The sequence below is a fragment of the Phasianus colchicus genome, chromosome 1 (assembly GCF_987193195.1).
Source record: "Phasianus colchicus chromosome 1, bPhaCol1.hap1.1, whole genome shotgun sequence".
NCBI lineage: Eukaryota > Metazoa > Chordata > Aves > Galliformes > Phasianidae > Phasianus > Phasianus colchicus.
In genome coordinates this window covers 27,309,839-27,454,017 of record NC_143436.1, presented here as the reverse complement: position 1 = coordinate 27,454,017, position 144,179 = coordinate 27,309,839, and the positions used below count along the sequence as shown (strand labels likewise).

At 39.8% G+C, this 144,179-nt stretch overlaps 2 protein-coding genes and 2 long non-coding RNA genes across 10 annotated transcripts; 2 read left to right on the top strand and 2 right to left on the bottom strand.

The window, feature by feature from the left end:
* Positions 1-54,279: 54,279 nt before the first annotated feature.
* GPR85 (G protein-coupled receptor 85) lies at positions 54,280-60,537 on the bottom strand. 2 transcript variants are annotated; one of them, XM_031615591.2, is made up of 2 exons: positions 59,793-60,537; positions 54,280-58,283 (listed from the first exon to the last, which is right to left on the bottom strand). In XM_031615591.2, exon 2 carries the CDS (start codon positions 58,106-58,108, stop codon positions 56,996-56,998), a length of 1,113 nt encoding a protein of 370 aa, XP_031471451.1. In that variant the 5' UTR covers positions 58,109-58,283; positions 59,793-60,537; the 3' UTR covers positions 54,280-56,995. The 2 variants fall into 2 exon arrangements, with proteins under 2 accessions (XP_031471451.1, XP_089993661.1); XM_090137535.1 differs by lacking the exon at positions 59,793-60,537 and adding an exon at positions 59,394-59,602.
* On the top strand, positions 60,469-75,771 carry LOC116244059 (uncharacterized). Of its 3 annotated transcripts, none has more exons than XR_016465158.1 (4): positions 60,469-62,768; positions 64,479-68,953; positions 69,508-69,680; positions 73,739-75,771. It is a non-coding gene; the product is annotated as an uncharacterized LOC116244059 (long non-coding RNA). The 3 variants fall into 3 exon arrangements; XR_004170101.2 differs by lacking the exon at positions 73,739-75,771 and having other exon boundaries at positions 64,479-64,540; positions 68,878-68,953; positions 69,508-71,021; XR_016465157.1 differs by lacking the exon at positions 73,739-75,771 and having other exon boundaries at positions 61,320-62,768; positions 69,508-71,020.
* A 1,762-nt stretch (positions 75,772-77,533) lies between these two features.
* Positions 77,534-81,187, bottom strand: SMIM30 (small integral membrane protein 30). Of its 3 annotated transcripts, none has more exons than XM_031615570.2 (2): positions 80,998-81,187; positions 77,534-80,220 (listed from the first exon to the last, which is right to left on the bottom strand). In XM_031615570.2, exon 2 carries the CDS (start codon positions 80,155-80,157, stop codon positions 79,972-79,974), a length of 186 nt encoding a protein of 61 aa, XP_031471430.2. In that variant the 5' UTR covers positions 80,158-80,220; positions 80,998-81,187; the 3' UTR covers positions 77,534-79,971. The 3 variants fall into 3 exon arrangements, with proteins under 3 accessions (XP_031471430.2, XP_031471421.2, XP_031471437.2); XM_031615561.2 differs by having other exon boundaries at positions 80,989-81,186; XM_031615577.2 differs by lacking the exon at positions 80,998-81,187 and adding an exon at positions 80,730-80,892.
* LOC116244345 (uncharacterized) lies at positions 80,393-121,042 on the top strand. 2 transcript variants are annotated; one of them, XR_016465154.1, is made up of 7 exons: positions 80,393-80,683; positions 100,050-100,238; positions 100,786-101,171; positions 103,802-103,883; positions 109,308-109,476; positions 110,006-110,266; positions 117,297-121,042. It is a non-coding gene; the product is annotated as an uncharacterized LOC116244345 (long non-coding RNA). The 2 variants fall into 2 exon arrangements; XR_004170169.2 differs by lacking the exons at positions 100,050-100,238; positions 100,786-101,171; positions 103,802-103,883.
* Positions 121,043-144,179: the final 23,137 nt, after the last annotated feature.

Here is a 144,179-nt window from a genome sequence, read left to right as displayed (position 1 = left end):
CTTCCAGATTTTTACAGTAAATCAGACATCTGCTAGAGACTGTCCCAGACTGAATAATATTATCTCTGTCCTAAAACAGCAACTCTGTTTAATATGCTAAGTATTTACTGCTCCAACAGATTAGAGAGGGCTAACCTTTGTTAAGTAACACCCAATCTGATACAATTCACCACAAACTCTCCAGGGCAAACCTGGACACATGGTCCTGACCAATTTCAGGTGGGGATTGGGACTGTCCAAATTATTCGTGCTTGATATCACAGATGTCACAAGGAGTAAATGTTTTTATCATGAAAAGGGACCAAGAAGTGAATGGAAGAGGAGGCAGAGGTGATGTAGTTATTCAGGTGATGTGAAACAGCCAGCTGATTTTGCAGTGATTCAGCTCTATTTATAATGAACTTCTCTTTACCATATGTAATTTGAAGCTCTGTTTCTTTATACTTATCCGCATTTCATATGATGTTTTTGGCCGATCTTGGCTTCCCTTCACCATCTTTTGATCCAATGGGTCAGAATTATCTACACCTGTAAACCTGACAGATTTTCAGGATTTTAATTCCTACAAAGGGCAGCACACATCACATTTTTCTTGCAAAGCCTTCCCATCCCTAAGCTGAGCAGTGGAGGGCAGTTTTCCTTGAGTCATGTGGAAACACAGGGACAGAAGGTCTTTGGTGTGCTGATATCCGTAAAGCACCCTGCACTTATTGAAGTGCTGCAAAGAGAGAGGTATAAGAAGGAACAGAAAGAAGTTGAGGCTAAGGCAATTCAGTTATAAGAAAAAATAATCAAAGGCATTCATTCTGCTGCTCATAAATGGTTTCTTTTCATTTTCCCTTATAAAAAATATCTCACTTCATTTTTTATTGTCTTCCTCAGCTCCTTGTGAAATCCACAGACACAATAATCACTCCTCATTTCCTCCTGTAAAACAGAAGGTGACATACGGAACAATTAAGGATTTTTGTTCATAATAAGCAGCAATGTTTAAAGCAAGAGAAAAAAGACTCCATTTTAAAGTAGTTTGGAGAATGGGAGGACAGACTGCTGTCTCAAAGAAGCCAGGTCTTAATTTGTAGAGAAGTAGAAGCTTTTTCTTCTTTATGACTGTGAAATAAATTATACCACTCATGGATTTTGATTTTCAGTATTAACACTTGCTCTGGGATCTAATCTACTTTCTATTGTCTCAACCCAAGCTGATTAGTGATATATCATTAGCTAAGACATTTTTTTGCTATTAGAGAAGCTGTCCTCAACGAATACAACCCTTTCTCGATGAACTCACTCTCAATAGCACCCTGGCTCAGGCTGCCTGTGCCTTCTGATACTCCAAAACCAATTACAGAGCTGTCAGCGACAGACAGACTGTGAAACAAATCTGCACGTGTACTGGTAATTTCCTGCACCTTGATACATCCTACAGGGTTGGCTGCTTCAAAAACCCCCATGTCTGACCTGAAAGGCCAATTTTACTTATTTTTCACTTAACATCAAGTCTTAAACAGCTCAACACTTTAGTAGCAGCTTAAACGAAACTATAATGTACTATATGTAGAAAATAATATTCCAACTGATAGATCAGTCCAAAATATGTTTTTCAACTCAGTTATGAACATTTTGAGACATGTTTTCCTCTCAGTTTGAGCACAAAAAGGGGAAAAATCACTAAACTTGAAGTAACCTTGTGTGAATGGCAGATGAGATGCAAGTTAAACATGTTGCAATAAATAAATACACACTTTGGGTTCTATAATTTTCCATTGCATTAATTTGTCTGAATATATTTAGATCAGTAATTTAGACTGGAAATTAAGGCTGTTTATGGCAACTGCTGTATGGTGGTGGAAATATCGTTTGATGTGCTGTATTTTATAACCATGTCATTGACTTTTGAAAACTGCTTCAAAGTTAAATGCACAAAATTACTTTGGCAAAATATTTTACCATACAATTAAAACATAAAAGATGAAAGGTTAAAGAAGTTAAAGGTCTTGCATATTTTATGCATAAGATTTAATTTTTCTAAGAGCAATTTAACTGACCTGGAATTACTTCTATAGAAAGACACTGTCTGATGTAGTCAGACTATCTTACAGAAATCTTGCTTTCTCTCTTTAGTTTTAATTCTTCATTTATTAATATATTCACTAGCTTAATGTTTGGCATCTTAATTTTTCAGAGCCTAATTTAACCATCCTATGGCTAGAGAATAAAAGCAGAAATAGCAGGATTCCTTTCCTAGGAAAACATGCTGAAATTACAGGTTTTGCTTCATGGCATCCATAGGCCACATATGAATGACATCTCTCTTTGCCTCTGTGCCTACAGTTGGGCTACCTGTGTTCTTCTGATTAGCTGCCCACTTTTTGGTCAGCAACAGCAAAACTTGCACAAAATCTCTGCTTTCTGAAGGGGCCAGTGTTAGCGCCAGCAATAGCATCAAGGATATGTAGCTTTTAAGTAAATCAAGTGTCCAGAACAGCCAAAGAAACAAGCGAGAACTTTCTACTAGGATATCCTACCTCAAGAACAACCTTCACAAGAAGAAAGACATGTTTTTCATGCTCCTAGAGATGAGTACTAGTGGAAAGGGGGTACGGAGGGAGATAGCAGGGATGGAAACCAGCAGGCTCCCAACATTGCACACAGTGGCAAAGGGATGATTCTGGCAGGGGTGGGGATTGTTTTTGATGGAAGAGCAAGTGGATGGGATATGAGGACAAGGAAGTGATCATAGCACAGATATTGGAGTAAGAAGGTAATAAGCATAATATAACACTCAAGGTGAAACTTTAATAGCTGTAAAATTGAATGCAGTTTTTAAAGTAACAAGTAAAGCTTTGATGCATAAAAATTCCATTTCACCTAGAAAGAAAAGAAGAATGAAGAAAGTAAACTTCTATTAAATACAGAGAGAGCTCTCATCCTCTAATTTTTATCATTGTCTCTGAAGGGCTGTTTGGATGAAAATGAAACCAACTGACTGTGAATGCTTACTGAATCCACATCTCCTCTTCCTAATTGAAAACAATGCATGGCAAAGCCCCTGACTGAAAGTCAACACTGATTCTAAGTGTCCCTGCTCTTGATTGCCTTTTTACGTTTTACACTGTTCAAGAACAAAAAGTAAATAAACAGACACCACTGGTAACTTGTCTGTAGATCCAAGAGCTGCAATTATGTGGCTGTTATACCATTTGTAGAGTGTCTTTCAATATTTCCATAAAATCTAAGTTTAATGGACGCATTTCTCATCCTACACATTTACTCAATTTTTTGCCAGTCCGAAGTCACCTCTGTTTTTTGTTGTTTTTTTTTTCTTCACACTTAACAGCACTTAAAAATGAATATGGAGATCCTACATCAGTATTTCAAAAATACATAGAAGTGAAACATAGCCTTCTAACAGATTAAATGGTCAGATTTAAAGCACATGCATTATATAATTGCTTCCACAAACTGCATTTTAGAAGGTTAACTAACCCTTTTAGGGCTCCATTTAGCCGTGTTGTTCCAGTGGAAATGCTGTTCCAGAACTGCAGCTTTGCTTAGCTCTTCCATTTAGTCCTTAGATATGTATTTACACATTCCTTCTAATCTCTAGGTTGAGAGCAAGTCATACTCACTTGTTTTTGTGTCGCTTTGTTTTGTGACTTGGTAGTTCTTTTCTCTTCCTGTTGTTTATCCATGAATCATATCCTCTGATCTAATTACCAAACCAGTTGTTTCTGATATGATAAAATGGGCTTCTCTCATCATTCAAGCACTCTCCTCTGTATCCATCTGCTGATGCTGAGGACCAAGTGTCCAAACATTTGGGAGGTTTTCATTTGGACTTCATTAATCAATTTCTATGAACCGAATGCCCACGAGCAGTCAGTGCACTTAAAATTTGTCTCTGAGATTTATCTTCCAGTTTAGTTTTTTCTGAAGTGAACCTGGCACGTATGCTCTATGACCACTCTGTGGTGTAAATCAAAGTGCCATGAGCAGTGATTCACTTACAAAGCACCCTCCTCATCTGGACTAAAATGCTGCTGTAAACACTCCCTGAGAAATTCATGACACTTCCTTGAGGAACTGGGATTTTTCCAATGCATTTTTTCCCCAAAAAACTCTTTCTTTTCATTCACTACACAGCGAGGGTGATGCAGGACAATTGGTTGTTGTCCTCCATTTCTGTCTGTTAAAATAAGCACAACATATTTTTAACAAAGAGGAACACAGACATCACCATAGGCAATTAACAAATATGCCGCTTCTTTCTACTCCAAACGTTTTGTATGATTTTTTGTCTTGTAGAATAAGCTAATTAAAAGAAAAGACATTTTTATTATGAAATAGTTTTAAAATGCAGACACTAAAAAGAGTGATCATTTATACATATACACTTCAAATAAATGTGCTTCTGAGTTTTTGTTCTAACAGCTTCTTTGTATTTTTTTTTGGCTATTCCAAAATGGCATGATTTTACTAGGTTCTAAATGTGTTGAAAGGCACATTAACCAAGACAGGGGAAAAAAAAGAGCTATATATAGTTTTACTGTCCCTTTAGGGAACCATTGCTTGAGCTTCATTAATATGCATTTTAGCACAATCTAATTTACTCATATGGCTGGCCCCAGGTGTTTGGAAAGGCAACCAGAGGAAAATCAGATCATACTAAAATTAGAGACAAGAAATATTGAATGCCTTCCCTTTTAGGTCCTTGAAAGGCACATATTAATTATAACTGGATGAATTTATGAAAACTAATACTATGAACAGCTCCAATAGTAATTATTTTTGAAAACCGATACTTACCAACATGTATATTCTGATCAAAGTGCACAAAAAATCATCTGTTAAAGAAAATATGTATATACTACCCCCTCAAAACATTAAATATTTAGTACAGTGCCCCCGTGTCATTCCTTTGATGTATATTTATCCACTGAAAACGGCAATACAAAGCCTTGTTTTTTGCCTGCTGCTTCTTGAACAGCTTCTGATGGGCAGAGAATTAGATCTTGATGGTTGCCCAATCCTTCCAAGGGGGGAGAGCGCATCTCTGCTTACAGAGAACCAAGGGCAGTGGCACTGGTGTCACAAAAAGTGGCAAGGTGTGGGGAGAAAAGGTTAAAAGCGACTCTCTCCGCATTGTTCAAGGAAGTGCTCTGTGCTTTCACTGTGTCAATGGGAAGGTTTGGCAAGCAAGCCTTCACAGCTGGTCTCTGAACTGCTAACAGGATGTAGTGGTGCGATAAAGGGGCTTTATATATTAATTTCCTAAGTGTCCTCTTGATTTGCAGCAGGAAGCATAGGCAAAACAATGTCAAACAAATTAGCCCTGAAGGTGCCTTTGGAGCTGTGCTCAGTGGTCTGCCCTTGCCCGGGCGCTCTGAACTCTTCAACTGGGGAAGTGCTTGCCTGAGGAAGAGACTATTTCAGAATATATCTGTAGGGCTGAAACAGCCTGAATTACAGCTGGAGCAGGCTACTGAGGACTGCATATGTTATGGAAACACTTAGTCATCTCCAGCGAGATTCTAATTTGAAATATCTGACCTTCCTATGATTCAGAAATGGTGAGACTCCAGCACAGAGGTTGGCAACAATGCGAGCAGTAACACAGAGATTTGGATCGCCTGTGTGTGGGGAAGTGCTGCATCTCTCCAGGCTTTGTGAAGTCTGTAAAGGAATGAGGAGAGTATCTCCTCTAAGGTGCTCAAAATAATTTTAGTCCTCTTATCAGAAATTTAGTCAGAGATTTTGCTATTTCAGCTTGGAGACAACTTTACTTCTTAAAGAAACCACATTAATTCTGCTTCAGATAGAGTCTGATTTTAGGAGGAACAGCATGGAAGCACATTCACGTGCAAATCATCTGATGTTTGTCAGATATCCTCTCCATCATATCTCAGTAAAGTACCACAGACAAACATTACTTTGATGTGATAAGCAGGGTGATACTAAAGGTGAATACTAGAGTGTGCTATTAAGATGGAGCTTAAAATGTACTTACTGAAAGGAATAAAGTCTCCACAGAGGGTGCCATTTAAGAATAGTCCATCTAAAGAGCATTCTCCTAAAGCAAACATCAAAGAGAGGATAGAAAATATGTTTAAGGCCAGGATTCTTGAAAGAAATCAAAGACATATGAATTTCATTAAATTGCCAAGGAGCTTAAGGAGAAGTAGATTCAAAATGTACATGAAAAAGATTGCAGAAAGTGAAGAGGGAAAATAAAATATCCTGTGACCTGAGGGAAAAAAAAAAAAAAAAAAACAGAGAAAAAAAAGATGAAAAAGGATAATTCAGAAATACCTTGAAGAAAAAAGTTACACTGCTAGGTGGAATGACATACGGGAAGGAGATTTTGCTCCTATTTGGCCACAAAAACAAGGAAAAGTCAGTATCAGAACCGACTTGTTACACAAATATGATCTTTCAATCTTGACAAACTACAAAGGGAAAAAAAATGATTGAAGCCTTCTTCTCTCTGTACTTGTTGTTTCTTCTAGACTGAGAAAACAAGCAAGTTCACAGGAATGAAAATACTGCCTTTAATCATTTAACTACCTGTTAGCAAAAGTAAATGTTTTTGCAATATGGCAGTAAGTCATCCTCCTCTGAGTGTGTCAATACCATTGCTACACAAGTAGGAATGACCATGGACCATAATGAGAAGATGTTTTGTTCTGCCCTGGCATTCCAGGAGCCACCCACATGCAAGACTGTGACCATGCGTGCAGGACTAGCTGAGTCTCATGGCATTAAAAATCAGCAGCAAAAAGGGGAAAGCCAGCTTCAAAGGGAAGCCAGCACCCTGCAAATGTTCAGCTTCTGTGCTTCCAGCAAGCAGTAACTGGGGCAGCTGCAGTATAGCATGTTCTCCACTCTGACTCCTGTCCAGTTCATCCTCCTCTTGTTTAAATTACTTCTTTTAAACCAATGGTTTGAACACTGATTTGTCCTTTCTTTGAGTCAGCACTTTGTTTCATGGTGGGTGAAGGTGGGGAGTGTGCTGCTACGTGGCCAGGCTGCTCAGGCTCCTTTAGTGCCTTTTTATTAAATGCAGCCAGATAAGGTGCTATGAATGCTATAAGAAAATACGTGAGCAATGTTAATTATATCTATTCCACATGACATTTTGGTGAATAAAATCACAGAAAAGCAAGGGTATCATCCAAATTATATTCTATGTGTCATCATTACAGTTAGTTACATAGTGCCGCTGATAAATGTGTTTCTGTACATAAAATTAGATCCACTAGTAAGTACTTTCACCAAAAAATGTGTCAACAGCCAATGGGGTCAGGGAGCTGTGCACATTAAATCCCAGATGAGTTGGACTGCGGGTCTATGCCTACACTGTCCCTTGGTGGCCAGTTAAGTATATGTAATCCTGATACTGTAGTTTGGCTAAGGATGGGCCATGAAAGTACACTTAAAAATAGTTTATGTGCTTAAAAACAGGGATATTTAAGGAAGTCGTGATACAGGCACTAAAGAGGTTTGGTTTCCATTCATTCAGACATCTGAATTCAAGGAGAACTTAAGAGAGGAGCTGCCTCTGAAACAGGGTAGAGAAACAGATCAGAAAGAAACTGTTAGGATTTGGGTATTTGTATTACTCAAACATGGACAGAAAAAATGAGACTGAATTCTACCATATTCAAACCTGAGTTGTTCAGGTTTAGCTCCTGTAAGAAGTTATCTATTAGCTGTGCAACTTGGCATAAACAACAGCACAATTCTGCTGCAGATCTGGGAAAACAAAATTTGTTGGGTTCTTGATCTCACTGATCCTGAGGAACCTATGCAAATTTATACCTATAAATAAACTATGCAACTGTTATTATTAGCTAGTCATGCTTCATTGAAGTCTAAAATTCCCTGCTTGTCACATGCCAATGTGCTGTGAATCAATATTACTGTGCTCAGCTGTAAACTTTGTGTCCCACACATCTTTGAAGAGAACATCTCTGCCCTTGCCTGATTGTGAAGATACTTCCAAGGTCAGTCTGAAAGTTCCTTGGGCATGTAAATACAAGCAATCACTTTATTCAGATACGTACAGAACCTATTTCCTGATAACAGCTATTGCAATCAAGAGTTTGAATGCTTTTCCACCTCAAAAGTTCATCCCATATCTGTGCTCTCAGAACCCTAACACCTGAAAAGCAGTGCTAAAAGTGAGATCTGGAGATCATCTAACCCTCTGATGGTCCCATACTGGATAAGTTTGTGTTTGCATCCCATCTGTTGCTTGAGACTTTTGGCAGTGGGGATTCTACCATTTCCTCAAGGTGGCTGTTTCAGTGCAAGAAAATGCACCTTAATATTCAGCTTAGATATCTTTTCTTTAATTAAAGGCTACCATGGCTACCTGTCTCATCACCACAGACATGAGGAACAGATCCTTCTCTCTTAGCAGCAGGTAACCAAGTTTCTGATCATGCCCCACACCAACAACCTGAACTCTTCCATGACCTTCCTTGTAACATACGACATGTGGACATTGCATTCCATTTTTCTTCCTGTGTTTTCTGTTTGGGTCTCCTATCATCCATATAGAATTGTGTCAGCAACTTGACACTGCGCGGAGCAGCTTAGCCTTCCGTGGTGTTGAATACTTGAGACAAAACCCAGAGGGCTTGCAAACAATGTTGCTGTTTAATTCATGAACTGACATGGTCATACACCAGACATTTGGGAGCACTTACCTAGGAGCAGGACGCTCTGATGTCTGGCCTCTCCTGAGCCTCTGAGCATTTGGATTCACACTGCCCCTGACCAGGAGAATGCCCTTGTCTCTGGCTGCCCCGAGGAGCTCTTTCTTCAGCTGCACTTGATTTGCTTTGCAGCCAGGCAAAGATTTTCTTGTGCAGAGAAAAAAAACTCAGGAGAAACGCAACAAATGGTTATGGCATTGGGATGGGAATGGCCTCTGGTGTTAATTAATTTTTATGCTTTACAGTCCTCACTCTCGTGTAATTTCATTGCCAGTCTGTTCTATAATATAAGAATAATATAGGGCAAACCAAAACAGAAACAACACCAAAAACATTCTAAGGGTTTACTTTTGTTTGTCAGACAGACAAGACTGATGTGCAGCATTATTCTTATTTTATTCTTATTCCACATCACTGAGACAAGCATGCCTCCATTTCCTAGAACCTGCTGTATGTATGGTTCATGTATACAAGAAAATTCAAACATAAAAAGCCCATGTATATGTACTTGCAGGATAAAGACCAGAGCCTTGGCCATAACGAATTCCCTAGGAGTTCTCTTTCCACAGGAGAACATATTTGGAATAAGAAATAGCCAGATAAAAATCTTCCATTCAAGGCAATGGAAAATTACATCACACACACTGTGTATATATATATAGTCTGGAAGGTGTGTGTTTCCAATAAAGATACCTGAGTTCTAACCTGAATTAAGGTGCTAAAAATAGTAGGATCCTGTTTAGCAGAGGTGACATAGGAGACCTCCTTAGTCTCCTGGTCTCCCAGCAGTGCACATTATTCTTTAAAGTAAGACTACTCTATTTTGATCACCAGTGCATCATCATACATTACAGTGCTTCATATCTGGATCTCCATTTATTCCTCAGACATTCCACTGTATCATTTTGCATTCTGGGCCAGTCATGCTGCTTTTGCACATCATTGTTATGCACTCAGCAAAGATGATTTATTCACACAGAGAGAAGGAATTGCATGTTCAGGGTAGGCATGGAGTGTGACACACCAACAGGGTGCCCTTGTGAAACTCGATGTTACTCAGCTGTGTAATGTAACACCTAAATCACAGTTGATCTGATAGCAGGACAAAGAAATGTTCATCTTCCTTTTACCCTGTAGGTGTGGCAATTAGTAGTTTTTCCTTTAAAATCTGTAATTCCCCTTGCTTGATATTTTAGCTAGGATAGCATCGTGTGATGAAAGTCAGGTCAGATGCACACAAGAAAGGACAAGCCATAACTGATAAAAGTTGTACTGCAGTGTCTGTGACAAGTTTAACCATCAACTCCTCAGTTCAGTAAGATAGATAATTTTGGTGCCAGTCATTTTGCATAGAGTTGGGTGACTGGACCAGGACACTGCGGGGACCTTTCATCATCCAATCCCTTCTCCATCTTCTGTGGAGATATTCAAGACTCATCTGGATGCCCACCTCTACAACCTAGTGTAGGGATCCTGCTTTAGCAGGGGGGTTGGACTCAATGATCTCGTGAGGTCCCTTCCAATCTCTGCAATTCTGTGATTTGTGCCAGGATGCTGAGAGAACTGACTGTCCGACACCACTGCCGTGTGTCTGGGAAGTGTGTAGGGACAGACAGCCTGGTGAAGTGGCTAGCAGAGCAGCGGGACAAGAAAGCTCTTAAAAGGAACAGGGAAGTCCATAGGCTTAAAAGCCCTTTTGTAGGATCAAGTGGTGTAAATTGCCCCAGCTCAAAAGAAAATCTTTAATTTTAGCAACACGCCATCTACTTGGCAGGGAAAGCTGGCAAAATCTCTTGCCTCCTTTGGGCCGTGGCTGCCTTCTGCCAGACCTGTGATGTCACCCACTCCCTCAGCAGCCTCCATTTGTGATGTGTTTATATAATGGCATACCACCTAAAAAGGACATATGAAAATAGGAAATGTTTCTTCTTTTTCAAAATATGCATTTAAATTAAGCTGTTTCAGTGGTCTTTTCAATATTATGCAGAATTAACATGAGTGTTTAATCAGTTGAATTGGTAGACATATCATTAAAAATAAGTAAAAGAGATCTGGTTGCTCAAAGGAAAACTATAAGAGCATATTCACTGTCCAGATGAGTTGAGAATCCATCCGCATACCCATAACCCGCAAGTAATGTCGAAAAAAAAAAAAAGGCAAAACAAAGAACAAAGCAAGATGCTCAACAAAGCAAGCTGCCTCATGTGGAAAGGAGATGTCAGCCACCAGAGGGAGTCGTGTGAATGCAGCACAAGTTGCACAGGACTGGCCATTGGGCATTCCAGAGGTAAGGCTCAATGACCAAACTCTTCGGCCACAGCTATTTCTACAACCAATACGTGCTGAAAATCAGCCCAGAAGTTTGGCTTTTGGCTAGCTGTGCCTGGGTAAAAAAGTTACTCAGCAGAAATGCTGACAGTGCTTCGTACTTAACCTTCCTCATTTGTGCAAATAAGTGTTTGCTCAATAAAAGTACGGAGTAAGCTATCCAAATTTTACGCTTGAAAATACAACTCTGGGATGGAAGATCAGGATATGCTTTAAATACCATGGACACTTACACTGAATTCAGATAAAAATCTCAGTAATCTGAAATTCTCTTGGCAACAGCTTTGCTGGTGATAAAGCAGGTTACCTCTGATTGCTGTAACAGCTCTGTGCTGCTGACAGCAGAATGAGCTGGAGAGCGTCATGCGATGATGGTTGGCTCTGGAGATGAGTAGAGGATGTAAGAAATACGGAGTTGCTTTTACAGAGTTATTATTCTCATCACATGCAACATTTTAAGAAGTATGGGATCTACTCTAAATAATACTGAAGACTTTTATCTTTTCAATATGGTATAAAAGTGCCTTACAATAACTTAAGTTGGTATGAGCTGATATTTCAGCAAGAAAAAGAAACGCCTTGGAGAAATCAGTGCCTTGTTTGGTCCTACTTGCTGCACTTTAACTCACATTATGTCTGACAACTACTTTAATATGGAAATGTATGCATGCCCCTCCCTGAAGCAGAAGTCCTAGTATAGCTTTAGGATGCCACTCATCACTTACTGAAAAGCAGGCTGTTGTTAAATGGGGTTAGCACTGTGTGTCAGAAAAAGGAAGAAACGGGAGAATGAGAAAGCACTGAAATAGATGAGGCACAGCAGTTCCAGGCCCTGGGGAAATCACAAGAACCCACACATTGTTATGTGGGAGCTAAAGGGTGGTATCAGGGTATATATGTTGTATTATACAATACTTACACTATACTATACTGTACCATGCTTACTATATTATACTGTACTATGCTGTACTATACTTATTATATTGTAAACTTATTATATCCTTATCTATATTTTTGTTTGCTTTTCTCTGCCTGTTGCCTATTCCCCTTCCCATAGCCCACTCACTGCTATGCCTCTGTAGCACCCACACAGTTTTTCTGCAGGTCTCTGTCCAAAACTAAGGCTAGAACATGTCACAGAAGAGCTGCTGCTGAGTCTTTAAATATTATTCTTCTGCCATGTGGGCAAATTCATTGTGAACTTACAGATCTTTTGGAACTGTGGCATTTTTCATTCTACAGACCCAACATCCTCATAACCTTTGCAATTTCCACAGTTCCATTTTAGTACAATAAATGTGGCATAGGTATATCTGCAAAAGCCAAATCCAGACCATGAGTATCTTTCTTTCTAGGTTTCTTTTCATGAATTGCAGGAAAAAAAATGAATGCCACAGAATGGAGCTGCTCTGGAAGTAGAGTAGTAATTTTTTACTTTAAATTATTGCATATACAGAACACCACCTGTTCAGAAGCACAAATTTACTAATGGGGTAAAATATTTGGAACGTTTATTTTTTATTCTTCGTACTTGCAAGTAATTTTTAAAATGCAGTTTGAAAAAATCATTAATTTAGACAAATTAAAATGGAATATGCAGTTTGGTTCAATAGGTCTTAGCCCACATTTCAGACTATTGACACTACCCTATTTATTTTTCTGGAGATCAAATACGGATCTTCTTAAAAGGATCTGTGGAAGGAATTTCATCACAGTTAGCAGGCATAGCCATGAATGTACTTTGCTGCTGTTACTATACTATAGCTAAGTAAGGCTTTACAGTGCTTGCTAGCACTCCAGATTGGAAAATGGCAGAATCTGGATCCTGCTTTACATCCACTACTACTTTACTTCCTGTGTTTCACCAAAGAAACACAAAAAGAAACACAAAGAAAGGTTGTGTTTCAACCTGTCATGAAATTTTTCTATTTATCACAACTCCTGTGCTTAGTGTTTGTGAGTACTTTTACATGACACGTAATGGAGGTGCAGTGTTATCTCTTTTGGGCCCTGGGAGGCATATATACTCATGGAGGGAGGGAAAATATATCCACTTTTTCATTCAAGTCAGTTGAAATTAGTTCAACATACTCAGCAATGTTTAATGACTTCACAAAACAATTGTAAATACAGTTAGTACACTTGCTTGTCCCCTTAGAAGATATGAAGTATAGTGGCTCCATTTTAAATTGTCTACATAGAAAACTGTGGCCTATTTCAATTCATGAGGGGGTGGTTGAGTCACCATTCCTGGATGTGTTTAAAAACTGTTTGGATGTGGTGCTCAGGGACATGATTTAGCAGAGGGCTGTTAGAGTTAGGGTAGTATGGTAAGGTTGTGGTTGGACTCGATGATCTTTAATCTTTTTGATCTCTGGACTCAATGATCTTTAATCTTTTTGATCAGGTCTTTTCCAACCTGAGTGATTCAATGATTCTATGAGTTTAAAATAAATGCTGAAGTTTCTGGCAGAACAGATATTTCAATGTCTATTTTACTTTAAAATTGGTCAGAAAGGTTTTTGACTAAACTTCTGACTACAGCTTTATTCATTTTTAAGTGTTGGTAAAATACGTTTTAACAGAGAATTTATTTAAATTACTGACATGTAATTAAGTGCAAGTGGAAGAAAAATGTCATATTTTTTGAGATAAAATTCTTAGTTCAACTATCATTTTGATTCACTCTAGACTTCAGTGCTGGAGTATCAGTATGAATGAGGTAGAGTTTTGTTTCATATATAATTCTTTATAACATCTTTATATAAAATATTAAGTGTTCCAATATTAAAAATCATTTTACTTTTGCATAAACACGATCCCAAATTCACTTTTTTTTATCCCACTTTGGAGTGAAGCACTTTGAAAGATTAGATCTTCCACAGAAATGAACATCCTGTTTTCTTACATATTGCATTTTACTTGCTTGGAAACACCACTACAAACATTTTAACATGAAAACTGATGCATGTGACAAACAAGAAGTTCATAATAATGTGCTTGCTGCTACGTTAGCTTGAAGATATCGAGTCAGATTTTGTAAAATGCTTCTTAAAGTTCTTAGAAGTATGACTAAGCCAAATCCTTTATGTTTACTAATATTTTAGGCGACAGAAGAAACACAGCAATTAAATGTTATTCCTAAAGCTAGTTATTTTCCAAGTCAAAAGAGAAGAATATGGATTTGGTTTTTTTGTACATTTCCTTCTAATTTAGCAAGGAAAACAACATGAAAGATGGACCATTTTTGGAGATGATAAAAGAAACCTCAGATGTCAAGGAACACATAGCACTTTTCAGGAAAAAAAGAATAGCAAGTAACCTTTGAGCAGCACTGTAATGTGACATTTTTATAAGGAATTCATTTTGAAACAAAGTCAAGAGGTACTCAAAGAGACTGAGAAGAATGCAGAGGAAGTCAGGTGCATGGGGCCAGGCTCTTTTCAACTGTGTCCAGAGACAGAACAAGGGGCAACAGGTGCAAACTGGAAGATAGAAGTTCCATACAAACAGGAAGAAAAACTTCTTAACTTTGAGGGCGACAGAGCACTGGCACAGGCTGCACAGAGAGCTTGTGGAGTCTCCTACTCTGCAGATACTCAAAACTCATTTGGATGCTTTCCTGTAAGATCTATAGTAGGGAACCTGCTTTAGGTGGGGGCTGGACTAGATCATCCCTAGAGATCTCTTCAAACATCCCCAATTCTGTGATTCCATAGTTCTGTGATTCTTATGCTTTCAAACTATTTGAAGAAGGCAATGACTGGTTATTCTTATTCATGACAAAGCATCCTTCAGTAGGAACAAATACCAGCAAAAATAGGAAGGGTAGATACCTTCTGATGTGCCTGTCTTCTTAATTCTCTCCCTTTAAAAAAAAAAAAAAAAAAAAAAGTAACATTTATTATTTCTAGGACCTTGCTTCCAATCTCCCTGGAAAATTAGCCAAGGCATTAACAGGTGAGAAAAGATACAAATGCTCAAGGAATGAAAATAGAAGCACAGTTAAGGATCCACTCATGACCAGATCTTGGATATTAAGGAGCAACTCCCCCAGACAGTGAACACTGGTATGTCAAACACAAACACTTTATGAGCAAAAAGCCTCTGCAGTATTTCAAAAGTTCTCTACCCAAAGGCTACTAAACATCTCAACAAAGTTCTTAAGGGGTTCACTGTTGGTTTTTCCTATGAGAGCTGGATTTTGGGCAGCTCTGCCCACCTGGAGGAGCCCTCCCAGTTCTGCCAATTTTGCCAGGATGTGCAGCAACCTGCAGAGAGTTGGTGACCCTCTTCTGTCCCTGAGACCGGGGCTTATTCCCCCAGCTGCTGCTTTGAAATGCCACCATCATCCCCAAAAGGTTCCTCTTGATCTCACTTGCTGAGAGGATCAAGAGGAGGAGTCACTAGCATCTTCTCATTACAACGCCTCCACTTACTCTGGCTGAGACATGGATGTATCAGGAATATAAAGCAGCTGCATTGGATGCCCTGAAGAAACAGGCTTGTTTTCAGCAGTGTGGAAAGGTGGATCAGCTTATTTGGATTCATCACTGCTGCGTGAAATTATGGGTTTTGATTCTTATTCAGGGTGCTCTAAGGAGAAATCCCAGTGGAATCTTTTTGAAAACTGGGTAAATGCAAGAAGAATCAGGCTCATTTTATATAGTTATTTCCCGAATGTAGATTAATGCAGATCACCTCGCAGTCTTTATAAATTGCATTATTCAGCTGATGTATTTCTCCCTTGTGGAAAGCCACAGCCTGCTGAAGTGAGTCTAGATACAGACTCAGCTGTTTTAATTTGCCTTGTGTCTGTTTACTTGCAAAGATACTAAAGGACAAAGTTTTATGAACCTAAGCCACACTCAATGGCTTAAGGAAGAGAACTGTCCCTGGGTGGCAACGTCTTTTGTTTGTTCTTGAGAACTCTATAAAGGTGAAATTGCCATTCCTACTCAGAAAGCAAACCCTTTTCCAGTTAGGTACCACCAATGTTACTAGCAGCTTCATTTCTTCCCTTTGTTTTCTTGTTTTGTGTCCTTTCTTTTCTGACAGACTGCACTGTCTGAGCAATGAGCTGTGAAACTGCATTTGTTCACAAAATGAAGCTAAAGTGTTTTGGTCCCACTGCAGCAGAAATTCAGACTTTCCACTTTACCTGCAAAAGAAGCTTTGTCCCAAGAGTTACAAAGTGAGATGAAAAATAAACAACAAACAAATGCAAGTGCCAAAGATCTGGGAAAAAAAAAAAAAGTGCAAAAGAAGATGGGCTCTGAATTTTGTGATGCAACTGTATGTTATTTGTGGTGCAAATAACAAAACCCCTTCCATAAATAAAGCCATATAGTAACAGCTGGAAATCCAGAAATAGCTTGTTTTCCATTTAGAAAAATGAATGTGGCAGAACCCCAATTAACAGAGCCTTGTAGCAGAACTGGTCAGTATTTCCTTTGAAGTGAGCACATTAACACACCAGAAGGCTCCCAGCCTTCTGCTTTAAGACAGCAACTTATGGAAACATTAAAATATTTGAAGGCAAATTTTCCAACGCCTTTGCAGGACAAGTACTTTCTCCCAGAATAAACTTCATTCTTCCCAATCCAGCAACTTTGAGTGTCTTCTTTTGAAGGGGCTTCTCTGAGTTCCCTAGAAAGTTTCCTACTTTCCATACCCCCTGATGCTGGCACCATTTCTGCGCCCCACTCCTTTCCTTCTGGGTGTCACAGTCTCCTACTTGCCCATCCTGCAAACCAGCAGCTTTCTCTAAATGAACAAACACAGCTGTGCTTGAGGAAAGCACCATTTTTTTCTTCCTTTCCCCCCCTTCCTCTGATTCTACCTCATGTTCTGTGGTGCTTTCTGCTCTGTCACACAGCCACTGGGTTATTTTGGATAAAGCATACACTCTGTGGTACCATTTACTGTAAAAATAAAACATAAACAGTACAAAACACACATCAATTAATGCTAGCTTCCATCACAGGTGGCATAAAGCAGGTAAACAGGACAAGGAAACTTTATGCACTTGTGAACAGCCAAGTATCCTGCTCCTGTGGAAGAAGGGAGTATGAAGGCAGTCAAAAGGAACCGTCATTTAATGGAAAAATCCTCTCTTCCACTTGTAGAGTTCCACAATTTCTGGCTACATTCCTCAACTGGATGCACAAAAGATATTTGCCTTAGGGGGATAAAATAAAGGAGAAAGGTTATGGAGGCACCACATCAATGGAATGTAAAGGTTAAGCTGAAATGGTTTTCATTCTAATCCAAACATTTAGTCCTTTTAATTTTCTGTTTTTTTTTCTGTTTTAGTCTGACTGTGTTTCAAGGCCAGCCAAATGAGTTTACTGTTTGATCTACAAAGATAAATGCTAAGCCATGTAAGAGCTACTTGTGCACTCTAAGATATCCACCAAATGCTGTGCTCTTCCAGGATCATTAAGCAAAGGCATGCAGGAGTTGTGGCAACCTGGTTGCAGGTCAGTAACTCCCATCTGTGATGCTCCTGCATCTTTCTTACTTCAAAAGTGGAGGGACATCTGGAATTACTTTCACTGACGGATCTTTTTTATGAACAGAACAACTCAGCTCGTCGCAGAAACAAATCCTGGCATAACACTAGGAGGAAGTCTACCCTTCGACCCCATTTTGAGAAAGAGGAGAGACATAAGGCAATATTTTAAAAGCCAGATATCAAAAAAATGACTTCTGAGTAAAAGTGACTCAAATGAAATATATTTCAGAATCACCAGGAACCTACGTGTCTGATTGCCACTGGGATTTTATCTAGTAAACAGTTCTTGGCAAAGACACTGGAGCCTTCATTTGACCAGTTGCATATACGTGAATTTTGGCATTCAGCTTGAAGAGTTTTTTGTTGTAATATTTTAAGCTTGCCAAGGTGGCTTTTAGTTAGGAGCATTTCAACAGCTCTCTAACACTTTCCAAACTCTCAGAGAAGTTTCTGCTTTACTTTGCTGGAGGCTGCTTTAGGTAGAGTAGAATAAAGGATAAGATGTTAGTGTGGTTAGCTGTAGACCCAGGAGAACCAAGTTCAATTTTCAGTTCCACCATAATCTTCTTGTATGACAGCTCATTGTTTCTGCTTCAGTTCATCATTTTTATTACTTCTGAAACAGAGCTGAATATCTTTCTAGATTTCTTTTCTGAGCATGAGGCTTGGAGTCATTAAATGAAATCAAATGGACTAAAAATATGGGTGGTCAGAATAGGAAGTTTTTGTGTCTCTGAGAAATAGAAATGACACTAGTTCCTATCTTAGAGCTGTAAAAGTAGTTAGGCCATTAAAGTACAGAAGCTAAAAACAGAATGTTTGGTTAAATAGCTGATAAAACAAAAAAAGATTTTCTAATGGAAATCTTTGGTATTTTCTATAGAAGGGAGGAAGTTCACAATTTTTCTGAATCTTGGATATATTCTATCAATAGCAATAGAGAAGCTTGATCTAAAGTTTTATTTTAAGAAGGCTCATACCTTTAATACACTTATGTATGAATTTGCCAGCATAACTAAATAACAGTAAGAAAACAGTCACTGAATCTGCAAAAATTTGAAGAATCTTTGATCTTAGTGAATGAATGACAAATTGACTGTCATTGACTCAGTGGGGCCTGAACTTCTCTCACAAAATTTTAACTCTTATCTGGACTCTAATATTATATGTGAGAATGGAAGTGCAGCAGACGTGGATAATGTGTTGGAAGGATTTTCATTTACTCATATTAGTGACGATAAAAAATGGACATATAGTCAAAAGTTAGTTTTTAAGTTTGCTTTTTTTTTTTTTTGGAAAGATATAAAATGGTTCTTTGAAGTCTTTAATACATTTAACATTCCCATGGCAGTAGGTTCTGAGACAAATTTGGCAGTGTACACTTCAATTTTCCTTACATTTGGAAAGTGATGCCAGTGAGTTTAAAAAATGCTAAAACTTTTGTCTAGAACTTGATCACTTAAAGAGAATTTGAAGAGAATGTATCTTACCAAGGCCTGCAAACAGGATGTAGAAGTGAACTCGGGCAATGCTGGATGGAGCTCTGGGCAGGCTGATCTGGTGGGTGGCAGCCCTGCTCACAACAGACAGGTTGGAAATAGATGGTCTTTAAGGTTTCTTCAAACCCAAGCCGTTCTATGATTCTATGATTATTTGATCCTATGGTTCTATAATTATGTGGTACGATGCAGTTCACAACAAATAGATTAGTTTGGATTAGAACTTGGAACTGGTGTCTGAAGATCCTATTCTATCGTTTCTTTTGGAAGAATGCTTAATATGAGAGTACTTGTCACCTATTAATTGGAAAGCAATTTATTCCTTAGTTTTGAGAAGAGGAAAAACTTACTTTAGGTGCATTGTATTTTCTTGGCCAAATCTGTCTTTTACTTCTTAGCAACAGTTGAATGGATAAAGGTACAAGCTGGTCTTCTTTCTCTCTATTGTTGCTTGGTCAGGACAGATGGTCAGTTCACTATTTTTTAAATTTTTTTTTAGAGTTTCTGATGATGCAAAACATGTGGTGGTGCTCTCTTCCATGTCATTGAAAGATATCAGATTAAAGAGCAGCTTGAAGAAGTAATTAGAGTTTTTAAGGATCAACAACAGAATTTACAGTTGAGGCCAGATATTTTACATGATGCCATGTTGACATTTTTGGAAAAAGGATTTGTAGGAATGCCCGTCCATCCGTCCATCCATCCGTCCATCCATCCATCCATCCATCCATCCATCCATCCATCCATCCATTGTAGTTTAAAATTCAGACAGACATTTTATATGGGAAAATTGTGGGCCACAAAAGAGTTTTAAAGATATAATCTCTGTACAATAAAATTGAAGTCTAAAGCCATTATAAATCATAGATTTCAGCTTTTTTGAAATCTATGACTTTACTTGGTTTTTAATCTATGCATGTATCTGTGAGTACAGTGACAAATTAGAAGCAGATTTTAACTGTTTGCAGTTCAGGAATTAATTAATCTGTGAATGAATCTGCAGCTCTGACCTCTCAATTGCTTTGAGATAATTACACTGTGATGGAAGAGCATTATGTAGTCAAAAATTAGAAAAGAAATCAAATTTTGAGACTAATCTGACCTTTCAGTATTTTGAGCATAACTGAGGTTTTCTGCCTTACATTGCATCAGCAACAATGTAAATCTTCCAGGAACTATTTCAAGAGGAACATGACTTATAGCTCTTTATTAACTCCTCTCTTATCTCAAGAATGATGGCATGAAAACCTATTCCATTCTATTTCAGGGGACTTCGATTACTACTGAAAAGCTTCTGCACTCCCTGTCATCTGCAAAGGAGTCTTTCTGAGTCACCTCTCAGAAACGAATTTCTCACTGGGGACATATTTCTGTTCCACTATTTCTGGTTGTGTCCAGGAGTCAGTGGATAATTTGGAACATTCAGGAAAAGCAAACATGCAAAAAAACCCCATGTGATTTGGTTAAACAAGTTTGACTAAAACAAAAAGTACTTACCTGCAGACAGAAAAAGTTGTTAGAATAAAATCCTAGATGAAATTTCATCCTGAACTGTAGACTAACAGCTTTGTACAGTCATGTAGATGGAAGACACTGAAAAACTCCCTTCTCTGGTGAATCAAAAATCCCACTCTTCTCAGTATTCTATCAATAATGTTAATAGATATTGGTTATATCATTTCACAAATAAGACAAGCTCTGCATTTAAAGGCAAAGTTCTACAGAAGTTAACACTAAGCATATTTGCAGACTATTTTTAACCAGATGTATGGAAAGTTGAACAATTTCTCGTAGTCCATTACATTCTGAAGTTTTTCAGAATCACTTCAGCTGGACTGTATTTATTTTCAGTAGTTCTTTTGGTTTCCAATTATACAGTTCTACAGAACTTGACAGCCTTTATCAAAGGCAAAAACTAGCTTCAATCAGACACTGAAAATGCAACAATCCTTATGAAATAACATGGTTTCATTAATGTTTGCTGCAGAGTAGCATCCAGACACTGTGCTTAGTCTTGACTGACTTGCATTTAGAGTAATATAAATACACATAGGAACAAAGAAAAACAATAACATTCCTCTACTCTTCATCAAGATTGAGGTTTTACTCACAGTTTCTATCACAATATATTTTCAGTGAACTGGTGCTTACCAACTTATCCAGGCTTTGCAGAGTCCCATTAAGCACAGGTATTTCTACTGCAGGTATCAGTACGAGGTGTAAGACAAAACAGTCTCAGAGATGTAACTAACAGTGGTTTCTAAACTCTTATCAAAATAGAAAAAGGTGCATAAATCCATCTGGTTTCAGGTCTACACTTATACATGTGCTTTAATTTAAGCTTGTGTTTGAAGCCTGTTGAGTCCAATAGGGATTATCACACTGATGCTTTCCTGGTCCGGAACCTGCAGGAAGTGTGTGAAGGAAGATGTGAAACAAGGCACAGGGATTTTCTGCTACCTGAATGGAGATTCAGTTTTCATGACAAAATGTTGTCAAACAAATCAAAGTAGACCATCACAAACCCTGCAGTCCATGTTGCACAGCCAGTATCATTTACTATTCTATTTCTGCCCAAACACAAATATATGAATACTGTTAATAGAAGCAGTAATGCATACACACAGAACTTTTCATTTTCAAAACAGTTTCATGAACATGAAAAGAAATATGCTCTTTGAAAATATCATGAAGCATGACCGTTATTTTTTCAGCATGATATATTTTACAACTTTACACTGTCACTTCTCCTGTGAGTAGGTAAATTATTGGCCTTAGTCTCTTAATAATGTGCTTCTTTACGGAAATATTATTTCCCTTAGAAAAGGAAAAAAGAGAAGTGGATTTTCAGGAGACTAGAACCTGGAACCCCATAATATATGAGGCCAATTAAAGGGTGAGAGAAATGTGTTGACAGGAAACTTGAAGCTTGTTGCCTGTGGAAAGGGGTCGGGGAACAACCCAGCATTTATGTGTCCAAGCTGAGTAATTAGAATACGACTACTCAGAATCTGTGGCTTTTTCTGAAAATATTGACTCATTTTCAAAAGTGTGTGTTTTCCTTCTGTATATAGAGCACACTTCAGGATGATTCTATTTCTAGACAGACAGATGCCATTACTTCATTTATTCCTCTTAGATTTCACACATTACACTGTGAAAGTTGTGCCCAGCTCTCCGTGCTGTTTTGCTATTGCTGTAGATATTCCAAAAATAACATTTATGAAGGTGATATTTTTAGTAATCCTTTTAAATTAGCTTGTCATTGGTGGCAATCTCCTTAACCATGTTGAATGTTTTCGGGTGCCAAAATAAATGTACATACCTCCATAGGAGCACTGCTGTATTTTAATACTAACACCCTTTTAATACGAGTGGTAGTTCAGTGACAGAAGATATCTGCTGTATATGAGTTTTTTGGAATCTAAAGTATTAACTTCTATTTTTTTCTCAAACGAGGTTGAGGTACTGAAGAGTAATATGAAACTGAAGTGGTCTACAATAACAGGAAGAAAAGTAAAAGTCTGATGTCAAGATCTGTGGACAGAAGTAGTGATGAAAGTTTTAAATCTTGGATACTGAGGGCATTGTCTGCACTTCTGATCTCTATGGGGCACTGGAGCAGCGGATGCTTTGAGTTACTGATCAGGCTCCTACAAAACCAGAATAAAATATAACTTCTGTCCCTCTGAGGATGGTGATGTAGTTTCTGCCTGCTATTACTGGGGGAATCAATGCCTCACCGAGGAGAAAACTCACATGGGGATACAATTTGCATATATGCACCTCACCCACAGGTAAATTGCCACTGTGTAAAATAAACCTTAACAGCGTTCCATCTTGTGTCATATTCCCATGCTGTACAATGAGTATTAATAAAATCTCCCTTCTTAAGGAAGCCATCTGTTTGTAGCCCAGCTCTTTGTCAAGCCATAAGCTTCTAATTTAATTGAGATTTTCTTAGGTGACAGTATTTTCTTATTTAAAGCCAAGCTGGTCATTTTTCAGTCTCGAAAAGCTCTCATACTAAATTCCTTTCCTATGAGTTAAGAAATATTTCTTGGACATCTTTAAGGCACTCACATAATAACTTCTGACAGCATTAGCGTGTTTGAGCCATGGCATCCTGGAATGCTACTATTCCTAAAAACGTCAGAGAAAATGGTCATGATTGTTTATAATACATTGTAAGTAAATAAATATATATATTTATTTTAAGGCATTTTAAAAGAGTTTAGACAATGCTGGCAGTACTTCAGCATCTTCTGTTGTCAGAAACTGAGCTGTTATTCCCGTCACTTGCTGACAACTGCTATTCTAATGACTTAACGCATCTTAATGCTCAAGGACAGCAGTTTTTTCTTTGTCAATACATTACCTAAATAGGAGACTTCTAACCAAACATATTTGTTTGGTTTTTCATAGAATCATAGAATCGCCATGTTGGAAAGGACCTACAAGATCATCTAGTCCAGCTGTCCTCCCATTACCATTACTACCTCAAGCTACTAAACCATATCTCGTAGCTCCTCATCCAGATGCTTCTTGAACACTGCCAGGGACGGCGACTCCACCACCTCCCTGGGCAGGCCATTCCAGTGCCTGACTCTTTGAGAGAAGAAGTTTTTCCTTATGTCTAATCTAAATCTCCTCTGGCGCAACTTGCGGCCATTTCCTCAGGTCCTGTTCGTTACCTGGGAGAAGAGGCCAAACACCCCTCTTCACCACAACCTCTCTTCAGGAAGTTGTAGAGTGTGATGAGATCTCCTCAGAGCCTCTTCTTCTCCAGACAGGACAGGCCATTTTTTAAATACTATTCAGGACTTAATTAATTAACCCATTCTGTAATGAACAAAAAAATCAATAAGTAAGCATAACTAATGAAACCCATTCTGATAAGTCAATAAAAATCTGAGTATCAAAGAAACCTCAAGCATTTATTAGGAGCTGGTAGTCACAATGTCTCCTTACTCACAGGAGCTCTATGAATCTATGATCTACAGATACTGAAACGCTAACCAAATCTTCCCTTACTGTGTATCATGGTGCACTATATTCTGTATAGACGCTGAGTAAACACCAAAATTATTCTTTGTTTTTTTGCTGCAGTACCTTAGACATCAGAAAATGTTTCAGTTAATTACTGTATTCCTATAGAATATATTATAGGTCATCATCTTTCTCTTTTAAATCTTTTAAAGTGCAGTGATAGGAATATTCTTCTTTCGTATTATTCATCTCATCTGACACAGTCAGCTATCCCACTTGCTTCAAAACATCTTTTGAATCAAATATCAGTCCCCAGAAACAATTTGCAGACTCTCCTAAAACATTTGCTCCAATCTGAAATCTGAGTCTTATCAAATTTCACCAACGTAACACTGCTTGTAAGTCTACACATCTAAGCAGCGCAGACGTTTTTCTATACTGAATAAAAGGCAAAGTTTGTCAAAGATTCTAGTCTTTCTTCCCCCTTCCCCCCACCCCCATCCCGAAAGTTACCATGCTCCTAATCTTCATAATCTCTACCTTCTATTTTGTGAAGGTTCACCTGGGAATGGATTAGAGATGTACAAATACGGTTATTATTTTCTCTGCATTTTTAAATGAAATCTTATTTTTTTTCTTGCATGCTCACTCGGTTCAACAAAATAAGCAGATGTTTTACCAGGACACAAAGTTGTTTCCCTTGTACAGTTCCCATTAGACTGAAATTCATCACTGTGATTTCATATACCAGAGTATTCCATTCAAAGTGCCTTCAACGTTCTACGAATCTTTCTCCTTGAGTCAATAATCCAAACTTACAGTAAAACTAGCAAACATCTGTCAACAACTGTTCTATTTTTATCTATAAACACAATAATTCTAATAGATATTTTAATAGATTATTTGTGTGTTTGTGGGTTGTTTTTGGTGTTTCTTGTTTTTTAAGGTTTTAATTACTTCTTACACCAAGAATGATCTTGAATTTGATTAAATCTTATTGATCCTTAATTCTTGGGTACACAATTTGAGTCTTTTTAACAAAGGAGTACAACACTTCCTCTACTCCAATCCTCAAAAAAAAAAAAAAAAAAAAAAATTAACAATAGATTATATATATCACTGCTTACATCTTCTCTTTTTAAATGTTCACCTTGATTTCTATCAATAAAATCAGATCTCAAAAGTACTTAATAAATGAAGTAATTATTTTTATCAGAATTTTGGAGCTAGGGAAATAGAAAGATGAGGTGGAGCTCAAAATCAGCCAGATGATCAGGGTAGGCCTGAGAGTTCCATTTCCAGAGTTAATATTGTCTCTCTGTCTTGACTTCTGTATGAATTTTTCTCTGAATTGCTTCTGGTCTGCAGCACTAATTTCCCCATAGTTATTAATTTATTTTAATGCTATTTTTGATATAATTTAAGGCTACCTACACTTTATCAGAGTGAGCAGGTGCTCCTACATTCTCTCTGATGAGCTGTGATATAGAAGAGCATACACTGTCAGCAATATTTACATCCTTCTGAATTGCTTCTTTTAAAACTATTCGAGAGTTTAGCTCAGCTTTCTCCAAAGTATGACCTGTCACATAGCCTGACTAAACAGTTTTCCTAGACCACAACCTATTCCTGCAGCCTATTTTCCAAGCGTCTGCAGGCATGAGCAGGGAGTGGGGTGCCAGTTGAATTTACTGTTTTCTCTGCCTATTTCTTGCCTCCTTATTTACCTATCTCCACATGCCCCACATCATTAGATAGACGTGCCTCCAGCTCATGATAAAAATAATAGCACCCCCCAGTAAATTAAGGATGTACTTCTTGTTCTAGGAGTGCTCTCGTAGATGTGGCTGGATGCTGTCTGTCTGTGTGCTGTGATGTCTGATAGATCTGGTTCTTTTCTGTTTGATGCTTTGATGACCTTCCCTTGTGACAATGGCGCTTGCTGATGTCACTTGGTATAGTGCCTCCCTTACCTCTTAGATGTAGGTCACGGTATTTATCACTCCATGATTGGCAAGATGCCCTTTATGTGCAAAATGACTTACAGGATTTGCAAGGTAAACCGGTCTGCTTGGCTAATTTCAGAGAAAATAAGAAATGAAACTATTAAGTAAGATCTCTCATGTATGTTAACATTCATGCTTGAATCAGAGCAGATGGCTTCTTCTTGCATTCTTACAGCAAATCCTACTGCTTGCAAAACAATTTACTCTCCACATCACGCTGTGGTTCTTTCTAGTCAGTACTCTCTTACAGTTTAAAACTTGCTTAAGAGTTTTCCTTTTGATATATTGATTTTAGGCCGTAAATGGGAAAATGTATATTTTTAATAGATGACCTACTTAAAGTGATATTTTCAAAGAAGCTGTGACATAACTCTTCCTGTTTCTTGGAAAGGTTCTCATTTCCCAGAAACTTACACATTTCTGGAACAACTAACAAACTCAGAAGTACTTACCTTTACAAGTCACTTCTGTAAACAAGGATGCGTTCTGATCTGCATTGAAGTAATTCTCTGAATTGCATTTATCTGAGACATTTGTTTCAGAAAAGGCTATAAGATCTCTACTTATCTTGGAAGTTAAATATATAAACATTTATTTTCATCAATTATAGCTGCTCCCATTCCATCTTTAAAAATTTAATGATAATTTTAAGGTTAAAACAGATTAGAGATTCAGTATCTATTTTTTATCTCATACCAGCAAGGATTTTCTCTGACACCTTGCAATAAATCGTTTGCAGAGTACATCTGTATCCGGTACCAAAGGCAACTATTGCCAGGAGTAAGAAATACCTTGGTAAATGGAAAATTTCTTCTTATTTTACCCACGTGTAAAGGGAACTAAAACATTTTCTGGAATACAGTTCTGATAAATTTACTGTTCTTTGGAAAGAGCCTTCAGAGATCTCAGAAGATGCTAGAGCCACGTTATAGAAATGCTAACTTCTTATTTTTCAGAATAGTAAGCTTTATTTAAAAGAGTTATGTAGAATTTGTAGATTTGAAATGACAAATATTCTACATAAATTTAGTGTTAGAAGAGATTTTTTAGAACTCAGAAAGCCGTAATGAAATAGTGTCAATGTTCAATCTACAGTAATTTTCAAAGCAAATGATCTGTTCTTTATAATGGCAGAGCAAACCTAAAGAACAATTATAACTTTCCCTTAAATTCTATATCACTTTTCCTATGAGAATGACAGACCCACACCAAATTTTTGGAGCCCAAACGGCCTTTAAGAAACAACTCTGATGAAAATTTCTCATAGAAAAATACACAGATGGAAGAGTTTGTTATGATCACAGTTGGATAAAAACCATCCCAGAGATTTGCAAATGGCAGTTGGCAAAAAGCATGCAAATTACGTTCTAGCGCAGTATATGTGGGAATAAATTTGTTATGAGTTACTAATTTTTATAGATACTTCTTCCTGGCTGTTTGTCTGCTTTGACTTGCTTTTATTGGAAGTCATGAAATTATGAAAAAACTTTGTGATAGCGGCTGCAATTACTGTTATTGTAAATGGAGATGGGACTTTGTACTTTCTGTTTAATGTCTGAAACAATTGCAAAGGAAAACAGGAGCAGAAATACTTCTTGTTGGAAACAACTACTTCTCTTCAGTGGTGGTAGACGTGAAATAATATCAAAGATAATGGTGAGTTGTCACTTCAGACATTTCAAATCAGTAGGAAACATTGGCAAACTACACTGACATCTGCAACATTGAGAGATTATTACCAACAGAGAAAAAGCATTTTCAGAATTTTGCAATATTTTATAAGAGAGTTCTTAAATGTGGAAAGAACCACACTGGAAGAAAAAAATGACAGAAATGGGGGAGATTACACGTATAGGAGGAAGGAGTACTTAGGACCAGAACTTTAGGTATGATTATCTGCTACATATGCAAAATGCAAGCAAAAGAAGAAAACTGACATTTCTAATGATTGACATTATTAAAGAAACACACATGAGGGAATGGAAAGCTAATGCATCCATATTTGTAATGTTCAGATGTTTATTACAGTTCTACAAATAAATGACTGTCCTGCAAAAATTCTCACTTTATTGATTGAGGTCTTTACATGGAAAATATAAGCTTTACTAAAAGACAGGACACATGATCTTCCCACTACTTCTGGAACAGCCCCAGTCTAGCCAGGAGAAAGTGCAACACTGTCAGCACTTAATTTTTTATCTTAAAAAGAAAAAAACAATTTTGTTTCAAAATAATGAGGAAAACACTCAAACACTGAATCTTTGCAGAATTCATCCCAAATCTGTTCTTTTGAATAACTCTAACCATAATAATAGGGTTCTCATGCACAAAATCACAGAATGCCTGAAGTGGGAGGGGCCCAATGAAGGCCACCTGGTCCAAACCCTGCTCAACCAGGGATACCCATAGAAGGGTGTCCTGGACCAGGAAGCTTTTGAAGACCTCTACAACCTCTCTGGGCAAACTACTCCAGAGCGCTGTTATTCATACAGCAAAGAAGTACTTCCTGATCTTCAGAGGTAGCATCTTGTGTTCCAGTTTGTGCCCGTTGCCTCTTGTCTTGGCACTGGGCACTACTAAAAAGAGCCTAGCTCTGTCCTCTTTGCAACCTCCCTTCAAGTATTTATATACACTGAGGTGATCTCCCTGTTCCTCCTCTTCTGCAGGCTGAACATTCCCAGCTCTCAGCCTTTCCTCATAGACTCTCATTTCTTAATCATCATTATGGTCCTCAGCTGGATGTTAAATGTAAGTCCACGTACCTCTTGGGAAGCCCAGAACTGTATACAGACGAGGCCTCACCAGAGCTGAGACCTGAGACAAAGGGGAGGATTACCTCCTTCAAGCTTTGGCAACATTCCTCTTAATGTAGCCCAGGATACCTACCACTAACCTCTGCCTCATGGGCACATTGCTGGCTCGTGTTAAATTTGGGGTCTACAAGGACCTTTTCTGCAGAGCTGATTTCCAGTCAGCTGGCCCCAGTTTTTACCAGCTCATGGGGTTGTTTCCTCTCCAGGTGCAGGACACTGCACTTCATGCATTTTTGCTGAACTTCATATAGGTCTTATCAGTCCATTTCTCCATCTTGTTGAGGGTCCTCTGCATGGCAGCACAACTTTCTGATGCATCCACCACATCTCCTAGTGCACTACCATCAGCAAAGTTCCTGAGAATACACTCTTGCCTCATTTTCTAGATTGTGTTGAATAGTAATGTATGCATGATTGACCCCTGGGGTACAGCACTAAATACTGGCCTCCAGTGAGACTCCATGGCATTGAATACACCCTCTAGATCTAACTGTAAAGATGCTTTTAAATCCATCTAATTCCTCATCCAGCCCATACTTCTTCACTGTGTTTATAAAGATATCACAAAAGGAGTAAAAAGCTCAACTGAAGTCAAGATAGACAGTATCCACTGTGCACCACCATTCCACCAGATCAGTCCTTTCATTGTAGAAGGATGCAGTTCGTAAAGCATGACCTTCCCATCATGAATCCATGCTGTTTTTTGTCCATGCTCTCTCCCTTTGGTCCCACCACTCTTGCAATCCTCCAAGCACTCTTTTGATAAGAGTTTTAATAATTCTTTTATTCAAAAAGTGCTTATGTCCAGTGGCTTGAGCGCTTTCCTAAGAGACATGATGTAGCTTAAAGAGAATCAAAGAATTAATACACAAGTTTGATGTTTGCTATTAACACTGCCAGATTTAAGATATAGAAAGTATTACACTTATATCCACTTAGAGATACTGTATATTAAGTTTAATTTGATATACTCTTTATACATACAATTTATTGCTAATGCAATGTAATGTGGATTTCCAGGAATCCTGACAAGTCTGGGAAACCTGAATTAAAAGAGTGCATGTTCCAAGAATGTGTCAGAGCTGTCTTGAACCATATATGAAAAGTTATGCATGTGTTTTTAAACTGTTCTTCCAACTTTCCCTTTAATACGGTGCATTGGGCATCAGCTGAAGCCTTCTGTTTTCCAATAAAATTGAATGTTCTGGTAAAAATTGTGACTTTTGGACTTCAAGTACTTGCAGTTTATTTTCCTGTTCAATCCATTATGTTTCCAATTTAAACCCTCCATTAGAATGTTCAGAGTAAGTTAATGTGACAGTTGTATTATTTTCAGAAAGGAGAGCATGATATTTTTAAGACTGTGAATTGAGATTTTGGGATGCCAAGCTTTCAGATTTCATTTAGACAGACAGTACTATCATCCAAAAAAACACTGTTTTGGAATGTAAAATTCTCTTGTCATAGGATCTGTTCTCATTTCCCCACTGATAATATATCAGTACGAATGTATGACACACAGTATAATATAATATCAGAATTAACATATGTTTTGGGCACTGTAGGATATTAGGAATATGTGCCGTTTGTCCAGATCATTGTCAGAACACAAATGCAGGGTACCAGTGAGCCTTGTTTCAGTGATTTCAACTATAAACTCTACTAGATTGGCTCCATGGTTTATAGCTGTTTTGCATAAAACAATGTTAATTTCTTCTCTTTCTAAAGAGGAGGTACTGCTGCACAGCAGCATAGTCTATACACTTCTTGCTGAATAAACCAAGAATGTGTAATGTTTTGCTGGAGAAAAATGTGAACTCTATGTAGGCCAAACAGGATTATCTTCTTAATGACAGCAATTTGCATTACTTTTAATAGGATTTATTTTTAGTGGCCTGTAGAAGAAAATGAAAGAAATATCTCAGCTCTTTAAACAAGATGTTTCCTAAATGAGTTCATGAGGTTACATGTAATGCTGGTATTGTGTAGGCACCACTGTGAAACAGGGCTAAATACAGTGACATAACCAAGAAGAAACAGGAAGGAATTATTTTAGCCCTTTTGAACATAAGAAAACATTTTGTTAGTGAAAAGAAATCCTCAGATAATTTTGGACGTGGATGGGGCATGGAGAAATAAAGGCTTTTTGTGAAGAGCAGAGTGGAGCATCTATGGGGGGTGCAGAGAGAGCCAGCAAGGATGGTTTTGCTCAGGCAGCAGAGCCAAGCCACAAGCTTCCTGCTGCTGCTTTTCCTTCTGCACAGAGGCAAAGCACTGGGAGTGGGGAAAACACAAGCTGAGACAATGAAATTTTACTCCGATTGATTAAATTAATGGTACCTAAGACTCCCCCTCTGAACACCAGATAAGATTGTAATTCTGTGGTCTGCCAGATATTCGCATTACCAGGAAAAGCACAAGAGCCATATGCCTCTGCCTGGGTTCTTGGAAGCTACTCTACCAACCTCCACAGTGAAGGTGAGGGCTGCTGCAAAGAGCCTTCACTGCTGACATACAAAGAACAGCATAGAAAATATGCAACTTAATAGTAACAGTTTTTCAGATGTCATTTCATTTTTGTTATGTACCCACACACAGCCTGAAGTCTTTGCATAACTTAGGCCAACATCTCTAAGTTGTGTCAAAAAGCAGATGCCACCTCTGTGCCTCACAGTGGGGATGTGTAAGCTGCATAGTAAAACAGCTAACCAGATTGCCTAAACTGTAAAACCTTGCTGATTTGTGAACTGATGTCCCCCCTCTACCCTTTCCTTACATTTTATATGCTGTAAAAATTTGCATTTTTAAAGATAAAGGAGATCAAGCCCAACATTTAACACAGTATCATATGGTGTAATTTTATTACTAGCTAAAATAAATTTAATTTATGTCACTGAAGAAGTTATAACAGAAAACTAAAGCTATCTGAAGGCAATTTGGTACAAGCTTCTTCAGCGGTCTCTGTAATCTGACCACAAAGTACTGCAAATATTGAACCACGTTAATTTGAACAGAAATATGATCTGCGTTTCACTTCCTTTACAACAATTGAATAGTTGATAAAGTACTTGTTTTGAATGGATACATTTAAATGAAGGAGACACCAGTATGAAATACAAGCCTTTAAGAGGAACTAACTGCATGGCTTAAGTTACCGTAAGATGGAACTGGCAGTTGACTGACTCTGAATTCCCCAGAGGAAACTTTACTTCCAAAGTAATCATAAAAACCGTACCAGTAAAGTGCTGCAAAAATAAAAGATGACGCTTTCACAGATTATCTGTTGTTTGAGTAACCAGGCAAAGTGTCAAATGATTTCATGTCTGTATAAGGAGCTGCTGAAAAACTACAGGAGTATCAAGAAATATAGAGATGTTACATAAATAGTCTATAGTATCTGATTACTCTGTAGTCAATAGTTTTACTTGCTATAAAAATTGCTTAAGGAGATACCCTTGAGTTACCTTCATAAAAGATGAAGGGAAATACTATGGGAGGGAAGGCTACTGACTACAGCTAACCTACCAGATGCTTTGGATACAGACGAGAATGTCGTAGACTGTGGTGGCATCAGCTGTTGTATACAACAAAACAAATGTTTCAAAGTTACAGAAAGAAATAATGTCAATGCTTCATTTTCTTATCAAATGATGAGTCGTGCAACTTGTAGACTGCAAGTGGGAAATTATTGCTTGGGTTGGTGAAAATGCCCTTTGTATAATGAAAGCAAAACTCCTGTTGATAAACTTTCAATGCTGACTTTTAATGTCTTATCAAGACAGAAAGGGGCAAAATTGTAAAGAGAATAGGAACACTACTGTAGCAATGTGATTGACTTGCCTAAGTGAACTACGACAAACCAATCAGTGCAGCTCTGAAAATGAGCTGAAAAATCCACCTTTACAACATTTCCAGCTGATAAGTCAAAAGTCACTTTTGTACACTGTACATTATTTATGAATAATTTATGAATAATAACTTGATTAAATACTCCTCAAAAGAGAAAATATCTGAGTTAGGAATCCTATGAATAACTTGGATGTGTGATCTGTACTTGCATTTTGCTTCACAAAAAGCTCAGCAGTTACACCAGTCAAATTACACCAGTCAAATTAGACTACTGAGGAAGGAGAAATTCATTTCACCAAGAAACTTCCCTACAGCATTTCTGTGAATGAGCCTGAGTGGACTAAGCCCGTGAATCACCCATACTTCATGGTGAAGAGCACAAACAACCACTAAGAATGAGTAAGACACTTTGACTTGGCCTGAAAGCTAAAAATATTACTTGTACCTCAGCTTTCAAACTGAAGTGCCAAAAGAACTCATACTATTGACTGAATTCCAAGGAAAGGGAATTTTCTTCAAAATTATCAACAGAATGTTATAGGCTTTTATGCGTGACATTCTCACATCTATAAATGACAAAAAACCCCAAGTGGCTAGAAGGATTATCAGCTGACAGAGGTGGAGGCTGTGGTAAGGAGGTGCTACAAAGCAACATAACCAGCCCATGACACAGCACAGAGCATATGCCCCTACAGATGGTACCAGTGTTAACTTGCAAACCCCATTTAGTGGATAAGGTCATTCTGAACTGATCTGGTACTTTCTGAGTACTAAATACATGGCATAGATTCCTAATATACTCAAGAACATCATAGGCAATACTGTAACTCCACTGGCACAGAAACTTATTGGCACGAAGCAAGGAGCTGAATCAGAAAATAGTTTCATTTTTGTAGCAAAATCTTTTGCGTGACGTCAGCAGAAACAAGGAAGTCTGAATTTGCAATAGAACTGAGATAAGACTGAGCTGAGTCATTACCTTTTGGAAATATTAATGGCAAGCTCTAAGCCTGCAGCTTGCTTTAATTTCTTGTCTGTTTCAAGAACTGTTTTAGCTAATGTAATTCTTTACTGTGTGCTCTAACTAAAGCACAGCGATCCTTAAAACAATGAGAAAACACAGAGAAGTCAGAGATCAGCCAAATGGCTTCAGCAGTGTGTTTTAGAACTACTGCTCAGATACTGATCCTATTCCAGCCATCTCCCATTGCTGTGGCTGCATGTGCACTCAGAGCACAGCACACCGGCATCAGGAATCCTCCCTGATCGCAGGTTCTGCCTTTGTGGATAGGTAAGGAAGGAATATTTTGGTTTGAGAGGACTTCTCTTCCTTGAACACCTGTTGCAGGTGGTGTTTGTTGTTCGTTGGACAGTTTTTTCCCAGTTCAACTGCATGCAGCTAAGAATGTAGTGATGATAGAACCTCTGACAATAGCACAAAATGTGCCCAGTATAACCTCCGTGGGACAGATTGCTTCATGTGTGGTTGAGGAGGGCAATTATGAGCTCTATCCTTGGGCAGGACCAGTAGCAGAGTAAAATCCATTATGGGTAAGTGGCAATTGTGCTGTCTTATAACACAGAATAGCGGAAGCAACTGTAGAACCTAGGGGCTCCTTTGGTTTTGACTGCAGAAGCAAACTGGGACTTGATATAGCACAAAAAAAAAAAAAAAAAAAAAAGGCATACTGAAGTCTAATGCCATTTTGCGTGAGAATGGCATAAAAAATGTAAGATATAAGACATTTGTGATGTTTCTTTTTTTGTTTTTTGTGTTATTACCGAGGATTCCTCTCAACAGCGTGCAAGGATACAGACATTCACATTTTCCAGAGTTGTAAGGATGCCTGTAAAAATATTACCTGTTTCATCTTATCTGTGGAAATAGTTCATTTTTAATGGTAATGCTTTAAATAATGAATCACTTCCAGGGTTGGGAGTAAGAAAAGGCATTTTCCATTTGGTTGTTCATTTTCTTTATTTGCAGAGGCCATGTAGGAATTCAGATTAAAGGAATCTGAAGTGGCTGCTTTTTAAGATAGAAAAATATAAACAACACATATAAAAACATTCTCACAATGGCTCGAGAAGACATGTATTCCTTAATGGAATAATACAAATTCTATCTATTTTTCTGCAGTTATTGTACTTTCTCCCTTCAGATGTGAATCTGAGAAAAAAAACGATTTGCTTTCCCAGTACAGCTTGAAATGAAATATTAAATAGTTGATTTACAAGGAAATGTAAGGTGTTTCCAAACAGTCTCTTTTTGCTTGAAACAAATTTACTGCAGAAACAGAAAAATGCATATTAGTCATCAAAACCTGTTTATTGATGAGTTTAAAGCGTTATCAGCTAAAGGATTCTGATCATATAGCCTAAATTCCAGACCAACAACGCAGAGGAGAATTAGTGGAATATGGATTAAATAGCCAGAGGTAACTTCAAATAAGGAACAGTAACAATTTGCATTTGGCTTATGACATAAATCCAATATAAAGGTTTTGTATTATCTAACCCGGTGTGATCCAAATCATACTTTCCATATTGAGGTCAAAATTTTAAAAGTGAGTGTTTATTTTAGATATGTGTTTAGTGAAGGCCAAATACTTTCCCAAAGACATCAGGCTTTTAAACTTGACAATAATCCTAACTTCCAGTGCGACTGTATCAGTGCAGGCTCCTGCTGTGAGGAGAGAAAGCAGAAGTCTTTTAAATGGACGAGGCATGAAAGCTGTATCTTGTTCAATGAGCATGGATGTCCTCTGCACTGGAGCTCAAGGTCCCTCTCCTTCAATCCTTCACCTCAAGGGATGTGCTCAACTGTGTAGCAGCTTCCTTCCAGTCTCTGGATCCAGATTTCTATCCCTTTGGCATTCATTACCCAGAGCCCTTTTCTGAGGCTTAACACCCACCAATGTCCTTCTGAAGGTGGAACAAGTCCCATGGTTTTACTTTAGCACAGCACAAGTCTTCTGTAAAATTGAGTCCAACAGACCTTTGTCCAGGAAGAAAGAGGCTTAAGCTTTTGCCTGCTTCATCCTCAGCGAGACCTAGTCTACATATCAACCACTGGCAAAGCTGGAAGAAACTCCTCATTCTTCTGGCTGTTTCTCAATTTCACACTCAGTCAGGACTTCATGGAAAGCAAAAGCTCTTTGCCCCTCTGACTGCTGCTCTGACAACCACCTCCAAGAATGGATTCCTTCCATCACAGCTGTAATACTGTGCTTAGTACTGAGGTAAGCGCTGTCACTCTGCCTTAAGCTTGACTTAAACCAAATTAATGGAGTTGACCTTAGAAGGACAGAAGGTGGGGACATTTAACGTGTGTGAGCTGGCTGGGTAAAGGTGGGAAATAAACACTAAACTTTTCAGTCCAGGCAATATGGCTGAAGTTCTCAGTATGTGTGATATCAGTATCACTGGAGATTTTTCATCACAAACACAAAAATGCAGGTGTTGACAGATTTGCTATTGCCTAAGGAGCCAGGCATAGTTCTGAGGACCATGTACTATTAAAATATATTGCACCTTGCTAAAATATCAGGATTTCCAGATTTTGGATACAGACTTATCTGCTGAACTTAACGCTACATTAGTTGTATAGTACTGCTGTAAATTTATAGCTTGCAGAGCTTTGTTGAAATCTTTTGGGATAAAAGGTCTTGTATACATGTAGGTAATTAGTATATAAGAGTAAATACATTGAACTAGTGAGTAAGTATCTGCAGGGTGATAAGAAAAGGTTAACAATCGCTGCCAGTCAACCTCAGACAGTGATGAACAGCCTGAAAACAGTGCTGTGAGGGCAACAGCAGATGCTTCAAAGCTGGATGGAGCCCTGAAAACAGACACCTGAAGCCTACTGTTTTATAGGGCTTTCTTACACATGGGAGTGAAATCACCAGAGGATGGTAAGACTTTTCTCCCTCAGAATCCTCTTGGCAAAGGAGAATTAAGCATTTAAAACAAAGTAGTTTATTCTAATAGAAGGGGAAGAGGAGCCAAAGGCTGATATGCTAAAGAGAACCCATTACAGATGTCTGGGATGATAGGAATGCTTGGGAGTAGAGGCAAAGCTGTTGGTTGAGGATTGAGATTGTTCTGCAGGCTTCAAATTATAAATTGTCCTTTGTGGTTCTGCCATCTAATATCTCTGCTCATAAACGCATTGGCTGTAAGTAAATTAGATAAGAATACAGTATCTGCTATTGTGACAATGCTTTCTTGTGGAAGCCAAACCTCTCTCATCAACAGAACGCTTTGCCAGAATTGCTATTACATTTAATGAACCAGAAAATAATACACAGCCAGGTTAATACTCTTCCAAAACTTCCATTGGAAGCCACAGCCAGGGGAAGGAGACTGTATTAGTGACAAGTTGCAGGAGGTCAATTACTATGCAAATTCATTTTACCTGGTAATATTTAGCACACAGAATTTCATCTGGCCTGCACTGACTGGAAGGCAGCTGGAATGTGAACACCCCACAAAACACAGGGTTATTTTGTAGTGGGTTACTGCATTATAGATGTTATCTTGTATTTTTGTCATTTCCAAGATAAAAAATGGTGAGGACTTGACCCCTTTAGTCATAATAATCTGTTGTCCAACCTGAATACCCTCCTCCCTATCGACTAAGTTATTTAATAATGATTTTCCCCCCATTCTCATTTTTGCAAGCTGATGCACTTCCAGACTTAGTACTGAAATATCACAGAAAAATACTATTTTCCCAGAAATTCTTACTTGACTATCTGTGAGAAATCTTAAATGTTTTAGGACATTTTGTTTTAATGAGGTTAGAAACTAGTTCTGCTGATGGAAATGATTAAAGTAGGAGATGATAAACATAGAGTTCAGATAAGCACCAAGGCAGTGCGGTGCTTACCTAATCTGACCTCTCTTTCTTTCGTCCACCTGGCACTGCAGAGCAGTGAGAGCACTGAGTGGCTGAGTTATGAGATCCTTCCTTTAATTTAGATTGTCCTTATGTGCTTTCGCTAGTAGAACATGTGCAGAACCATTTGCTCCATCAGGGCCCCAATGCTGAGACATTGCAGTCCTAACCCTCCTCACACACATACCACTGATCATCTGAGGACTTTTGCTACAGTCACTGTTTCATCAGCCTTCTACTGGCCTACAGAAGGCTGATAAATTAATTTTTCCTGGATGAGATTAAACAGTAGCCCTGAATAAAGCAGTTCTTGTACATTTTCAGTTTAATAATTCCTTTTTGACTTTCTCTTCAGTGCTGCTGTGGGCTTCTCTAAATCTTTTCAGCATTCACCAAAACAGCAATTGGTCACAGTCATCTGCTGGCAGCCACATCAGGACCAAATGTGCACGAGACAGCCTCTTTACTGACATTCCACACTGCTTTGTTTATATTCTGAAGGATTGCCATGGCTCCTTCAGCCACACTCGTGCACAGGAACCTGTGTCTGGCTGATTATCTTCCAGGGCATCAAGTCATCCTGGCAGTGACTGCACACCAGAACAGAGTTCCTGTTCTTCACGTAGAGACAATAAACTGAACAGAAATGTACACTGTTTGCTTGCACCTAGTCAGAAGCACACTCCAAATCCTTTCAGTGATCTGTCAGCCTCATCATTCACTGCTCCTCCACTTCTGTGCACTTTCTCAGTTGTGTTTTTTTTTTTTTTTCCTTTCAGGTCACTGATAAAAAATGAAGTCATCTGAGGCCAAGAGCAAATCCTTGAAGGCCCCAATAAAATTTTTCCTATTTGATGCAGATTCCCAGTCTACAGTTTCAGGCTGAGGTCTGTCAGTTACCTAGTTCTCAATTGCTTTAATCAGTTATTTTTGTGTCCCGTTTCTTAAGCAGAAAGCCGTACAGGTCTAGGTCAAATGATGTGCAGAAGTCTGTTACATCCTGAATATTGCTTTTAAGAATTACATTTGTAATTTAGTCTGAAGTACTGAAATTTCTATTTATAGGTCAATTTAAACTTTTAAAATTGAGATTAATCATTCATTAATCCTATAATGAATCCTATCATTAGGAATAATTATTGTCCAGGTTGTTTTTTTTTTTTCCAGCTCTTCCTTTATCTGTTCTGATACTGTCACCAGGCTAATCACTTTGTAACTTGGGTAAACCTCTCCGTATTCAACCAGCATAAATGCTTCTTTGCAGGCAGTAGTCCAAATTTATCAACACCAGTTTAGGGGGCTGTTTAGCAGGTAGGCTACACCTCTTAGCAAAGAGTGAAGAGGGATATTCACTGGGTTACATAACATCAATTTTCTCCATGCTTGCTTTTCTTTCAGTTTCATCAGTCACACAGCGCTGTTTAAACAAGGATTTCATTTCAGCAAATTATTCCATAGTTTAGTCTTGGGGCATGGCACGAAGCAACTGACAGTTGGAATTCCTTTAAACTTAGGAGAGATTGAATTATCAGATCTCTAATAATTTGTGGAGCCTTGTTTGAAATTCCTCTGGAAATGATTCCTCTGGATTTCCTTCCCACATGTATGACATAGCTGCCTTATTTTTGGTTATTCCAGTGCATCTCCGGAATTACAGACACCTGAACAGTCATTTTGGTTTCCTATTCTATATCACTGAAGTCAAGGGTAAAGAGTCATTCATGTTTCTGGCACTGTGCCTGGATGATATTTTGAATTCTCAACTGTACACAGATTTCACAAATATCAGCAGACCTATGAAAATAAGGACTTACTCTTATTCCACATTTTGTAAATATTATAAAAACTGTTCTTTCTTTTCTAAATGTCACCATTCTGCTTTTAAGGAAAAGTTCTAAATTGTTCTATATTGAGTTATTATTAATCTTTCATCTTGTGTCACTTAAGTGTTGCATGCTCATATTCCCTAGTCAAATGAAAGTATAATTTAATAACTATACTTAAAATTGTACTTAATTTTGGATTAAATTCAGTGGGGTCAATTCAACCAGATACTGTCACATACTGTAGACCTTGGTGAAAATGCCATCTTCTAAAGAATGCGGTTATTAATTACTATGAGCCATATCATGTCCTCTGAGTTAGGTATATACAGACACAGCTGGATTTAAAACAATATCCTTGAGTACAAAACCTTCAGCTCCTTTAAAGATCAGACAATGATAACAATGCTATCCTTTAAAGAGCTTGACCTGAGACAAATTTGACCATGCAAACCTAGCAGTGAACAATCTAAAATGTGACTGGATAATAATATAAAGCTGTTTATATAAACAATGGAAAGAAACAAAGTAAGTTCTGCAGTGACTTCTGATCACTGGTTCTACTTTGACATTTTTTTTTCTGAAAGGGCACTCAGAAATAAGAAGTTTAAACTTTCTTCATTGTATCTATACACTGAATATACTGTGCATAGGAAGCACAAGAGGCAAAGAGCTCTTCACCTTGGAAAGACATCAATTTATCCTCCCATCTGGACTTTTATGATTAATTATTAATGTAGGAGTGAAATAAATAAACTTCTGAATACTGTATAGGAAATTCAGATTTTCTAATAAAACACTGAAATGAAAAACAAGCACCATGGATCTCTGTGATCTATTTCTAATTCAGGACAGGAATGAAGGAACCAGTCTACTTCATAAATTATCTTCCAAAAGCAGATAACTTCAAATCCTTTCTCATACCTAAACAGAACCCGTGCTCTACAAACCTTTTATTCCAAGATTTTGCAGTGAAAAGGAAAAGGTATTTGAATTCCAGCTTTTGTCTCATGAAGTTTACAAAATGATGTATGGGTGAAAGTCACAGTTTTAGAGGGAAAAGGATTTTTTAACAGGTTTTTTAATATACAGGTATTCAGATCAGCCAAGCTGTCCCATGGCATCCATTAAACATGTTAATAAAATAGTTCATTCAAACTAAGAATGAATTCTGCTGTTATCATTCCTACTGTATGCTGCAGTGTTGGCACCAGTATTTTATAACTAGCCTCACAGGACAAAAGGTATAATCATTCCTCCTTCTTCGCTATTTGAACTGCAGTCAACAGCATAAAACACTAACCATGAATTTAAAACTAGACAGTAGTGACAAACTAGATTTTATTCCCTAGCAGAGAGAGGACAAAAGAATCTGTGTTATCATTTACTTCGAATATCCTTTTCCATGTGTGTATCAATACTGCAAACATACATGTATGTACATAATTAATGGCTTGCATTGCAGAAGTACTACCGAGGCTGAGATTAGGGCTAGGGTTAGGGTTACTTGACAGTTACTTGACATTTTTACATTTTTTGTACTCTAAATTTGGAGTCAGATTACGAGATGTCTTCAGAATTTCCCATTATTTCCAGAATCATACTTTGCTGCTTGCTCATTATTATCGGGACAGAAAAAAAAATGTTACGCAACTTCTCTCTTTCTTCATGATACATTTGGGTTTCCTTCAGTGTGTCCCAAAACCTTGGGGAAATTCTCACTTGCTTAAACAGTGACTAGATCAAGCCTGGAGTGAATCATTCAGGAGCTGTTTCTGTAATCAGACATTCACTTGCCAGGGGACCGCTGTTTCCCTCTTCTTGCCATTTCTGTTTGTTGCAATCCAATCCCCTCAGTCTACTGGTATTCAAATAACCTTTCTTTCAACTACAGAACACAAGTCATTTATTCCCAAGTCATTATTTCAGTTCTTTTCAAACACTGGCAGCTACTATTCTGCTGATACTTAACTGCGGTATGAATTCCTCTTGGGAGGAACAGCCCCATCCATCGGCACAGGCTGGAAGCTCTGATGCAAAGTAGCTTTGCAGAAAAGGACCTTGGGGTTTTGGTGGATCCCAAATTGAATGCAGGCCAGCAATGTGCCCCTCTGCAAGGGAAACCAACAGCCTCGTGGGCTGCTTTAGGAGAGCTAAGGGGGAGTCCTCTGCTTAGCACTACTGAGACGCACCTGGAGTGTTGGGTCCGGTGCTGAGCTTCATGGTATACAACAGAGATGGAGACACACAGGAGTGAGTCCAGCTAACGGTCATCTAGAAAACTAAAGCTGTGACATGTGGCGTGAGGCTGACAGTTGAGACTGTTTAGCTGGGAATGCTTAGGGAGGGATTTACCAGTGTGAGTAAATGCCTAATTGAGGAGTAAAGAAGAAAGGGTCTCTCATTCTCAGTGGCAAGATAAGAAGAGATTGGCACAAATCAAAAAACAGAAAATGTCAGCTAAAAATAATAAGTCAAATCTCCTGTGTGGGTGGTGGAGCACTGGAGCAGCTTACCCACACTGGTTGTGGATGCTCCTCCACTGGAAGCACTCAGAACCTGACTGGACATGGCCCTGACCAACCAGCTCTGGCTGACTCCCAGCTGAGCAGGCCTTTGGACTGGGTGATCTACAGAGGTCTTTTCCAGCCTCAGCTTTCCCATGGTTTCAGCTAAACAGCATCATGGGTGGGAAGCTGGTGTTGGAATGTAGTTCTTACACTGCTGTATCCAATTCTGTGCATACATATTACTGAGAATATCTGCCACCAGGAGGACCAGCAGTGATGAGCTGATACTGTCTATATGCTGTATTTGCAAAATGAGGCCCTTTGTAAATTCAAGAGACTCACTTCTATTGAGCCTATGCTTTCAATTACATTGTTGTGGATTGTTCTCTAACAGAACTTAGCACAGGACTGCATTCTATACACACTTCAGTGGTTAGACAGGTTTGATGGAAGGAGGGAATCAATAATTTATGTTCTTTTAAAAATATCCATAAGTACATCACAGAGAATATCAAAACTTTGGGGAAAGGTGATATTATTATTTAATGCCTTGTTGATGAGGTTTATTTTGGTAAGCTCTTGACAGCACAAGGTAACATATCATCTTTGTGTTGACACAAACACTATCAAAATGTGAAAGGATGCCTAGCAGTAAGAGAGCTGCATCCAGAATAGATTTTTGAGAGAGCAAATTATTCTTTTCCTTCCAATAGCTTGTTGGTTTTTCTTTGTTAGAATCCTGCCAAGACCTCTGAGCAAAATTAAAAAGCATTTTTATTATTATAAACCATCCTCTCCAGGTCTCTTCAAAATTCCATTTCTTTCTGCCTTTCGTTCAATGTTGAAAAATGTTTGTTGGTATTTGTGACAGGAATGAACGTCTTTATATTTCCACTGCTTTTGCAGTATAGCTGCTTTCATTACTCACTGCACTTGTGCTATTCATTTGTACATTGGAGACCAAGGCCTTTTTCTATTTTTCTCCCGTTTGTCCTTTGTTTGGCTTGTAAGGAGAGTGATTCAGAATGCTCCAGAGGGCAGTGTTGCACTGAAAGCTTTGGTTCTGTGGGTTTTCTAGGCTACTTTTTGGGCATCAGGAGGCTCAATATTATTTATTCATGTGCAAACTTGCTAAATTGACCTTAAGTCATAGTTCCACAATAGCCTTGGATATATACATTTTACGATTGGGGTCCTTGCAACAAACATACTAATTGTGATTGTGCACATAGTGTGATCTTCAAGGTTTTTCAAATGCTGAGTTAGATGGAAGCAATTTAAAATATACAGTTAAAAATTATGGTAATCTGAAATAATGATGTGCTAGCTTCACCAAATTTCTCTGCTCATGTCACATGGGGGAAAAGGAAGAGAGAAATCATCCCAACAAGGGTACATGACAGCGATGTTCCCAGTCCCTCGTAGGAGCTCTGAGAAAGAACAGCATTTCTCAGTCCTGATTAAGGCCTTATAGGAGCACACAGAAAGGCTGTTGGGGAAGTATTAAATCACGTATCTCCTCCCGTCATGGCCTACAATAATTTCCCTCTGCCTTCCCTGCCCTTGATGGAGTATGCGCAGCAATGTTTGCTGGCCTGGAAAAGCCAGGGTCACTGGGTCCAATTGTCACTGAGCCCTAAACTCCTTGAGAACTTTCCAATTGCATTTATCTTATTTTTAAAGTATCTTTCAAGTTTATCACTAAACAGAAGATACCTTGGCTGTGCTTAACCTGTCCTCCTAATTAAAGAATGCCTACTAATGAAAGGTTAGTCTCTGCTCAGAGAAAAGTCCTGCTGCACAGTGTGCTGCTTGCCTGGAAGCATGAGCAACAACCACAAAGCTCTGAGTATCCTGACTTGTCAACCATGCAGCTGAGATGTCCATTCTACCTCAGCTCCTGGGTCTAGAAGCACCTGCTCAGCCCCACAACCACCCTGTGAACTGTGTTTAGCTTACAGCTGCAGCTTCAACTGTTTGAATGCCAGCCTGCACTCAGGAAGAGGCTTTTGAAAGCTGGCATGCCACCTTTTATAAACGTGCCCTCTAAGCAGCAGAAATGGGCCAGGTATAATGATAACATGAATTGAATCTACTAGAGGTATCTGTTTGTATGGGGAGGTATCACAGGGTGGTCGCTGCAAGCTGAAAAAAAATCAGTGGGGACAGAAGAAGGGTTATGGAACATTTTGTTCCTTACTTGTCCTTGAGCCTCCATACCACTGAACTAGAACAAGACTAAAGACCCTCCCATAAATGCTCATGGATTTAAGCAGTGCTGGCAAGGGAAAGCTGGAAGTTGTCACCTGAGAGTGAACAGTGCTCTCCTGCAATGAGACATCTAGAAGCAAGCAAAGGAGCATAAAACAGCAATAGCTCTAGATACGGATTTTTGCTTGCTTAATTTTTGTTGCACAGGGACAAACAGTCTAGCCCTGCTGTTGTTGCCCTCGAAGAGCACACTGTTTCTAGTGTTTAGCAACTGGAGGACAAAAGAAAATACTGACAGAAGTGGGGAGGTACTTGTGCGGCTGAAGGACAAAGCCCAGAATAAAAATACCTAACATCTGTGCCTCTGGTAGCTACCAGCCTGCATTTACTTTCTTCACCTGAGTACTGGCTGCTCAGAAGCGCCCAACAAGTTTACAACACGCCCACAAATGGGAGAAATATACCACTCTTTAAAGTGCTCATCCAGCAGAGGGAAGGTTTGCGATTAGCTCTCTCAGTAAGTATATCCCCAGATTCTTGACTTGAGGAGAGTGACACACTCCATGCCAAGAAACGGAAGAGGAAAAGAAGATACTGCCATCTGCTTATGTAGAACTACATGTTTGTGCACCAGCTCTCCTGTACAGATAAAGAGGAATAACACTTCCCTTTCTGTCAGATTCAGTCTTGAGTATGAGACAGTGCTCTTGTGCAGAGACCTGAAGACTGTAGGATATCCATGCAATAAAACCTCGGGCTCAGACTTAGGGACCTATATGTCAGGCCTGCAACAGCCTGAAGACCTCTCTCCCAATTGACCAGCCAAACCATCACCTGGCCTGCTGGAGCTCAACTGAGAGCCAAGGGAACCCAACTGCACACAGAACCCCAGGGGATGCACCTGCAATCCACAGAGCTGCTGTTCCCACTGGGTTGTCTTGTACAAACTTTTGTGGGTTGAGCAGGTTTGGGTTTTAACACTGTACTGATGTGATCAGTTTCAAATACTAAATGTTAGGCATCACTAAAATCCCCTTAACTAATGAGACTGGCAAAAGTAAAAAAAATAAAAATAAAAAAAATCAGGTATCAATACTTGTATTTATCTATAATTTTTTTGTGGTAACCCAGATACTGAATTGCCCAGGCAACTGTGCCTTAATTGTGTGTAAGTGCCAGCTTGTATTTTTGCAGCGTATCTACCCTGACAAAGGCTTTTAATATTTAAAATCATGCAGATTATCTATTCAGTCTTCAGAAAACTCATTGTGATGAATTCAGTATCTCAGTTTCAGGCACTTCAACTGCTGACATCTTTCTTCAGGCTAGAGAGAGAGACTTTATTAATTGTACTGAAAATCCTGTGCAAACATTTAAAAAATATTATTTAGTACTCAGTAAAATGGTTTTTTTTTTTATTTTAGTATGCCACCATCTATCAATGTTGTCATGAGTATCTAGATCTCAGAAGTCTTTTTTTTTCCCCTCGCTCTCCTTTTAAAATATATTTTTATTCTAAGTGCCTCTGTTTATGCAAATGTATCAGTCATGTCTACTCAGAAATGCTTATATCATATCTGAGGTCAGGAATTCAGCTGTATTTAAATTATATGCCAGATGGATGGGCAATGCATACATTTCAGTTCTTTGACACCTTAATGAACATATCTCTTGGCAAGATGAGGCTATCTGAACATCCCAAATCATCAGTCACTGTTGTCTCCTAACTTTTGGGCTGCAATATACTGCTAGCAACAAGAGCTGACCACCATGCTATCTCATCAACCTTTAGCTGAAAAAGCTATAACAATTATTTGCTTGCCTAGAGCAGTACAGCCATTTTACACGGCCTTGTCAATTACAAGGGTAAATCCAGATTTATAATGAGTTTCAAAAATCTAGAAACATTCGCTAATTAATTCTCCTATCATATCCTTCCATTAAATTATATTATCAGCCGTTCTATTCAACTAGCAAACTGTGCAGAATAAAAGTTTGAGGGAAAGAAAAGCAACTAACCAAGCAAACAAAACCCTGAACTAAACATTTTCAAACTGACAAATTATCTGGCTATCTTATTTTTGGAAGTTTATCCTGAAATAATGCTTGGCTTAATCTACATAAAGATGTCAAAAAAAAAAAAAAAGAACTTTTCTTCACATCAAATTTTGAGTTTCTCAAAAACAAAAACATCAGCAGGGAATTTCAACTTAGACTTTGCAGAAGGCTAAAATTTAGCAAAGCTCTCTAACCATAACACTTTTGATCAATTTCACCACCTACATACCTATTACAGTAACGTAATCTATACTTACAGGTGCTGTATCATCATACATATTGGTTAGCTGGTGTCTTAAACTAAGAACCCCAAAGTCCTTGGGATGTTTAAAACTAGAGGATAACTAGGAAGTTGGCCTGTATAAATCATGCAAAGTCACCCATGCAATGATATTACCAGGAAAGCTGCAATGAGAGCCTGGAACTTACTGGCTTTCTTCCTAATGGTCACTTCACCAGACCAACATATCACCATTATAGGAGATAATGATAACAAAACACTGCAGTGCTCTCAAATTGCACAGAAATGGCACTTTTGCTGTTCTGAAAAGCTGTCATCCAGTCTGAAAGTCGTCAAAATTGCTGGGCCAACATGCTCTAAATACAGTGTCACTTATAAAGAATATGTAGTTTTTCTTAGTTGAGTAACAAAAGTAGAATTACAAAAAATAGAAAGAATATGGGAGTAGAACAGAAAAACCTATTACAGTGTCAAAAAAAGAGTGAACAGGTAAATAATAGATACTGATCTTTTTTTAAGCTCCAACTAAACTCAGATATTACAGTGGCTACAAGACACTGAGAGCACTGGAACCACAGCTGCCTAGACACCGCTGTTAGAAACCCTTATAACTGCTTTATTTTGCATGGCTTAACATAAAGTCACTGGTAAGCAGATCTTCTAATAGACAATAGCAACCTGCTCCTGTCTGGGCAATCTCGTTCTGTTTCTTCCCAAATCTTTTGCAATATAGCAGTTCTTCCCTTCTTTCACCCTCCCTTCTTTCACCACTCTAGCTAATGCCATTTCCTTTTCTCATTGTCAATCCTTCCATCCTTGCTAGAGTTCTTCACCTACTGGAATCTCAAACGCACATCTCCCCACTTTAATTCAAGAACACTCACTCAAGCTTGGTTGTTCCTCCAACCCTGCCTTCGCCTGTCCTCACCTCCTACCACTCTTTTGAATATCCCTCAGTCTCTCTGGCTGGCATCATCAGCATCTTTTCTCCTCTGACTCCTCCCATAGAGGAGGAGTCTTCTATCTTAATTTGGAAAAACAAAAATCAAAATCAGGTTTTTGTATCCCACTTATTCCTTATTTTTCACAACTACTCTGCCATCTTAGTCTACTTCTTTTTAAGCTCACAGACTGCGGTCACTATATGGAGTCAATCTCTTTGGCTTTCACCAGCTGTTTTCACTGAGCCTTCCTTTCAACATGACCTCTGATGACCTCTTCTTACCTAATGCTGAGGATCAGTAGTTATTTTCTGTTCCTCATTCAGCTTCAATGACACTTCTTTCTGCTCTTCTTGGTCTATCATCTTTCTTTCTTTATCAAGAGGTTCCAATCTGCTCATGTTGACAGGCTATCATTGACAATTATCACTGACAATTACATTTTCAGGAAACAGCCTTTGTACTTTCTCCCAAGCTGCTCTTCTCTTCTAAAAATCTATCTTCTTGTTATTTTTCAATCCTTTAAAAACTTGCTTTTTTATCATCTCTCTCCTTCTCTATATTAAAAAAAAACTCCAACCAACCACCAACAACAAAAACCAACCCAATACACTGGGATCTCTTCCCCCACCACGCTTACCAACACTGCCTCAGAATTTCCTTGGAATCCCACTTGCCTGTACCCTTCTTCTAATTGCATGCTTTTACACAGAAGCTGCTTTTTCACAGAACCTAATACAAAAAGGTACTTGTCCATAATGAGGCTGTTAAGCAACGTGGTTATATAAATATAAATTACAACAGGAGTTCAGATTTCACTGCAGCAATCATCGTATGAAAACCTTGACATGAAGAAAATAGAACCAAAATGCTTAAGAATGTGGTTTTGGCCTTAAAAACTCCTTTCTTAGACAATTCCAATACAAGTGAATCTATTGTCTTTAGAAATAAAGGTTTATGCCTGACTTCACTGAAAGCAGTAGGTATTTTATTACTAATTTCAGTATGGTAAGGGATTTTCTATCTGTCTTATCAAATAGTCTTTTTCAATATTTGCAAAGAAGCAGTCAAATAGAAATAGTTATAGTTACAGCATTTCACACTTATATTCAGTGACTGGAAATTATCTTGACAGCTTGATTTCTAATTTTGTACTATGTTTGTATGCTAAATCTGACAATACCCAGGTAGAAAGCCAATGTTTAATGGATCACAAACATGACTTAAGAAAACACAGCTTGTTTAGCTTTACACTGCCTCTTCTGAACTTTAAATTAATACATTATTTAGTAGCCAGCACTTGTGCTTAGACAGCATGGCTCAGATATCAATACCACCCCAAACAACCACATTTGCCAAGCCTGCCTTGTATGAAAGGGATTGAAGATGTGTGCGTAAGAAACACGTCAGAGCAGGAAATTAACTCCTTCAGCTGCAGTAACTGTTACTGCATCAGCATTTAATTAACTGGCATCAAAGCATCACAATATTCCCACTGATACTGTGTTTTCCATTGAGATTGGGGGCTCCCCCAGCTGGGAGAGGGCGATGGGCATTTTTGTGACTGCCTTCAAGTTAGGATGCTAAGAAACAAATTTAACATGAAATTTTAATCCAAAAGATACAAAATGGATTTTTTTCCAATACAAATGAGTACAACACACCCCAGCTTTTATGCCAGTGTGCCTCCTACAGGAAGGTGATCTACACAGAACAGTCTCCACAAACAGTGGTTTCTGTGTCCTTCAAGATTTACATTTACATTTTTAAAAGGAAATTATTTCATCTCCCATTCATTCCCTTTGCACGCACCTCTTTTTCACCCATGAAAACCAGAAACTACTCACAACAAACACTGAAAGGAAAACAAGTTTCAAACATTTGAACAGCATGGACCATGTCCAAATAACCCATCTGGGCTGGCTCCTTAGGCTGACGGGTTTAGTGACCAGAACCACCCACAAGCTGCTTGGGGCAGGAACCAGCCTATTATGGGTTCAAATTCCAGTTCACCCCTATGTAAAGAAGTGGGAGCAAGGTTTTGTCGGCAGCATTCCAGCCCATCTTACTGCAAATATCCTTACCACCACTTAGGAACTTACGAAGAGGTATGCAAATGAGTCCAAAGGCATTACTCACTAGTACTAGCACAGGAAGATACTACTAAATGCCCCTCATCTTCCTGCCTGACTTTATTCTCATCATGCTCCAGTGTGATGCTCCATGCCTTCCACAGGAGCTTGAAGTGTCTCTACTCATTACCAACTATACTGCAGTATTTCGAGGAGTCTGAAAAATAATCCATATACATGCATATACGTCCTTCCTTGAAAGCAATTGGCAGATTGCTTTTGCGCATAGCCTATGACACAGATTACTGCTAACACTCTGCCCTAGCGTCCTCTCACTGAGAACTAGTCAAGTAAAAAACATCAACACTTACATTAACCATCATAATCTTCTAGTTTATATTGAGACAAGATTTCACAAAAGAAGGAAGATTTTCCTTGAAGAGGGACTGTAGGACTGTAGCCAAAATTACAAGGATTACATGTCAAATGATACTCTATTTTTTATTTTGTTTGTTTTGCTTCATGTCCCTCTTGCTATAGCTTTGACAGAATATATTAACTGTACATAACTATACTTATTTGTGTGTTTACTTGTGTTTACTTTCATTTACACAATCATCTTATAAAAGGAGCATTTCTCTTTTGTGCTAGGTATCTTAGGATTAAATTTAAAATTGCAGTTATCCAAGTATGTTATTTTAGGAGCCCCATCACTATCACTTCTATTGCCCAGTCATTACCATAAATTATGACACAGAAGCTAAATACGCATTTCCAGTCTTTGTGATGTCCAAACAGTCCTATAGTCAGGGAGATCGAATGTTCCCTGCGGTGTGCCATAATAATCTGCATTGAGTGTTTTGGATCAAATAGGAGAAATTTCCAAAGCTTAAGGGTCTTGACAGAGAATTCAGGAAACATAATTGTAGAGTGCCTTAATTTCAGAAATAGGATTTGTGTTGTCTTGAACACAGGAATTGCTTATGGAAATGAGCAAGCACATGCTTTGATATATACTTCCATAATCAGTGCAAAGCCACAAATGTTTTACATTAAGTATGTATTGTAAAGACTATACAAACTCAATTAAGCATAAAATCAAGTTGTGAGGGGTGGGATGGAGTGGACTGGCAGAGATAGAATGCATTTTCAAATTAAATAAAATAAAAACAAATCAAGAGTAAACCAGATCTCAGTTACTTCTAAGAGGGCAACAGAGCATGAAACACCAACCAGCTGACATAAACATTTACCTCTGGACCTCTGCTTCTCCCATTACTTCTTCTGTTTTGAGAAGACAAACATGTATCACTTGTTTGCAGCCTCTGCATGTTTTCTGGGCATTTCTGATCTCTGTTCCCTGCTCCATGTCACCCATTAATCCCAAGGGTATGCACAAATGAAGCCTGACCTAAGATCAGTGTGGAAGTGATCACAGGCTAGAGGTGCACTTGTTCCATGGGAGGTGGTTTCACTGAAGGAAAATGGCAGGATTTTAGCTAACACATAAACAGGAGTGTAAACGTTGTATTCCCCCACCTGCTGCCTAACGTAGTCAGCATATATACATAAGCTTGTCTTAAACTGTCTCGAGCACCCAATCCTCCAAAATTATGCAGAACTCTGTTTTTAGCAACTTCTTCAATTTGCTTAAGGATGTTAACATGCCTGAGCTTTATGATTACAGAATGAAAATCACATAGTTAATGGTAGCATGAGAATTTAATCCTGCTTATACCCACTAGCAAAACACAGACAAGCTGATAGACTATACCCATGCAGAAAATGCAATACGTATATGATAACCTTTTTCACTGCAAAGATAACCTCAACAAACGTATTTCTGGCTTGCTTCTCTTCTCTCCAACACACTTTTTTTCAAAGTTTGCCTTTGCTTGTCTAAAATTGAAACTCTAATATTCCAGAAAAATATGAGAAATAATCAACTGGAAGTGTGAGACGGGACTTTGTTTGTTTTCCTAAGTGATTGCTTGCATTTTTAAACATAAGCTTCATAGGTTTGTTTAAAATGTCACTACAACAATTTAATAAGTGGCATACTAATTGAAATTCAAACATATCATTTCATACTTGGGATTTTTAATTCCACATTACAGAATAACTTGTCTTAACCAAGAAATGACAGGATGACAAAAAAATATGCATCTTTGGCTAGATGACTCTTTAACAAAGGTGAAGTAGACTCTTCCTGAAATAGCACAGGGATAATTTTGAATAATCTCTGGAGACAGTAATTTGTCTAATATTTATTGTAGCTAATGCAATTTGTTGAAGATTATATCAGACAAATTCTGTTTTGAAAACTTGTGCTCATTATAAAGCACAGTACAAAGACTGTGATGTAAAGAGAAAGTCTCTCTGGATTGCATCAGTCAAGCCACTGTCTAAAGACATTGCTCTTTAAGTGCATCAGGTACACAAACTCACTGAATACTGAATACATTTATTTTTATTTAAATGGCTGAAGGTTGTCACTTATTTCCTCTCAGACTATTACAAATGTAGTTTATTTACTGTGGCACTCCTTTGACCACCATATACTTATGTAATTACACATGTAACATAAACACACAAAAACCCTTTGCTAGTTATAATGAGCAATTTTTAAAATTTGTGTTTTTTCCTATACTGTCTAGTTAAAGACTTTATCCATTGAAATGGACAGTTTCATCATATTTTTTTTTCTAAATATAAAGCATGAGCTATTTTCAGGCCACTCAAGGAAAGTCATGGTATGCAATATCAAACTCTTTGATTCCTTGCTGCCCTATGCACCACAAAATGCCATCTTGTCCTGCTGCTAATGGACACAGCCACAGCATGCTTAAGTTCATTACCAATTTATATCACTGGTTTCTTCACACTCAGAATCACTTCAGTAAACAAAATGAGAGAACATCTACTGAAATTTACTTCTGAAGAACCGTATCTTAGAGTGAGCCCTTTCTTTTTTCTGAATAATCAATCAGATTAGTAGTGTGCACTTACACGGCTCTCAATGAATATAAGCTGGAAGGAAGCTGTCTATGTGGTATGCAGAACTGTACAGTCAACTCCTGGCTGTCTGTGGGTGTGTAACCCAGGTTGCAGATTAGCACAGCTATGCTAAAACAAAGCAGAAAAAAAGGAAAAACACCCACCATTTTCCTTTGAGTTTCTACTTCGGCTTTTTACTTCAGCTTAACTTCATTCCTCAAAAAACATAATAAACACAGGAAATTCTTGCAGTCTAGAGCACGTATGCTTTGTATTATCTATGATTTAGCTTTACGCAAGTTAGTCCACACCATTTCTATTGTCAACAATTGACATCTGACTGTGTAACTATGGAAGAGCCTGGCAACCCACAGTTCGATTTAACATTTGCTAAAAAACAAATGTTAGTCCAAGTACCTCTCTAATCTACCTCAAAAACCATCAGGCTTCCCTTTGATGTTATTTATTAAACACACGGGTAATAGCAGCTTGCAGTGACACAGCGCTCCTATAAGTAAAATGTTTTCACGCTTGAAAGGTAAAGCAAAGACAATACAAGCGAAAAAACTCAGTGCACTTATAAGGAGATGGATGCAGAAGACTCCTCTGCCCCCGAGGCCTGGAGAATGGCTGAAAACCATTGCATAATAATCTTTTATGGCTGTACCAACAACCTTGCATTAATTTGCTAGCTGTACATTTGATTTATTTAGAGATTTTATGCAGCAACAACTGTGGTTTCATTATGAAGGGGTTGGAAGAGAGGAAACTGCTTCTTGTTTCCTGCTCCCCATCCTCATTTTTACTTTGCATATCACAGACAGCATCTTCTTCATTACCAAAGCCAAAAGCCAGAGATACCCGGTATGCAAGACAAGCACCATGGCATGACAGCTGCAGCTATGAAGGCAGCTGGAAGGAACCAGAGGTCTCTCTGTATTCAGGAAGGCAACCCAGACACTGACAAACTTTGGGCACCCACTGGAAGTCAGTACAGCTCATCTGTCTGTTCTGGAGGAGAGATGGCTGAGATACTTAAAGAGTACTGGGGCAGGATAAATATAGGACTCAATATATAAAATATCTCACCTTGAAGAAGTGATGGAAGCTGCCAAAGGGCCAGTGGTGCGAATAGACTGGGGAAAGAAGCAGAGGCAGACATTTTTTTCTAGACAGCATCTGTTCTTACACTTTTTTTCTGCCACTAACTTCTCATTACCCATGAGCATTCAATATCAATGCAGACATAAGCCAGGATGATATTCTTTGCTATTCTGAAATAGAAGAGTAATCTACCAGCCCAGTAAGCTTTGGCACCAATGTCACATCCGTATAAAATGAAAGCAGAAGGCTTTTCATACTGTGATGCAATCATGTACTGAATTGGAAGGAAGCTTCTTGCTCCTCTGAATTTATACCCTGATGCATGAGGCCTAATGTGGCAACTAGGATCAAAATGACAGGCATGTCAATATCTGCAACTACTACTTTGGTTCATGTATACATGTAATTCTTATAGGAACCTCTCAAATACTCCACATCCTTTGCCAGTGAGTTCCAGTGAGTAATAACTAACTCTGTATGAAATGTTACTTCATATGTTGTCACTTAACTTCTCTGCACATCCCCTTGTTCTTTTAACACTGGAGAGAATAAAGGGAATTACATCTCACACAAGACTTGTACTGGAAAAATATAAAAAATCACTTAAAGCACTTCTCTGTCAGGTAGTAACACGCTTGCATATCTTTCAATTAGTCAAAGGAATTATGTTGATATCAAAAGAAAAACATTTAGAAAAATATTTGCTTTCAGACTTGTTTACTGTTTATTATTTTAATTTACATCAGTTACTGCTTGCAAAACTTCCAGGGAAATAATTTTAAATTGTTTTTTTTTTCCCCCACTGCATAGTAAACACAGCCTTCTTAGTATTTCAGAAGCATAGTACTATAGAAACGTTAGGGCCTGCTTCTGCTCCAAATGAAGTTAATGGGAAAACACCAACTGACTTTATTAGGAGTTAGGCCAGGCCCCAAATATGCAGCTCTTGAAATGTCATCGTTTTCTGGCTAATTTTCAGAACCGACTACTTCTACAACTATAACACTATTTACAACTTTATTTATATGTATTTCTTTATTACAATATGTAATATCAATGTTCCTTGTAAAGGTTACTATTTTATAGAAATTAGACTGAAGTTATTGCCAATCAACCTTTTAATAAACTTAAGTGGGATAACTTTCAGAATTTTTCTCAACACACGATTCAGCTTTTATGCACTCTTTCCATCTTTGACAATTGCTTAACTATCTTAATTTCAAAGCCTTTTCCAGCGTAATAAAAAAGTCCTTTTGGTAGAAGTTTATTGGTCCCGTTTCAAATTATGTTCTGAAACATTCTTGTACTGATGAGGACTCATTATTTCAGCATTTTTTTCTGTTTCAACACAGTATATTAGGCCATGCCTCTCAACCAATCAACCTCAGTATAAAAGTGTAAGTGAGGTCAAACAGATTGCTCACTAAATCTTTGATCAAGTTGTCTGATCACATATAGACACAACTCTCTGAATTGTTGCATATGTTGTATACTGTTATCATACAAATTTAAGCATTTCCATTATTGACTGCTGCTTGTGTACGTATAGATTAACTTGCTGATCATAAAACTACAACAAAGGACAAGATACACCAATACTGAACCAAGACCTCTAGTCTTGTCGCTCCAGAAATTAAGAAAAAAATCAACGTTCTTCATGATCGACTGACTCGTGATGTTGTGCTTCAAATATACACATTTTCCAAAATCAAACCATGAAGTTAATGTCAAATACTGTGTTGTAACTTTAAATATAACTGACATATTAAAACAGATAGATGGGTAATTATGATAAACTACACAATAGTGCTACTGTAGATAATATCATTTATCAATCCTGTGGTCCCCATCATTCATGCATTTACAGTTTGGGAATACAGTGACTGCAAAGGATAATAATTCATAATGGCTACATTCTCAGTACTTCATGCTAGCTCACTAGACAAAATAAAAAAAGGTTAATTGTATAACTGGAAAAATGTAAAATTTTATTCCAAGAAAATTAACAAGCTACACAGGTAAATTTTGGCAAATGCAACTTTATATTGAAATCCACACATCTGTATCTTAAAGAAGGAAAGACTCACAGACTCTAATGTATTTCTAAAATACTAAGAAATCATATTATATGCTTTCACAAGTTAAAACTTAAATAATTTAAAACAACCAATACACCAAAATGTGCAGAAAATATAAACAAGACTGTGCCTTCAGTAGAATAAATGCTTCACAAATTGTGCAAGATATCATACTAAGGCTGCGGTCTCCCCATGACAGCTGTCTTAAAATATAAACATACATCAACTGCCTGTGTTTCTCAGAACAAACCAGAAAGGGCGGCACACCTAGAAAAAAATTGTATCATCCCAGTGATGTGCATACTGATTTTGGGAACCATCGGAGTAAAAAGGAAAAAAGAGGACTAAGCGATCGTTCATGCACTCCCAAATGACTGACCAGAGTCACTGATTCAATTTTCCTTGCTTATTTGCTTCAATGCTAAACAAAATGGAAGATACTAGATAACCCTTTAAGGCAACATGTGTTTATTCTGTATAATTATAACTGTTCAATTATGACTGGATATTATCATTAACGTTGCCTAACAGACTGATATCTAGCTTTTTAAAAAATATAAATAAGAGTTCTATTAAACTTTATACCAAATCAGCAAAAACCACAGAGTACAGTTAAATGTTATTATTTCACTGTTAAGGAAAATGGCATTTAGAAAGAGTAATATATTTGGAAGAAAAAAAAAAGAAAAAAAGAAAAAAAGAAAAAAAGAAAAAAAAAAGAAAAGAAAAAATAAGTCTAAATGAGAACAAAAATACTGCTTTGGAATGCTCCCCAAAACTTACTCACAAGGCAAACAGATTTGTAAGTGTGATAATCCAATAATGCATGGCACATCTTTAATCAGTTACAGTACTTGAGTCCCCAGTTTTCAGTCTTTGCAAAACAATAATTGTATGAAATGTTTTAAAGGTCTTCAGATGTCTAAAATTAGTTTTATCAACACATTAACCTCATATCAACTTAATTTATTAAGATGTCCAATGCTAATGTTTCTGATGGTCTTATTTTATGTAGTGATATACACAGCATTTAGCACTGATACTTAGCACCTGCTACTTTCATAATCTAGATTTCAACCACATAAAGAAATTCAGGGCAGTAGTTCAGTCCTTTGTTCTTAATTACAAACCTTCAGCAGTGGTCAGCAGGAACATGTTTAGGTTTAAAATAGGATTAGAGGTGAGCTATTGCAAAGACTGCAGAATGTTGCCCAAATCCTTACAACTGCTGACATCCCATTCTTGATTTTCTTCTCGAGACATGGCTACAGGCCACAATTGCTTAGCAAAGAATGGTAGTGTTTCACAAGGCTAAAGATTTACAGATGCTCCCTCATATAACACAGTAAGGTTCCCTTGGTAACCTGGATTTTCTGCAGTAAAGAAGGGTTGTGCTGAAACAGCGCCTCAGCTCCCTGTTGGAGAAAATGCAGACAAAAGGATTGATTCCAGCTTGGGCAAAACTCATCCAGACAGCGGCCGTTAGAAATCCCCCCGGTACTACAGGCCCTCTTGCAAAAACTCTCCAGTAACAGGCTACCAAATAGGGACCCCACAAGGTCAGAAAGAGGAATGTCATGATGTAGAACATTCTGCTGATTCTCTTCTCCATTTTGAACTCGTCTAAAACCAGTAGCCTTCTCCTGCCCGTGGTGTTGGCGTTCTGCCTGATTCCCAACAAGGTTGGCGGTGTGGGACCCCTTCCAAATCCAGCCAGCCAATTAGCAGCTGCTTGACCGCTCGCTCCGGGACCGTGAAATGTCCAGTTCTGGCTCACCGCTGCAACAAACTGGACTGGCTTCATTTTCCTGCGATCGTGAACAAAAAATATCAGCTTGAGGTAGACAAGCTGTGTGGCTAGGAGGATGAGGGCAAGAAGAAGCATAAATCCCAAAGAATCATTAGCCCTGAAGGAACGATGCTGGAAAGTGCATTGGTCTTCCTCCCTAATGAACGAGTAGGTGCCCACATCTAAAACTGGGGGAAAAGCCATGGCTACAGAGAGAGTCCACACCATACAGATCACAGCCAAACAAGTCCAGAAGGTCAGCCTCTTTGTATAAAAACGGTGGTGGGCAATAGCTAAGTATCTGGTGACGCTTATGCAGAATAACATGAAAGCGGTGTGAAAGCAGGACAAAACCCCCAAAAAGGCAATCACTTTGCAAGTAAGAGTCCCGTACGTCCAAGTAGAGCCATTTTTTACAGAGGTGAAAACAAACGGGAAACAAATTGCAGATCTGAGGATATCTGAGCAGCAAAGATCCAACAGGAAGTAGTAAGGAGCTCTATGCAAGGTCTTATCTTTGACTAGCAAAATGGAGATCAGAAGGTTACCCACCACACTGACTCCTATTATGAAACCCAGTGAAGTCAGTTTCAGAAAAGCTGTTAAAGGAGAGAGATTTTGTAAAATGTTGTCAGCTGCATGGCTGTAGTTCGCCATAGATGGATGGATGATATGTATATTGCCTCAGTCAAGTCTCATGATCTATATATAAGAAGAAGGAAAAAATAGATCCATACATCTTACTGAAAATGTAATCCACAAACAGAACTGATCTGGTGTCTAGTCATACAGTACATCCTCTTCGTTCTGATTTGTCATGCCATCAAAATATCTGAAAAAAAATCGAGCTATCAGTTCTTAAGTTAACAAGAAATGATGTCAGAAAGTGCTAACAAAGATGGTAATTTATGGAGAAGCAAATGAAGTTGTAAATTTGAGTACTATTGTTTGTTTTTAAAAATCACGAGGCTTTCATAGATACATACATACATACATACTGTTCGGCATGTTTGATCATTGGCATCTCACAGATCTGGCTGGTTACAGTCTCAGAACTGGCCAGTGCCCCTTAGCTTTGGTAGCGTATGTCGTTCTACAGTCAAAGCCTCGGAGATTTTATGAATCGAAAGATTCCCGGTTTGCGAGCCCGAGAGCTAATCACTGACATCCTTAAAAAAATCCCCAACGGCTGCTGGTATTTTGACATTACCTATGTTTATTTTATGGCTACGGTATTCGTCAGTGTTTTAGAGGCAGCTGCTGTGTTGATACGGATCACACCCAAAGAAACCCTGCAGAATTTATGTTTTTTAACCCGAGTCACCAAAGCACATTAATCACACCGTGTTAGTTCATGCACATTCTAAGAGAAACGGGATTCATTATCTCCCTCCCTTCCTCCTGCAAACCGTAATTTCATCATTTCGGCTTCCAAACAAACAGGTACGCCAGGCAGCCGATGGCACTGTGCTTCAGGGTCCCCCCCTCTCCGCTTTAATGCAAATCTTTAAAGCCTCGACATCATTCGGAATAAGCAACGCTCGATGTAAATACCGAGACAAAACAGGCATCACACCCAAGACATAATGCCCATCCTTCGGGGAGGGCTGCTTTGGGTTATGCTTAAATAAACATAGCGCACATCGACTGCATCCTTTATTATCGTTATTATTATTTTTTCCCGCTAACTGGGGCTCCACGACGCCCGCTAATCCTGCCGGCGAGCGCACCGGGGCACATTTCATGCAGCAAAACGAAATAAATGGAAGGGCTCTGCCTGCCGCTGTGCCGCCGTTGTTTTTTTCCTCCCCCCGCGCCGGGGACGGAGCCCCGCAGCAGCCCCGGGCTGCCCGCCGCCCGCACCGAGCGCCGCTCCGCCACCTCGGGCGTGCGAAGCCCATTCCCCAGCGCTGAATCCCCAGCAAGATCCTCCCGTTCTTACCGTCCGCGAAAGAGCCCGATCGCCGCCGTGTAAACAGACGCCGATCAGATCATGGCATCGTTTTAAAACCATGAAATCAGGCTCCCCCTCCCCCTCCCGCCGGCCCCGCCGCTTCCCCTCCTCCGCGGAGCTGTCCCCGCCGCGCGGCCCTGCCTCCGCGCACACGGACACCGCACGCACCGCACACACCGCGCACCCCCGCCCACGGCCATGCAGGGCCGCGCCGCGCCGCGCCGCGCCGCACGCAGCCGCCGCCCGCCAGCCGCAGCCGGAGCCCTGCGGGAGCCCCGCGGCGGGGCCGGGCAGCGCGCCCCGCGCTTTGTCCGCTGCCATCGCGGAGCGCTCCCCGCACGCACCCGCGGCTGCGGCAGCCCCGCTCCAGCCCTTCCTCCCTCCTACCTGTTGGTGCCGGAGAGCCCCGCATGCCACAGCCGCTCCTTCCCGCGGGATCCCGCCGGCCTCCTTTAAAACCCTCCTCGCCTCCCTCCGCCGTCGCTCGTCCTCCTTCCCCTCATCCCTTTTTCTTTCTTTCTTTCTTTTTTCCTTTGCCTCGGTACCCTGACGGAGCGCCCAGTCAGCGGCTCGCCCGGCGCATGCTCGCAGCGCCTCCTCCCCGCGCCGAGCCCCGTCCTCCCCTGTCGCAGCGGCACGGTCCCCCCCGTACCGCGGCGGCGGCGGCGGCGGGCTGGCCGGGGCCACGGCGCCTCAGCGGCGTCCGCTCTCCCGCCGGGGGCGCGGCAGCCGCCGTCTCCGCGGGGAGGGGAGCGCGGCCCCCGCCTCAGCGAGGGGAAGGCGGCGGCACGTCCCCACCGCGAAGCGTAGCCGAGCCGGATTTATCGCCGAGCCCGTTCGAGGAGCGGGAGGGGGAGGAATTTGGTCCTGCGCTCCTTGTTTATGCCTTTGAACTCCCCCTCCCGCCCCTTTCGCTGGAAACGGGGGCGAGGAAGCGGCCGCCGCGCGGCTGTCGCCCGCTCGGATCCCGCCGCCGGCGGTCCCTGCCCCGTCCTCGCCCGGGGATGCCTGCCCGCCGCCTCCGAGCGGGGCTCCCTGAAACCGCCGCGGTTCGGGGAAGGCGTATTGGCTCCGGGGTCGTCAGGGCGCTGCGCTTCCCCCGAGTCTTCCCACCCCGCCGCCGGCAAAGCGCCTTTCGCAAAATTCAGGCAGAACGGCGCAGAAATGCCAGCGCGCTGCTTGGCGGCGGGGCCGAGCGCTCGTGTCAGCCCGCTCTGCCCCAGCGGGGCCAGCGCTCCCCTCCCGCGGCACGATGGGCCGGGCGGTGGGGCGACTCGATGGGCCGGAGCCCGGTGCACAGCGGGCCGGTGCCGTCACCGGACGGAGCCGGCGGGACCCGAGGCGGGTGCGGCCTAAATGCTGTCAGCCCTTAGGCGGAGCACTGTGGGGTGCCGCTGTCCGGCAACCTGAAGAAGATGAGAAGAGTTTGGGGAAAAAAATAAACCCTTGCAAGAGCCTGTCCCTCAGCCCTCCTGCCCCTTCAGGTTGTATGGGAATTTATCCAAGAAAAATAACATTTAAAAGGGAGTTGCACCCAATATAACTTGTTTTGGCTTGAAAGAGGTTGTGGAACTTCTTTTGGATAGGGAGATTGGGGTCCTGAGGAACTTAGAATCATAGAATCATTAAGGCTGGAAAAGGTCACTAAGACCATGTAGTCCAACAACCAACACATCCCCACCATGTCTGCTAACCATGTCCCTCAGTGCCACACCTCCACAGTTCTTGAACACTCCAAGGATGGTGACTCTGCCACCTCCCTGGGTGGCCTGTGCCGATGCTTCACTACTTCTGAGAAGTTGCTTTCCCTAAGATCCAGCCTGAACCTCCCCTGGAGCAAATTATTAGCTCTCATCCTATTGCTGTTACCTGGGAAGAGAGACTGATCCCCACCTCACTACAACCTCCTTTCAGGAAGTTGTAGAGAGCAATAACGTCATCCCTGATCCACCTGTTCTCCAGACTGAACAACCCCCGTTTCCTCAGCCACTCCTTATAACTTTCTAACTGGGATCTTCCAATTGTGTCAAAATGGGTTATTCAGGGGAATAGACAATATTCAGGGGGTGCTTCATAATGTGCGTCATGTCTTTGAGACCCTTACTAGACTCCAGGTGTCTTTAACGCTGCTGTCAAAGTTTGGGTTCTTTTTGTCACTATCTAAAAATCATTTTAATTAAGGGCCAAACCACAAGATTGGTTTCAGTGGCAGTGCGGTTAGGCCCAAAGATCTGCAGTCACTGGACAATTCAGTTACTTAAAACAAAAAATTGCAGTGTTTCATGCATTTGTCTTTTTCTTGAACAGAAAACTCAACAGAGCTCAGTTGCCACATACTTTTTTCTTTTTTTCCATGAATGCAATCAATATGAAGTTGGGTTGGTGGCTCATCTTTGGGGTTAATTTCCCTTTTACAAAGATTTTTCCAGCTGTTTTGCAGCTACTCCTGTTGTTAAATATGTGCACACAAAGCTGCATCGACCGTGACTTTTATAGTCATTCTCAAAGTTAAAATGTGAAGAACAAGAAAATGACTACCAAGCTGGTAAGAACAGTCTTTTTAATAGAGCAAAGAATTCTCTGAATGCTTTAAAAATTAAACACTTTTTAAGTTTTAGGGATTAGGGAGCAGGTTGATCATATCTGTTACAGGACAGCTATAATATGTTCATGGCCAGAGCCTATTTGTAGATTCTTAATTTAGGATTTGTATTTAGGAGTAAACAATATGACATTATTGTCATTGTCATCATTCCAAAAAAGGTGTCAGGAAGTAGTTTCTAAAGACAGATGTAGAGATCTGTTCTGAGTAATTCTCAGAACAACAGTTCTAGAGAATGGAAAGGTACAGAAAAAGAATAGTGAGGAAGCCTTTCTCGCAAAGTGAGATGATTGGTCTGGGCAGCCTGGTCTGGTGACCCTGCACATAGCAGGGTGGTTGAAACTAGATGATCACTGTGGTTCTTTTCAACCCAGGCCATTCTATGATTCTGTGGTTCTATGATTAGGGTAGCCAAGCAGAATTTCTTGCGGTTTTGCAACAAGAAAGGATCAGGAACTCAGAATAAGTGGCCCATTCCTCAGTGTAAGGGCAGCAACGTTAAGGGCAAGAAAGAGAACCTGTGTGCCATGTTAGCATCTCAGAGGAAAGAAACAGTTACTGTTGGGAAGCTAAATATCTTTTCCTCCCTTCTGAACGGAAGTGTGTAAGTGTGCTTTTCCCCAGGAAAGAAGGGGAAGAGGACAGAGTACAAGTGACGAGTAGGAGCAAGAGGATTCACTTACCCCATGAGAGCTAACAGCAGAGTGATTAGAACACTCCCTAGAGACTATGAGAGCCAAAAATATTTCCTGTATTTACAGGTTTGGGCAAACCTACTGTAAGTGTATTGAGAGTTATAGTACAGAGCTCTTTCATTTTGTCCTTAAATAGCTATTTAACTTTTCAAAAAGAAAGAATCATAGAGTAGAATGTTACTGGTGAGTTACTCCGCATTATTGTTTGTAACTAGGGGTCCCATATTTGGACTGTTAAAATTTTCTTTTCAGACAGTGTTTGAGAAAAAAACAAGGGTCTGGGTGCTGTGAACTGGACCTATTAGGTCCACTCCCAGATCAGGATCACCTTTTTGGAGAACCATACCTAACAATATTTGGTCTTCAGCAGGAGATCAAGGCAGCTCATTCCCATGAGGTTTGTATTTGGGTACACACAGCCAGGTATCAGGAATTCTGGAACCTGCATGGTGGATGGTTGAATACTATTGTAAAGAAACAGCAGTAGTTTGGGTGCATGGCACTTGATTTCTTTTGAGGAATCATGTATCAAATTTGTGAGCAAGCTAGGCATGCTTGGTAGGCTATTCCCATTGTCTTGAGCTTTTTCCTAAGAATGGAAGAGACTTTTTAGAAAAGTCTGGCACTGAGAAATCTCACTAATGGAGTCTGAGGTAGAGATTGGGCTGGAGCACAGGCTAGTGATGACAAGTGACTATCAGTTGAAAAGATGGAGTGAGATATTGGCCTCACCATTGTCAGTAACAACTCTCACCAGTTTCAGCGGAATCAGGATTTCAAGTCTAGGGCCAGACGCTGTGAGTAGCTAACCTGTAAAATATTCATGCCTCTGCTCTCTTGATTATTTCAGAAACTAACGTGTTTACTGGTGGTTTGGAAATTTGGCAGTATGTAATGTCTGCTCAGTCTGCTGAGTGCAAACTGTAAAGCACAGTAGGATTTTGTGACATTTCTTCAGAACAGGAGAGATACTCTGCAAGGTGTACCCACCTCAGTGCAGAGGCCAGCAGAAGATTTATGTATTGCTTAAGAGACTGTGATAGATGCTATCAAAGTACATTCTTTTCAAAGGGCTCAAGGAATTCTTCCAAGGGAAATTTCATGCCAGTGCTGTAGATTTGTGCAACTTTAGAATAGTATTTAAGCAGGACTTATGTAATACAGAGACCTGTGAAAGACCCCTGCACAGTGGAGAATTTCACCTGCAATATATTTGGTTCCCGTGCTTTGTAAAGTGTTTGCAGAGTAAAGACATTGTTGGTAGTGTCTGGCTCCTGGATGGCTCTGAGCACAGACATAAATTTACCCCCATGAAGATGTCTGAAGTGGTCTCCCTCTTGGTGATGCCTATTTTCTCCTATAACAAAACTGCATTCATATCACTATGAAGAACAATTCCTCTGGATAATTATTGCAATTTACTTTTATTAATTTTTAGCTAGATCCTCAGTTGTTTTTTAAATGTTTCTCAGAGGTGTTGAATGATATATTTTAAAACTGTTTCAAAAGTACCCTCTGAAACTTAATTTTTGTTCTTGAAAATTGATCTGTGTTGCATATTTACATAGGGATAAATAAAGATTTAAGGGCAAATATACAAAAGGTTATCTTCTGAAAATACAGAAAGTCTTTAGAAGGAAATATCTTCTTTGTGTGACTGTAATGGAAAGAAACCAGTATGCTTCTGAATATCCCATTAGATATTTATTAGATTACATTAGATATGTATTCCCAGACTTCTAAACATTTTTTAAGGCTTTTTTTTTTTTTCATTAGAACTATATTTGAGAGATGGAACACACACCTTTTGCATCTAGCTTTCATAGATACGCTACCGAGTAAGTATTGTAGTGTCATTTTTCATGCAACTTAGGTAGTGTGGACTTGACTTCACTTCTGTCAGATACTCAGAAATGCAGATGAACTTAACCTTATCCATAAATAATTACCTATATGAATTTGCACTGCTAATTTATTTGTGTGAGCAAGTAAAGGAAGTAAAAGTTGGCCTTGTTATGTGTATGTGATAGAGAGAGAGGTTCATGCTGCCTCTGTGGTTTGTGCACCATATGTGTGCTGTCCTGTACCGAAGAATTACCAAATTATTTTCATAGCCAGGGTGGAGCAGTAATAAAAACTGATCAAGGATACAGATACTCACATCCACAGTTATGCAAATCAATGATTTACAAGGCTTTCCAGAAAGTAAAGTCTCCTATTTTATGATGTTGGTCCATGACATCAGAGGCGGATGTTGGCAGTAGGGATTGAACCTTCTGCCAGCATCCTGTTGTTGCCCTGCAACAGATGGCAGCAGAGGGCAGTCTGACAAAATGGCGTCTGGCATGGAAGTGCTATGAAGCAAAGGTGTGTCACTGAATTCCTCCATGAGGAAAAAAGGGCACCCACTGACATTCATGGATGCTTGCTGAATGTTTGTGGAGACCAACCAGTGGATGTGAGCACAGTGAGGCAATAGGCAGTGCGTTTCAGCTGTGGTGACAGTGGCAGTGGGTCAGCTCCACCCATGCAGATGTTTACGAGTGCGGCATGCAGGCTCTTGTTCATCTCTGGTGAAAATGAACAATTAATGGTGGTGGCAGTGTTGAAAAACAGTATTTTGTAGCTGAGAATTTTCTCTGTCAAATAGTGTTATTGTGCTCTTTGTATCTGTTGTAGTTTCCATGGATATAAAAAGGAGGCATTACTTTCAGAGTGATCTATGCATTTCCAGATAAAAATAATAAAAGGAACTTTATAGTAGCTGAAGGAGTCATTCCAAGCAGATAGATTTGTTAAGATAATATTTTTGAATGGTTGAGAATATTTGTCTGATATTGCCATCTTGGGTTCCTCATAAATTGTACATATAAATAATGTCATATTTTAAATTAAATTTTCGAATAACTTCTTCAGCTCAAATTACAAAAAATACCAAAACAAAGAGTAAACACTATTTTGTGGACCCATGTATCATTTTTTTTTTTTATGTGAATAATACTGCACTTGCAGTTTTGTTAGTGGGCAGTATTAAAATTCTCATTCCATGAACAGTTTTTAGTTAGTATGAGCAGCAGCATAGTCCTCTGTGAGGTCCTGAGCTGCTGACCTTGGGAGGATGCTTGTTGTTATTCCTTGTATTCCTGGGGAGGAGGATGAAACTCTCATTGGTACTTGAAGAGAATGTGGGCCAAGCTTACTGAAATCTGTGCTATCTACTATCTGTCTGCTCTCCTCACGTGCCAGAAATTCCGTTGATGTTTTGTTAATTGAATGTGGAATGGGAGGAAAAAACTTTCTTCTTTGTCCCTTGCCAGAAATAAAATACCCTTTCTTACAAACACAATAGATGGGATTTGTTGAAGCACATGCACAGACACTGGGGATAGTCTCACAGAAGTGACGATTCATGTATTTAATGTATTTTCATCTGAAGTTTAATTAATCCAATTAATTGTACATATTTATTGTAAGCTGTATTGCAGTGCATCTTTCAACTACTGTAAATGCATTCCTTGCGCTCATCTATTTTTTCTGTGCGTGACATACAGTTATATGAAGTCATCATAGTGGTACAATTCAGTAGTCAAAGTAGTGGAAAGGACCAGTGCTAAGCATGGTTATGGACTCATGGCTAAGTCACCCTAGGTGAGTGGTGTGACTTTTGCGTGCACCTTACCAGTAGAACAAAAGCAATGTGGTGTGAAACCAGCAGAGACTTTCGGATTCAGAATTCAGGAAGGGAAGTGGGAGCACTGACCCAGGGCCGTGCTATGAGCAGCCTGAGCAGCCCTGGCCTCCCCTCTGCCTGCTGTTACAGATGTTACTTTCTGCCACCCTTCTGACCATGTGCGGGTCAGAGGGAGGTGTCCTCAGTCCAGGTAAGATTTCTAGCCAATGCAAGTCAGCACCACATGACCATTAACATAGAAAGCTGTGCATGTGTACTTCAGTGAGAAAGTCAGTTACAGTGAATTTAGAAGTGCAGTCTACTAGCTGTAGAAACCAATGTTTGACAAAAGCATGTAGATTTTCTTTTTAACAAAAGAAGTGTTTGGTTTTTGTTGTTCACCTATCTCACCCCTTCCCAGGTATTATGTTTGATGGTCCTTTGGTCTGTGCTGTTTTAACACTTGAGTTTCAGTAAAATGCTTATTCAGAGGCTATGTCATGCTCTTGGTTTACTTTGCTAAATGGAAAGTCAGGACTCAAAATAAGCCAGCCACTGCTGAAACGCACAGCAGCTCTGCAGTGTCATGGTCATTAGCAGTGCCAATCAGCATTCAAGAGCCCTTTTTTTTTATCACCATTACAGATGCCACTGGAACACTGTGGAGCAAAATGAATAGGGTTGGTGACATTACAGAGAGATTGCTTGCCTTGAGAGAGGAACCTAAAAATGCTTGAGAGATGAGGGAAGGATGATTTCTTCCAGCTGAGCTCTGTCCAGCATTTTTATGCACCCAGTACAAAGTGCAGAAAGCCTCATGTTTGCAATGCATGTCCCTATACCAGTTATGTAAAGCTATTCTATCCCATCTCTTTCTGTGCTGTTGGCTCACTGGAGATAATTAGGAAGTGGTTGGGGCCTAATGAGAGGAGTGATTATAGTTCATTATTTTTCATATACTTTCTATCATGAAGCTATATAATGACTAAGTAAATTTATGCACATTTCTTCCTTTTCACTGAGCCTGCAGTGAAGTTTTAGTGAAGTAAGGTACATGATCTCAGAGGCATGTGAGGTCTATGAAGTTTTGTGAATGTAGGTGTTGGCAGCTTACCTTTTTCCCACTTGCATTCTCAGAACAATCTAGGGACATCCCTTTCTAATCCAAACTCTGACCAGGCTTGGGTATGCACAGGTACGCAGCCTCTGCAGAATGGCAAGTAGCAGACACCATGCTAGTAGAACCAAAGACCTTGCTGGTTCTGTGATAGACTGAAGATATTCATTATTTTGATATCAAACTGATTAATAGTCACACTGCTGAGCTTCCCCTTGCTTCTGTTGCACAGTTACTGCTCCATTTCTTCCAGTGCTCAAAGAACTATTTGCAGGACTGTTATTTGTGTACAGCAATATATCTCAATCCCTTTTTGCAGAGTTGAGAGTATCAGATCTCCAATCTTCTGCCATCTTTAAGGTTAGGCTAGAGGTGAACCATGAATGGACAGCATGTTGTCGGATTACTGACACTATTTGGCAATAGCATTTGCTATTTCTAACAATATACTGAGAAAGGGATTTAAAAATAATAGGATAAAGTAGGATAACTGTCGCTGACAGCTTTCAGAGAAATTTTAGGCCATGCTCAGGGACAAAAATTAACAATGTCAGTGTTAGAAATACTTATTTTTGCTGATATGGTCGGTTCACAGCTAGGCATTAGACTTGCTACTAATTTATTGTTTCAGTTTCTATTTGAATACTGACATGTACAGTATACAGACTTTGAATTGATTTCAAAGCTCTGAAAAACAAACAAAACAAAACAAAAACCCACAACCAAACAACGAACCAAAAAAACCCCAAAACAATGGTTAAAAATAATATATTATCCTGAATGATAATTGCTTTGAATGCTTAGGATTCAAACAGTGGAGAGTCAAGTCTGTAACATCTGGCATGGGAAGTGAGTGCTGGCTTTGTGAGTATTTAGCATGAATATATCTCCTACTTCCGATCTTCAGGTCTTACAGTCTAGAATGTAGAAATACTTGCATGTCACCTCAGCTGCTACCTGTTTAATGCAACTTATTTGGCAGCTAAAGCCTAGTTGCATGGTTTCCTTTTGTAAGTTTGTTGATTATTAAGTATGAGATGTTCTCATTTATAGGCAGAATATGGAGAAGCCATTCTATGTTATAGAATCACAGAATGGTTTGGACTGGAAGGGACCTTAAACACCGTCTTGTTCCAACCCCACTGCTATGGGCAGGATCACCTTCCACTAGATTAGGCTGCACAGATCTCACTGCACCCTGGCTTTGAATACTTCCAGGAATGGGGCACTCACATCATCTCTGGGCAACCTGTTCCCGTGCCTCACCCTCCTCTGAATAAAAAATTTCTTCCTAATATCTGATCTAAATATTTCTTCTTTCAGTTTAAACCATTACAAACCATTAACCCTGTTCCTGTCACTACACTCTTTCCGCATTTTTCCTGTAGGCTCCGTTATGTACTAGAAGAAGGGAAGACTGGAAGTGTTAAGATACTTATGGTGCAGATGCCAGAAACAGTAAAGGTAGGTCATCTGTAAGAAGTACGAGTTGATTTCTGCAGATACTATCAGAGCAGTACTGTGATGGTACAGTTGGAAGAACTGCATGATTGCAGTTCTGTAATGGAATTTTAAATACAAAGTTATTACTGAATTGCCTATTTCATGGCAGTATGAAAGAATGAATGTTTTATTGAAATGTCACCTACAGAACTAATTAGCCTAATGTTAGCAGTGGCAAGATCTGGTCCTTAATTGGACTAGTATTTGCATATAATTAGGCAATGTTTGAATGTCTACTGGTATTTAAAGAAAAGACTAAAAAACAGAGCAGCAACAGGATATTGTGCTGCACTAAATAAGACACTCAGCTGGCAGGAGAAGTACATGGGATCTGATCCCTGCTACCTGAATTGTTTAGTGATGTTTTCATTCTGTTTTCTGCTTGACTACATCAGGTCAGGCCATGGAGCAGCAGCCAAGACCTAAATCTTACTGTTAGAGGCAAGTGTCCTAGGCAGTGGACGCAATAATAATTTCTTTTTTCACTTCTTTTTTTGTTTTGTTTTGTTTTGCAGTGCCATTGCCCTTCTGTTTTTACATTCAGAGAATCCAGAATTGATAGGAAATCATGCGTTCCAGAATTGTAGCTCCTGGTGCTAAGTGGTAATGCAGAAGGTGGGCTTCCTGCAGTATTTGTGTGTGCTCTGGCCTCAGTGCTGCTGCTGCTGCTCCTTACTTGAACAGGCAGGTGGGACTCTTCAAAGGACTTTTTCTGGGAGGAAGACACATAGATCATCCTCCATCTCATATCTGGATTGCAGAGATTCTGTTACATATTCGTATTTTTTTTTTAAAGTTCAGTGAACTTATTCACTCTCTATTATTAAAATAAAATGTGGAAATAAGAGATCTAAATACTAGTGATCTACTTTTCCTAATCTGGGATGTGTGCCTGGACATAAAAGCACTCATTTCCTTTGATGAGTGAACACACCAGCTCCTTACAGTGTAGGACGCAGCCAAGGAAGGTACCTGTTGGGTAGTTCTGTGCTGCCTTTGGTATTAATGTTATGCTTCAAAAACTAACAGAACATTTAGTTGATATACTGTATATCTCTATTATGTATAATATCTCCTCATAAATATGCATGCATAACAAAACTGTGGCAATTTGAGGAATTTATGTAGAACTTATGAATTCTCTTTGATATCATGGGTTCTCCAGATATCTCTGTTTCAACCTGCACACTCTGTACTGAAAAGAGAACAGTTTTTTTTTCCCAAGCTTTTTGGTGTATTGAATTTTCAAAGGGCCAACCATGGAACATCATGAAATGCTGACAACCTGAAGTCAAATGGATGACTCTCAGACAAAAAGAGTTAGCAATTGCTCAGAATGATTTATTTGCCAAAGTGGATTAGTCACTAAAATGTGGACCACATCCTGAGGAAACCTGGTGATGCTCACAGAGAAAGAAAAGTTCAAAAAGGAGGAAGGTAGCCTAATGGCCACTCTGAAATGAGACAGAAATGAGAAGAAAAAGTGTGTTGTAGAAATGTAAGAAGTGTTTTTCTGCTGTCACAAGCAGCCAGAGGCAATTGAGTGGATAGAATTTGTGGAAACACAAGGCTAGATGTACATGTACTTTTGACTAATTTGGGTGAGTTATATAATGGAGTTGGGATAGCTTTGGGTAGATACAGGGAGGAGGAGAAGAGAGCTATAGTTACAGCCTTAGTTTGAAACTTTCAGACTTTTGCTTCACTTTGCAGTCTCGGAGTACAATTCTGGACCTGCTTATATCAAAACAATTTTAAGGTGAAGTGGTTTTTTGATCTTTAAGCCCACTAACCTTTACTTTAAAATCTGCTAAACTGGGGATATAGATATTCAAATATGGGTCCTAATGAATAGATAGAGTAAGGCACATTTCAAAACAATGCTAAATGCCTCTTTTTATTGTAAAAATGTGTCTTAAATCATGCCTAGAGATTTCTGAAATTGAACAATATAAAAACGATGAATAATGACTAGTACTAAGAATATGCTGAGATTTAAACACTGGGTTTCTAAATGCACAAAGGAAGAAGGAGATGCAGGTTTAGTAGACCTTGAATCAGGATCATGTCTTAAAGCTTAGATATGCTGTAATGTGAATAAAACTGCATGATCTAGCAGTTTTAAGAAAGAATTTCTGAAGTGACTGCACCAGGGGATGGTGAAAGATTTGTTCTGATCTGTTCAATGAGAAGATCCTTGAAGGAGATTTTTGAACCAGTGTAGTTTACACGCTTTTATTTCTGTGGTAAGTTTAGAGAAACATAAGTACTTATAAAACACATTGCAAATGCCTTAATTCTATATAACCTGCACATTTCTCCATCTTGGTAATGAGACCAGAAGCTGGTGGTAGGGATCAAATCGTTCAACAAGGAAAAAAAGCAGTCCTTCACTCATGAAGTCTACTTCCTTAGCTTTCTTCATGACAAAATGAATGCAGCTGCTGCAAACATAGGACAACAAGAAGGTGTTTTTTTCCATAGCAGATAAAGAAAAGATGAAAGCTCAGTTCTATGAGAGGATGTGGAAAACCTTCTGAGCAAATATCTCAGCTGCTACTATACAGATGAGAGTGTATTTAAGGTCTATTTGTCAGTGCCTTTCACCTTGCTTTTATGACATTTGCTTCACAAACATGTATTTTGCAGTGAATCCATCAGTTTTTGTTGTCCTGCGTTAAGACAGATGTCACTGTGATATATTAAGGAAGCAAACTGATATCTACTAAGTACGGCCAGTTTCAGATAATTGGGAATTCACTTTGAGTACACTCAGTTTATTTTGGTGGTTTGCATAAAGTGATCACATGTTGTTCATTCAGCAGTGGAAGGTCAGTAAGTACTCTTTTGGAAGCAGAAGGGATTTTCATGGTTATTTCCCATGAAGTCTATTGGGAGTTAAGCAAAGAAACTTCTGGCAAAACTCATGAACGCTCAGATTTTGAGTGCTTTACGTCTCTAACTTACAGCTACAATAATTTACTTGTTGGTCCTTCTGAAATTGAACATATAATCTTTTTTTTACTGGGATTTGCTTGCTACTTCTGCATAGAAAAAGAAGATTTACAAAGCACTTCTCATTCAGTACAGAGAACCTTATGCAGGTTAGGTGGAGGGAGCTCATGGAGAACTGTTTGACATAGAGACAAAACTGATTTGTCTTACTACTGAAATGATAGAGGAGAAACAAGGCAGAAACATAAGCTGATGTACATCAGCCGTGTGCAGCACACATGCATTAAAAGTGAGTGAACAGGCATTTTATATTAGTCTGGCGTCCTTGAGAGTGGGCTGTCCTGTGGGTTTCCCTTTTCCTTGAGTGATAAATCTTGGGGGAAAACCAATGGAGTATAAATTGAATATATGAGTTCTGAAATGTATTTGTAGAATAAGAGTGGGGAGAACATTTTTTTCCAATATTTATTAAGATGTAGGTCAAATAATTTACTGGTAGCAGACTGAGAGAAAAAAAAAAAAGAAAGCGTCTATTTTAAGAACCAATTTAGATTTTCACATAAATGGAAATCAAGAATAATTCTACTGCATTACACAGAAGTGTAAGGGCTGGTGCAAGGTCAGAATGAAGCCTCTTGTGATTGCTGTTCAAAATGAATTTAAATCAGGATGACTGTACTGATTTCAGCAACTTCAAGCTTTTTCTTAACCAGATGAAAATTTGTCATTCAGTTAATCAAATAAATAATTTAGCTAATGTTTTCATAACGAATCAGATGGGGCTGGAGCTCAGTGTGGCTGTAGTTCCCCCTGGGCACCATCTGTTGCAAGGTGTTCTACGGGTCAGAAGATAGGAAGCCCTCCTATCCTATTGACTTAGCTGCTGCATCCAAACCTGCATTTTATCTTCGACCTTGTCCAAACCTCCCAGTGATGCAATGTAAACACCATGTGCAACCCAGTCTTTTTTTCAGGCTGTCGAATCTTAATATTTTTGAAATGCTGAATTTGTCAGGAGTTGAGGTAATTCACATTTGAGGCTTTGAACTGAAGCACTGAATTCCATTTGGAGTACAGCACTAGCCCCATAAGCCCATCTCTAAAATTCTACTCCGAAAAGAGGATTATTGTACATATGCTGTATTTGCTCCCTTTTTTCCATAACCTTTTAATGCCTTGGGGATTGAGTTTCACTAGACACAGTGGGAGAATCCTGGTACATCTGGTTTCCCTGTGGTCTTACATGATGACTGAACAGCCTCACAGCTTTTGTGGTCAGGTTCCCTATGGGCTCACACTGTGATTAGATTTATTCACCACAAATATATCCTTGTTTGCCATAAAGATACGAGTGAATTGAGCTGCTGTTTATGCATCCCATTTACAACTAAGATTTCATAGAATCACACAGTAAATTAGGTTGGAAAGGAACTCTGCAGGTCACCTAGCCCATTTCCTGGCTTGATCTCTTCCCAGATAAGATTTTTTTTTTTGTCCCCTTTTGAGGATGGGCAATTTAGAGATATGCTGTCAATATATATAAGCTATACCCTTGAGTTCTAGCAGTGATCTTTGCTTTCCTACTTCTCTCAATTCCAAGCACAGACTGCACATACAGCCTGTATTTGAAAAGATATACAAGATCTTTAAAAATAAAGAGTAATACCCAATACTGAATTTTGAAACTTGAAATCTGGCATGGAAGAAGGTTAAAGACTCATAAGCCATACAGTTGCAACTGAGAGCATATAAACAAAGACCTGATCAACTATCCAATTTTTGTCATAGCAGGAGATGACTCCTCAGAGAGAAGAGGTAGTAATGGCCTGGCTGTGCAGTTGGAACCCAGGGACACTCAGCTGCGTCACACCCCAGGCAGGATTTAAGGTTACCCAGCGTCTGTGAGGTTACCCAGCATCCCTTACATCAGAACAGCCTGCTGCCAAAACCCTGGCATGAGGAATGGCCGTGACAAAGTTGTATGGGGCTCAAAAGACACAGTTTGAACATCCCTTTAAGAGAGCTTGATTTAATTTTAAGACAATAAAATTTTTTGAGCTGACTTCACTGAGTTTTTCACCAGGGCCATAATTATTACTAGATAACACTGACTTGTTCTTGAGAAAGCACTTTCTGCCTATTCTTAATGTACAATGGTTTGTGGGATTTATGTTTTCTTTCTGCAGATACAACAGAATGAAAAACATGGCTGTGACATTTATTGTCGAGTACTGGTTTCCTATTGGCAACTGCACTGGATATATGATCAACATCTTTAATTTTTATGAAGAGATGAAAAGTGATTTGTGTAAGGCCCATTGAGATACTACTTTTTATTGAAAAAGGACTTTTATTTTTTGATAGATGTATAAACACTGTCAGCTATAAACTCTCTACAAATCTCAGGTAGACTTTTGGAAGTTGACCACAAATGGCTTTTCTTAGAAGCTCAAACTTTAACAAGGCATAATTGTTCCTTGCCATTCGTGAAGACACTGAAATAAATACATGTTTGAGGAAAAATGAGCCAGGATGATTTCTGCTAATACTCTAGATCATTTAAGCAGATTCAAATACATTTTAAACTGCCACATGTGATTTCTGAAATATCGCAGCTAGATCATATTAGGTTAAAGTCTGAGAAATAAGTGCAGGTATTTACCACGTAATTTCCATAGCCTGCTAAGTTTTGAAAAAGGTTGGCAGAAAATGTCCTTGAACAGTTCTAGAATTAATTAAAGACATCCTGATTTCATAGGTAACTCACAAAATAGGTGAACATATGTTGATAAAAATGACAATTTTCTTTGCTTTAATTGTGCTGGGATTAAAACTGGTCATGTTTTAGGACTGCTGCTTTTCTGTGAGGGGGTTTGGAAGAGACATGCTGTTGTGTCATTTAATCTTTGTATTACAGCAATGTGTGCGAAGAACTGTATTAACAGAACAAAATACAAAGACAGATCCTTCTCTAATGAATTTTGGAGAACTGTGTTGCTCTGCAGTATTTGACCCCATTTGGAGAGAAAAGGTAATTTTCAAGTTCTCTTATTTGTGAAGTAACAGTATGAAGATGTGCACAAGCATCTTAGTGCCTTGAATTAAGGCAGCTGGGAAAGCTGCTGGAAATGTGGATTCCAGATGAAATTTCCAACACAAAGACTATTGAGAAGGAACATAGCCAACACAGTGAAGCTCAGATAGAAGACAGACTCCAACCCTAGGATGTGGGGACAAGATGTTTTCTCCCAACTACAGTGGTTGCACATCAGGGGTCTGCTAGTGGCCACCCTACTTTCAGATCTTTGAAATCATCAAGAGCTTGTTCTCTCTATATAGCACTCCAATGGGCTGCTTTGTTTTGATTTTCTCATCAGTATCTTGGTTCTGCGAAGATGAATGATCCAGAAACAAAATGCTGTGCTAGCTGCCTGTTGTGCCTGCTCCTAAATTTGATAGAGCCTCCCACATATTTGCAAATACAGGGCAGCTGGGGGGACCAGTCAATATTTGGAAATATTTTGAATGTCTATTTAATTTCATTGTTCTTTTTTTGTTTTCAGCTCAAAATAGGTGTGCTTTTACAGTAGTCTCCATACCAAACCTTAGTGTGTACATTCCAGCTTGCATGCTGAAAAGCTTTCTTTCTGAATATTGAAAATGTAATATTTATGTACTCTTGCCTATTCACGTGAACTGAAAATCTTTGTAATTTTAAAGCTGGTTACATTCTTTTATAAATTAACTCTTAGTGGTATGGTTTATTTTTCAGTCATTATCTAACACATTAAAACCTTGTTCCACAGAAGCTAAAAGATCTGGGAATAAAGTCTTTTGGGTACTGTGCATCTTTAATATCATCAAAGCTCACTGTAGATGTTTTGCTGCTTTTAATTCTAGATACTGGTCTTATTTTTCTAATCTGGTGAATAAGCCCCCCCCCAGTTGACTTCACATCACTTCTTAGCAATTTGTTTAGTGTAAAAAATGGGAGGACGAGCAGATCCAAGCCCTCCTCTCCACAACTCTTAAGAATCTCCTGACATTACATCAGCTTAGATCTGCCAAACCTTTCAGCAGATGTAAAAATGAATGGAAAGGTTACTTTTGTAGTATAATAATTAGAGCATTTACCATGGCAACAGACCTATTACAGTTCTTCCATTTAGTCATGCGTTATCTTATTAAAAATGGTGAATTCAGTTCCGCTACACCATTTTCACAAGGCTCCTGTAAACAGCTTTTTTGCAAAGAAGAACCTAGGATTCAGACTGTGCCTAGTCAGCATACAGTGTCTCTGCGCTAGTCCAGGGGCAGCACCAATTGCAGGGGCACACTGATTGCAAACTGTACGCACAATACGCTCCAGAAATTCCAGTGAGCATCCTGGACATGCCACGTTTCCTGACACCACAGTGAAGTCACTGACTACTTCCACTTTTCTCATTCATAGAAGGATATGAGGGTGTGCAAGCATTAATATCTGTAAACATACAACACTTACAGATGGAAGACGACATAAAATTGCTGAGTGTCAGTACAGTACTAAAGCAGCATCACCGCCAGTAGCAGGATTTATCTGTGTGGGAGAAAGAGTTCACAGCAGTGTTTTTTCAGTTTTAGTACACCCAGAGAGGCAAGGATATTAGGATCTGGATGCACTGTTTGCATTCTGTTCTCAGCTGCAGCTGTATGCAGCAGAGCAGCAATGCCTAGGTGTTGTGCAGCACTTGGAGGTGTGGAATGAGCAACAAATGACATCCATTCACAAAGGGACTGTAGGCTGGCTGTTAAATGCTGTGGGACAGCTTGTTTTGAGCTACACTATTGTAAAGGCAGATAGAAATCATAGTCAAACGCTACTTGTTCCTTATTTACAACTTTCTTGCACTAAAGAGAGGGTAGGTTGCTTGTTAAGAGGTAGGCGTTGTCAGGCTGTTTCTGCTTTCTGCTCCGAATACAGCCACTAATACAGCCACAAAACTGCTTTGTGCACTACTGAACTGAAGTCCCCAAAGAACTAGAACCCTATTTTCATAAAATGCTGGGATAAAAAAACCTCTTTTGAAGTCTAAAAAATGTATCATTCAAATAACTATACAGCATTAGAACATCTTTTCTTCAGAAGAAAACGGTCCTTTATGTACTTGGATCTCCAGCTAGAAAACTGCCATAGATGGCTTTTCTGGTACAAAGGCAACTGCGTAATGTTGTTGGAAATTCACAGTCCAAAAGAAAAATAAATGCTTCAAGTTTCCTTTGTGCCAGAGAAACAGGCTCCTGCATAACTGCAAGCTTTCAGATTCAAAGTAAGAGGATGAGCCCCTCTGCAGTGCTCTCAAATGACTAATACTGAAATTAGATATACTAGAATACTGAAATTGGATTTCATGTACACCAATAATAGGACAAAGAGAAGTACACACATTTTACAAAACGGAAAAGATCTTTTACCTGAGTTTGCAAAGTTATCTAACATAAGCAAGAGTACCTAAGAAAGTATTTAATATAAGCAATTTCAGTAGTTTCAGTCATTTCTGTCATCTCTGTTTTCCTTTTCACATAAAAATTACTTCATCAGACTGATAACAAATCATATGTGAAAGTTTATTAAAGCAGAAGAAAAACAGGGATATCAAATTTTACACTCAAGTAGTTGACAAATGCAAGTCTTCAACAATAAAGCTTCTGTGAGAACCAAGGAAACAATGCCATTATGCTGTGCAAACACCTTTCAATGAAGTACATACAGCTCCAGGCAAAGAACAGGGTTCCTCATTTCCCTATAGCCTGATACTAATTATTCCACAGAAATGTTGTACTCCTACAGTGAAAGTGTTGCACAACCCTGTGAAACTGTTGCCAGGAATCTTTTCCAAATTGATGATAAAGGAGTCTGAGAAAACCTGCTTGTGATAAAATTTCTACTATTGAAAGCATTATTTAATATTCTACTGAATAATTGGCAGACTTCTCAAATTTGGGGAAATGCAAAGCATACTGAATTGTTGGGTGCTTTGTTGTTTTTAAGGGTAATAATGGTTTAGCCAAGCCCGAAATGCAGAAGATCACACATGATGTGTGTTTGCATCCACTCTGTTGAAAAATCACATACTGACTTTGAAGGTGACACTACTATTCAAAGCTCATTCTAGGGCTGTCCCACTGTGGCCTTTGGAAGACACAAAAGGAGGTACCAGAAGAGCTACTTGGCAAGGCTTGCATTTCAGCAGAGTAACTTTGTGACCAGTATCATTCCAGTAGCTTGAGAGCAGAAACCAAGATTAATGTGGCTTGCTGGGTTGAGTCCCAGTTTCAACCCCGCAATATTTTGGACACTATCTTTCCACCTTCCTCCATTAACCGTGAGACAGACACGAGACTGAAATAAACTGGGCTTCTCTCTCCAGCTTCTGAGCAGACCGAAGTCAAAACAGCCACATATGGTATATGGAATATAGAAATCTCACAATTTGTAGAACATGATCTGCCCATCCAATTACTTATGTAAAATCTATTTCACAATTCTAGCCATTGCTTTGTGCTCTGCTGAGCAGAGACACTAACGGAGAAAGGGGAGGAACAGTATCAACATACATAACTTTGCATCACATTTCACTTTTTCTCTCCAACTTTGAAAGATAAAAGACGAGATTTCTAGCAAGAGTGGCAGTGCCCACAGCACAAGATCAGAACAAAATTCTGTGAACTGCAGAGAGTTCACCTTCCTCCGCTGCTTATTCTGCTAAATTTTTTTTTCCCTGCTGTTATTTATTTGCTTTCATGTGCTCCTTCAACTAAGATGACAGCGAGAACATCTTCATAAGCCTGAGGGCTTTGTGGTTGACATTCTCAGCTGTGTCACTTCCACACTGCTACTAAAAGAAAGAAATGGGTTCTAGATCTGCTACTCAGTGGATTTTTTTCAACCATATAACACCCTGTTTGACTGAGCATGAATAGAGTTTTGCATCAAGATTTTCTACTTTATTTTTGGTTCTATTCTTCTGTGGAACCCTTAGGTATCAATTAGATAAGAAGGCTAAATGCTTAACTAACAACATCGAGTTTATCAGGAGGAGGACATTCAAGAATAACAGATTTGTCTACTAAACCCAGGATTCTGACAAAACAATTTGTTTCCATACTGCAAAAGAAATGTGCACAATTGTCCTGGTAAAATTTAATAACTGCCTAATTCAGAAACACTACATATAATTCCACACTAAAATAGCTAAATCTTCATTTTTGGAAAAAGCGAACAAAAAAAACCAAAACAAAACAGAACACTTTACTCAACATGCTTAAAGGAAAACTGAGTGCTGAAAATAAAGAAGTGACAACAAAACATATTCTCTACTTGATTCACATAGCTTTACATGTTGAAGTAAAATAACAGTCCCATTCTGTTAACAAGAACACAGGCTAGAGAAGAGGCACATTCTAACATAAAAATGAAAATAAATAGGAGAGTTTTCCATGTTTTCTTAGTTCTCCCAAATCTCATCCCTGTAACAGTGGAAGTGAGCTGTCAGGTTCTGTCATTACAAACCATGTGAGCACATACGCTCATGTCAAAGCAGTCTGCTCGCTAGTTATCTCATCAGAGGTATTTCCAAAGCTCTGTCATCCTGACTGGAAGACTAATAGCTGCTTCCTCCTGATGAACTCCTGAAACCAAAATTGCAGAACTTGTTGAAGGTCTCCCTCATACATTCCATTTATCATTGTTTACTGTGAACCACTCTGTGGCTCTCCATCCCCTATTCAAATAGTTCTCACCTTTCTCTAAGGCATTATTTAATCACAAGCAATGTAAAATCATCTTACTGTCATGATGACAGATCCTACAAATCCCTTCTACTGAGTATGGTCTTGATCTGTTATATTGCACAGTAAGAGGGCTTGCAGGACTATCTACTACAAGTTTTCAAAAGTTATCCAGAACTGAAGCAGTTTTAAATCCCAGACCTCAACCCCAAACAATGTTAGGAAACACATTTCATTTGAGCATCTTCTTGAAATCACTGCTGTCCATTTCTTTTCCTGGCATACAAGCCAAGGCAGGCACAGAATCCAATGACGCTGACAGCGAGGCCCAGCAGGAAGGCAATTGTATCTCCTGCATCCATGGCTTCAACCGCTGGCAGCACCAGCAGCAGTGCAGTGAGGACCAGGAGAAGTTTTGAGGTGCACCCAGCGGAAGACATGCTGCTGACCCCACACGGAAGTTAAATGATGAAAGCTGTAGAAAGCAGGTCCTTCAGCACTATCTGCATAGAAAGCAAAAGGAACGTGACAGGATCTCCCTTCCTTCTCCCTTGGATTCTATTCCCAAAAGCCAACCAATGAGACTGCTGTATTACAAGCATCTGCGTGGGACTTAGGACAACAAGTTACAAAAAAATGCAACTTAATGTCACGAGACAACTACCGCGAGTTTGCAACTTTTCACTTCTCTTCCCACTAAGCTGAAACAAATCTCGGAAGCCTTATCACGAGGGCGGCTCAGAGCACGCTCTGCTGCCCCGTGCCGGCTCGCTGCGCGCTCCATACGGGCCTATCCCTGGGCTTGAAGGATAGGTGGCCGACAGAACCGCTGGCACGGCACGGCCTCGGGAGCTGTGCACACATGACGACAGAGAACGTGGATTTAAGTGCCAGTCCCTCCCTATGAATATGCTCTGGGACAAACGTCCCTTCTGGTTTCATAAAGTTCAGGAGAACCGCTTTGAGGTAAGCTCAAAGAAACGGAGGGAAAGAAAACACAAGCGGTGTTTACCCGGGGCCACACGGGTACCTTCGCCGAAGTAAGGTGGCACGGGCAGAAAGAAACTCCCGGCCAGCGCCGGACGGCGCCTGCCCACCCGCGCGGCTTCCCCGTCCGGTCGGGACTGCGGCAGGCCCGCGGCCACCGGGGCTCCGCGCGGCGCCTTCCCCGCTCCCTCGGCAGCGCAGAGCGGCCGTCGCCCTCCCACGCGGCCCGGCCCGGCCCGCCCCGCAGGCCCTGCCCCCACGAAGGCCGCCGCCGGGCCGCGGACCTCGGTCACCTCCTGCCGCAGCGCAGCGCCGCCGACTCCGGGCTGGGCGGCGTCCCCGTTCGGCACCGGGCGCTCAGCTTCTGCGGAGGGCCGCTTTCCACCCCGCCGCCTCGTCGCGCTGCCGGGGCCCGGCCGCCGCCATGACAGGAAGGGGCGGCGGAGGGCCGGGGCCAGGGGCGGGCTGACCCGGCCGGGCCGCCTCCCGCCGGGCGCGAGGTGCCGCGCCGCGGCCTTGGCTCCTCCGCAGAGCCCGCCTCGGCTCCTCCGAGCATCCCGGGGTGTGGGCGGGCCGCGGCTCGGCAGTGCCGCCTTTCCCTCCCTGAGCGGCGGAGGGAGCGGCGCGCTCCTGTGAGGGCCGCGGTGGGAGCGGCCGCAGCCCGCGAGTCTGGCATGGGAAGGCCGACAGCGTTTCGGCTGCCAGCGAAACGATAAGCGGCTGGCTGAGCGCTCGTCGCTCTGGAAATAAATAAATAGCGCGAGATGCCTCGTGTCGAACTGCAGCTGCCGCTTTGTGTCCTGATGGGGCAGCGGTACCAAGTACTGATTATGGCAGCGTGACAACAGCCTCTTCGTAGGTGTGTGTAAAGGGTGTATAAACGTGTGTACAGGGCGCAGAGCTGCATGGTGCCTTAAAAACAAAAAAGACATAGTGAACCCGGTTGTAATCGGGCAATTACCTGTGGTCACCCACAGCACCCAGTAAAACATCCTGGCTCTTGTTCTTATTTCTGCTTCAGAGCTTCTTGTAGGAGCACTGTGTCTCACACAGTGTCTTCTCTTACACAGAGCAGGGCTAAAATCACAGAATCACAGAATCATTGTAAATGCCACAGCAGCATACCCAGCTAGTTCCTTATAGAAGCTCGAGGTTTTTGTTTTTCAGTGGAACATGTGCATGCTTTCATCTGTACGAAAGACCTCTACGCAATTATTGGAGTTTCAAAGTGTGTCTCTTTGGAATGAGCACAGAAATAACCAGAAGCAACTGTGCCAAGAATTTTTGATACCTTATGTTAAGCATTTATTCATACAGACCATGTTACCAGAGTGTTTTCCTAACTTGTGCAAGAAGAGTTTCTGTAATCATTTCTCTTTTAAGAAACAATTTCGATGAGCTTCCTAAACAGCAGTAGAAACCCAGAAAGATTGTTTTGTGTGCATCTAGCTTTGCCTCTGCTTTATATAATTTAACTGCAATTGCCCTTGAGCAACTACTCCTCATTCATATAAAAACTTTTGAAGTCTGAGCTGGAATGTTACTGCAGTGCTGACCATAATTACTTTCTTACTGCTCTTCCTTTCCCCATCTATCTGGATTCATCAGCTCCCTTCTCTATAAACTTTCAGGACTAGGAACAGTCTTTTTGCACTCTTTTTGTATCAAGTGCTGTGAAAGCTTATTTTTTATAAGCTGGAGCACCTAAACTCTGTGATAACATTAATATTAAAGAGATCAGTGCAAATAATAACCATTCCTTCTTATTCGTTTCACAGTTTTTCTGATCTGAAATACTTGATGTCTCTTTTTCAATTCTGAAGGCATTTTCTCAAGAAGCTAGAACAGATAAACTTGTTACTCACCTGAGGAAAAACCCTGGAACTTGTGATAAAAAGGTATCGTGGCATGAAGGAGGGCAACGTCACATTGCCTGACCCATTCCTAAGTAGATCATGGGCAAACGTAACCCATACAGAATCTGGAGAACAGCAATGTGAAGTGCAGGTGGTTGGTGTTGCCTTAATCATGTCTGTCTTCTCAGAGAGTGACCTTGGAGTCCTGGCCCTCCAAGTGCCCTGCTTGGCCTCCTTGCTGCAGCCTGCATTGTTGATAGGTAAATATTACAGCATTCTGTGTGTCAAGATGTGTTCCTGTAAACCTCAGTAAATCTCTCTTGCCAGCTAAAATTTTGAACAATTGTCATTTTAGACTCACAAAGCAGATGTGAGAGAGTTGAACAATGACTTTTCAACTCTACGTTTTAGAGCTAATCATGTTGTGGGAATCAAATGTTGTTTCTGCATTAGAATTGGATAATATTTTTATTTCATGAACTCTGTTGTCATAATTCCTTTTGGGAGTCCTTCTACTTAACTTGGGGAAGAACTCTGATAGTTTACATCGCTTATCCTCTAGACAAACCTTCCCAGGAATGCACGCTCTGTATATAGGTGTATATATGTATATTTTGTCACACACATTGCAAGAAGATCCTGCACGAGATCAAACCAGAGAACAAAGCATGGTATGCCGAGGAAGCCCTGAAGAGACATCTGAAGGCCTGCCATCATCCCCCCCCCGGTGCTCTTTGTTTAACGAAGACTTCGGAGACAATCACCATATCAATAGCACCGAGACATCTTGGAAACAACAGGATGGCTGCACCAGATAACACACGAATCAACAAACGTCAACTGATAAGATTGTGAACCTGGAGTACCCAGCCAATGGGGAAACAGGGCAGGGGGATGGATAAGGGAAAAACAGGGTATAAAGACTGTCATCTTGTGTCCATAGGTGCGCTCCTGCTTGCGGGACGCCCGCCATTGCAATCGCGAATAAAATCTGCTTTATCAGAGATACCGTCCTGACAAAAATTATTTGGATGTTTCCAACAATTTGGGGGCTCGTCCGGGATTATTATCGCCTCTTTGGAGGTCTCCCTACTGCCCTGGACAGGATAGGTGCACCCCGCTGATTTCAGCGGTCCTGTCTGGGTAGTGAGGTGACTCCTTGGGACGGCCGATAAGAAACCGAGACTGTTACATACAGGACGGGCTCTGAGAAAGCCAAGGGGCAGGTAGGCACGGGTATTGACCCCTGGGGACCCGGTAACTTCGTGCACGGACCAAGGTAAGGGAGTTTGATTCTTGCCTTGGGGGTCGGTGGAGACTCGAGTGAGTGTGTGTGACTGAGACGCACTTTTAGTGCGAAGCGAGTGCTGAGTCCCGATCTGCGGTTCTGTTGTCCCGCGAGGGGCACGGCCAGAGACGGACGAAGCGGCTGTGTTGGTAAAAGGAAGAGTCTCGGGAGGGAGCTGTTGGTGTGCGGTACCCTGGACACTTGACGAAGTGCCAGCAGTACACCCCTATTAATCCGAGAATCGGAGCGAGGTGCTCCGGAGGGATTGGCCCTAAATCCGAGAATCGGAGTGTGGTAACCTGTGGGCTGGGTAGTTCACAGTAGCATTCCGGAGGGATGGGGAATAGGAGCTCCCAAGGACAGGGGAAAAAGGTTTCCAAAGTCGTGCCTAAAGATAGCCCCTTGGGAAAAATGTTTCACAATTGGAAAATGATCCCAAGACCAGGGACATGGATAAGAGAAATAAATAAATAAATCAATAAAAATGCTTAAATATTGTATACAAACATGGCCTAGAGAGCCAATACAGGGAAAATCAATATTCTGGCCAGAATATGGATCTGACGAAGATTTGGTGTGTCAGATTCTGAATTCATATGTAAAGAATAAAAACCCCTTTTCAAAGGAGGAATCAGACTACGCTGCTTGCTGGATTCAAGAAGCCAGTCTGTTACTAGTAAGGAAAGGTCCGGACCAGGGAGGGGAGGAACTAGAAAAGAGAACTAATCAATGGGATCCTTTAAAGAATCTACCTCCCCCATATAACCCCAATGTAGCACCAGGGGCAATAGTTGTAGGCTCAGAAGGAGAAAATGGGGAAGCAAATGGGGTTACTCTACAGGAAGGAAGGCATGCTGGGCTCAGGAAAGAATTAGAACAATGTAAAAGAGATACTGAAAATTTCCCCTTCCCTAAAACTAACCATACTAATGCCCTCATGTATCCTTTACGGGAGGTTCCACTGGGACAAGGGGAAATAGGCATGTAAATTCCCCACTCACTAGCGGAGAAGTAAGGAATTTTAAGAAGGAAAATAAATTCTTAACTGAGGATCCTGTAGGAGTAGCAGAGCAATTAGATCAATTTCTGGGGCCAAATTTCTACTCATGGATGGAAATGATGTCTATTATTGGGTATGTTGTTTACTGGAGAGGAAAGATGTATGATTAGGTGGGCAGCTATGCAAGTGTGGAAAATGAATACAGAGGGCAGGTTGGGCCCTGGAAGGAGGCAGAGAGAGGAAGGATCCTGAGGATAAATTGTACTGATTATTGTCATTGTCTTTGTGATTGTTAAATGTTTATGTTGTGAAAGTGTTGTGTTGTGCTGTGCTATGCTGTGCTGTGCTATGCTATGTCATGTACGAGGCTGTTGTGGAACAAAGGGTGTCTAAAGTGATACCGGGAAGACCCCCTGGGTTGTATTTTTGCTCACTGGAGAAACACTGCTGGTGAGCCAGGGGGAATATTGAATAAGAAATCAGGAACATAAATGGAGTAATGGGACCAATTTTATAATTGAGTGCCCTAATCACAAGACCAAGTGCTGGGTGTTTGTGGAAGTTGAAGAACTGTATGGTTTGATTTGTGGATTTTGAAGGCAGTGGGAGAAACTGTCTTGAATGGTGCAATTGGTAATGGTATATGGATATGCAATTGATAATGGTATATGGATGTGCAATTGAGGGTGTACAAATAGTGGAATTATGGAAAAGCAAACAAACAAACAAACAAACAAAAAAAAAACAACGGCAAAAAGGTTAAGGAAAAACAGTGAGTTTGAGATATTAGAGTTTGGGTCGTTGAGAACATCCCCCGCACTACTCCCCCCACCGCGGCTTGTAAGAACACCTCGGAGTGAGAGAGAGAGCTGGGGGCCGGAGCCTCCCGCTGTAACTGCAGGGTGTGTGACTTGTGAATGGGGATGGGACGGGACATTGAAAGTGAGAATAGCTGTCATCTGCAGAGATCTCGGGAAACCGATATCCCAGTGTGAGCACTGTAAGCCTGGGGAGGGGAGGATGTGAAACAGAAATTACTAACATTATATTTCAGTAATGATGAAAGTATGAAAAGTGGAAAGGGTTTGGAAAACACAGGCTGAGGAAGGCAAAGTTGAGCAAGGTGAAACAGGGATGTCCTTACCTAGAAGAAGAGGTAAGGGGGAGCCTGGAAGGGCTCGGGGAGAGTTCCACCCCCGCTGGACCGAAAGCAGCTGGGGAAGCAGGGTAAAGGGTTTATTTTCTGATACGGGTGCCTCTTACTCTGTGCTACATCAAGAATTATTACCCGTAGGTGATTTTTGTAATAGTTGTAGGAACTCTGGCAAGAGAAGTTTACTTTTTGGGGACCAATTAAATACAAGTTAGGAGAACAAGTAGGAATATATAAACTCTTGTACATGCCAGGTTCTCCAAAACCGTTACTCGGGCATGATGTATTAGAACAGTTGAATGTAGAGATTAAATTCAGTAGAGAAAATTGGAGCTAAGTGTCAAGCAAGACCAATTGACGGAAAATTTTAAGTCTGGCTTTAACACAAACTGGGAAAAGCAATGTTGTACCCCCAGAAGTTACATAAATCCTAAATCAGGTATACACAGGATTGCAGGCATTGGGAATGCCTGGCAGAGCCAAAAATGCAGCCCTATAAAAGTTAAATTAAAGACGGGAGCCAGCCCAACCAGGGTAAAGCAGTGCCCTTTAAGGATACAAGACTGTAGGAGGATAAAAGAAATAATAAATAACTTTTTGAATTTTGGATTATTAATTGGATAGAAACCTAAATAGAACACCCTGATCTTGCAAATGAAAAATTGGATGGCAAGAACTATAGTTTGGTACAAGATTTGAGGGCAATTGTTAGAAATGTTGAATATATACAGCCCATGGTGTATATCTTTATTAACCAAGTTAAGGAATAAGTAGGTGGGGTTTACCGTTCTGGATTTGAAGTACACCTCTTTGTTTTTCTGCCTGGTTTTGCCAAAGAAAGTCTAAAATTATTTGCCTTTGAATAGGAAAACTCCAATAAGGGAAGAAGGAAAAAATAATAATAATAATTAAAACAAAATAATAGTAAATAAATAAGAAAAAAACAAACAAACAAAAAAAAAAACTCAGCTAACCCGGACAGTGTTACACAGGGTTGTGAGAACAGCCCAGTGATTTTTGAGAACTGGTCAACTTGTGAGCCTGAGATTTGGGTTCCTCCATCTCACAGTGGAACTTTACTGCAGTATATGGATACTACAGTAACCAAGGAGGACTGTGTACAGTGGACTGTGAGTTTGCTGAATTTCTTGATTTAAATGGCTATCAAGTTTCTCAACAGAAAGCACCACTGATCAAAGAGAAGGAAGCAGTTTGCTGAACAACCAGAACACCAACGCAGAGCTACCTCCAAGCCAGCAGTGTGCACTGCAGGGAGGCTGTCTATGCCAGTTGGTCAGACCTACAGGAGGAACCGTTGGACAACGCTGAGGATTCCTGGATTCACTGACGGAAGCAGCTTTGTGAGACAAGGAAACTGTAAGGCAGGATATGCAGTAACTGCTACTGACAAGGTAAATGAAGCAAAATCATTACCTGTGGGGACTTCTGCTCAGAAGGTTGAAAGAACTGCCTTGACAAGAACCTTAAATATATGGACAGATGCTAAATATGCTTTTGGGGTGGTACCCACTCATGGTACCATCTGGAAAGAGCGAGGTTTTCTTACACACATGGAGAACAAATTCACATGATGTAAATCTACCAAAGAGCAGCATAGCTGTTATACATTGTAAAAGACATCAGAAGAGTGACACTGTACAGGAAACTGGGAATATGATGGTGGATCAGGTGGCAAAACAGGCAGCTGAAGGAAAAGAAATTGGTGAACTGGCTTTAATTCCAGACGGTAAACTTAAAATATCTGAACCTTAATCAGAACCTATAAGATATTGTAGGGAGGATAGGAATTTGGTGATTTAAAAGGGAAGAGAGCAAGCTGACAGGTGGGTACATACCCAGATGGACACATTGTTGTGCCCTTTATTACTTTACAGAAATTGGTTCTAAGAGAACATAATAAAACATATGGGGGGTACAGACATCAGAAAGTAACTGTACAGTCCTAGTACCAGGAACAGGGTACAAGTGGGGCTTGTTGGGAAAGGGAATCTTTTAGGACAACAATTGCAAATTGATTTTTTTCAGAACTGCCAGGAAAAAGGAGGGTTTTGGTATATGCTAGTTCTAACAAATACCCTTTTCAGGGTGGCCAGAAGCATTCCCTTGCAGGACCAATCAAGCCAAAGAAATAACCACGGTATTGCTGCAGGAGATTATACCAAGGTTTGGGGGTCCTGCAGCAATACCCTTCAACAAGGGAGCTCACTTTATTGCAGAGATTGTCCAACAGATCAGTAAGCATTGGGAATAAATTGGCAATTGCACATATCACACAGACCACAGGCGAGTGGTCAAGTGAAAAAGATGAACTATCTAATTAAATCACAGGTTGTAAAACTGGGCCAGGAAGCTGGACTATCCTGGCCAAAGTTGTTGCCTTTGGCTCTCCTTAGGAGCAGAATGAAACCTAGAGCCAAAGTGGGGTTAAGTCTTTCAAAATATTGTACAAAAGGCCTTATGTTGTACAAACAGGACCTCTACCCAGGTAGGGATGAAATACTGAACATGTGGTAAGTTTACAAGAACAGCTTCAGGAAATAGAGAAACTGGTTCTAGGAACTAGAGCCCAAGGCCTTGACGGCTTGATACATAATATTTTAACATGAGATTATATGTATATAGCAGATGTCTTTCACATTCGCCCCTGGAATCAAGGTGGATAAGTCTGTTCCAGGTGCTGCTAACATCCCGCACAGCAGTAAAAATTAAAGAACAAGCATTGTGTATACATCATACTAGAGTTAAGAAGGTCCGTCAAATACAATGGGAACTGAAGTCAGCTGGACCCTTAAAATTGTGAATCCAAAGACAGTAATATGGGCTCTTATAATTGTTAGAAATGTTAATTTGATTAAGTGCAGCATTTGATATAAATGCTTTTATATCTCTTGTGAAAAACATCATTGCAAAGCATACTTATATCAATAATTGTTTGGTATGTGGGCAAGCTAAGGATTTAAACTTTTCACTTTTTGTTGTCCTGATGATTTTAAGGTGAGAAATCAAATTGTTGCAGGGTTTGAGTCACTGTCCTGATGGGTGATGATCAACAAGAATGTAGATTGGATTAACTACATTTGTTATAACCAGTGGAGATTTACAAATTATACAAAAGAGTGCAATAAAGGGAATTGCAGAACAGTTAGATGCCATAAGTAGGATGGCCTGGAAAAATAGGATCTCCTAAGATAAAGAAAGTGGAGAAGAGGGAGATGTCTATAAAAGTGAAACTTAAAAAAAAATAATTTTTTTTTGCAGAAATCAACAGTGTATGAAAAAAGAAAAAAGGGGGAATTGTGGGAATCAAATGTTGTTTCTGCATTAGAATTGGATAATATTTTTATTTCATGAACTCTGTTGTCATAATTCCTTTTGGGAGTCCTTCTACTTAACTTGGGGAAGAACTCTGATAGGTTACATCGCTTATCCTCTAGACAAACCTTCCCAGGAATGCACGCTCTGTATATAGGTGTATATATGTATATTTTGTCACACACATTGCAAGAAGATCCTGCACGAGATCAAACCAGAGAACAAAGCATGGTATGCCGAGGAAGCCCTGAAGAGACATCTGAAGGCCTGCCATCATCCCCCCCCCGGTGCTCTTTGTTTAACGAAGACTTCGGAGACAATCACCATATCAATAGCACCGAGACATCTTGGAAACAACAGGATGGCTGCACCAGATAACACACGAATCAACAAACGTCAACTGATAAGATTGTGAACCTGGAGTACCCAGCCAATGGGGAAACAGGGCAGGGGGATGGATAAGGGAAAAACAGGGTATAAAGACTGTCATCTTGTGTCCATAGGTGCGCTCCTGCTTGCGGGACGCCCGCCATTGCAATCGCGAATAAAATCTGCTTTATCAGAGATACCGTCCTGACAAAAATTATTTGGATGTTTCCAACAATGTCAGTACTGAAGAGTTATGGCATCTTTGGACTTGCATATTTTGAGGAGTGTAAAATCCAAGGAGAAGACTGAACATAGCAAAATTATCTTACTTTCTCTCTCCTCAACAGTTGACATGATGTAGAGAAGGACAGTAGAAATGTTGTGGAAAATTTGGATTGTAAGGTATATCATGTATTAACAATAGCATGGAAGTGCTATTGAGAATTAGAAAACAGTGTCATTTGGGGATGTATCTCTGGCTTATTAGCTTTGCATTTCTTAGCTTTGGCTTCAGATACAGAGTGCTTTGAAAAAATGCCAACAAAATCTAACAGTGAAGGAGACTCTTGTGGTTTTTGTGCTGTCTGAATAGCAGAGAGATGTGTATTCAGCTTCAAGCTCTGCCATCAACTTCCTCCATCACCTCAGGCAAATCTTCCTTTTGACCTATCACTGCTTTGATTGTTGAGCTCAAGCTATTATGTAACTAATATTCAGAGGAAAGGCAGAGAACTCCCAGAGCTGACAAGCTAAAGCTTTGTAAATGCTGAGGCACAAGGCTAAGGAGGTATGCGTGAGACTGGAAATTGAAAATAAAGTGCACTTTCTGGGCAGGGAAAAGTTACAAGATAATCAGCAGAGAAGGGCTGCACCCTGAAGGGGGGATTCATTTTTTTTTTTTTTTTTTGCTCCTGCTCAGTTTGTCTTTTCATGAGAGCCATCTGTTTATTACATGACCACACTGATCTAAGAAGCTTTCCAATCAATTTTTGGATTTCAGCTGTAATGAGAAATGCTAACTCTGATTACTGATAAGACATTGACTACGGGGCAACGATTATTGCTTTTACACCAGCATGTTCACCCTTGAAGCTACTTTTCCTTGGTAATACTGAGTCTGACATTTTAGCTGGCTGTTGTTATAGCCTCACTGCATCACTTCTCTCAGATCTATCCACTTTTTCTCTTATAAAAGCTATGACTTGCTTTATTTAGTCTTCTCTGTCTTTGAATTCCCTATCAGAATGCAGATTCTACTTCATACACTTCATTTGCCTCTGCACTTAAAATACAGCATGATTTACTTCTGCCATTAACTTTTTCCACATGCTTCTCAGTCTGCTGTCACAGAAATGTTGACTTCATCCTTACTCTTCCTTCCTCTCTGTCCCCTCCCTTCTTATCACGTGTACCTGTTTTATCCTGCCTTATTTTTTCATTTTTGTTTCTTGAGGTTTCCTCTCAAATAAATGTAGGTAGTCACAGACCTTCCCTATCATGAAAAACACCAATTAGATTCCCTTCCTGTAACCAGTGCTGTTTTTATTCCTGTAATCTCTATCCTCTCCAAACATGCTGTGCAAATTGCTCTAATTAGGATTTGTATCTCCTTCAGTATGCCCCATCCTCCCTCCATCAGCTGAAACTGCTCATGTTGGTATCTCCAGTTAGTGTCCCAAGAACGAAGGCCTTTGCTTTGTTATCAACTCTCTGATTGAAGGATTGCCTTTGAAACACTCATTCCTCTTCCAAAATCCAGTATTCACTTGCTTTTCAAAAAAGCTATCTTTCCTGATTCTTCACTTCTACTTCTTAAATCTTTATTGCTTTCTTTTCTCCTGTTGAGATAGTGATAGGTTTCTACTTGTTATTTTTCCTCTTAACTCTTGATTTTTCTTGACTTTCTATAGATTGGCTGGCCTTATCAACAAATATGTTTTCAGATATCAGCCTTTAACTCCTGTTTTCTTTATCTTCCCCCTTTTTGTTCCCACCTGGTGGTGTTGAAGTCTTACTGCACCTAGCACAGCATCTGTTTGATAGCTCATGACTGTATTACCTGTAGTTATGCCTTGACAATGATTCTCTCTTACTGTGACCCCTGCAGTTTTGTTTATTCAAAGTGCTGTTGCTAAGGTGCCTCTCTCTGGTTTGTCCTTTTTGCTGTGTTCTCTCACTTCATAATCCTCTGGTGTTACATTTCCTCTTTTGCTGAACCAAAGACAATTTTCTTCTGAAGGCCTTTGCAGTGTAATCTTCCTTCATACTGGTTTATCCTATTGCCATGTCATGAGGTTAACTTCTACCTCTCTTTTGTCACCCTGGCAGACTCTTTTTGATCCCTCTGAGAAGCAAAAGTTACCCCTTTCTCGGAGTGGGGAAAGGCTTACAGAAGGAATTGTGCTACTTTTTGATACAAAATTCTTTCATTTGGCACCACATGCTTCCTGCTGTCCTTTACACAGCCATGAAAATAAAGGATTAAATAGCCCAGTGATTCTTCTTCCCTCAGTCCTTTGCTCCTCTAGTCTGGCAGGGGATCTCCTGTGCTGCTGGAATCTCTTTGAGTTCTCTTGCCAAGACTTCAGAGACGTCTGTGCAGCACTGGCTGAAGCAGAGGCACAGAGGCAGCTGCCAGCCCTGCAGAAAAAAGCTTTGGAGTTGGTGCTGGCAGGAGGCAGGAGCCGTGAAACTGCAGGAGTGAGTGCAGAGCGTGCCAGCCAGAGTTAAACACCCATTGATTGACTTCCGTGCTGAACTCCGCAGGGGAATGCAAGAGCTACCCATCAATACTGGCTAATCCAGGGATTCCCCATGATTATTGTGAGCAATACCATGCTTCTTTTGGATTATGAGGAGCAGGCATCTGGGGCTTATGTAGAAGTATAATACAGCAGAGGTGGAGATCTGCTGGAACAATGCTCCCAAACTCTCTCCAGCTCTGAGTTACTTAAGACTGAATGCAGCCTTCTTGACTTCAGTTGGTTTTTTGTGCTGATGGAAACATTTGAGATGTTTTCATATTATTCATTAGCATTTCCACTGGTAAGTTGAATATTGTGTTTTGTATGGTTTATTCGTTTTGAGAAAAATGAATTAGTGTACATTATCAAGAAAATGTATACAGCACCAGCAGTTTAGCTTCAGAGGACCTGGCTATGCTGTGTTTGTCAGTATTGAATGGTAAGCAAAAGAGGATACTATTCAACTCAAAAATGACAGAATGGGATTTAAAGAGGAGTAGTAGCTGTCATCCACACATTCTTTTGTGCAGTACATCTTTTTTTTTCCCAAGTTATGCTGTCAGATGTTTTCTCCTGTGCATACGATTATAATAAGTAAGAGAAGTTTAATAAAAATAAAAAATGATTTAAAACATATTAAGCTCGAATAATCATGTGTTTCAAATCAAGAACTAATCTGTATTTGGATGCATATTTATCTATAGAAACATGTAAATAGCCTTTTTTATGTTATCAGCTTTAGACATTAGAAATAGAAGTTGGCTACTTATGGAGTTTTAGCTATCTAAATCTGAGTGTTTTAGTCATAAATGAGGAAACTGTTATTATAAAATTGTCCCTTAAATTTGCATGCCTAAAATATACTGTTTTAGGATTGATGTCTAAAAAGAAGATGGCCAAAAATAGAAAATAATTAGGGAAAACAAGAGGTTAGTATCAGGCTCAAGGTGGAGTATCTGGCAAATGGGGAAGAAGTCAGAATGAGGGGCTGTGCCCTTTGCCCAAACTCAGCCTGGAGGAGAGGATCGCAGAAGCAGAGAATGGGTCACACTGGAAAACATGATGCCCTGTCTGGTTTTTAATTCCTCCAAGGGTGGAAACTCCACAGTATCTCTGTGCAATCTGCACCAGTGCCCAATCACTCTCACAGTAAATTGTTTTTCTTATGTTTAAATGGCATTTTCTTTGTTTCAGTTCTCACCCCTTATGTCTTGTCCCATCACTAGACACTTCTGAATATAGCTTGGCTCTGTCTTCTTTAAGAAGATATTTATACACATGGCTAAGAAACCACCTGATGCTTTTCTTCTGCAAGCTGAACAATCCCAGCACACCCAATCTCTTCTAATATGCTTCAGATCCTAAATCACCTCCTTTGCTCTTTGCTGGACACTCTTCAGTAGTGCCATGCCACTATTGTAATGGAGACCTCAGGACTGGCCCCAGATCTTTGTGTCTCACAAGTTAAGCCAAGTGAAAGGATCACCTCCATCAGTCTGTTAGTGGTGCTTTACCTAGCACAGCCCAGGATGTTGTCAGCAAACATTATGGCCCTACGATACTGCTATGTTGTCCTATTCTCTGACCCAAGGGTCAGAATAGAGGGGTATTGGAGTAATTTATACACCTCTCAGCAGCTGTTAAGTCATCACACTCATTAATGCTCTGTGGTTCTGGGACCCTCATTAGGGCATGATTGGTGTAGTCCTTGTAATGGGGCCTCAAGAAGGCAGCTCAGTTTTTCTCTCAGCGCATGCTCTGGAGGAATTTTTTGCACTGATGCAAACATTTCAGAATCCTTTTGTCAGAGTTCTGTGTCAATCTCCCAGTGAGGGCCCAGGCTGCTCAGCTGCTGCGCACAGTGAACAGTCCTGCCACAAAATGAGCAGACATTTTTATGTAAGTATATCTGAGGCAAGAAGCAATTAAATTTACACAATTAAAAATGAACAAAAGCTGGAGAACAAAACCAGGAAAAAGAACTATGTCACAAAGGGAGAAACTAAGGGTGACACTGGAGACAATCAGAGAAGAGAACTAAATTCTTCAAAGGAAAAAGAAAACTTGATAGTTGCAGGTGACCCTAATAAGAACTAATTAAAATGTTGCAATTCATCTTAAATGTATTATTTATTTGATGTTTCTGAGCATGAATTCCATATTGGAAATACCGTCTCAAATTGACATATTGGAATTTTCCTATAGCCTTCAGTGAGGCCATGATCCCATGTGTACTTGAAACATAGAGGCAATTATTCTTCTCAGTGTTGAAATTTCATAATTTTTCTGTGCATGTGCAGTAGTCCAGTGGTAAAGGGAATGCCTGTAAAAGATTCCTGTAAATAAACAATTGCACTGAAAGTCATTTATCCTAAAATTGTCATGTATTTATTTGGTAAGTGCTGAAGTTTTGCTGTTGCAAGTTAACAAAATATATTTGTGGAATAAATCTCCCATTTCTTATTTTGGTCATAGAAGGCTCTAAAAATACTTTCTAAAATAGAAAGCAAATCTGGATTATTTCAATGCCAGACTAAAGGGAATGGACATCATTCATGAGGGACACATTTAATGAGCCAACTGTCCTCTCTCAATAGCTTGAAATTCATTCCAGCACTTGGTTATTTGGTTCCCTTTTCATTAGCAAAAACAGTTTGAGTTTCACTGTTGAACTAAATACACAGCTGTTGCTACAAAAGACACCATGATTTCAGAAAAATATAATGGCTTAATGTCTTTGTGTCTCACAGATTACACAAATCTTTAAAGAAAAATACATTCATCTTCTGTTACCAATCTGAAAGTTCATGTGGTGAGAAAAATCTCTCATCGTAAGTGAACTGATAAATACAATGGTAAATGCATGTAATTAAAACTGACATTTCTCACCTTAATGGCTCCAGTGGCCATGGTGATAAGAATCTAAGATACGTGAAAAATGGGAGCTGTATATATTCAGTGTGTGTTTAGTAACTACATATATTAAATATAAAATAATAAAATAATACTAATAGTAGGGTTAGTACTATGGCACCTGATCCAGACTCAGCTACCAAAGTTATGGGAAAAGTTTCCACAGAATATGTGGGTTTGGGATGGTTTTAAATACCATTTTTCATGGCGTAGTATGAAGGCAAGGGGGGATGGTTCCCCCATTTTACAGTTGGGATAAATAAGAAGAAAGACAAATCCTTGAAATTCTTGTGGAAGATCACCAGGACAGTCAAAGAATCCAGCGCTTTCACAGAATCATGCAATCATATGGTTGGAAAGGACTTGCAAGATCACCTAGTCTAACCATCCTTCTATCACCATTACTACTACAAGCTTCTAAAGCATGTCTTGTAGCTCCTCATCCAGACACTTCTTGAACACCGCCAGGGACAGTGATTCCACCACTTCCCTGGGCAGGCCATTCCAGCACCTGACCACTCTTTGAGAGAAGAAGTTTTTCCTTATGTCCAATCTAAATCTCCTCTGGTATAACTTGTAGCCATTTCGTCAGGTTCTGTTTGTTGTCTGGGAGGAGGCCAAACCCTCCTCATCACAACATTCTTTCAGGAAGTTGTAGAGTGCAGTGAAGTCTCCCCTGAGCCTTTTCTTCTTCAGACTAAGCAATTCCAGATTGCCAATTTCTTCTTCTTGCCTCTAAATTGTAGTGGCAAACTTCCTCCAAAACACTTAAAATGAAACTGGTGTTCCTTATATATTAATATGGTATTAATTGTGTCCTGAATAGTTCCGTCTTGAAAAGGATGTAGTTTCTTCTAGTTCTGAAATATCTTTATTATATATAGCTATGTAACCTATTTGGAAAAGAATTGAGGAATTATATATATATTGAAAGCCATTCTTAGTGACTTACTTCTGTTCCCACGTACCTGATTGTAACTTCCACACATTTCTGTGGGAACAGAAGAGGAAAATCCTTTTGTGAAAACATTCTGTCAAGGTGTATGGTATCTTGTGCCAAACCACAAAGCCCCTGAATGTCTCAGGAGGAGACTTCTGCAGTGACAAAGTTCAACATTTTCCATGCTGATTGTCCTTATGTTCCAGCTGAGAAACAAATATTACTGTAATGCAAACTGTATGGAAATACGTATATTTCCATCACTATTTTCAAAATGTTTTGTAGCATCTTAGATCGTGAAAGATTTTATTTTGCCAGTGCTAAATTTCAAATGGAAGCTGCTTAACTAACAGGGCTATTTGCTATTTTGCTTAATCACTTTTGAGAATCAATCCCTTCTTGAGGGCAGGAGCAGAGAAAGTCACACACTTTATGCTTTAGGGAAGTGTTACTTCTCTGTGGAAAGTTCTATAAATATAGTATGTAGTTGTTTCATCTGCTGTGAACTCATCAGTATCAGAACAAAGGAAGGCTTAAACTTTAGCATGTTAGATAAAATACCTAATACCCATGACAATAAAATGTGCATAAAACACACACAAACAGGTATGTATATAACTGTGTAAAGAAATGTATGTATGTGCATACATATGCAGACATGCAGTCTTGCAGTACTTAGGACGTTTCACTTCTCCCTAAGACTGAACACTGCCTGCACTCCTTGGCTAGCATCCTGTGAAGCACTTAATTACCTGCTACCCTATGAGCACATCCACAGTACCACCACAATCATGAAGACCATTTACATTTAGTCTTGCACTTGCTTTCCTGCATCAGGAGCAGCACATTCAGAGCCCTGACAGATAAAGCCCAAAACACGTATCCCAGCAAACAGAGGCAAACAGTTCCTGCTGCTGGCATTTTACTTTTTGATAAGATGCTTCTGAGTATTATGGTTGGGTTTTCACTGTACAGGAGCCAGGTTTTGTGCCTCAGTGTTATGTGCTGTCCCTCACCTCTGTGCACAGAATGCCAATGGCTGATCAGAGAAACTTTGCAATTACAAATATGTATAAAAGGCATCTACATTAATGGCCATTTGAAAATGTATTTTAATGTATAAGGATTTTGAGAATGTGGAGAATAAACTTTTAAAAGAAGAGTGACAGGAGATTACCAAGTTTGAAACCAATTTTATGTGAGCCTCTGCATTCTAATGGTTTTGACTAAATTATAAACACGTTGTCTACCTGTTCCCATTGCAAAATATCTTGAAAGTATTTAATAGGTGGTTCTAATTGCTCACATTCATAGTCTCTGAGGACTCCTTTTGCCACTATCTGTCATCTTCTGGAAGTGTCAAGCACTGAGGGATTCAAAATTTATTCTGACTCTTTTATGACTTGCAGTCCAAATAGAGATAATAAGTCATAGTTTCTCTTCACCATCTCATAGTAATGTACCTTTTATTTATCCATGATTGCAGGCAATTAGGAAGCATATATCTGTTAGGCTGCATATTTTAGAGCACAACAGCTATATGCAGATTGGCTTAGACATTGCTTTCCTTACAGACATTGTCCTTCTGTTTCATGCCTTTTTGTTATTTTTGATGCATCAGAGAAAATTTCTGTGTGTCATGAGGAGACCATAAAGCAGAAGGTCATATAGGTCAAAGAGGGAGATGACAGGAGTATGGGTTGATATTTTAACAGTAGGCACTGGGAGAAAAGGTTGCATTTTGATTTAAAGAGAAAGCTCTGACAAGGTCTACTGACATTTAGGTGCCTGAAAGAAATTACAGGTGGAAGATTGCATTGCAATTTTCAGATAATTGTATTCTTCGTACTGTGGGAAAGAAAACAGCTAACTGGTTTGGCTGGTGAGTTTTAACACGTGAAACCAGATGGATGCCATCTAAACTTACTGCTTAAAAGTAGTAATTTCTGATCAGTTCTGTCACTGCCATCGCCACTGGACCAGATGCTTTGTGTGCTATGGTGTTGAGGCTGTCTTGGGAGCTCCCACAGTACTGGGCTTATACTGGGCAATACAAAAAAGGGAAAGAGTTAAAAAAAAATTCCAAATTCAATGACAGGCCATAGTCAGCTGAGTATGGCTTTAAGAAGAATGCTGGATTTGAATTAATACACAGATGAAATGCTGTATAACTTATAAATAGCCCCTGAGAAATCCTCATTCCTATTTTAACTGCTTTAACAGGTTTGTGTACTGAAAGGTCAGCAACTGTTAAAGTTCTTTATGCTATAGTCCTTTGTCTTACACAGGATCACTTTTTCCTTTGTGCTTGCACTAAAAATCTCAACAGTAAGTCACTGTGACAGTAATACATTTGTAAAACATTTTAGTGTGCACACTGCTCTTAGGAGGATGGAGAGCATTACCCGAACTGCTAATAATCCTGTGTGTTTGGCTTTATTCTTAATGTCCCTGTGGGGTCAGAGTTGTTCTGTTGTCTCTGTGAAAGACAAATGATGAGCTTTGATGTCAGTTTGAGGTGCAGAAATGTTACTGCTATTAGCATTGCAAACCTCAGTAAACAACTGATATAGAGATCAATGCTTTGGGCTGTACCTGGTGTTCATGTGTTGAAGTTCAATTCTAAGTCTTTTCTGTTAGTTAGCTAATGCTAGAACCATAACTCATTCTTGGTAGTGAAGTGTACTTATTATTATTTTCCTTTCTAACAGTTTCCTAAGTGTTTGCTCTAAGTTTAAGATCATGCTGAAAGCAGAATAAACCTTATTGACTAGTTTGGTTCACTTCCTTCGATTGACATTTTCAAGCTGCTAAGATGCAGCAATCATACTTCTCTGAAGATCTCAAAGTTACAGAAAGGCATCATGCTTAGCCTTTAGATGCAGTTGACCTTATGATGAGATGAGTAATGAGAGAATTAATGTTATTTAATCCTCCCTGTGATCATCTAAGGAAGTTTGGCGCAGCACATTTTCTCTTTTTGCTTATTCTTTATATGAATTACTGAACTGACTTCTGAGTGTTGTTTTCAGTGCTTTAGTTGTGACATCTGATTATGAGTAATGAAATGACCCATAGTTTCATTAATAATGATAAAAATTAATTGGTAGAAAAGCACAAAACAGTTGCAAATATAAAACCTTGACCTCGGCAAACTTAGGTCAAATTCATCAAGCAGACAGGACACGGATGTATCTCCATATGACACCACTGCTGTTGGTATTACCCACTGTTTGTTGATTCACAAATGCCTGTATTCCTTCCACCATGCAGGTACAACACCAGCTGTGAGCTGGCACTGCTCCACAGCTAGCAATCTGCCTACTGATCATTCAGGAGAAACCTCGACTCAAAGCTCCAGGAGTTGGATGCTCAGTGATGGGGGGATCTTCTCCATGCCATTGTAGTCTCAGACCATGGCCATGCTTGAGATGTGCTTCAGCTGGATGCTACCTTTATCTCAGTTCAGGGACCTGATGTGTAAATGTTGGTGTGAGCACACACTGCTATGCTGCACTGAGCAACACTTTGCATCCAAAAAATTCAGATCCAGTTCTTCATCCCAATTTAGAGTAGGGACTTGAATTTGCATTTTCCACATGGGAATGTTCTGGGTGCCAGATTGCTCTTTCTCTCAGGAAGACAAAATATCCTTAGATACACAAAGATTTACAGGCTGGTGTTCCAGGCAGAACTGGGTGGGTGTCCCTGCAAATGTCAGCTCAAGGCCAAATCCTTTTACTCTGCAGTGAAGTCTTAATGGTCTACATGGCTTCTGAGGATCTCTCAGAGGTACTCCCACACAACCAGAGATGAGGAATGGCTGGGGACAGTGCTATGTCAGGGTGGAACTATGCTCCAGTGTGATGAGGTACATGTGACAGAGAGCTCAGAAGTATGGCAACCAGCCTCTAGTCAAGACCAAGAACATCCCAGAGGTAGGTGCTGTCTAAGAAGCATATAGTTTAACTATGTGTGTTTCCTACACTAATGATGTTCAGTTAATCTCTGCATTGCTCTTGGATGAACGGCAGTCCCAGGCCCCCCAGCACGTCAGCTTTTCCGTGTGGTCAATCCGTATGTTTGTGCCATGGCTAATTGGTCCCTGTCTGTGGCTTTCTCGGGCACGTTTCTCAACCCTTCCTCCCCTGAGTCTACTAAGCACCTCTGTCTGTCTCTAATGCTTGTCTGCTGAGAATGACTCTTGTGTAATCCATGAGGCAACCTCCCAGGAAAGTTGTTGGTGTCAGTAGTTTCTTATTACAGAGATGAACAGTGTTATTTTCATGAAGAGGTGTCAAGTCCTAGAATAATGATAGGCTTTTTTTTTTTTTTTTTAAAACTAAATTTGTCTTTTTCTCACTCTGCAGTTCTTTAGTGGGTCTGACATTGTTTTCTAACTGAGCAGGTGTTTTGTTTTTGTTTAGCGAACTGTCAGGAGCTGTCAGCATATGATTCATTGATATAATTTTGTGATTATATTAGCTGTGCAACGAATTATAAAGAGCCATGAAGACTGGTATGAGCAGAAAGTGAGTGGAAATGCTATGGTGCTGAAGTACCAGAAGTAGCAACAGAAAAATGGCACCTGATGGCACCTGTGTTAGCAGGTCTTCAGGATATCACGGAGTCTGTACACAGCTTTTCTGACAGATCAGAAGACAAGAGACAATGAGTAATTTCTAATAAACAACACATAAAGAGTGTAATTGTACTCATAAAGAATACGGAAAGCATATCCAAACCAGCTGTCACCTCCAACATAAGAAGTGCCAAGAAGATGTGATGAGGACTCAGTAGCTCCATCCCTCATCTTCTGTATCAGACAAGATGGGAAGACTGACCACCTAGGTGCCTCCATTTTGGTGCTTGTGAGTATATGCACATATACGTGACATGACTGAGTGAAACTGACTTTTTTTAAACATAAAACTGCCTGTCTCACACCCTTAAAGTCTTGTGTGAGGTTTTGCTACACTGATGGAACAGTTTTTCCTACATTCCAACATACTACATTCCTACATTCCATTTCCTACATACTTCCACAGTACTTTTCGTGTTTGGATTGGGAGTTAACATGGATGAACTATCATACATGTAGTCACATATATCATTTTAAATTGCCTAAATTAATGTCCTGCAAACTATAATCCTGTTGTCAGACACTGCTGTCTGTTATAACATGCCTGGCAAAAGCAGATTGGGCAAGAAAAGTCTATTGCTTAACTGTAACTATCATGGGAACTGTAGTAGGAATACTCATTTTTGCCCATCAGTGTAAAAATTCAAAAAATCTAAACTAGTTAGATTTTATGGCATTAGCATTAGCCCTTCATTTATTCATCTTGTGTTACCAGGTCTTCTCCAGTACTTCCTCTGAATATATTCAAGCATTTCATTATATATTTATTGTCACTGTACTTCAGGACTGATGAATTTTTAGGCAACTTTTTGTTTCTTAAAATTTATTAATAGTAGTGTGTCATATCCATTGTGTCTTCCTCAAGATGTGGTTTAGCTTGCCAGCACAGACAGCTAGAGCAGAAACACTGATGACTCTCAGAAGAAATCTTCATGATTCTCCTTGTCTGTTGAAGCAAACAATGATAAAGCCTCAGATTGCTATGAAATATCTTTATATTCTTTATTATTCACTTCTTTTCATTCCATAACACAGAATGAAAATTAAATGTTATTCTTGTTCAGCACTTCAAGCTGTTCTTGCATTTTTCCTCAGTTGAAAATGTCCTTTATGCAGACCTCATCACAAAAAATAATATATTTTCCACTGAAAGATTTTGGGTGCCAAACTACAAGTCAGCACCCTCCCAAGATGTGTAACCTATGTGCAACAGGATTCTATATTCTTGAGAGAATTTGCAAGATCCTTGCAGATGTGGGTGCATTAGAGAAGATATTAGCTAAAAATGTTTCGTATGTTTCATAAAATAGCAATTCTATTCCCTGATATTATAACCTGTACATAGCAGTGATACCAAACACTGTGGCCTGATTTTGTCTCAACTAGATGTCACAGGGCTCATGCTGACTGTGCCCTTCTTGAGCAGAAAGTAATCAGAGTGAGAAGTGATTGCTTGCTCACTCCCTTTCTCACAATATAGTTATAATAATAGGAGTGAATTGTTTCAAACCACTTTTTCAGCACAGTGCTCAAGGCTGGAAGTGCAGCTTTACTGCCAACTTCATTACTCTCCATCATGTATACATGAAACCATGTTTATATCAGTGATTAATGAGAAGTACCCATGACTACTGAGGAGTGCATAACTGGTCACACATGCCAAGAGCCCTGGCCTGTGTAAATCTCTGACCAAGAGAAAGCTGGCCAGCCAGGTCCCACCTGTCCTGCAGAAGAAGGCAGCATCTGGCTGATGGCTTGTTCTGCCACAGCTGATTGAGCACATAGCTGTATTATAAACACCAGCTGTAAAGTACTGTTCTGGTAAAAGCTTGCCCCATTTCCTATAAGAAAAAAAGAAAAAAATGGAAAAAAAAAAAAAGAAAAAAAAAAGGAAAAAGCTTTGAATATCATATTGAGTCTCCCTGTATGGGCATACAGGCCTTGAAAAACAAAATCCTAGCCCCAGAACTAGCAGTAGATCTCACACTGTTTCTGAAAAGAAACAAAAAAACTTTTCCTGATCCATTAGGACATTGGCATGTCAGTTGACTGAACCTGGCAATGGACAGGGAGCTTCTGCTTCTCTCTGTTCCAGCCTGGCTGAGGTTCCTTCTAGGAATGCATGTTAAACAAATGGGGATCCTGAAGCTGGCAAAGAATATCACCGAGGGTAACTGTCTCTCTTTGTATCTCACACCCTGGGGTTCTGTGGTGCATATGATGTTCAAGGTCTCAGTTCTCACACAGTCCTACTATGTAAACTTTGCTCATACTGTTGGTAAATGCTGTGAGAAATTCTGCAGAAAGGTCAGAAAGGTAAAATTTTAGGCGTAAGTAGAAATGTTGAAGTGAAGTTGTTAACCATTCATGCGTTCAAGAGGGAAAAAACAAAACAAAACAAAAAAACCCCCAACATTTTGAAAAGGAAAAAATAAAACAGGTAGTTTGGCCAAGGGTAAACCAAAATCAGGGCGGGTACTTAATTGAGTCAGTTGTTATCAGTGTTAACAAAGCTGGTGGGGACAGCAGCTCAACATCTCCAAGGTTCCCTTCCCGGCAGCTGCAGAGGATGAACCCTCCGGCATGCAAAAACCTTTTTGGGGTGGTAAGCATAGAAGAGACACCAGCAGTTTTTAACAATAGCCAGGAGGGGGAGTATGAAGGAGTTGTACCGAAAGTCCTTCCGTAGTACATAGGGCATTTAGCATTGCAGATTCCGAGTGTGCTACGCATGAACACCTGAAGATCCCTCTCCAGTCTTGCAATTTCAGCAGATCTCTTTCTGCTAAGAGCATATTTCTCCTGCATACTGATAATACATTGTAAGATCTTTCTGTTTTCACTTGATTTGTTGAGCAGCAGAAAATCAAAGGCTCCTTACCCATTCCATCTCAGGCTGCATGGTGGGGGTTGAAGAGGGTCTCTAACAGCCACAAGAAAGGTAGGTATTTAGATGTTTGCCAAGTCCCATCAGAGGGAAACTTATATTCATAGACAATGTACACAATATCTTAACTCAGTGTCCTGCTGACCCATCAAGACTCGGAATTTCCACTCCATTTGCGACAGCTGTTTTCCTGGAAGCTTTCCTTGATTAAATGTTACTTTCTCAAACTTACTTTCTTACTGCCCCCAGAATTCAGGTCAGTGCTTATTTATGTAGTTAACTCTTGTACAGGTTATTATGTGCACTGGAAGAGTTCCTTGGAAGAGATTTGCATGGCTGTCTTAAAATTGGCTTTACTGTTGTTGTTAGAATTAAACACTACTTGAAAGAACAAAAGTGAAATTCTCATCTCTTAATATTCCTTCTCATCTAATAGATAGATACTAAAAAGTAATGTTGTTAAGTATTAGATATGCTTACATTGATATTCCCATTTTTTAGCTTCTCGTTACTCTTGTCAGTTTACAAATACAAATTTGTTTTTGTCTTTATTGATCTTAAGTTTCATTATTCTTGCCACTTCTTCAAGTCTCTCATTTTTTTCTGACAGGGAGTTATTAAGTCACCTTTTGCTCTTTTAGTTGTGAATGCAAAGAGGCTTTTCTTTACAGTGGTTTTTGTTTCTTGTTTATGTCATTCTGTTTTTGAAAATCTTAAGTCCTTAAGTTTGCTGTTTTTAATTTAGTTATCCAATTTCATTCATTTATATTATCCTTCATTTTCAGATTTCCAAGAATTGCAATTCTCATGTATTACCCACACATCTAATACATAAAACTTCTTAAACTTTCACGAGACATTATTGTCATTTCTGACAAGGTATTGACCAAGGTGGAAATGATTCCTTCTAAAAAGTATTATTTATCATTTGCTCATGACAAATGTGGAGAAGAGAACTAGAAACTTATGAAGGACTACTTGCTGTGTGGTTTCAGACTCTGTGACCCATATTTCCATTATTTATGATGCCTGAAGATAAATGTGTTTTCCTCATCCACAAAATCTAACATCTTTTGCAAATGTTGTGGACTTTGGCTTCCTTTTCCATTTTCTTTCTGAATACTGATAGATCTATACTTTCAATATTTTGCTATTGAACACCTAATTAGGAAAAGAACTTGAATGCAGTACTATAATAATATCACTGTATTATTTATATGAAAATAATTTGCTTGCTTTCTAGGGCTAATGGAAATCTTATTTGATTCTTAAATTATTAAAACTTACCTACACTGCTGATACATAGCTAACAGACTTTGTTATTAGGTTTCCACACAGTGTGAATTTTTAACTATTACAAGGCTGTGCTAAGGCTTGTAATTAGTTGCTTCTTGCCAACCAGGTTTTTTTTTTTTTAATTATATATATGTGTGTGTGTGTGTGTGCGTATAAATATATACATATATCTCCACAAAAGTATATTTCAGACAAAAAATGAGTGGATTTATTATGACCTTCCTCAACCCACATTCTGGATTACATGATAATTTGATGCCAGGAAGGGACTTCTCTTTTTAAATTAATTTCAATAAGAGCTGGTTATTTTTAAGGAAGTAGAATGTGTTGAAGTTGGAGAGGGTGCGATAAATCCTTATGGTTATGGAAACTCAAACCAAAATTCATTTTTCATTGGTTTTTCTTCCAGGAGGATCACTATTTATCTAAGAAAAGTAAAACGGTAAAATAGTACATTTGAGTTGCATTGCATTACCGGCAACACCAAATAATTTTTATTACATTTATCCTTGGGTAAAGACAGGCAGACAATTACTACAGGTTACTCAGCTGCAAGCTTATCCTAAGCCTACCTGCAGAGTTGTTCAGCTACTCATACTTGTTATACCATTGCTACGTAGATATATACATGTGTATATAGATGCAGTTATAAGTATACACATACGTAAATACATATATTCATTAAATGGATGGAGAGAGAGCATGACGTGATACTATTTATAAAATGTTACTCTTATAAACAGATATTTTTTTCTTCCTTGAATGTAAATGTTATGCACCCAGAAAAAGTCAGTTTACGCACCTGTAGCATAGCTTGTTATTTGTCTTAAAGGCTGCATATTCAGCAGAAATGTGTCCCTGTCTGGCTTAGAGACAAGGACTTGTACAGCTCAGCCTTCATAACGTCTACACTTTCGTTAAAAATAGTCACAGGTCTAATGCTCTGCTTCTCTTTTTTCTATGCCGTATTGTATCAAAATGGGGTATCAGGTCCAATTGCAGTGTTACTTCACAGCAGTCCACATGACAGTGGCAGATGTCAATGTTTAATCACAAAATCACAGAATCGTACGGGTTTGAAGGGACCTCTGGAGATCATCTAGTCCAACTTGAACTAACGACAGCGCTCAACGTAGAAGTACATTCTAGGGCACTGAGGATGGACCAAGGATTCATATTCTTCAGGGAGCTGATTAATTTTAAACTTATTTCTTTCCTTGTGTCTATATTTAGTGTAAGAACAAATCATTTTCATATAATTTTCTGTTCTGGTTACAATCTTAAGAGTGTCAAGGGACTGGATAAATGGATAAATGTTCTGCTATTTTCTCTTTATTATTATAATTTTTTCTCACAAGATTGAGAAAAAAAGAGAGAATATAATGAGAATAAAAATGCACGGTATTGAAGCATTAAAATATGGTGATAATTCATTCCCGTGACAAACTACAGCAAGTATGGAATGCAGTGTCAGATATATCCATTCTCCTGACAAAACCTGTGGAAAGAGTGGGAAATTGTATAAAAGTAATTTACTCCAGTGTCAATTGTCCTAAGGCAGCAGTCCATGTCCCATGTCCCTTGTGCCAGCATAGCTGTGGATCTTTTATTTAAAAGTGCTCATTAGTTCAGATTCGTTTCTGAAACAGCACTGTTTGGTGCATAGGCTGTTAGTTCTACTTTAAGAATATGAATATCAGTTTGCCTGTCAGGCTATTTAAATGAAAAGATGTCTTCGCTCTGCATTCCTAGGTGTTGACATTGATTTAGCATTTTTTATGGTACAATCTAGCAAAGCTAAAAACAATCAGGTTTTGACTTTTCATTGCGTGGGTTTAGTTCTGAAGTACTGTATTATTTACATCAATGAGAGTAATAATAGTTCAATTTAGAATTTTGGTCCTCATTTTAATCCCACTGCAATCACTGAAATGTGGAATAATAGGGGATTTTTTTCCTAGCAGTGTTGGTGTGAGATTTGTGGGCTTGAAATATGTCACTCGAAATTACATGTCCACAGAAAATTTAGCCATAGCAAACACTCAGATAAAAACTGTTAGAGCATAGAGCAGTATCTGTTTCCCTAAATTGGTTCGGTTGAGTTTTATGTAGTTTTACTGAGAAATTGTCCCAAGAACTTTAGTGTTTGGTGGTTAACTAATAAATAGCATGCAATAGATTTTAGATAGTGTTTTCTCTGTAGTGGATATCTCAAAGTGCTTTGCCAAACTGGCTGTAATTGTCTAGATGGATGTTGCTGTGGCCTCAGTAATAGCTTGCATGCTGTTGGTTGATTAGAAGATTTTCTTTTGTTGAGACACAGAGGGTTACACAGACCCTGGCCTGAGAACCAGGAGGTAGCTGAACTCTCCTTTGGGCTGGGAATCAAGGAGCTGGAACAAAGGTGTCTAGTATATGCTGAACAGCCAAAGCCTGCCTCAGAGCTGCGGAAAAATAGAGGTTGTGTTATCTCACAAATGGTTGTCATGAGATTAACTTAAAAGAAATCTAAATCTAGTCATCTGCCACCCTGAAGGATTCATGTAGTAAGGTATTTAAGGTAGCTAAGATTAGAATAGCTTCATTTGCAATTTATATTTGCTACCAACTATTTTTTGAGAGCGTATACAAGAGTCCTAGGATGTGTAGTACAGTTCAGCAAGGGGTTATACTTGGATGGTATTAAGGTAGTTTTTCTCAAACTATTTTTTGCCCATATCTGGCTTCCCTCCCATCAGATTTTTAAGGGAAGGCTGGAGAATATGTACACAAACCCCATGCCCTGGTTTCTTTTCTTTTCTTTTCTTTTCTTTTCTTTTCTTTTCTTTTCTTTTCTTTTCTTTTCTTTTCTTTTCTTTTCTTTTCTTTTCTTTTCTTTTCTTTTCTTTTCTTTTCTTTTCTTTTCTTTTCTTTTCTTTTCTTTTCTTTTCTTTTCTTTTTTCCCTCTCCCTCTCCCTCTCCCTCTCCCTCTCCCTCTCCCTCTCCCTCTCCCTTTCCCTCTCCCTCTCCCTCTCCCTCTCCCTCTCCCTCTCCCTTCCTTTTTTTTTTTTTTTTTTTTCCAGGGAGGCAGAAAGGCTCAGCAGTGCCCACTTACAGCTGTTTCTGAAGGGCTGGTGCTAAGCTGGACCTTTCTCGGCTGTATTCCTTCAGAGTCCTGGCCCTGTGTCTCACAGGTTGTCCTGCACACTGCAGAGGAATTCTATGGGATTTGTTTAGGAGTTTGGATTCCAAGCAGTTAAAAAATGGTGCAATGCTCCGTCTTGCAGAACTTAAAGTTTTTTGTTCTTGAATATGACTCTGAACTGCTGTTGGCCCCTAGGAACATACCAGCTAAGAAACTGCAGTTTAGAATTGCAAATCAATTGCAAATCATTAATTACTCATTCTCTTTGCTGCTTTATCAGGAAGACTTGATGGTACGTGGTAGTGCAGGACCCAAACAGAGACCAATCATAGTTTTATTTCCTGATTAAGTCTCTGTTCCTGTGTGCTGGAAATCCATAAACCAATGTACTCTCTTCTTTATCCTACCACAGGCTCTCCAATTCTGAGCATGGTAAATCCATCCCAGGTGATTTAACTGGTAGAGGGTGTACCAAGACCTGGGTGCTCCAGGTGGCACTTTAAGGTAGAAGTAATGTTTTTACTCAGTATAGGTTGTTCTGAAAGTGAAGATTATCTTTGTACATAATCTTGCAAAAGTACCACAGAATCAGTTCTAGCCTACTGTATTTACGAGCCTGCACAATAGGAGCTGTGTCAAGTGGAAAACATTACTGATGGGAAAGATTCATCCACCAATATTTGAACTAACAAGGATTTTTACTGTAAGAAAGAGGGTGCTAGAAAGAGGGTACTGCAAGAAAGAGGGTCCAGCATAACAGGATTATTTCAGCAAGTCCTATTTCTCCCCACTATGGTGAGATCCAATACCCTGCAGTCACTGCTAATATACACCTCATTTTTGTCTCCAGACTGCCTCTGGGGCAGGTCTTAGATATGCTGGGGCAGGTGCCTAAATCCCAAAAGCAGTTCTTCCTCCACCATAATGATAATTATGCCTCGCTAATATTCAAAATATTGATCTTTAAGCCCTTCCAAATGCTTTAGATAAATGATCAGTAATGTTTGTACACCATTTTTAGTGTGGTCCTTGTATTAATAGCCAATATGTTCTTTCAGCTACAGCTCCCGTGAGTCAGACTTGTCCAGTAACCAAAGGCAGAATACAGGCAGTACAGTACAGCACAAAGCAAATGCTGTTAGAGGTCACACCAAGGATAACGCAGGACAAACAATTGGCTCAGGAGCTGGAGAAAAGCATCATGAAAAACAACCAAGTGTGAACAGGGTATGTAGCAGAACAGAATATTCATTCCCCAATTATTATGACACTGTTTAGACTGTTTACTATAAAACCCATGATGTACTAAGATGCACATGTTTTCCAAGAAATAATGTGTTTGTGGTAACAGTGAATGATGATTGCCTTGTAACAGTGCAGCAATTGCAAGATGCCAGAATGTAGACTAAGGAGGTTGAATTTATTTAACTTCTCTCAGGTAGACAAGGAGTCAGATAGAGCAGCACCTTAGGCTTTATATTCCAAATTGCTAATGTCTTCCACAGAGTTAACAACAACCACTAAACTCATTTTAGTCAGCAACTGGAAAAGAGGTAGTGATTGTGAGAAAATGTTAGTCCTTAGATCTTGAAATTGATGTCCCTAATTTCTTGGTAGAGATTAGACAACAGTAAAACGGTGTTTTTAATCTCAAAGCTTCCCTAAAAATCTACTAACAGTGAAACGCTATAATGAAAATCCATATCATGCTGATTACATTGTCAATAGTAATGAAAATGTTTCTGTTGGTCTTCAGGGAAGTGGGTTAGATGTTGCAGCATCTCTACATAGAAGTTGCCAGCTAAGTGCATTTTTTTCCTGGAGACCTGCTAAAACCTAACACGACAGTATGTTCCTTCTGTGTGAGATGAAACAGCGACACTGCCAGTAGGAATATGTCAACATGGTAAATTTTCGCCTCTCTGGAAGTGGGCAGCTTGATGATTGCAGCCTGACTGTGACACCATGGAACATTACTGTCGGCTCTGCTACTTCAGACCAGAGAGGAAATGTAAAGGTATGCCAGCCTAGGTAATCTTTTATGTGATTTTAAAATTCAGACAGTATTTCAGTCCTCTTGAAAGACGAACTGCATGTCAAAGATATCACTAAGTACTAAATAACTCTGTGATGGTAGGTGCTTTTACCACTGTTCTAATTTGGTTCCAGTAAAACAAATGTACACACTGAACAATTTGCATTTGCACTTTCTCTGTATTTCCTTGTTAGCTGGTAGGTCTCTTGAATTAGCATCTGCAGGCACATCTCCAGAAGCTGATCTGTCATGCCTATCTCCTTGCAATGGCTGCATTGCTCTTTTTGTGTGTCCATTAGAAGATCTGTCCCTGGGGGAATGCTGTGAGCATGTTTTCTCTCCTACTATTCTTATTTTTAAATTAATTTTAAAAGGATTTCTTTTTCTAAGAAAGAATATTAGAACAGAGAACATTAGAAATTACATTTTTCATGTTACTTTTCAAAGAATGCATTGATAATCTCATAGAAATATTTTGTTCTTCTGTGGAAGTTTACATTCACTATTCTCAAGTGCTGTAAAACTGCTTTCTAATGTATGTCTTTACATGAACAGATTAGCACAAATGTAGGCCTGGTGGATGGACTGACTTGTGTAGACCCCTGCCTATGTCTGTCCTGCACCATGCTGGGGAGGACCAGGGGGGACTGGGGAGTTTAGGGGATGGGGACAGAAAGTACCAGAGTGAGGGAAGGAGAGGTGTAAAGTTCTTCCCAGCTTTTCCAGAAACTACTGATGCCTTGCTGAGTGTGAGTGAAGATGTATTGCAGGAAGCAAAGCTGAGCAGGCGCTTTTTAATTCAGTTGCAGTAAATGATGTGTGGTGGTGGTATGGCCAAGTATGAACAACTTGAGGAGAGTCTTCATGGTCCATGAAGACGGTTATGTCTATGCAGCCCCCATAAAACTTGGTGCTCTTGTTCTTCAAGGAAAAGCCTACGTGTCTGCAACATGTCACTCAGGGCCTTACATACACTTTTAGCTATAGAGTATAGGAGTGACAATGTGCTCCTAAAAACAGATTTTGGCAGCTGAAGTTTGAGGAGCTTGATGGCCAGAAGCCACCTCATCCTGTAACAGGAGGCATTGTAACCACTGAGTGGATCACACTTCTTCAGTAGCAATTTTCTCAATGGAACAGCTTGATTTCCTCCCACTATGTTTGTAATAGGTTAAGACTGGGGATAAGAAATAGACTTTATTTCAGCAACCACCAATTCAGAAATCTTTTTTCCATCTTGTCTGTTGCTGCTGTTAAACCTGGAACTCATAAAGCAGCAATAATAAGGCTAGGTTTTTGAAGTAATATATAACTGCTGAAGGTGTGGACCCAGATAGGTAATTCAGACATAGATAATACTATTTCTTTGCTTTGTTAGAAGCTGAAAAAGTTTGAAAGTTTCTCTCCTACTGGTCTTCTATTCAGGGGAACTGTGTCTACTGGAAACTGGCTTGGATAACTCCTGATCTTCCTGGGACTTTCTGTATTTCCTTTCCAGTTTTCCTTAATTCTCTTAAATTTGTATGTGTATGGTTCTGAATATTCACAACTGCCCTACTTTTTCAGGATTTGTTTGAGAACTTCTACATTGTACTCCTTGTGTTGCGTGTTGTCAAACAGACTGAACAGAAATTTCCTTGTTCTTGCTTAGCATAAGTTTCCCTTGTAAAACTCAGACAGTTCTGAATACTAGCAACCTGTCACTTCTCTACATAATTTAGAAAACATCACCAAATTTATATAAGCTCCTCTGGAATTTATGTTAGCTTCTCTGAATTTCCTTCTGGTGGTTCATTAACTGGGAATGAGAAGACAAAAAAAAACAACCCAAAATCTACCCGACCAGCAAAACAAAACACCCAAACAAAATCTACTAGCCTATATTTATTTCTTGTACATATTTTTTCCTAGCACCTGACTTCTTAAAGTACCAACATTTTAATTGTGGGTTTTGCATATTTATATATCATCATGAAGATAATTCCCAATGTCCAGAACCTAATCTCGAAGTCTTATTCTTTTTCATAATTCTCATGAGACCTCACACACTGGCATTTTCTATTATGGATCTCCGTTTAAAACTACTCTACTCAACTTTCAGCTCACTGCTTTTTTTTGGTCCAGTAATTACTTTGAAAGCTGGTGGCCTCTTTTTGTTTTGTGGCTTCTTCCTCAGCATTATCTCTCTAAGCCTGATCCTTTACCTTTAGTAGGTCCAGATCTCTGTAGCCCGAAAGAGATCATTATTCAGCTGGCAACATCCCTTTGGTTGCCTGGAAAACACTTGCTGTTTTTCCCTTCTTACTATGAGGAAATTAATCTCAACAATTTAATTACCTGACTGCTACCTATTACACTTTGTATCTTTTTTTGCTAAATGGAAGACTTAAAACACTATTTTCATTATTATAATCTTTACTGTGATCATAAAAAGAAAAGAATCATGCAGTTTTCTATGAAAACAGTGCCTGCACTGTTTTCCTCACAAGTAATTCTACAGTTTGTGGCATATTTTGAATGTTTCTGTGGAACTTAAGTGTTGATTGATTACTACAAGAACAGGATTTTTGGCAAGAATTAAGCTTAACATTGGCAGGTTGCTTGATAATTATTAGAGTGTGAAAACCAACACAAATATATTCATTATGCAGGGAGCTCAGTCCCAAACTATATTTAAAGTGATGCATTCCTCTTGGAAGAGTTTCTAGGAGCTGGAGTTATGCTACTTAATTTGAAATATAAAATAAGAATATGTATTTTTTGTAATACTTTTTTACTGCTAGAATATGTAAAAATAATTTAAACTGATTTCAAAACATATGTAGGATGTCTTCTTCAGCTACATTTGTCGCTAAACTGCTTCCTGTTCCTCTTCTTTCTCTATGGTGATTGTGCTAAGATATTTGTTGGAAGAATTTCATTTTATTTTCGTCATTATTGATTTAATTGTAATTTTATAGAGAGATTTCAGTGAAAAATAACCATTTACATTTTGGTAGAGACTTTTTATTAAGAAAGATGAAATATATTTACAAAGTAAAGCTGGAAGTGTTTTTATCTTAAAATAGAAGGAAACTTTTCTTGTAAAATCTCAAGGAAAATATCATGAAATTAAACAAATTAGATATAAAACACTATCTACTTTTGTGATGGTATCTGCAGGAAAAAAAAAACCAAAAAGATGTAACATTGCTATCCAAGAGAAGTTCTAGTCTTGCAAACAATGGTTTTTGGACACAGAAATTCACTGCATTGCATTGTTTTGGATTCTGTTTGTTTGTTTATGTATGCTTTTTTGTTGTTATTTTTTGTTGTTTTTTTTGTTTTTGTTTTTGTTTTGTTTTGTTACAGCAGCAGTTCAGTTTTATCCAGCCAAGCATAAATTCTTACACGAGGACTGTTCCCTCCTCTGATCTCCTCCACCTTCTTCTGTTCTGCATCTTCTGTCTCCCCCACCATATTGTAACCTGATTTGAATGAGGAAATAGGGATCGTTAGTAGTTATTTAACATCTCTTAGAAGACTTTCTTGGAATGAGTAACTCAAACTTTGACATCTAAATGACATTACATTATAATTATCAATGTCTAAACTACATAATGTTGATGCCACTGCAAATCAGAAACTACCACTGGGAGAAAAACTCGTACAGATGGAGAATAACATGCTCCTAGAAAACAGGATTCTCAGGATTCAGATACATAGGGTGTAGTAGGTACTCAGTGAGGTACTATTTTGAGATTTAATAGTTCAGTTGTTTCTTGTGATATGAAAGAGTAGATAAGTAAATATAGAATTGGCTTGTTATAGTGGCATTTATCTCTCTTGTACCTTGCACAAACAGTCCAGGATTTGGAAAGGAAAAATCTTGTCTGAATGTCTTAACATCTGGAGAATTCCAAGGCAATCTAGGTCAACATAGGGGCTTTAAAGCACATAGGCAAATCTGACTAGAAATAAAAAGATCATCTTGACATTGAATGTGACGGTTGTATGAACCAGTGAAAGCTTCTCAATTCATTAATGGAATGTATAGAAAGGTTTTGTATTCTCTAAATTCACTGGATACTGCTACACTTGCCCATGAAGATTTTCATTTGTATTTCCACCTTCATTTTAAAACTATATGCATATTTGCTTACATTCCCATGCTTTTACTTTGGATTTCCATGGCCTACCATGAGGTACCATCTTCAGAGCTTAGCTGAGTAAGTTGTTCACACACGTTCATTATGAATTGAATGCATTTGCTATCTGTTCAGCAAGAACACAGTTATGACATAGCATAATACACACCAAAGGATGACAGATTTGTTATAGTAAGAGCATATATTACGACTTGTACATACTTTTTGATTTTCAGACCTTGTATAAGTTAACTTACATATGTTAACCGTACAGTTCAGAAGAGTGCGTGATTTGACTTTGACTACAGAAAACAATGTTAGCTCTGAGGTGGGTTCAGCTTTCATGCTCAGTGTTGAAAATCTGAAATGTTTTTGATGGAGAATATTTTTTCATTGTTTTAAGTCTTAGAGAGACATACATTGCCCATCATATAACAAAAGCAGTGGATCAGCTAAGTGTGATTAAAAATTCGATAAGCAAAACTGACAAAGGCCCAATTCTCTTTTGACTTTATAGAGACATTCCTTTGATTTAATAATTTGTTCCCATATAACTGGGGGCAGGACAGAAGGACATACTGGGAATTTCATTCTCCTGCCTTCATAAACAAGGAACTGATTCTGACATAATGTGATTCTCACATAATAGATGATTGTCACTTGTGTTGCAAAACCTACTATTGTGTCCTCTTCTATATAAGGCTAGAACTGACCCAGTCTTTCTATTTTTAGCACTGAAATACAGAGCCTAATTAGTGATGTCCTTACACATTATTCCTATAGTGGAGAAATAACTCTTACAGAAGGCTTCCACTTTGTAGAGCATATGTTTATTTAGTCTTTCATAGTTATATTATCTAACTATTGCTTTTATGGTTCAGGCCACAGATTATTAATTGAAACAGTAAATTAAGCAATCATCTTTGGTTGCCATAGCAAAGCTACCCAAAATATAGTTGCTGAGGAAACCATACTGAGAATATACACAATAGATAACCAGATAATGTTGACATACAGCTTTAAGACTATGGTGATACAAAATATACTTGCATTCTTTCTGGGAGATTAAATACTGAATCTAATGCATGCTTATTCATTGCTTTTAGAAAATCTTCCTCCTGCATGTGAAGATAGAGCTTACTTAGCTACCAGATATGTTACTTCTCTCACACTCTTTAAACTAAGTAATGGTTTTTAAAAATATTGCTTCATTAGGGGAAGAGAGACGCTTTGGAAAAAGATTCAGATCATAAATGGATGAAAAGGGAATAAAAAACATCTTGATGAATACTGCTTTTATAATCCAAATAGAACTCTAAAACTATGCAAAATAATAATTAGAAAATACAATTTTTCCTTTCTGCATTTGGTTGCTTCATTTCTAATTATAAGAAAAATGTTAAAATGACCTTTCACTACCAGGATGGGATGTGTAGCATGTATTATACCTTTCCTGGCAGATTTCAGAGCCTCTCTATGTAACCTGTTTGAGAGCATTGTTCCTCCACTGTTAATAAGAGTTTTTCAGCGTCTGCCATGAACATTCATTGCTGCAGCTTAAGCTACTTATTTCTTGTTCTGTGCATCATGGACGAGGTATTTCATTCCTTTCTGCATTCAATCCCTCAATGTACATGAAAACTGTTCCCATGTTTCCAAATTAGTAATTACTCCTTTAAATAACCACAATCTTCATTTTTTTTCTCAGTACTTTTTGTTTCATGCTTAAATTGCTACGACTTCCTTGAAAGTCTGTGCCCAGAAATGGATTTCATTTTCCAGATCAAACCAAATCCATGCTAGACAGAGCAAGGGAACTATTTTGTATCTTCACATATTCCTAATTATAAACCCTAACATATCTAGCTGTCTTTTTCTTGGGAATAAGACACTGTTCATTCATGTTCAGCTTGTGATCCACTGTAATCCCAAAGGCACGTTTTTGAAGAAGAGCTACCTAAATACTTCTGCATTTGTGCAGTCAGTTATTGCTAAGAATAAAAACTTGCTTTTTTTGCATTTTTTTTTGAGAATTTTTCTTGTTCTTCTGTTGATTATTTCTTGCTTGTTAATATTTAATCTCTAATGATGCTAGCCTTTTTTGTTTGCAGACCCTTTTTTATTTGTCTCATACAAATGTAATTGTAATTATAATTCAGTTCTTTTAAAAAGCTTAAGAAGCTTTTTGATTTAATCTTCAGACCGTTAATGAAAATACTTTTTGCTACTAAAGCCAAGATACACTACAGCAGAACTTCAATATACCCTTCTGTTTTTCACAGCTATCTACTGGCAGCTGTTAGCCTCCTGTTGTCCAGCCAGTTTTGCATCATGTGGTAGGACATCCAGCAAGACCTGTCTGTTCTGCTGAGTTGTTTTCCTTAGACATTTAGCCAGTTGAGACTTCCCTAAAAGGTCTTATGCTTAATTTTACTCTCTGTAGACAAAAAACCCCTTAAACTTATTCTCTCTTGGCTGTAATCAGCTGCTCCCCATCACTGTACTCCTGTGTCTTTTTTTTTCTTTTCCTCAACCTTTATTAAACCTTGTTTCACATTATTCAGCTTTCTCTATATTCTGGGTCTCCAAGCTACAAGATAGTAGCTGAGTGTAAGGGCAACATATCTTTGTTTGCTTGCTCTGCGAAAAAGCTATATCCTTTAATATTGATAACTGAGTCATCTGTGTGCTTTTCCACAGAATGTATGCTATGGCTGTTTAGTCACTTCCTTAATCATGTAGCAAGATTTCAAGCTCTTCTTATTTGGTTTCACACTCGTTGCGATGATATGCAGACAATTAGGGTATTTAGCAGATCAATTCATCATCCTCTCCCTCTCCTGTGCTCTACTATGGATAGATTTATTTTTTTCTTCTGTTTCCAGACTCTTCCCAAGGCTGATGGTGCTGTTCTTGTCTTTTGTGATAACCTCTACACAACAGATTGGTATGTGACATGAGGAAGATTCTGCTTTTGCCCAGCATCACAGAGAAAATGACTGTGGAAGAAGTCACCTTCCTCCTGACAATGCCATCTGCATGACTACACGCCCAACCTAAGCCCTCCCTCTCCCCCCAGGGACTTTACAAATATCAACCTGGGTTAAGCCAGGGTTCGTTAGGAGGGGGCTGAGGACATCGTCAGTACAGCCCAATGTCCTGTGGGGCCATGAGGCATGTATGAAGCTTTGCTGGGAAGTCCACAAGGCAAGTCAGGGCTATGATCAAGGCCATCAACATCAAAGGCCAGGTGCAGTCAGAACAGCAAGGTGCCTCCAGCAGGTGGGGGCCTGAGCTATGTGCAGGTCCTACCATAGGTGAGGAGCCAGAGGAGGTTGGTCATGACCCTTTCTTACAGCGTGGCTGTTTTCTGTGACGCTGGATCCCAGGTTAAATACCTGCACTAGATCAGAACAGACCTTGATTACAAATTCTTAGAACTTGGAGGAGAATCATAGAATCATAGAATCACAAGGTTGGAAACGACCTATAAGATCATCTAGTCCAACTGTCTTCACACTACCACTGCTACCACAAGCCACTAAACCAGATCTCGCAGCTCCTCACCCAGACGCCTCTTGAACACTGCCAGGGATGGCGACTCCACCACCTCCCTGGGCAGGCCACTACAGGGAAGGTAGAGACAGCAGGTCAGTGATGGCCTGTTATTATTCCCATGTCCTACTGTTATTTATGGCACTGTCTTTAGTGCTCTTGTGGATGAGAAATAGTGGACACAAAAACCCTGCTCATCTTTTAGCTACATTCTCTGATTAACCTCCTGGAAGCTGACGCAGTTCTTTGATCTCCAAGTAATGCCAGAGTGAAGTAAGGGCCAACACCATGACAGGCCCATGTTTTAAAAAAATGAATTAATGCAGAAAACTAGTCATCCACAGATCAATAATTTTAACCAGAAGCCTCTGTAAGAGTTTTTAGGAGTCTGAGCTTATGAGGTTGTACAGATTTTTTGCCTTGATTCTCCCTAAGAAAAACCTGGATGGTCTGAATGGTTCTGAACTGTGTGAATGAGTGATGGATGAAAGATTCCCCAGGTACTATGTACAGAACACCACCACTGACCCAAATGGTTCCTTGAAAGCTATTCTGGTTTATCGTGTCAGTGATCCACAGATAATAGGTATCTGGGGTATTTCTGAACCAGGTTTTTCAATTCATAAGGCAGTAGGGATGCTCTGAATTGCCAAGTCTGGGCAAACTTTGTCACATCTTGAAGTGTATTTGAAGGGCTTAAAGCAATGTCTCACAGACTTTTATTGAACTTGTAACAGATTGAAAGGAGGAACAGTAAGGAAATGCAATGGTTTTGGGTTGGGGGAAGGCATGAGTGGGAGGAAAATCACGCAATGCTCAGCCAGATTCTTAACAGTAGAAACAATTTTCAGGCACAGAGGTAAAGAAAATGGTTTCACATTTTCAAGCCTTGCAATAGCTGCACAATGTTCTATCAAAGTTTCTGAATAGCTGCAGATTCACAGTAGACTATATTTACATTCGCCTGCTAGAGTGTGAAGTAATCACAGGGTAATTTCATAAGCAAACTTAAAAACATTAACAGTTCTAATTTCTGAGTGATAGTATATTGATAGTTTTGTTTCATGTAATTAAAAAAAGGCAGAAGGAAAATTTCAAAGTTAATTGCCACACTTTCATATAATGATGTGTTATGGAAGAAAGAAACTTAGCCTTGAAAACTAAATAAAATCTGTCAGTCATGGAACTTGCTTCTGAAAAACGCTTACCTCAGATAAGACATGTCTGCTTGTTCAATCCAGTTAGCATGCTCCCCCAAAACCTGGGCTTGCCACATTATTTTTTCTTGTTTCATGTTTATGTGCTCCCAAATTTAATTCTTATATTACAAAAATGTTCTTAAATAAATATAGCAAATGAATGTATTGCTTATCATACTCACATTACTTTTTAGAGATAGCTGTTATGAATAAACCGTGGAATTAGAAAAATTTTGTCCTTTAGAAAAAGCCTATTCAAAATGTAAATTTTGGTGCATTATTTCAGGTTTTTTCTTTCTTTTTTTTTCTTTTTTTCCAAACTCTGTATTTTCAGAAACATAAAATGCAATTAAGAGGTCTCACTACATTTTACCAACTTGTGGATGAGTGGTTAATGAATGCTGTTCATGAATTGTTATTATTCACGAGTCCTTGTTATTCATGTTGCTTATTCAACTGGAACTAGATTAGTTCAGAACGTGGACTGAGCTCACCAGTCTTCAATGCATGCTGTGTCTTTGCAAACAAATTTCCAATTTTTGAATCATCCTTGTTGTGGTGAATCATTATGAATCCCAATGTGTTGCTTAGGCTTTACTTGGACAGCTTTTGGATACCCCTTCAGTATTTTAACAAGAAATGTAGTAACTATTATGCCTCTCAATAGCAAGTGACAATTCAACAGCATATTCCATAGCAATAGATACCAACTATTAGAAAACAGGATTGCTGTATTCTGACAAGTGTCACTCTTCTTTAGTATCCAAAGTGGAACAGCATAGCTGGCACACAGTGCTTGTGCCTGGTCACACGAGACTTTTAGTTAACAGGTGGCCTGCATCAACTAAAATAGATGTGTTGGAAAGGTTGCATTGAAATGCATGCTGCATACCTCTTTCTTCTAATCTTTTCCCATTGCACGAGCACTTTCTATTCTATTAAACTCTGTATTAAATAAACATTGTGTCTTGTAAGATTTACCGCAAGAGGAAATTATTCTCAGTTATCACATTACAGAAATGTAAAGCTATGAACAGTAATGTCAAATTATTTTTTCATGGTAAGTTTCTTCATGTGAGGCTGCACTTACCATTTTGCATTCATAGTTTCAAAAGTTGTGCCTCCATTACATTACAAGACGCAGGTGGTCTAATTAAAGTCAAGACTTATTAACAGTTGAGTGAGAAGATCAAATCATAAGGAAAGAAATATTATGAATAATATATAGTCATTTATATGGAGCAGAAGCTAAAATAGGTAGGCAAATGTTGAATTAGTTATCTCAAATTTATAGAGAGCACTTTTCCACTCTCCCGTTTGAACCCTCAAAGGACCCAGTCTGCAATACACCATTCATGGTTATTGTAGCATCTTTACCTTTTAATTTCACCTGTAGTTCTCTTATTCTTCAATGTATCTGTACTTAAAGGAATGTATAGGCTTTAAAAAAATTCTTTTCATATACATCCTAAACACTTAAATGCTACTGGAGGCTGACCTTAGGCAAAGAGTGACCTTAGGCTAGCATATGCTATGTGCATAGTTTGTTGGTGACTGACTGAGAAATAAATACACTTCAAAATGGAAACAAAAATAAACGCTTCAATGATGAAACCTCAAATTGTAGTAGTGTGCATTGGCATGCCATGCAGCCTGCACATATGTTGGAAATGCATCTGTCTGACTGTATTCTGAAAAGATCTGGGAAAAGAAGAGAGGCTTCCTCATTTTGTGGCGTGTTGCATCCTGCATCTATGTTTCACTGTGCCAGTTTCTGCCAGTCATTTTAGAACATGTGGCAGTGACAGGACATAGAAATCCAAAATGCCGTTGATAAGTCTCTCTTCCACTCTTTTTACTTAAAAAAAAAAAAAAAGTAACAGATGAGGTAAACATTTAAGAATGGGCAAAGTGAATTCTATAAAGAAAACAGCAATCAGTTGCATTCAGTGTCATGTTTTAGAGCTGCACAGATCTATTTCCCACATTTTACCCCTCCACAATATTTGTTGGATGCAGTCCTGCAAGGACACGTTCAGCTGACATCTCATGCAATTGATCCAAATGTAACTACAGCCATAGCTGGCAGCATCAGTAAGCACAGGCATATTTGGTTTCAGAGTAAGACTTATCTTACATATCTTAGAAAAAACAATACATAACACAAAGAAATCCACAGCTTTTTGTATTCTTATTATTTCATTGGCCAAAGTGAGCTGGTGTTACTTTTTAAAATCAAATCAGAATTCATGCCACAAGACATTATGAATTCAATTTCTGATGGACTTATTCTGAAGGGATTTGGGGTGGAGGACAGACAGAGCAAAACAGTTTTAAGCCTGTTGGGAATTGCTTGTTCCCAGACCTTATTTACAGTCATATCGTATGGAAAGCTCTTTGAAGAGCTCTCCTAAAGGACTGAAATGACTGGAAATAATGCAAGCAGAGTCTGTATAGGAGGGTTTATAAGGACATCGTAAAGATACGATGATAATGGAAATATTATCCCCATGCAATGACCAGCACCATGCGGTGTTTAATATATTCTGTCATTAAAAGAATTTTTGCAAACCAAATTCACTTTTATGCATACTCCATATTTCCTTCAGCTCAGGCAGTGAAGCCCACATGGTTCTTTCAGGTAGTTTGATGTTCTTATGCCTGATTACAGCGCTGACTCGTTTATTCCTACCGCCCTGAACCAGGCTGTGTCTTTAAGGCACAGCCCTGAGCAAGATGAGCAGTGTGGGCTGAAGCACCACAAAAGCAGCCCTCGAAGGCACTGTGCCTCAAGGATCCTCCTCTGCCGCTCATATAAAAACAAGGGGCAGGAAGAAAATTTATATCATGTCTTCAAAAGTAGTATCTGTCTGCCTTTCTCACAGTGGCCAGTTATTCTGTCTATGGAGTAAGTGGGTGAAGACAGAGCACTTTGGAATGGTATTAACTTCTACATGCATTTCATTTCCCCTTTCCAAGATTGTTTACAAGCCCAGACCTGCTTTTAGGATGCTAGGACACTTGCTCTCCTTTTCACCAATGAAATGGAAGGAATAGGCTACGTCACAACACAATAAGTATTCGATGTGGGATAGAATAGGCCTTTTGGCCTCAACTCCCACTTCTAAATCCTATATAGGAACAATATGAAAAATATAGGAAATCTGAGCAATCAGTAAGAGTGCAAACGAGAAAATACCTCTAACTGCTGAATATCTTTGAGATGGCAAAGTCCTACAGGACTAGAGAGCAGTGAGTCTGATCCTTCTGAGTCTAAACCCCTCTGTATGAATACTGTGTCTAAGCAAGACCACTAAGGCCAGTTCCTATTTCTCACTTGTGTCATCTGCCATGTGGCCATGGAAAACACGTTGACCTCCCTTTTGACAAGAACTGTGGAAAAGTCTCACATGCATGCTACACATACATGGTACCCACTTCTGAAGAAAGAAAAGCTGGATTTCTAACTCCTAGCCTGCTTCCAAATAGACAGTGTTCCTCTCTGTCTCTGTCAGGGATTCTCAGGATGCAGTTGCCTAAAGCGTGGCTCACAGAGCCATCTGTGCTAGCCTGGATGGCAGAAGTGTGAAGTTATGCTACCCTGGTTCTCTTCCAGAGCAGATATATCCTGTTATTAATGAGCATTAAATATCCCATGTACAGTACTATAAAAACTAATGTTTAATCATGTCTCCTGCATGTGAGCTAACTTGGCTGTCTCTTCACAGCAGGGAGTTTCAACGTGCAGATATTTGCAAAGGAATTTAAGGACCAGTCTGTGGGAGCTCTGGCAGAGGGAGGATCTCAGGTGTCTAATTCCCTCCTGGCCTCAGCAGTGGAAGAAATCTTATTCCACTAATATTTGAAGAAAACATTTGATAGAAATGTCAATAAAAATAAAGTGTTGATATTTGTAATCTTGCTTTCCCATTTTCAGAAGCAAGAAACATCCTTCCTTAGAGAAGACATGATGAGTTGGCTAAGGGCAGTGATTGCTTCTTGGCTCAGATGTGGAAGAGGAAGCAATAGAATGACAGTTACATATTTTAATAGATTTCCAAGGAAGCCTTGGTGGCAAAGTTATTATTTACTTACCCTAGCATAAAAGATTGTTACATTCAGCTTACAGTTACTTTTAAATTTGCTCTTTCAACATAGTTTGGATGCATGATTCAGGTCTTTTTTAAGAAAATGATTTTGCTAAACCAACATAATGTATACATAGCAGCTATAAAAAATGGTTTAAAAAATAATATTAATCCCTTGCATAGAGTGCAGATCTTATGCCAGGAATCAAATGGAGAAGACTGCTTCCTCTTTCATCTTTAATAACCAAAGTGTGGCCCCTGAAGACTGAAGGTCACTGTCTGTAATGCTTCATAATGTGATATGCAATGCCAGCACATAATGCTCCAGCTTGATCTCAGGGGCAGATGGCAGGAGTCACAGGTACAAATATACAAACTTACAGTTTCATGCTGGTTAGATCACGATGAAATGCTGCGTGATGGCACCTGTACTCTCTGGAGCCTTCTCAGATTTTTCCTCTGCATTACAGATTAAAAGCCACATAGCTCAACAGACTGCTGATCTGCTTTCCTTTTTTTTTTTTTGGTGATCATTCTGTCAATAATCATTTTCCCCACTGCAAATATATTTTGAGGTCACTGGCTAATTTCTCTAAATCTTAACTTAAATTCTCAAAGACATCAACCTCTTTAAAATGGCATAATAAGTAGTGGCGGAATAGAGTTAAAAGTTGTTCCCTCTCTGAACACCGCTCTCCTGGAGTGCTCAGCTGTGGCAGTGTAAGAGATTATTATTTTGCATCATCATTGTCTCAAAGCTTGCTGAGGACACAGACGAACAAGTTCAGGCAAGTCCTGGGCAAGGGTTGTGAAATCCTTTGTCTGAAGGACACAGATGAACAAGTTCAAGCAAGTCTTGGGCAAGGATTGCGAAATCTTTTGTCCGAGGGTGACAGATGGACTGGGCCGGGGGCAACGAGAGAGAGATAAGCTGCAGCTTAATAGCTGTGAAGTGGTCTTTTGTGTGGGCTTATCTCGAGGAAGATGGCCATCTCGGGAAGTACTGCAGGACCCCTGCAAAAACGCCCAGGGATGTCACGTAGGCAGGAGAAGAAGTAGGATAAAAGGAGGAATCGAAAACCCTCATGGTTCATGGTGTGAAGGTTTTCTGCCATCAGATTCCTCACCACGGAACTCCTGCATGCTGACGGACTCTCCTGGGCCTGCTACCTGAATCCTGCTGCTGCTTCCTCCTGGACTGGCTCTGCGACTTCTTGTTGCTGGCATGTGTCCTGGCATGATGGCTGCGGATGGAAGTAGCCTGTCTCCAAGGGGTAAGAGGATCCTAGCCCAGGAACTGGCAGGGCTCATTGAAAGGTGTTTAAACTAGGTATGAAGGGGGAAGGGGACAGAATGAGGGCCACTGGGGTTGAGCGGGTAGTTCGTGGCTCAAAATGGAGTTCGATGGGTGAAAAGGGTGGAGTTCAAAGGGATGGAGAGAGGCAGGGGGGTGCTGCTTCCCTAAAGTGTCTATACACTATTGCGCGCAGCATGGGAAATAAACAGGAAGAGTTGGAGATCTGTGTGCGGTCGCAAGGCCATGATCTCATTGCGATCACGGAGACGTGGTGGGACAGCTCGCATGACTGGAATGTTGTCATGGAGGGCTATGTGCTTTTTAGGAAAGATCGGCTGGCGAGGCGGGGTGGTGGAGTTGCTCTTTATGTGAGAGAGCAGCTAGAATGTATTGAACTCCACCTGGGGGAGGGTGATGTAGCAGTGGAGAGCTTGTGGGTGAGAATCAAGGGGCAGGCTGGTATGGGTGACACCGTTGTGGGTGTGTACTACAGGCCCCCTGATCAGGAGGAGGAGGTTGACGAGGCCTTCCACAAGCAACTGAAAGTAGCGTCGCAATCCCAGGCGCTGGTGCTTATGGGGGACTTCAATTATCCAGATATTTGCTGGAAAAGCAACGTGGCCAGGCATGCGCAGTCCAGACGGTTCCTGCAATGTGTCGAAGACAACTTTCTGATGCAGATGGTGGAGGAACCAACGAGGGGAGGGGTGTTACTGGACCTTATTCTCACAAATAAGGACGGGTTTGTTAAGGAAGTAAAAGTTGGGGGTAGCTTGGGTTGTAGTGACCACGAGATGGTGGAGTTCAAGATCTTGAGTGGAAGGAGCAAAGCAAAAAGTAGGATTGCTACCCTGGACTTTAGGAGAGCCAACTTTGATCTCTTCCGGGACCTACTTGGAGCTATCCCGTGGGCTAGGGTGTTAGAAGGTAAGGGGGCCTGTGAGAGCTGGTTGGCATTTAAACAGCTCTTCTTCCAAGCCCAGGATCGGTGCGTCCCTGTGAGCAAGAAATCAGGAAAGGGTGGCAGGAGACCTGTGTGGATGAGCAAGGAGCTCATGCACAAACTCAAAGGGAAAAAGAAGGTCCATGAAATGTGGAAAAAGGGTCTGACCACTCGGGAAGAATATAGAAATGTTGTCAGGGCCTGCAGGGATGCGACGAGGAAGGCTAAAGCCCACCTGGAATTGAATCTAGCAAAGGTGGTAAAGGATAATAAAAAAGGTTTTTTTAAGTATGTTAACAGTAAAAGGAAGACTAGGGAGAATGTAGGTCCCCTACTAAGTGAGGGGGGTGTTCTGGTAACGGGGGATGCTGAGAAGGCGGAGATACTGAACGCCTTCTTTGCTTCTGTCTTCAGTGAAAAAGCTCCCCCTCGGGAATCCCAGGCCCTGGTGGTTAGTGAGAAGGTCTGGGGAATGGAAGACTTCCCTTTAGTCAGGGAAGAGGCGGTCCGAGAGCGCCTAGGCAACACCAATGTTCATAAATCCATGGGACCCGATGGGGTGCATCCACGGGTGCTGAGGGAGCTGGCAGAAGTGATTGCTGAACCGCTCTCTATCATCTTTGAGAGGTCTTGGAGAATGGGGGAGGTGCCTGAAGACTGGAGGATAGCCAATGTCACTCCGGTCTTCAAAAAGGGCAAGAAGGAAGATCCAGGTAATTACAGGCCAGTCAGCCTCACCTCTGTCCCTGGAAAGGTGATGGAACAGATTGTGCTGGATGCCATCTCCAGACAACTGGAAGAAAAGGAGGTTATCAGGAGTAGTCAGCACGGGTTCACCAGGGGGAGGTCGTGCTTGACCAACCTGGTAGCCTTCTATGATGTTGTCACTGGCTGGGTGGATGGGGGGAGAGCAGTGGATGTAGTCTACCTTGATTTCAGCAAGGCATTTGACACTGTCTCCCACGACATCCTTATAACGAAGCTGAGGAAGTGCGGGATAGATGAGTGGACAGTGAGGTGGGTTGAGAACTGGCTGACTGGCAGAGCACAGAGGGTTGTCATTGGCGGTGCAGAGTCTGGTTGGAGACCTGTAACCAGCGGTGTTCCCCAGGGGTCGGTGCTGGGACCGGTCCTGTTCAACATCTTCATCAATGACCTTGATGAGGGGGTAGTGGCCACCCTCAGCAAGTTTGCTGATGATACGAAGTTGGGAGGATTGGCTGACACGCCCGAAGGCTGTGCTGCCATTCAGCGAGACCTGGACAGGCTGGAGAGCTGGGCAGTAAGGAACCAGATGAAGTTTAACAAAAGCAAGTGTAGAGTCTTGCACCTAGGGAGGAATAATTCCATGCACCGGTACAGGTTGGGGGATGACCTGCTGGAGAGGAGCTCTGCAGAGAGGGACCTGGGTGTCCTGGTGGACGACAGGTTGGCCATGAGCCAGCAGTGTGCCCTTGTGGCCAAAAAGGCCAATGGCATTCTGGGGTGCATTAAAAGGAGCGTGGCCAGCAGGTCGAGGGAGGTGATCCTCCCCCTCTACTCTGCCCTGGTAAGGCCTCATCTGGAGTACTGTGTCCAGTTCTGGGCTCCCCAGTACAAAAAAGACAGGGATCTCTTGGAAAGAGTCCAGCGGAGAGCCACAAAGATGGTGAAGGGCCTGGAGCATCTCCCCTATGAGGAAAGGCTAAGTGAGCTGGGTCTGTTTAGCCTTGAGAAGAGAAGACTGAGAGGGGACCTGATCCAGGTCTATAAATATCTAAGGTGTGGGGGGCAAAGTGGCGAGGCCAGACTCTTTTCAGCAGTGTGCGGAGACAGGACAAGGGGAAATGGCCAGAAGCTGGAGCATAGGAAGTTCCGCACCAATGTGCGCAAGAACTTCTTTACAGTGAGGGTGACGGAGCACTGGAACAGGCTGCCCAGGGAGGTTGTGGAGTCTCCTTCTCTGGAGATATTCAAGACCCGCCTGGACGCCTACCTGTGCGACCTGGTGTAGGGATCCTGCTTTGGCAGGGGGGTTGGACTCGATGATCTCTGGAGGTCCCTTCCAACCCCTACGATTCTGTGATTCTGTGATTCTGTGATTCTGTGCTACCTGTTGCTGCCCCAGGCCTTCCACGCTGCTGCTCTCCCCCCCTGCTGCTTCTGCCTCGGACCTTCGGAACGTCGTGCAACGGGACCGCCGCTGGATCCTGGTGGTGACTATCCCCGCTTAACGGCATTCTTGCTTTTTCCTAGCTTTTCTATCGCACTCCTTCCGTTCCCCGTCTCCCTAATTAGACTTGTAATAAACTGGTTGGACTAACATATGAACCGTTGTTTCTTAATCTCACACCGGGTATACAGATATTAAAAGAACCACAGCTCCCTCCTATAAATTGGAGCGTGACAGGCAGCGGCTGAGCACCAGCCCTGCAGGTGTTTAAGACCAGGTTGGATGGGGCCCTGGGCAGCCTGGTCTAGTATTAAATGTGGGGGCTGGTGGCCCTGAATATGGCAGGCAAGTTGGAGCTTGATGATCCTTGAGGTTCCTTCCAACCCAAGCCATTCTACGATTCTGTGATTCTATGATTCTATGAAACTTGTCAGTGGCAGTTGCCTTTCAGGAATGCTAAGCACATACTGCTCCATAAAGAAAGCACAGTCCTGCTTTAATCCCATTTGGTAATAACCTCGCTATTTGCGAAGAGGAGATGACAGTATCTTCTTATCTCATTAATGTTGTAAGGTTCTGACCCTTAAATAGGAAAATGAAAGATTTTGTCAGTAGAACAGGCATGGTGTTACTTATAGCTGGTCCTACCTGTGTGATCACACTCCTCTTCCAATCTGTGGTTTAGAAGAAGCATGCCTTCCCACTGCACACTTTCTGTTAGAATTCTTTAATATAGAGATTCTTACAAAACATGTCAGTATGCATCTGAATGTTTTAAGAAAGAAAACGTTTCCTGGACTTTTTGCAGTACTTTCACTTTGCCTCAGCTTATTTACAGGTCTATGAGAAGTTTAAGTTGAACCAAAAAAATCCTCTCCACGTGGTGGTCTTAGAGCTGATTTTTTTTCCAGTATTTCCAAGTGGGACATGAGCAAAGAACTCCCAGGTGATTTCATATTCAGTCACTGTCTGTCACATCAGAATGAAGCAATCAGACCAAGTCAGCATGAGGACACAGCAAAGGGCAAGACAGAGTGGACTAGCAGGTGGAGAGAATGCTGTAAGTCTGTGCTTTCTGTGCCACAGGAATGGAGGATGTTTTAGAGAAATCATCCCTCTGCTCTGTTAAATAAGACAAAACTGGGGGTAGGAGGAGAGAGAGAAGGAGAAGGAGAGAATTACAGGCAGGACATTTCTTTTTTTCCTTTTACACAAAGGAATGAAACTTTATCTAATCTCTGGCAGTTTCACCATGCAAGTAAAGGAAGAGTTATGAAGAGAATATAGAGAAACAAACAAACAAACAAAAAGGAATTAATTGGGAATGAATTTGGATTACAAACTGTGACATTCAAATGCCAAAGGACATATTCACTTTAGACATCTTTTAACTGAAATGCAGTTGGAATATGTATGGCTTCCAGCTCTTCCCTCCCAAGATGAGTATATATCCCTGTTAAATCCTGTGGCATACTGGCAGTCTATACAGATATCTTGGGTAGCTTAGGGTATTTCTTATGACACTAGGTACTCATTTTTAAGCTATTAAGCTGTCCCCAAGGATAGTTAAGTGAACTGAGCTACGGGTTGCACTGACTAGTAGGCAACTCTCTGCTGGCGATGATTCAACTTTGGGCAGGCACATACACATGTGGACATCTAAATTTAGAAAAGTCAGTCGCAAAATGAGTGCTCTTAAGTGAAAGGCTGTGTTCAGCTGCTTAAACATGGCTATTTATGGCCATTCAAGATACCGTTTCATTTCTAGGCCATCTGTGGAGATCTTGCACCTCAGACAGCCATTGTGCTCTTCTGAAATGACAGTGGGAAGTGAGATGCCACACCAAAACGTACCTTTAATGGCGTTAGGTCCTACACTCAGGCAACTGAATCAGACCTGAAGCCTCTGATGTAAATGATTTTCCTACATGAAGAAGATGGGAAAAGGTAACTACCAGCTCGACAAACAACCCAATGCTGAGGATGCTTCATGTGCTGCAAGAGTTTGAAGAAGAAAGCTTTGAAGTGTTTCAATCTTGATGCAACTATGGTGTGTAAGGCTTAACAGACAACAAGATCAGGGCCATATCCTTCCTAGCGTATAGCACTGGCTCCACAGAGTGCTTTGCACATCCCACAGGTAAATCTAGTCTGTGATTTGGATGCGTGGAGTGATTTTAGAGATGAGAAAGACTACACTGAAAAATATATGACAGGTGTTGCTGTACGTGATGAAAAAGTTCATGTGTTAGATAATGGAAGAGGGACCAGCAAAGCTGAGAAAGAGAGGAGGGAGCCATGGCCACTGTGGAGATGCAATGCCTTTGGACCTGCCACTGCTCAGGCACTCACTTTGCTTTGTTTAATAATTTGACTAATAAAGTTTGCTTTTTGTTTCTTGTTGTACAGAGAGTTATTAACAATACTTGAATCTGCCTGTGTTTCATCTGCAATGCCTAAGTAAGTCTTCAATTTTTTAATTTTTTTTTTTGCCTTTGTATAAAAGTCTTTGAAAACAGAATTTCATTATGAATGTCAAAAAGCTCTGCAGTGTGTGAGGTGTGTTGTCCATGCATCATTATAGTGAAAGAGACCAGTGTATATTTCACACTCTTTCTTTTCAAAGATGAATACGTTACAGGCCTCATGCAACTGAAGAAGTTTTTTAGTCCTTAATCTGAGTATTATAGCTAAAAACTGCTGATGCTTCAAACTAACCACTGAACTAATTTCTATGAAGGAAAAAAAAAAAAGCACTTTCTGTAAGGTATCTGTTATTTGTCAGAGTGAAAACAGCGATGAAAATACTGCATTCATGTTATTGGATATAATTATATTTCTTATGAAAGAACAGTTACTACTTGCATCATATGAAGTGATGGAGAAAGCTAAATCCTTTGTTAGCTAAGTGAAGTTAGCCGTGGCAGACACAAAAGCTGTAAGTCAGAGATTTGCAAACACTCTTCACATCTTGAAACACGTGCTGTTAAAAGCAAAGTCTAAGAAAATTTACAAAGTTTTGAAATATAAAAAGCATTCTCATCTTGCGATCCTGCTTGATAAACTCACAAAATTGCAATAGAAGTTCAGTAGAAAACGTGGACTGCAAACACATGGAAAGGCTGGACATTTGAGGAAGGCATATTGTAGCTCTCAGTCTAACGAACAAACAAACGAAATTACTTTGCAACATGCTGGTGTTCTGAATATGAATAGAAGATGTCTGAAAGACCTTGCCGATGCAATACCAAGGTATTGTCAGTATTTCTTCTACATCAGGAAATCAGTCCCAGGCTTCTGAATTAATGCCATTCTTCATACTAAGCAATAAGATTCTCTCACTGGATGATTGTGTGATATCAGAAGTTCTCTGAATCACTGTCATAGAAATGCTACAGGAAAAGTGTGCAGCTTTACCTTTGGTCTGATCTGGATATTGAAACAGAAGTCTCAAATTTTACTACCTGTCACATTACAGGACAGCAGACACGTGTTGCACTGTCGTTCTAACTTGTCATTTTCCCTGATTCATTGTAAGAAGAATTTGTGAGTGATATCATAAGGCCATTTGACCTTGCAACATTTGACCATCTCTCTGATAAATTACTTCAGTAAGGGATCAGATGTACTGCTAGTGTTATTGCTCACTTTTGGCAACCAGAAGTGAATTCTCCTTTAGGTGTCCTGTGTTGCAGGAAGAAATTCTACTTCCAAAAAAATCAGTGTCTGACACCAAATTCAATGTGCTTTCTCAGGATTTGAAACTTTGTTCAGAGAGTAAATCTGTTTTCTAGAAGATTAACAAGTTGCTATTTTTAAGGTGGCAGAGGTATTGAATGCTTCAGTATATGTTTGGAAGAGGTTTTACTGAAGCTAATCCAGGAGAACCTTAGGAGCCTTCATTGGTGATATGTTCTCTCTTGAATGAAGTAATTCGTGACATTCATGACATTTTTGAGCCTCTGCATGCTGGATCATGTCAGTTTTTCGTCGGTCAGCTACACAACCTCTGGATTCAGGAACACTCATTCCTTACCTGTCCCAAATGAGTACCCTAATAGCAAGTGCCAGTGCTAGCATCTTCCTTCCTTACTCAACTTTTGATCACATGGCCCTTGTTGCCTTAATTTTATACCAGCACTACTTTGACAGGAGTGATTAATGGAAATTTTATCCAAATGAGCTCATCATCTGTTATTTTTCCTGCTGTCCTTGGAAGTTTGAAATGTCTCAGCCTAAAAGAGAGCCTAAAATGCATTTTTCACTTTCTGTGTGAAATTCTGGGAAATGTTGACAGCAGCATCAATGCTGTTACCTCTCCTCCAATTCTTCATTACAAAAGTAGATATGATAAATTGAGAAGCCACTCCTAAAAGAGACTCAGGCTCCATAAAGGGGTGGGAGTTTCAAGTAAGCGATCTCTGATGCTTTGTTTTGGCACTCATTTCTTGGCAGTACCTGAGCTGGATCTTAATTTGTAAGTGGTTCTTGAGGTGTCAGACTCCTTTAGCTTCCATTCCACTTTACTCACTACAGCAGTCCTAAGGTTCAAAGATACATAAAAGTCATGGAATATATTAGAAACGAAAGTTTTTAATTATGCTGGGCACTCCCCAGCCTATTGCCATCAGTGGTAGCGAAGTGACAGCAATATGCATGGGAATGCCAAATGTAATTAAAAATTTTGGATTCAAGTAGATTCTGTGATTTTTCTGACATTGCAGTATCACAATCTTTAAATGGATCTCATCCTGCCTGAAAGCTGACAAGCAACCTAAGCCTTCGGAGGGGATAATCAACTGGGATAACATAAGAACTGTGCCAAATCTTTGCACTTTGAAATCTGAACCATACTTTCTCTGAAGTCTGAAGATGCTCTGTTCATGTATTCCATAAGTGGCAGTTAGCTTGGACAGGTTAAAAGGACCTAGGAGTCCTGGTGAACACCAAACTGAACACAAGCCAGGAATGTGCATTTGCTGCTAAGAAGACTAACAGTATTCTGGGCTGCATTAGGCAAAGTATCACCAGCAGGTCAAGAGCACTATTGAGCCTGAAGAAGAGGAGGCTATGGGGAATTTCCTCCATGCGTACAAATACCTGAAGGAAGATACAAAGAGGAAGGAGCCTGGCTTTTTTTATTTTTGGTGGTTGCCAGTGCCAGGGTAAGAGACAGTGGGCACAAAGTGGAATACAGGAGGTTCCATCTGAACACCGGGAAGCACTTCTGTGCCATGCAGTGTGCAGCACTGGCACGGTTTACCAAGATATATTGTGCAGTCTCCCTCATTAGAGATCTTCAAAAGCTGCCTGAATGTGGTCCTGGGCTACCTGCTCTGAGTGTCCCCACTTGTGCAGGAGGGGCTGGACCTCCTGAGGTCCCTTCCAGTCTTGAGCATTCTGTGAATCTCTGTTTCTGTTACAGTGTGTTTTTCTTGTCTTTGAAGTGAAACTTAAAAAAAAGAAGAAAAAAACAGAAAAAAACGATGTGGTGTCACGATCCAGAAGAATCTGCTTCTCCTGTATGGACTATGAAATTTACAAGTCCAATACAACTGTAGATATCTACTTTGTAAGTGGGTATAGTGATGAATTTGATGGATTGAACATCTTCAGGACCCCGGGTAAGTGTGGTATCTGAAACTAAACTGATGGTAGGTCACCTTAAATCTATGTATTCAAACTGTATTGATCAACAGTAAAGCCACTGGATATGTTGGAATTACTACTGATCTAAACTTATTCTAACTGTAGGTTTGAATTCTTTAAATTCTTTTATATCTCTCATAATCACTTGTACTTTGTCAAAACAACCCCTTAGAAGAGCTCTGGATGATAGCATAGAATCATAGAATGATTAGGGTTGAAGGGAATCTTAAAGATCATGTAGTTCCAATCCCCTGCCTTGGGCAACGACACCTCCCACCAGATCAGGATGCTGAGGACCCCGTCCAGTCTGGCCTTGAACACCTCCAGGGATGGGGCATCCACAGCTTCTCTGGGCTGCCTGTGCCACTGCCTCACCACCATCTTAGTGAAGCATTTCTTCCTAATGTCTAAGCTAAACCTATCTTTTTTTTACTTTAAAACCTTATCCCTTGTCCTGTCACCACACTCCCTGATAAAGTGTCACACACCATCTTTCTTGTAGGCCTTCTTTTAGATACAGGTAGGCAGCTATACAGTATCTCCAGAGCCTTTTCTTCTCCAGGCTGAAGAACTCCACGTCTCTCAGCCTGTTTCCATAGGAGAGGTGCTCCACCTCTCTGGTCATCCTCACAACCTCCTCTGGATCCACTCCAACAGGTTCATGTTCTTCTTGTGCTGGGGGCCCCAGAGTCAAACACAGTACCCCAGGTAGGGTCTCATGAGAGCACAGCAGAAGGGAGACAATCACTTCCCTTGACACGCTAGCTACACTTCTTTTGATGCGGCCCATGACATAGTTGTTTTTCTGGGCTGCAAGCGCACACTGCTGACTCATCTACCAACACCTACAAGTCGTTCAGGGCTGCCCTGAATCCAATCTTCATTCAGTACATATTTGTGCTTGGGATTGCCCTGATATCTTGCACTTGGCTTCATTGAAATTCATACTGTTTGTGCTGGCCTACTTCTGAAGGCTGTCCAGATCCCTCTGGATGGCATCCCTTCCCTCCAGCATGTCAACCACACCACATAGCTTGGGTTCAACTAGTTGTCTTCTTCCTTTCTTTTGTGAATTTTAAGAATTGGCTAAGATATTGCTAAGCTAGCACTGGATGAACCTAGAAGGAGTGAAAGTATAGAATGAGGACCTATGGTTTCACAATAAAATGGACTTAGGAGACAATTTAGGATGGAATGAATGCATCTGTCTTTTCAGTTTGAACAAGAATGTGAAATGAAGGAGACCTCATTCTTGGCGACTTGTATGCTGCTGAAGGAAGTTAACTGAATATTTTCAGAGTTTCAGCTCTGCAAAATGTTCCTCCAAAGCTGCTATAGGTCAGTCAAACATTACAAATACAGTTTACCTCCTCCCACAATAAAACTTTAATTTTTGCTGGTGCTTTAATGGCAATAACTAGGCTCTTGTTTAATAGATATGTGTATTATAATTTGACTAAACTGTGAGTACTTTTCAGTATTCCTGAACTTATAGGCACATTTAAACCATTTAAATATCACTGCAGTAAGTTTATTTCATTTTAATTATCTGACATCTATCTATACAGTAGCTGGAATGAAATTGTTTATTTTCCTGGGGTAAAATTAGCTCTTTGGCTGTTACTTGAATTGCATAACTTCTGCACCATCTGACTTGCTAACAAGCTTGTCACCTACATACATTAATGCCAAAGATCTGATATCAAGGACACATACCATGTTGGTACAGGCTGTGCAGTCCAGAAGCTGATATGCTCACTCTCTGGGGTAAGCATCTGTCTAGCCAGTGTAAGCAACATGCCCTGCTGTCATTCCAGAGGGGAAAAATGCTAAGTGACAGCTTAGAATGAGTTGAAACGATGAGTGCAGAGTAAGAGAGAACAGTGGGAGAGAGAAAAATACAAAATACAGTCCCTCTCAAAAACTTCTCCTTATTTTCTGAGAACCCAAATCTAAATGAGTGTATTTCTTCCTGACTGCCTGCAAAGAAAATTAAACTCTTTTCTCAGGTTTGTTTTACAGAAAAAAACAGAGCTATTATTAATTCATTTTCCTCTTAGTAAAAAGTGCCAGATACTGATTATCAACAAAACAGTTCATTTACTGTTTCCAGAATATTTCATCATTCTGTCCAACCAGCTAAAGAGGTCAGAAGGTTGTAACCTACAAGATGTGAGAAAGTACTAAATGAAAACATGGGAATTTGACAGAGCAGTGCTAGAGAGGTCTGGCTGACTAGTCAGTGAGAAAAAGGAAAGAGCCTTAGGAGAAATTAAGCCAGACCCAGGTCCAAGATGGAAGTGAAAACTGTGGCTAAAAACTGTACTGATTGAATGCAATTATCCTAATGGTGAGGGGGAAATGGGCAGTTGTTAAAAATGAAGAAAAACTTTTTACCTGTATTGTTTTAAAGGAAATCATGCTGCGTGGGTCAGATTCAAATAACCTGGCTTCAGCAGTGATCCTATCTTTTCTCCAAGTTTCATCTGTTCTTCACCTTTGCGTGGTTTCTTTTTGTACTGATTTGTTGATCATTATTATATTCTTCTTGACACTATGTTCCCATGAAGCCTTTTGACTAAGAGTACAATCCAAGATTTACCCTGACTTAATACTGACTCTTCACAGGAAAGCTGCTGAAAGCCTATGGGGCATGAGTCCTTCCTCTGCCATAAGTTTGGGGAGGATGTGGTGTCTGGTCTTTGCTGCCGTGGCACTCCCTCCTTCAGTCATTTTCTGCAGTGTTCCAGCAGCGTCTCAAGAACCTTTCCTGTAGACCTTCTTCTGTTGGACAGCAGCATTCTCAGCTACATTCTGTGGTTTATTTCAGGTGACTCCTTGGTGATCTTTCTGAAATGCTTCATTTGCACTGTTGGCATACCAACGCAGGCTTCATTTAAGCACAATACCCTGGCACTCAGCATACAGAAATAAGCAGAATTAGTCCACTTTTGCTAGCATAAAAGCTCTTCTTTGCTGTGGTTACACTGACACTAAGGGTAGTTACTTAAGAAAGTATGAGCTTCAATGATGTCAGCCTGCAACTGCAGAGCAGACATAGCTAAAGTCAGATTAACAATTCATGCAATGCTGATTTTATTTGATATTATTGTTGCTCATCAAAAATCCACCTCCTGATAGAGCATACTCAGTTTTAAATAAATATCATGTATTACAGAGAACTTGCACTGCAGGGAGTCACAGTAATCTTGGTAGCTTTCACTAAATAGGCTGTAGGCACACACCCATCTCTTGTTCAGAGTCATATTTTATTTACTTTTTTTTCAGTTGTGCCTATTTCTTAACCTGTGTTTTCTTTTATTGCTCATTTTCTTTGTGTCAGTTGTAATGTTCTAGAGCTCTTTATTCAGGCACCTTTATTCTACATGAAAAGAGTCTCTGCAAATAGGATATGTGCGATGTATGGGGGTTACTCCAAAAGTAATGCCTTCTGTGTAATTATGCTGGCCCATGACATCAGAGGCATATGGTGGTGGTAAGGCAGTAGGGGATGAAACCTCCCATCAATATTCAATTACATGTTAGTGCCATGCAACAGATGGCAGCAGAGGGGCAGTCTGACAAAATGGCATCTGACATAGAAGTGCTTATGGAGCAAGGATGTGTCATTGAATTCCTCCATGTGAAAAAAAATGGCACCCATTTGGCCATGTTTGTGGAGACTGAACAGTGGATGTGAGCACAGTGAGGCAGTGGGTGGTGTGGTTCAGCCGTGGTGACAGTGACAGTGGGTCACCTCTGCTGGGGCAGAAGTTTATGAGTGTGACATGCAGGCTCTTGTTCACTGCTATTGAAAATGCATAGCCAGTGGTGGCTATATCGAAAAATAATGTTTTGTAGCTGTGACTTTACACAGTGCTATTGTGTTCTTTGTATCTGTTGTAGTTTCTTTGCAAATAAAGAGGAGGCATTACTTTCAGAACAACCTATGTATAGAAGAAGTACTTGATAGCTAACTCTCACTGCAGAGCCTTTGCTGCCCAGCAGTCATTGTTCACATGGGAAGGGCTGGACTCCACTGCCCCCTGGAGTGCATCCTCAGTGGTGGTGAGCAGCTGTTTTCTGGCTCCCTGATTTTTTTCCTTAATATTTTATTGTTGATGTTTTCCCTTTTGAACTTTCCTTGTCAAGCTGCTAATAATCTCTGACCCCCCATGTTTGCAATTTTATGTTCCTTATGTAGCCCAGCTCTGTTCTAGATACTGTCTCAGTGGTCTTTCTCACAATTTCACAGTTTCCTCAGCAACCTAAGCCAAGGTGTCAGGGCCAGGCTGTATCAGAACTGAGCCTTGGATTGTAGAGTGCCAAATCCTGTGAAGAGGTGGAAGTCACACATCACTGTATCATTCTTCATGCTGAATTATGTCACTGTTTCTAGGACCAGCCCATGGGGAGCTTCGGTGATTTTTTTGACCAGCTGTAATCCTGTTGGAAGATGTCTGTTAACTTCCAACAGGTTCTTTTCTTAATTTTAAATCATCTGTGGTTTATTATTCATTTCTAGCACTATGTCTTTTTATTCTCCAAAATGATTCCAAATCCGAAACAATCACTTTCAAGTGTCCCTCTCCTAAATAAATAAATAAATAAATAAATAAATAAATCCCAGTTGTTTGCTTATGTTTGATGAAACTGATGACAACTAGCCACATCTTCACTCAGACTTTGCAGTTTGCAAGTCTGCCATTTTACCTACTTCTTGTTAGAAAGGAAAAATCTTTGGATGCCCCAGAGTGGAGACCTTTCGGAGGCTCTGTGGTAGCACTGAACTAACAAGGTTAGAGCCGACGTTGGAACATTACATGAGAGTCTAAGTGCAGGTCAGACCTCATGCAGAGGGAGAGAGACTCCTTGCAGACTTCCTCGCTACTTGCTCATGATGGACACAAAGCACAAAGTAAATCTTAGAGTTTGATCTACATCAAAATCAGCAAGAGTTTTGCTCTTTGTGTAGGTTTTGTTGCAGGACTCAGATTGTACACAATTTTAGGTAAGGCAAGAGCTTTTTCAGGTCTGTATATTAGATCTGGGAAAGAAAGTACCTTGTAACAGTGCATGTAGGACATGCACCTTGTGTTGTGTCTATAAAATGTTATTCGGTACAGTGGACCAATTAGCCTTGGAGGTTTCCTTCCAGAAGCGAGTGTTTTATACAGTTGTTTGTAGACATGCTGTTTTCCAAGAATCTCCAGCTCTGATTCCACTAGAGACAGGTGTTACAAATGATGGTAGAAGTAAAAACTAAAAACATGTATTTTCTTGTTTCCTGCTTGAAAGACATAATGTAAAACTAAATTGCATTTACATTATATTTAAATGAAATGGTGTTTTCCTGACATAGCAACCTATAGCTGTTTAGATTTAAGAAGTGTTCCATATATTTCTTCTCATGTTTTCCTATTTTCACAGTAATTAATTTACTCCAGTGGATTTGTGAATTTTGCAAGCCAAAGAAAGGAAGCACTTACTCCTTTCTTAGCTGTAAAAAATGAAAGAAATCAGGTTTCAACAGTAAACAACATTTTCCACAATAAATGGACCCATACACCAGTATGGGTAAATGAGAGAGCTAGGTTATGCAAGCAGGCACTGCACTCTGGAAGTGCTTGGGCATGCATTGCTTTTTGAGGTGGATTTGTGGTTCTAGAGAATGGCTGGATGCTACTAGTCATCAATGTAAGCTGTCCATTTTGAGCAGTGAATTCACAGCCATTTGGCCTCGATGAATCCTGACAAGCAGAAATGGAGCCATATTCTATTTTCTGAAATGCCTTCTCTCATTACGCATTGGTGTTCCTTTGACAGCTTCCCTTCCTGCTGTCATAACTGCTTCTGTCATCCAGCCTCCAATCCAAGCTCAAACAAAAACTGAATTTTTTCTTAACTAATGATCGCTGAAGTTTGGTGCATCTATACTCATATTAACAGTGCAGAGTTCTCTTAATTCCTTTTTTATATCATGACAGCACAGACACAACGTTTGTGGCAGTGAGTTTCTGCAGCATTTTTTTGTATATTGTAGTGTGGTCCATTTATAAGGTAAGCTTCACTGTCAGAAGAAGCCAAGTAGGTATTTGAAGCTCTACATCCAGTCTGAGAATGACTGACATCAATCATATCTCTGTCTTCAGGGAAATAATAGTTGTAAGTTTGGTTCATTAAAAGAGTAAACAGAATTGAGCCATGTATTTCATACTCATCTCCTTAGACATTTTGCTCTAAATTTGAAGGAAAAATTGGAAGAAATATTTCTCAGAGGGTTTTTTTCGGCATGTTTTACCAACAGCAGCGTGATACATCAAGATAAGAAATCAGGATAATACATTTCCAATAAGATAAACAAATGACTATCAAGTCAATCTATGTTACAATTTCCCAGGTGGGATTATGAGACAACTCCAGAAGCATTAGAGTTTTAATAACATTTCCCAGCTCAGTCATTATAAACAATTAAAGAGTATTCAGTTTTGGGGTTAAGCCTTTTTGGGGACAGGCTGACCTGTACCTAATACCTGAGAATCCTTTACATTTGTAGCATATTTTCTTATGCTTTCGAACCACTAATGTTAAACTTTTTATTTTTATTATTTGTGGATGCCAAACAGTGCCAGATATTTCTATTACTTGCCACCCTTGTACTGCCACTTCAGATCTAGTCAGTGACCCAAGCATATGACCTGAGGATATACTGTGGTCAGGGAATTAATCACTAGAAAATCTGCAGCGTATGTTTAAAATTGTGGCTGTACCCTGTACGAATGAAAGTAGCAAGCCAGTACTGAAAGGAAAAAATAAATCCCTGTGCTTAGATGAGGCCTGACTTTCCAAGGCTCTGAACATTTGAAGCTCCATTTGGCTTCAGCAGGAGACAAGTGTATTCAAAATCGCTGAAAGTCATTCCAGCTGAAACTAGACTGTAACAGTCAGTATATTGTTGTAGCTGATTACTTCCCAAGTCATGTTACAGAATGAAACAATATTTAAAAATGACTCATCTTTCATATTGAAGGAAATGTTTTAATGGATTTTTGTGAAAAAAAAGAGTTTTTAGTCTTCCTAAAATGCAAACTTACATAAAACCTCCTTTTGAAATATGATAGACACAAAAAGTAGTCATATAAAGACACTAATTACTTCAAAATATTGAGTTACATAAAACAACGGAGTATCTCATAATGCACAGAAGATGACAACTTGGAAACCTAATCTAAGGTTTAGGACTGGTAAGTGATATTTTACGGAGAAAAAGGATTGAAAAGGTAGAATTTGTGGAGGGTGGACTCACAGAGTGTTCTGCACCTGCAATGGTCAAGAAAAGTGAACAGAAAAAGATGGTGTGAAATTCTTTCTGTACCTCAGTAAGAAAAGCGTGACAGGAAATGGCTTAATAAGATAGCCGCTTTAATAAAACAGAATAGAAAGAGGAGTATGGGAGTCGGTACATCTTCTGTTCCTTCAGATGACAGGCGCCTCACGTTTGCACAACATCAGACAGAGCCCAGGTGGATTTTCTCACAGTGTACTGCACAGAGCAGATCCTGTCTGTGGAGAAGAGCTCTCCCTTACTTGCCACATACATTTTCCTTAGAAGAAAACAACTCTATTCATAATGGACCTTCTTGTGCAAACTTGTTGCTTCACTGTTATGTAAGGCATGGCCACACTGGTGGTGAAATCACCAACACCAGTTTAAGATGCCTGCAGGCTTCTCTCCTCCTCGCAGTGAGACGGCTGAACTCATCCTGCAGCCAAGGACTTGTGCAGCACAAGGTTAAGGTTAGGCCTAGGGTTAGGTTTACAGTATTTTTGCTCAAGAAAGGAGATACAACCTGTACTCTTTACTCTTTTTCTCTTTATTCTTTTTCACTGTTTTCTGAAGCTCAGTAAGTAGGGACATTGATCAAAAGACACACAAGTTTGAATAGATGCAAAAGTAAAGTGTTCATCCAATAATAGCTACTACACCATTTGAGTTCTACTGTAGCAAAAAGAGCATGAAGAAATGGACAACATATTAGCTAACGCAATATTGGATAGAATTGAATATCATGATCACCTACAGCTGGGAAAAGATAACTATAGCCACTGAAGAGAAATATGGCTGGAGAAGGAGCCAGATAGTCAAAGCTTTAACAATCAGGATTGGAAAGCTAATTATATGTAAATAACTGAAAGAAAAAAAGTGTTGTGTAGGTGATTTTGTATATCAGAACAGAAGGCCAAGGCTTTGCACATGTCTCAGAATACAAATGCAGAACAGACACGGTTGCTTTGTTCAAGGGTCAGAAAAGGTGGTGAAGAAACTGGAACATGGGAGTGTGGCAGGACTGCAGATATACTGGGCTCAAAGAGACGATTGACTAGGGAAAGCTTTACCTTTAGGGGGGTACGGTTCTTGGCAGGACAGATAGGCTTCAACCAGGAGCTGCAGAAGAGGGCAACACAAACTGTAAGAAAGGCAGAAGGCTACAGCTCTGAAAAGGTCTTTGTGGCCAATGCGTGGTATTCTGAAATCCAGTGGAATGGATAATGAACAAGGCTTGTCAATAACCCTTTCTGATGGTGATGACAGAACTGTTTTCAAGATATTTCGTCTTCTAAGAATCTTGCTTGTATTCAGGTCTGAAGTACCTACATGGAAAAACATGGTGCCATATTATCATACAACTGTATGTATGTAGTAACTGAACTATTCAGTTATTGATAAGATAGAAGTAAGCAAGCACAATAGGTTTAAAAGGATGACACGCTCACCTAACTGGCTATTTTTCATGTACGCGGATTAGCAGAAACTGAGGATGTGACATTTTGAGTTTCTCTGCTCCATGTCTAGTGTGTGCAGTTATATTATTATATTTCTCTCAGAGAGTGGTCAGGCACTGGAATGGCTGCCCAGGGAGGTGGTGGAGTTGCCATCCCTGGCAGTGTTCAAGAGACGTCTGGATGAGGAGCTGCGAGATATGGTTTAGTGGCTTGTGGCAGCAGTGGTAATGGGAGGTTGGTTGACTAGATGATCTCGCAGGTTGTTTTCAACCTTGTGATTCTATGATTGTTGAGTAAGTCTGGTTGTATATGGAGGGGTGGAAAGAATATTTTTTACTCAAGCTCTAAGCTATGCTGCAGGCAAATGGGAATATTTACTTGAAATAGAAAATGCTTGTAATAAAAAAGGAAATACAGGTGAGACTAATCATGGTGGCTTGCATCAGGTCTGTAATTCCTGCACTTATGGCCTGATGACCAGAACAGCATGGCTATTTCATTTCCCCTAAGGCATCTGATTTGCATAATAATTGAGTTTTAAAGTTTTAGTTAATTTTAAAACAGGACGATTCCATTCAATAATACTTTGGAAAAGTAAATTGTTTTTCTCAATAGCCCTGGGATGGTTTATTCTTACCACAAAGATGCCTAATCGTTGATTGTCCTTCCACGTGGATTCCAGTACTGTAATTATTCCCATTTAGGAGTCTTTTACCCTGATTTGTTATTGATTGTAACATTTTTTACAGATCTGTTGCTCCCCGTTCATCCATGAATCCTTGAGTATTTAATGCAGCTGAGATCCCTTGGTTTGCTCAGAGCAGAGCAGAGGAGCTGAGGGGAGGGGAGGCCTGATGGCGGCTGCAGCTCCTCACAGGGAGCATAAGGGCAGTGCTGAGCTCTGCTCTGTGTGACAGCGACAGGGCCTGAAGGAATGGCATGGAGCTGTGTCAGGGGAGGGGCAAGCTGGGATAAGGAAAAGTTTATTCAACAGTGAGTGGTTGGACCTTGGAACACATTCCCCAGGGCAGTGGGCACTGCCTCAAGCGTCAGAGTTCAAAAAGTGTCTGGACAGTGCTCTCAGATACAGTCTGATTTTTGTATGGTCCTGTGTGGAGCCAAGTGCTGGACTCAGTGATCCTTATGGGCCCCTTCCAACTGGGGATATTCTATGATTCTATGATCCAAAACTGCAGATTTGAGATTTGTATTTGAGTTTTGTCTTGTTTCTCCCATTCTCTAGGAGAGCTTTTTTCATAAGGTTTAAATTCATCTACATTCTACTAGCTACACGCAATCACCATTTCAGCCAATGCAGAAGCAAGCAGCAGAGTTGATGCAGAAGGTGCATGTTACAGGCATTTACAGATATGGCTCTTCTGGTTGAGTGAAGGATATGGATGGATAGAGATGGAGCATCAGGGAGAAATATGTTCCTTGTTCATTAAACACTTCCTAGGGCTGCCCTTTATGCTGACAGGCAATGATGAGGTGCAGATAAAAAGACGTGTCTATGAAGGACCTTTCAAAGAAGCTATCAAGGCTTGGTTCTTGCTTCCCTTTTTAATTATTTCAAAGGAATGGACAAGAAGTCTTGAAGAAGAAAGTTAGAGGACAATTGATGCAAAGAAAATTTCCTTCCCCAACATAACTATTTTAAGAACATCTTACAGATAAAACAGTTATTTCCAGTACCTTTATTTGTAAAGCAGAATTTGTAGTCACAAGTTTTAATGTTAATTTCTTCTCTGAAAACTCCCTGCAAAGCATATCAAATTTACATTATCAACACTGAAAAAAACCCTCTATTCAATACCCAGAATAAATTTCCTTAATAAAATCAATTCAAAATGTTCAGTTGATGACAGATATTAATTGTCTTTGTTTAGGGGCATTAAGTTTAATTTAAACTTCATCGTGCAATATATCCCTCAATTCTATTTTATACTTTTCCCTCAAGTAAAGTCTTTTTGAAACTTTATATTACGTTATATAATCACATTGTTCATTAATTTCTAATATATGCATTTCATTAATGACAAATCCCCGTGTTTGTAAATGTATTATTATTATTCATTTTTTAAGATCAAAGCACCCCTTA

Excerpts from the sequence above, each read along its gene's own strand:
- GPR85 (XM_031615591.2), bottom strand. The coding sequence starts at position 58,108 with ATGGCGAACTACAGCCATGCAGCTGACAACATTTTACAAAATCTCTCT.
- SMIM30 (XM_031615570.2), bottom strand. The coding sequence starts at position 80,157 with ATGTCTTCCGCTGGGTGCACCTCAAAACTTCTCCTGGTCCTCACTGCA.